The 141303-nt window shown below is 31.8% G+C and overlaps 17 protein-coding genes, 1 long non-coding RNA gene and 1 pseudogene across 25 annotated transcripts; 9 read left to right on the forward strand and 10 right to left on the reverse strand.

Annotated features, from left to right (window-relative positions):
- Nucleotides 1-5677: 5677 nt before the first annotated feature.
- On the reverse strand, nt 5678-8528 carry LOC107909225 (GTP-binding nuclear protein Ran-3). The gene is made up of 8 exons (XM_016836693.2): nt 8365-8528; nt 8121-8190; nt 7599-7655; nt 7387-7504; nt 7025-7114; nt 6759-6938; nt 6586-6663; nt 5678-6071 (listed from the first exon to the last, which is right to left on the reverse strand). The coding sequence occupies exons 1-8, from the start codon at nt 8365-8367 to the stop codon at nt 6002-6004; spliced, it is 666 nt and encodes a 221-aa protein (XP_016692182.1). The 5' UTR covers nt 8368-8528; the 3' UTR covers nt 5678-6001.
- Nucleotides 8529-12238: 3710 nt separating this feature from the next.
- On the reverse strand, nt 12239-12892 carry LOC121220001 (uncharacterized). The gene has a single exon (XM_041099005.1). The coding sequence runs from the start codon at nt 12777-12779 to the stop codon at nt 12405-12407; it is 375 nt and encodes a 124-aa protein (XP_040954939.1). The 5' UTR covers nt 12780-12892; the 3' UTR covers nt 12239-12404.
- Nucleotides 12893-20432: 7540 nt separating this feature from the next.
- Nucleotides 20433-25719, forward strand: LOC121203158 (potassium channel AKT1). Its single transcript, XM_041099006.1, has 11 exons — nt 20433-20778; nt 21888-22253; nt 22339-22396; nt 22485-22805; nt 22878-23123; nt 23218-23316; nt 23425-23457; nt 23541-23726; nt 23808-24002; nt 24108-24183; nt 24731-25719. The coding sequence occupies exons 1-11, from the start codon at nt 20588-20590 to the stop codon at nt 25576-25578; spliced, it is 2619 nt and encodes an 872-aa protein (XP_040954940.1). The 5' UTR covers nt 20433-20587; the 3' UTR covers nt 25579-25719.
- Nucleotides 25720-26416: 697 nt separating this feature from the next.
- LOC107909230 (serine-threonine kinase receptor-associated protein-like) lies at nt 26417-29406 on the forward strand (annotated as a pseudogene).
- On the reverse strand, nt 29275-31848 carry LOC121220002 (3-ketoacyl-CoA synthase 11). Its single transcript, XM_041099007.1, has 2 exons — nt 31719-31848; nt 29275-31086 (listed from the first exon to the last, which is right to left on the reverse strand). The coding sequence occupies exon 2, from the start codon at nt 31076-31078 to the stop codon at nt 29540-29542; it is 1539 nt and encodes a 512-aa protein (XP_040954941.1). The 5' UTR covers nt 31079-31086; nt 31719-31848; the 3' UTR covers nt 29275-29539.
- A 1083-nt stretch (nt 31849-32931) lies between these two features.
- On the forward strand, nt 32932-34865 carry LOC121220003 (GDP-fucose transporter 1). Its single transcript, XM_041099008.1, has 2 exons — nt 32932-33755; nt 33855-34865. Exons 1-2 carry the CDS (start codon nt 32960-32962, stop codon nt 33920-33922), a joined length of 864 nt encoding a protein of 287 aa, XP_040954942.1. The 5' UTR covers nt 32932-32959; the 3' UTR covers nt 33923-34865.
- A 2072-nt stretch (nt 34866-36937) lies between these two features.
- LOC107909231 (probable inactive receptor kinase At2g26730) lies at nt 36938-41377 on the reverse strand. Its single transcript, XM_016836702.2, has 2 exons — nt 39913-41377; nt 36938-37798 (listed from the first exon to the last, which is right to left on the reverse strand). The coding sequence occupies exons 1-2, from the start codon at nt 41159-41161 to the stop codon at nt 37134-37136; spliced, it is 1914 nt and encodes a 637-aa protein (XP_016692191.2). The 5' UTR covers nt 41162-41377; the 3' UTR covers nt 36938-37133.
- A 4358-nt stretch (nt 41378-45735) lies between these two features.
- LOC107909232 (gibberellin 3-beta-dioxygenase 1) lies at nt 45736-47609 on the forward strand. The gene is made up of 2 exons (XM_016836703.2): nt 45736-46184; nt 46861-47609. The coding sequence occupies exons 1-2, from the start codon at nt 45736-45738 to the stop codon at nt 47435-47437; spliced, it is 1026 nt and encodes a 341-aa protein (XP_016692192.2). The 3' UTR covers nt 47438-47609.
- A 240-nt stretch (nt 47610-47849) lies between these two features.
- LOC107909233 (gibberellin 3-beta-dioxygenase 1-like) lies at nt 47850-48218 on the reverse strand. The gene has a single exon (XM_016836704.2). The coding sequence runs from the start codon at nt 48216-48218 to the stop codon at nt 47850-47852; it is 369 nt and encodes a 122-aa protein (XP_016692193.2).
- An 8397-nt stretch (nt 48219-56615) lies between these two features.
- Nucleotides 56616-59775, reverse strand: LOC121220004 (auxin-responsive protein IAA1). Its single transcript, XM_041099009.1, has 5 exons — nt 59441-59775; nt 58377-58549; nt 57457-57568; nt 56957-57024; nt 56616-56852 (listed from the first exon to the last, which is right to left on the reverse strand). Exons 1-5 carry the CDS (start codon nt 59692-59694, stop codon nt 56812-56814), a joined length of 648 nt encoding a protein of 215 aa, XP_040954943.1. The 5' UTR covers nt 59695-59775; the 3' UTR covers nt 56616-56811.
- A 6244-nt stretch (nt 59776-66019) lies between these two features.
- LOC107939491 (palmitoyl-acyl carrier protein thioesterase, chloroplastic-like) lies at nt 66020-70246 on the reverse strand. Its single transcript, XM_016872830.2, has 7 exons — nt 70060-70246; nt 68601-69173; nt 68335-68468; nt 67542-67655; nt 67113-67284; nt 66931-66999; nt 66020-66678 (listed from the first exon to the last, which is right to left on the reverse strand). Exons 2-7 carry the CDS (start codon nt 69081-69083, stop codon nt 66409-66411), a joined length of 1242 nt encoding a protein of 413 aa, XP_016728319.1. The 5' UTR covers nt 69084-69173; nt 70060-70246; the 3' UTR covers nt 66020-66408.
- A 3984-nt stretch (nt 70247-74230) lies between these two features.
- On the forward strand, nt 74231-77898 carry LOC107939476 (nudix hydrolase 20, chloroplastic). 2 transcript variants are annotated; one of them, XM_016872814.2, is made up of 10 exons: nt 74231-74774; nt 74892-74956; nt 75070-75247; nt 75473-75553; nt 75662-75787; nt 76094-76173; nt 76330-76445; nt 76617-76737; nt 76853-76936; nt 77675-77898. In XM_016872814.2, exons 1-9 carry the CDS (start codon nt 74463-74465, stop codon nt 76920-76922), a joined length of 1149 nt encoding a protein of 382 aa, XP_016728303.1. In that variant the 5' UTR covers nt 74231-74462; the 3' UTR covers nt 76923-76936; nt 77675-77898. The 2 variants fall into 2 exon arrangements, with proteins under 2 accessions (XP_016728303.1, XP_016728304.1); XM_016872815.2 differs by lacking the exon at nt 75473-75553.
- A 1654-nt stretch (nt 77899-79552) lies between these two features.
- LOC107939489 (probable ADP-ribosylation factor GTPase-activating protein AGD14) lies at nt 79553-85463 on the forward strand. Of its 5 annotated transcripts, none has more exons than XM_016872826.2 (14): nt 79553-79969; nt 80370-80478; nt 80894-80955; nt 81092-81179; nt 81282-81343; nt 81423-81519; nt 81688-82158; nt 82721-83368; nt 83459-83596; nt 83680-83784; nt 83900-83983; nt 84255-84429; nt 84832-84877; nt 84991-85463. In XM_016872826.2, the coding sequence occupies exons 2-14, from the start codon at nt 80380-80382 to the stop codon at nt 85124-85126; spliced, it is 2211 nt and encodes a 736-aa protein (XP_016728315.1). In that variant the 5' UTR covers nt 79553-79969; nt 80370-80379; the 3' UTR covers nt 85127-85463. The 5 variants fall into 5 exon arrangements, with proteins under 5 accessions (XP_016728315.1, XP_040954944.1, XP_016728316.1 ...); XM_041099010.1 differs by having other exon boundaries at nt 79584-79969; nt 84255-84455; XM_016872827.2 differs by having other exon boundaries at nt 79584-79969; nt 83921-83983.
- A 7917-nt stretch (nt 85464-93380) lies between these two features.
- LOC107939493 (casein kinase 1-like protein HD16) lies at nt 93381-99944 on the reverse strand. Of its 2 annotated transcripts, none has more exons than XM_016872835.2 (18): nt 99638-99944; nt 98859-98984; nt 98573-98778; nt 97936-98061; nt 97763-97836; nt 97255-97324; nt 97099-97154; nt 96927-96998; nt 96741-96835; nt 96577-96643; nt 96333-96462; nt 96012-96230; nt 95796-95926; nt 95333-95507; nt 95154-95244; nt 94443-94600; nt 94172-94360; nt 93381-93594 (listed from the first exon to the last, which is right to left on the reverse strand). In XM_016872835.2, exons 2-18 carry the CDS (start codon nt 98953-98955, stop codon nt 93535-93537), a joined length of 2016 nt encoding a protein of 671 aa, XP_016728324.1. In that variant the 5' UTR covers nt 98956-98984; nt 99638-99944; the 3' UTR covers nt 93381-93534. The 2 variants fall into 2 exon arrangements, with proteins under 2 accessions (XP_016728324.1, XP_016728325.1); XM_016872836.2 differs by having other exon boundaries at nt 98859-98981; nt 99638-99801.
- An 8643-nt stretch (nt 99945-108587) lies between these two features.
- LOC107939478 (uncharacterized) lies at nt 108588-111582 on the reverse strand. Its single transcript, XR_001695130.2, has 3 exons — nt 111246-111582; nt 110246-110403; nt 108588-109383 (listed from the first exon to the last, which is right to left on the reverse strand). It is a non-coding gene; the product is annotated as an uncharacterized lncRNA (long non-coding RNA).
- Nucleotides 111583-116691: 5109 nt separating this feature from the next.
- LOC107939498 (kinesin-13A-like) lies at nt 116692-121993 on the forward strand. The gene is made up of 12 exons (XM_041099011.1): nt 116692-116929; nt 117035-117289; nt 117463-117651; nt 118465-118572; nt 119258-119335; nt 119748-119829; nt 119909-120068; nt 120154-120456; nt 120546-120764; nt 120831-121176; nt 121265-121330; nt 121414-121993. The coding sequence occupies exons 1-12, from the start codon at nt 116798-116800 to the stop codon at nt 121588-121590; spliced, it is 2115 nt and encodes a 704-aa protein (XP_040954945.1). The 5' UTR covers nt 116692-116797; the 3' UTR covers nt 121591-121993.
- A 1202-nt stretch (nt 121994-123195) lies between these two features.
- Nucleotides 123196-124261, forward strand: LOC107939479 (heat stress transcription factor C-1-like). The gene is given in 2 exon segments (NM_001327429.1): nt 123196-123408; nt 123491-124261. Coding segments are annotated over 2 exon segments (984 nt in total).
- Nucleotides 124262-128823: 4562 nt separating this feature from the next.
- LOC107939495 (proline-rich receptor-like protein kinase PERK1) lies at nt 128824-133352 on the forward strand. The gene is made up of 8 exons (XM_016872838.2): nt 128824-129567; nt 129964-130515; nt 131076-131162; nt 131247-131317; nt 131708-131784; nt 132061-132202; nt 132324-132485; nt 132851-133352. The coding sequence occupies exons 1-8, from the start codon at nt 128865-128867 to the stop codon at nt 133169-133171; spliced, it is 2115 nt and encodes a 704-aa protein (XP_016728327.2). The 5' UTR covers nt 128824-128864; the 3' UTR covers nt 133172-133352.
- A 495-nt stretch (nt 133353-133847) lies between these two features.
- LOC107939494 (subtilisin-like protease SBT6.1) lies at nt 133848-138820 on the reverse strand. Of its 2 annotated transcripts, XM_016872837.2 has the most exons (10): nt 138141-138820; nt 137921-138049; nt 137672-137824; nt 137290-137406; nt 136628-136812; nt 136120-136383; nt 134945-136016; nt 134377-134859; nt 134227-134287; nt 133848-134086 (listed from the first exon to the last, which is right to left on the reverse strand). In XM_016872837.2, the coding sequence occupies exons 1-10, from the start codon at nt 138675-138677 to the stop codon at nt 133998-134000; spliced, it is 3090 nt and encodes a 1029-aa protein (XP_016728326.1). In that variant the 5' UTR covers nt 138678-138820; the 3' UTR covers nt 133848-133997. The 2 variants fall into 2 exon arrangements, with proteins under 2 accessions (XP_016728326.1, XP_040954946.1); XM_041099012.1 differs by lacking the exons at nt 137921-138049; nt 138141-138820 and having other exon boundaries at nt 137290-137416; nt 137672-137770.
- Between the last annotated feature and the right edge of the window lie 2483 nt (nt 138821-141303).

The raw sequence follows: 141303 nt of genomic DNA on the forward strand, positions 1-141303 counted from the left end.
TGAAAAATGTGCTTGTGTTGATGGTGAGACATAGATTTGGTGAGTAACCGACCACTTCAGGAATAGGTAAAAACATATTTTGTCCTTATCGATTCCCCAAATATCGGTTACTACCCAAATAGCCACAAATGAGTTCAATTTGGTATCAGACACATCCCTGTCTCCCATGACATTGTAGAATCCATTACATTTTGATAAATAATATTAGTTATATGTTGTTTAACTAAAAAAAGATGTTTATTCTATTATTCAAGTAAAAAACATTTTTAAATAAATTAAAAAAATTAGTTGTTTATATTTAAATAAATTTATATTTTAATCAATAAAATTTAAATTTTTATGACATAATATTAATATTATCAATTTATTATATAATAAATTTTAAATTGATGTAGCACAGAATTTTGTCACTTGATAACAGGATTGACAAAATATTACTAAAATATATAGTTCTAAAAGGCATGAATTGACATGATTTTTTTGAATGATTAGACACAATTTTTAGAAGCAAATAATTAAAAGTTGAATCATGATTTTGGAATCATATCATATGCCAAGAAAATAATTAGAGGCAGAAGAAAAGATAATAAATTTATACAAATGCCACTCCAGCAAACCATATTCGATATTAAACAGAAATATGGCCCGCTTAAAAAGTGAGAGGATTTAAGTAAAAATATAAGTTCAAAAAATTGATTTCAGTAAAAAAAATAATGCCCATTTAGAAAATGGGTGGGGCCTCAGATATTTCTTGCTATTTTCTTTTTATTTTTTATTATTTTCTTACTATTTTTTTCGTTGTTTTTCACTATTTTGCTACCATTTCACGATTATGTTGCTACTATTTTGTTGTTATTATTTGGATATTTGTATAACTCTTGTTTTGTTGTTAATTTTGTTACTATTTTAAAAGCATTTGCTTGTTAAGTTGCATTTATCTTAGTGTTAAACTTATTTCCAATTTGTTGAGAAACATTTATTTTAATGTTTTTAGTATTTTTGATATATAATATTTTTAAAAAAATTATATAAAAGAAATTAATACGGCCGGGCAGGAATTGGATTTTAGCATTTGTATCCAGGTCGGGCTTGGGCAAAATTTTATACCTGAGCCCATCCTGAAAAATGAGCCTAAAATTTTTATTGGGCTCGACCCGACCCATAAACACCTCTAGTTGGGGAGATGTTATAAGTAATTCTAAGTATTGTGTGTAAAAAAAATATGAAGATATGATCAGAACTTATAATGATATTGTTAAAAAAAACATAATCATAAATCTCTTTTACATTATAAAAAATAATAATCACTTTTGTATAATAAAAAAATCTATGATTGAATTTAAAACTCACATCTAATAATATTGCAATTCAAATCTCAATATTTGTATCTGTTATCCGATTAAACAACTCTATTATATATAATATCATTCTATAATGAAATTTTACTTTTTTTTATTCATGGACCCTTGTAATTTAACGATACCGATAATTTTTTTGTTATTCCTAATTACGAAACCTAATAAATCAAACTGAAAATACCTAACATTTATGTAGCATAACACCCATCCTATCATCTAACACCTAGGTATATACATTTGACGTTCCCTCTTATGTACGTTAATTGAATTTGATATCTTTCAACATTGATAAGGGATTGCCACGAAGGGTTACTATCTATTATTAAGTGCTAAGCTTTTCCTCCTCCCAACTCCTATATCATATTCTATTATAAGGTAAACTATATTCAAGGTCCCTAACTTTTATTAAGTTTATGTTCTAGCCATTCAACTTTAAAAAATTACAAAATAGTGATTGAACTATTCAGAAGTATCATTATACTGTTATTTTTAACGATTATTTGACGATTATTTGCAAAGATCAGAGAAGAAAGTTGGTTGGATTTTGGTTCAAAGTTGTTTCATGAAAAAAAACTGAACTGAAAAATAGAAGGGGGGAGAGCTTTTGAATTGATGCAGGCGGTGTGAATTGTATTGTATTGTTTGACTACTTAGAGTTGTGCTCGGATCTAACTATATACCACTCCTCATTACTCAGCTTGTAGGAGTTTCTTTTGTTATTTTAGGTGACACGTGTACAAACATCTCTTGAACCTGGTTCGATTATATTTGGGCTAAAGCAACATGTTGGGGTTGTGTTGTGAATCGATTTATTGTGCTTATTTGTGTTTTTGGGCTTTAGCCATTTGCTAGGATTTGGAGCCGTATCATTGAGAAATAATAATGTACATGGTAGATATTGTGACATCCCATATCCGACTCGATCATCAGATCAAAGCAACTCAAACTATTATGACACAAATTCATTCAATACAATCAACTATTGAATTCATATACATGCATTTAAATACTCATTGATTTCATTCCATCAATTTATGGGGGCAATTTCAAAGTTAGAACTCAAACCCAAATTCAATTTTCAAATTTCTATTTTATGTCACAAGACAATGTTATGATTTAGTCTCGAGACATGCCTCCTCTGTTTTTCCTATTTTTCTTATTTTTTCTTTGATGTTTAGATGTCTCAAGATTTGAAACAAAGTATCCCTTATTTACGTTAGATGTTTCATTGTCCCGGGACTTAAAAGAGTAGTTTCGAGACTAGGCTATTTTCAACAAACCAAATAGTACTATTTCCTTAATGAAGTCTCGAGACATGATCTTCTTGAGACTTAAAGATAAAATGACCTAAAATGCTCAATTTCAAACATTCAAAACATACCAATTTATATTGTAAATATATCTAAGCTTTACCTCAATCTCCAATTCTTAATTTTACACAAATACATACAATCAAACACCACAAAATTATAGAAATTCATATATTCATATTCGAGCAACTTATTACCACTTTCAAACTCATATTAACCAACATAACTTGTTACTAATTAAATGATGAGATTCAACTTTATAAACCATTTAGAGCAAATTACCAAATATATCAAAATGGACACTCAATTCCATGTCATAAATGTCCTAAGTATATGTGGTATAACTCGAACTCATATACACATACAAAAAAGGCAGTAAATGAATATCGTGCTGAGCCGTTGAATTAGATGCTTGACTACTCAAAAATCCACATCTAGTCACATCCGAGATCAATTTCACCATCCGTTGTTCGCCTTCACCTTTGACCCTCAACGATTCCACTTCATCGCTAGCTAAAATGTGATGAAAGAAAAACCTAATTTCTTCATATTTTTCTTAGCTTGGTACAGCACACTTGGAAAAGATGATGGGATATATCTTCTCTTTCCATCCACTAGAATATATATATATACACACATACAAATAATTAGTGGTATAATTAAGCTAATTAAACTTAATTAACCTTTAAAATATTAGTCATAATTTAATGTTAGTCAACTAAGTATAATGAATGGGTAAGATCATCTTTTCCCACTAATTCATGAACCAATAAAGGCCAAATAGTCATTTGATCCTTGATTAAATTGTTATATAAGTCCCTTTACATTTTGTAAATTAAAATTCAATACCAATTTATTTCTATAATTTAGTACCTATACTATAATTAATAATTTTTTGATTTAATTACTCGACCATCTAATAACATATTTTCGTACTAGACACATAAATCCTTCTATTTATAATTTCACTAATTAAATTTATAGAATTCATTTTTAAAAATTGTATTTTTCTTATACCGACTGAAATCGGATTGTTACGGATATTCCTTTTTATATTAATAAATTCCCAAATTTGAAAACATATATAGGCAATCATCCACATGCAGGCATATGTGCTCTATGTCAAGTCTATTTCTTAATCTTAGTAGAAAATTTTAATGGCATGTTGTCAAGTTTGAGATTGGAGGATCCCTAATGCCAAAACTTCGAGCACCCATCAGGACGGTAATGAATAACATAAGTTTAGATAAATACGGATATTCATTCTTGTCAATACAATAGAATATGGGTTCGAATGTGCTGAAAGGTATTATCTTCTATTTATGGATTGAGGAGTGATTATGGGTAGTTTTAGATATTGTGTAACAAAAAAAATATGATCAGAACTTATATTGAAATTGTTCAAAAAAAAAACTAAAGTAAATTTTAACCTTTAGATATTTATTATTAGAATCCGTTTTATTTTTGTAAGTTTGACTCCTCATAATAATTAACTTTTTAAGGGCCTCTCGTAATAATTAATTATTTAATTTAATTTTTTTAATCCTTGAGAAATTAACATTTTTGCCATTACAAAAATTAATTATTTAATTTAATTTTTTTAACAAATCTTTTCAATCCCTAAAATTTATAAATTTATCTTTATTCCCTCAAAAAGATTTTGATTTCGTCCTTGAAATCAAAATTTTTTTCTTTTTGCAGATAACGAAATAGGATATCCAAATCCATAATTTTTTTAGTTTTTGAATTTTAGAAAATTTTTATAAGATTTGAATATCCAACAAAAATTTAATTAATCTATATTTGAATTCAAATAGTAATACTCCAATTTAAATTTTACAAAAAATTATTTTTTGATCCAATGCATATTTTTAACTATAATCCCTTCTCAATTCTTAAACTGAAACAAAAACACATTTAAGCGTGCTCAAACTCATGTATTCTTAATTGTTACAATAGTAACAATGTCAACTAAGGTATGGTGTGGTCGGAGTTTGCTACCCGCTCATAGAAATGAAGTATATTTCATGACTAAATGTCTACCATTTTGAAAAATATTTGTAACGAAAGGGTTAGTTAATATTACCAATTGATTTCGAGGTTTTTTTTACAAAAATTTTAAAAAAAAATAATTATTATCGTAGCACCGACAGTAATCGCCCCCAAATTTAACCAAAAGGTCTGAAAATTGGGGACACAGTGTCGTTTTGGATACCCTAAAGAACCCCACCTTGTGTAAGCATGTTGGCAATGGGTAAGACCAGCTCTCATTTGCCCCCTCACCTTTTGGTTGGAACCATGTGGAGGCTGGGTGGGCATCTTGACTAGTGCTTGTTTTAATTCACTCAGACAGCATTTTTATAGACCTTATTAGGTCGTCTTGATGTGCTCCGAACCGACAACGATAGGGATTAAAGAGCCAACTTCTTTCGACAGTCGGGGGACTCAAACTAGGGGGGTTATTTTTAAAAAAATTAGGAGCTTTTATTTAGTTTTTTTGAGTTTATTTTTATCTGAATTTAATTTAATTTACAGTCGTTATTTTATTTAATTAATAATTATATTGTAGTCCCAACTCCAATAAATCAATTTGGTTTGATTTAATTTGATATTCTGATTCTAATGAATGTAGGTTTAAATCATTCAAATTTAAATAAAATCAAATTATCTTAAATTTTAATAATTTATATTTGAACTTACTTTCACCGTATTCTTATTTTCTTCAATGAATTATATGCTAAATTAATTCTCTAAAATAATATTTTTATCTTAACGAAATATAAAAAAAAAACTATAGATTTCAATTGAAGATGTTTTAATAAAAAAAAACTATTAATAAGACTTCAATAATTAAAATTTCATTAAATAATTAATAAATTAAAATTTTAAAAACCAAATAGGATCATACAAATTATTGTTAAATTCGATATTTTTATTTAATGAATGTGTATTATAACAGGCCCAAACGATGAATAAACCTAATAAAAACAAGACAAAATCGATGTAGCATTTTAAGGAAAGGGGACATTCTTTATAGGGAATTCTTTTTGTTGGTTCTTATAAAGGAAAGGGATTTTACTATAAAAGCAAAATCCATGCTGAAGGGAACACAAATCCAATAACCCAAAAGAAAAAAACAAAGACAAAAGAAACTGGTCTAAATGGTAAAAACTGTAGTCTCAAATATAGCTGACAAACACCAGACTCTGCCTGCACCCTGCACCCATATAATTTTTTCGAAAATTTTAATGAAAAAAGGAGATTGAAATTGTTTTTTTAGACCCCAAACTTCAGGCAGTGGCAGTGAAAAAGCTAATATTGTTATTCTCTTCTCTACTCAAATGCATCATCATCATCATCTGGAAGAGGTTGGCTAGCTGCTGCTGCAAGCTCAGCTTCATGTCTGTCATTATCAAAACGGATTAAATCAAAAACACAGCCTTCCGTTTAATACCAATATATCAAAGGGTTTGATTTTCGAATGATAAAAAAAGGGGAGCAATCAATATATCATAACGTTCGATTTAATACCGATATATATATATCAGTGTTGAACATCAAGTATATGTCCGACACATAAAACTAGACACGAGTATGATGATGTGAAAGAGGGAGGGTAATGATTTTATTACCACATCTCTTCCGGACGTACATATCCAAAGACCTGTCAACTAAGCGGGTTTGATTGGGTTCGAATCAGATAAATCTAGATTGAATTCAGATTTTAAACTATTTGTGGGTTCAGGTTTTAAGTAAATCAAGCATGTCATTCAAATTTCAGTTCGAGTTGGTAGACTCAGATAGTTGCAGTTTTATAACTAATAAAGAAGTTTTTGTAACTGACTCAGATAACCAAGCTGATAACAGCAATACGAAATGAAAAATGTAAAAACAAGTTTTTGGCAAGCGATACTTACTGTTGCTGTGCAGCCAAGTCGATGTGTACTTCAGGAGGAGCAAGAGCAGGTGACTCCACAAAGTGAAGATTAGGATCACTAAAATCATCCAAACAGATATAATTATTAGGCAATAATCAAAAACATTGGCATATAAACATTTATTACAAGCACGAGAAGGTAAGTTAGGTTACCCTGCAAGCTTCCGGGCAAGGTACAAGAAAGGCTTCTCAAAATTGTAGTTGCTCTTGGCTGAGATTTCATAGTATTGCAGATTCTTCTTCCTGTGGAATGTAACCTGCTTTGCCTTAACCTGCCTGTTCTTAACATCAACCTTGTTACCACATAGAACAATAGGAATATTCTCGCACACCCTGCATTTGACACAACATAGTTAACGTGAAGTTCATCCACAAAAGCCAAAAACGAAACCATAAACAATAAGACAACTTCAACACACCTGCAAAGATCACGGTGCCAGGTAGGAACATTCTTGTATGTCAAACGGGCAGTAACGTCAAACATAATTATAGCACATTGCCCATGGATACTGCAACACGATGTGCATGGAGAATACAACACTTAATAAAGCAATAATAGCAACACATAAAACATTTAAATTTATATAAACTGATGGTTGCAGAAAAGGAAAAACAGAATCTTCAAACCATAACTAAAACTAATTACTTTGCCATGTTAACATTCATTTAAGGATCATACAAAATAATAAAGCAAACATCATGATATAGATATGAACCCATGATGCATGGCAAACAAACACCAGCAAGTTAAAACTCATTCATGATGCATAAAACCACTTACTAGTAACCATCTCGAAGACCACCAAACTTTTCCTGTCCAGCAGTATCCCAGCAGTAGAATCGGATTTTCCCACAGTTAGTGAAGAAGTCCAAAGGGTGAACCTCCACACCGATCGTTGCTGCACAATCAAATCAGTAAAGCAATCCCAATAAGAATTTCATAACAAGCCAATCAAACCAAGATTTTTTATCAAAAACAACGTAGTCACTTACGCTCATATTTCTTTTCAAACTCTCCAGTCAGATGCCTCTTCACAAATGTGGTCTTTCCTGCAAAACCCCATTGTAACACGATCAAGTAAGCTCAAAACAATGCATAATATAGTGTTCGGATGAACTTAAAAGCCTTTCATTCCAATGAATCACAAAGTGTAATCTAAACCTTTGTATAATTCAAAATTAGAGAGCATTAACATCATATTAAGGTATTTTCAAGATTAAAGATTTCAAGCCAAAAAATGGTTATAAAAATTTCAAAAGTTACTTACATGTTAATATTTTAATCAAAAATAAAAATTCTAAATCTTCACTGTATATTACTATGTAAAAACAAAATTTATCGCGCTTCGTATGATCATTTCGTATTCGTATCATTGCTTACAAGGTTTTAACCATTCATATAAATGAACTCAATAACTAAAATAAATAGCAAATATTTCTCTTTTTTCTTTCCCGTACAAAAAAAAGACTTATAAAACAACAATCTACGAGCAATGAAAGAAAAAAGAAAAATACCAGTGCCTCCATCGCCGACGATAACGAGCTTAAAGCTCGGATAATCAACAGTCTGTTGGTTCGGTAAAGCCTGCACCACAAAGAAGGCAAAAAAAAAAAGAACAAAAAATATCAAAATTAAAATCATAAATTACCATTCCAGATTCCAAATCAAACCAAAACAGCAAAATACTCACACACACAAAAAAAAGAGCAAAAATTTAGCAAAAAAATTATAATATCAAGAGAAAGGGAGAGGAGTCACCATTGATTACGAAACTCGAACTATTTGCGTTAAGTAGAATCGAGAGGAATGGAACGTAGAGAATTGGGGGAAGAGACGGCGGCAATAGCTAGGGTTTATATAAGAGGGTCTTTTCAGGGGTCTTAGCGCTAGGCCATATTGGCTTTAAATCAACGCGACTCTCACTACCGTTAGATTTGATTACTTTTACCTCTCTTTTATAGCATCTTAACCGTTGATTCTCATTACATGGGTCCATTTACCATCATGTGAACAAAATAAATTAAGAGATGTTTTTAGAGAATCTTTTTTTCTTTTTGAATTTTGTAATCTTTGAAAACGTACCAATCTTTGCCAGCTCAAGCTTAGTTTCAAAGCGAATGTTAATGCTTCTGGTATAATTTTAAGTTCTAGTCCTTTTACTTCTTATACATTTAAAATTTAGTCCTTTTATTTTTAATTTTAGGAATGTAATTTCTCCATTCTTGTGATTTAATAACTGAGAATCCAATTGATAATACCGCTAAAAAATTTTCGTTAAATTAAATTATGTGTCGTTTTTAAAATTAAAAAGAATTGTTCACATTGTCAATTTATAATCACATGAAGCTATATAAGCAAAAAGTAGAGGAATTAAATTATTATAGATTGAAAAAAATGGACTAAATTTCAAATTTTCGAATAGGATAAAGATAGAGTGCCTAAACTTTTTATTTTTGGGGTTTTTTTTTCATTTTGAAAAACAATTAAAAAGTTATTCATTTTATTCAAATCCGTCATACCTATACCCAACGAGAAAGACAGGCAGGCGGTGGCCTCAGCACCCAAAAATAATAAAATGATTATACAGCTCCTTTCGAAATTTATAAAATCACAAGTTAATACGACGGTGAATTTGCACTTTGAGTCTAAATATTTTATTGTTCATTTCTGATCTCTAAAGTAACTTCGTCCTAAACCAGATCAGAGTAATTATTAATCAGAAACAAAATAAGGGATTAAAATGAAATTTCTCTCAAATTTTAATCCCTATATATATATTGGTTCTTGACTTCATGTCTAGTGTATTCTTAGGCTTTAATTTGTTGATTCTCTAGGGTTTTATTTTATTTATTACAGGATTTTTCATGTTCATTCATGGTTGAATTATTGCATATTCTTTTTAATTGTTCCATTTTCTATGGTTTGAATTTTGTATGTTCTACGCTTACTCAATATTCTATCCTCTTTTTATTCTGTTAACTAATTATTGGGTTCAAGAATTAGATTTCATGTTATTCTTGCTTGTGTGGAATGTGTGCGTGCATGGGTATATGGATACACTTTTTTAAAACTCTTTAAAAACATAAAAAGAACTTTGAAAAGTCTTTTTGTGATTATGTCGGATACAGATTCGTATTTAGCACTCACGAGTTCAAATTAATTCTTTACAGTAATTTCTTATGATTTTCTGCATGCAACTTCTTTTTAGTATTAGATCATTTGTGCTCAATGATATTATTGATATAAGAATGTGACGAGGAGGTTAGAGATGTTGGTTCACCTTAAAAGCAGAGAACCACGAGGAAGAATAAGGGGAGTCGAGAGAGAGAAAGGGGGAAGTGGTTAGAGAATGGAGGGAGCAGATGAAGAAAAAATCATTTATAATAGATTAAGAGAGTTACATAAGGTTGACTTTTTTATGTCATTGTTACGGGACTAAAATTTTAGTTTGGCAAAACCGTGCAACTTTAGAAGATTCATTCGCTTCAAATTCACTTAAGTCAACTTATCTCTCAAAAAAACGAGAATTCACAAAGAAAATTCTCTGATACACGGAAATAAAGTGGAAGCAAACTCTCAAATGAGGAAACAAAAAACGAATAGAAAAATACAAGAAAACTAAACATACCAAATATTTGAGTAAATGCTATCGATACATTTCAATATTTCAAATGTTTTTAAACTTAAATACATTTTATAGAAAATTTAGTTCCTTTGCAATGATGCTTTGACTTTATTGGACTCAACTATTCAAATTGTTGGAGTGCCATTAGCCCATTACTCTAATGGGAGTTGGAAATGTGCAAGAAGTATTTATAAGGTTATTGTTGATGTTGCCGTAACTTCATACATTTGCATCATTTTAGCATTATTTTAGTTTTGGTAAATTACACCATTAGGCATTAAACTATGCATATGTTTCTTTTTTGGTCATTTAACTAAAATAATTTACAATTTAGTCACTGAATTATTTGAATGTTTCCATTTAAGCCATTGAACTATTCAAAAAATTTTATTTAAGTCACTCGATTGTTAAGTTTTTTTTCAAAAAGTTCCGCTAGCAAGTTCCAAGCAACAATTTGACGATCAGTACGACAGATCAGTATCCATCAAAGAGTAGAAAAACATACCTTGGATCCAAGTCGATCTGATAGTCAGTGTCAAAGATCAGAGAAAAAAAGTTATTTGAGTTTTGGTTTGCAAATTTGTGACGCCAAAGTTGTTTCATGAAAAAAAAATTGAATTGTAGAAGAGAAGGGGAAATAGAGCTTTTGATTGGTGCGGGCAATGCTAACAGAGAAAGCCATATAACATTGATTTTAACAACCCAGTGGCTTAAATGAAAAAATTGAATAGTTAAGTGACCAATTTATAACTTTTTTAGTTAAACGGCCAAAATGAAAACTTATTTATAATCTAGTGACTAATGGTATAATTTACCATTTATTTTTTCATTTTAAAGAAACAAGGAAATGGAAATGAATAAGCAAAATGCTACTGACCCATGAAATTGAAAGGGAGAAGAAAATAATTTCATTCAATTTCCAATGTATTTTAAGTGTGATTTTCAAATGCTACCCACACTCTATTTATACACATACCATATACTAAATTTGGACTAACTCCCTAACAACCCACTACATGAAATTAAAATAATATCAGATTTTTTTTTTTTTTACAAAGTCAAAAATTTGATAAACCTTTTGTATATTTTTGTATGATTACTATTTTAAACGATTTGATCATTAAATTTATTAATATAATTATACTTTTCATACATGTAAAATTTTGAATTGATTTGATATCTTTATCACATTAATTTACAATATTGTATATATTAATATTTATTAAAAAATTAGAAGTTTTTCTTACATAAAATAAATAGTTAAAAAATTTTAATTTACATCAAAATTGAAAGTGCATATGATAGTTAGATCATTAAAATATTAATCACATGAAAATATGGTGTAAATAGATTCATCCCCATTCAATAATTTAAACTTAATTCAATTTGATCATAAAAAAAAGTTAATAATTTTAATATTTTCAATTCAAATTCGAAACAACTAAAATAAAAATGATTTGAACAAATAATTTAAAATGGATGAATCTAAATTAACCAAAATTGAAAAAAAAAAAGTTCCTACTAAAAAATCCAAACTTTGAATTACTTCAACCCAAAACAATTCCAACATGAAAGTTACCTAAATCAAAAGGATTTTGAAACATGAATTGACTTAACCTACTATAATGAACTAAATAAAACTTATATCAATACTTTGCCACTATACCCATAATTCAATAGAGCTTTTTTTTCATAAAAAGCTAAATTAAATATCATCAATTTATTCAGTTAGATTCAAGAATATCAAAATATAAATCCATTCCTTAATCATATATATTTAAAGATATCGAATCCTTAATTGTTTACAAATATTAAAATTTATATATATTTAATTAAATTTAACTGAAATACTTCAATTAATGAATAAATCCAAATTGAAGTATCCTATCGAAACCAGACAGAATTAGAGATTTTCATAGATCCAACCAAATCAGATTCAAAGCAGATTATTACATGCTATTTACAATATATTTCCCTATAAATAACAACAATCTTACCATAAATCTCTTGAAAAACGATTCTATATTATTTCAAATGTTGAATAAACATGGTCATTGGAATTTTTTTCCATCAGTTTACAGTTTCTTTCAGCCCCTTCAAAAATTCAAGACAAAGAAGAAAATTAACGGAAACTTGGTTTTAATAGCTCTGACTTCAGTTACTTGCCTGACACTCATAGATCGGATCGACCTTTGAAGTCAGAGGCGAGTCGAGAAGCTATCGCCGAGTGGTACATAACGTCATGAAACGACGATGAGTTGGTAATCATCAATCGGAGCTGCTTCGCCTTCTTCTCCGTAAAGCAACCGGGGTAAAACTTCGATCTCGCCAGATTTAGCAGCGGATCCGTTTCCGATCCGCCCTCTCTTCTTTCCGTGACCTCCGATTTCTTATCGGATCCAATGTAATCCGGCTCAGATGAAACTCGAAAAAGTGGAGCCCACCAGTTAGCATAGGAAGACGACGAAGTACTTTTCCGGCGGTCATGATCAGAAACGGCGGAAGCGTGGATTCCGGTGGGGCCAAAACTGAGAAGACGAGAAGCCATTAAAAAACTGAATTAAACGTATGTAGAGAGAAAATTAGGGTTTTCGAAATTGGGGAAAATTTTATAAGCAGAGATGGTGAAATAGTACGATCGTATAATAAATAAACAGCCATTTTCCTCAGGCGGGAAGATGGAGGGGTAAACGGATAGGATCGGACACGTGTAGGTGACTATGTAAATATATTGAGGTTAAAATCTGCTGTTAGTCCCTGTATGTTGATAAAATTTGAGATTTAATCCCTATGCTTAAAAATTAAGTCATACTTCTTTTTAGTTAAAAAAACTCAGTCCAATCATTAAAAAACGTTAGTATTTTTCTTCAAAATTTATCAATTTGGCATGTTGATCAAGGTTTTCAAAATCAGACTAATAGTTGAATTGATCAGACCACTAGTTCTTGATTTAACTGATTCAATCAGTCGATTTAGTTTTATTTAAATAAATTATTAAAAATACATAATTATTTAAAAATAGAAAAAAAACCCAATTATACCATCAATTCAATATATTTTTTAACCCATTTCAATCAGTTCTGAGCGATTTGCTCAAAATACGATTCAACTCTTTTCTAGATCGATATATCAATCGATTTTCGATCTTATTCCAACAACCATGATTTTAGTTAAGATAACCTTATATGACGTCACATATAATATGCGAAAAATAATTGAATAAACATGTTAAATTTATAAATTTTAATGGACACTACTCGTGACAATAATGATTAGATTAGGATATTTAAGTTGAAAAAGTGGGAAGATTAATTTTTTAACTTTTAAAATATAGGGACTAAATCTCAAATCTATAAAAGTACAAAGACTAGTAGCATATTTTAACTTTTATTTGAAGTGACTAATTCGATTTGCATTGTTTTAATACTTTTTACCGGTTGCTCCGGTCATTCCCAAAGGGCTGATGGTAGCTATGACTAGGATGGATGTGAATTATCCAATTTTAAATTTGGATTTGATATAAATATGGCCTACCATATCTGAATCATTTAAAAAAGCAAATGTTTTTATAATAAGGATTTGTTCACAAATATGTAAGTAAATATTATTTTGTCAATTTATAATTATATCTATAGTTTTAGTTAGAATTAGACTTGATCACGGGTTGAGGCCACTCGCCCAGATTCGAAGGTTCGTCTAAAAAGTGGAAGGATTTAGATAAAAATATAGGCTCAAAAAATAGGCTTGGACAAAAATTAAGACTAATTTTCTAAACAGACTGAACCTCGGGCAATAAAATATTACTCAAGACTCGAACCGATCAGAATCACATGCCTATACTTAGGTTAAGGCTCCGTTTGTGTCATTGAAAATGGCTTTCGGAAAATGGCTTACTTTTTTGTAAAAGCTAATATTTTTTGGTGTTTGGATGAATCTGTGTAAAATATTTTCTTTTGTTTGGCAGGTTCCTTAAAAATATTTCATAAAATTCGTTTTCAATTAAACAAACATACATTTGAGATTTTTTTATCATTTCATTGTTTAATTGAGTTTATTTTATATCTATAATTTTATATTTTACATTATTTTTACATATATTAAAAATATTTTGTTAAAAGTAGGTTCATTGTAACGTCATTTTTTAGTTACATGACTACCAAGTGAGTATTTTTTTATTTAAAAATGTGACATTAACAAAATTGACAAAAAAAACAATGTCAACAATTGAACTTGATTTTCAAATCTGGAAAGTAGAGGGACTAAATTCTTAAAAATAAAAGTACAAAGACTAAATTGCAAATTTGTGAAGAGTACATAGACTTATGACATATTTTAACATTTATACTACAAAATATTTATTATTACTATATTTATAACTGTAATAAATATTTATTATTAAAATATTAATATTGATATTTTTGAATAATATTATTTAAAATTATTATTTTTAAAATTTATTATTAAAATAAAATTAAAATATTAAATAATTTATTAAAATAATAAATTATGTTAATAATTTATTATATGACTAAATATAAATAATTAAATATGCATGTTTAATAATATTAAAAAACATAATATTTTATATTAATATTTTAAATATTGTAAATATTTTTAAAAATAAAAATAAAGATTATTATCAATATAATAATATTAAACTTGATTTAAGTTAATTTTTATATAAAAGTAAAATTATATTTGGAGCATCTCTTTTCCGGAAAATGACCTACGCTTTTCAAAAGGGTAAGTCATTTTAAAATAAAAAAATTTTATTTTACATTGACCTGTAAATATTTTTTGTTGACTAAATTATTTTATGTGAAACAAACACAATAAAATATAGAAAATATTTTCGAATCTTTTACATAAAAACAAACCCACCCTAATTTTAAACTGAATATGTATATAATAATAGAATTATCATTATTGTTCTAAAACAAAACTTTTACCCATGCATACTTCTCTAAACCCTACCTAGCTAACATCATCAACAATGGCAGGCCAAGATTTGCCCGATGAGCTTCTTTGCCACATTCTTTCTTTCCTTCCCTCTCATTTTTCGGTAAGGATATATGGAGGTCGGTTCCCATTCTTGACCTGCCGGAAAATCATTATAATTCCAGCTATCCGTTCGACGGTATCATGAACCATGTCTTGAACAACCACGAAAACTTGACAAGTGTCCGTAGGATTTTTCTTTCGTTAGAAACCGCTACGTAAAACAAATCCGTGATTTCTGAGTGGATCCATCTCTCTACCACTGCTACTTCGTCTAACCTCGAAGAGTTTCATATTGATATACCTCTCAACTATTCCATTAATTTACCTCGTGCGATCTTTACGTGCCAGAAGCTCAAAACTATAAACTTGTTTAAAGGGGTCCTAGTCGACAAAATCCCGACCGACGTCCGTGTTTGCTTTCCATGTCTCGAGACCGCCCGGCTTGAATCGTTTCCGATAGTGGGTGGTAACACGTGGAGCAAGTTTTCCTTAGCTGCCCACGGTTCAGGATTTTCGACTTTGAAAATTGCGTTCTTCACTCAGATAAGATCCCCTTGTCGGCCACGGTTACTGTCAAGAAACTATATTTAGAATACCATGAAGATGGTGATTCAAGCTTCAGCAAGCATTGATGTTACTGAAACTTCTAAAGACGCCTTTGATTTTTTGAAGTCCATCTCTACTATGATAAAGCCCTTGGAGATGAAGGGTAAGATTCCCAAATTACGTACGAAATTTTATTTGGGTAAAATCAATTAGGTTACCAAATTAATTAAGTAAATTATTAAAATTTTATTAAAAAAAAGTTACAATTGATTCAGCCAATTAGAGTTAATTTAAACATCATTTATTTTAATGTAACATTAAATATTGATTTTGATTTAACCCAAAAAGAAATATGATGAATTTTGAATAGATACAAGGTTAATTTGAAAAAAAAAAGGGTTTGAGGGAGCTTCAATTCTTCAATTATTCGGGTCTAATAGGGTTTAGGTTAATCCACTACCCCAGAATAATTACCAATATAATAATACTTCATTCGTATTCAATATGTGCATGGTTCAATGATGTATGTTTTTGCAGTTAAATTTTTGGTTTAAAAATCATAACAATTGGTGCATGTTTTTCTTTGATTTTGAAGTTCAAGTTGTTGATTTTTTTTTAATGATGAAATCGGATTGGGTCAAGTTTAATTTTGAATTGATTTTTTGAATTTATATCAAAATTAATAAATTTATTTTTAAATTTTAATGGTGATCAAATTGAATTATATCAAATTAAAAATATTAACTTCTTAAAATTATTAGAAATTTATTTAATTTGTATGTTTAACTAATAAAAAATAAAATTAATTAGGATTTTAGTGTATTTAAACATCTATTTAAAGCTTAAAAAATATTATTCTAATCAATGCCAAATAGACTAAGTGTAGTTCTATATGGATTCTATTTGTGTAGCCTGGTTCGTATCGCGGGGGCCTTCGGCCCACGGCCTTAAGCCCTACACAGATCTCCTAGTTTTGTCATTGTATTTATTTCTTCAACAAGTGACAAGATTCGAGTCACACAAGCTCTAACAATATCAGTGACTGATCCCCTCATCGTGAGTGCTTTTCGAAGAGATAAACAATTGATCATAAGCGTGTTCCATTCTCACAAGTGGAGATCGAACAATGTACGGAATGCTCAAATTACTATCACTATTTAGCCACTAATTTTTAATCATGTAATGAAATATTTACCATAAAACACCCATCATGGTTAATTAGTAATGTTAAGACCATGGACATTTACCTAAAAAAAAATTATGGAAATAATAATTCATTTTTTTCCTTAAGAAATAAGGGATGTGTTATCATTTGTTTGGTCAACCTTTTGATTTAAATAAATATATTGTCGATAAATAGTTAACATAAAGGCTAAATAGGAAAAATATGTCAATTTTTTTAATTGGTTAAATAGGTCGTTTTTTTCAAGATTTAGAGAAATAAGTCGATTTTGGAGAGAGACTGGACGAGCTTACTACAGACATGTTAGGGAAAGCGCGCCCAACTAAAAGTGTTTTCTGAAAATTTCAAAAAAACGCGTCCAGCAGGGCGCGTTTTCCTTGACATATCAACAGAAAGCTCGCTCAGCTGGACGATCTTTCCGCTACCAGCACACTTTCATATTCTCTTTCCAAAATCGACCTATTTGACCCATTAAAAAAAATCGGCATATATTACCTATTTAGCCTAACATAAACTCATTTTTTATATATAGTGAATGATACTTTATTAAATTTTCATTAACTGAATGAAATTCTAAATTAAAGCAGATAATAATAATTATTTAAAGAAAATTATAATATTAATTTACTTTACACGTGATCCATGTGATTTGATCCCTTCTTTCACATTTAGTGGTTTATTTCTTCAACTTTTGCATCTTTTTGTATTGTTTTTTTGGACCCTCTAATTCAATGGTAATAAAAAGGGCAGAATCTAAGCCATTAAAAGCCTATGGTTCATTTTGATTGAAAAGAAAGGTCAAAAAAAAATCAAAATCAAATCTTACTCTTTTTAATTTATCGATACAAATTTTAAATTATGCATAATTTTTTAGTCCTTAAAGTGAAAGCTATTACTTGTTTTAATAGGTTTTCGAAATAATAATGATGTCAACTAAGATTTCGTATTTTTCTTTTTTAAATTTATTGAAGGTTAAAATATATCATAAGTCCCTCTATTTTTCATAAATTTAGAATTTAATTATTGTACTTTTATTTTTAAGAATTTAGTCTATCTATTTTTTAAATTTCAAAATTCAGGTCTAATTGTTATCACTAGTAAAATCATTTTGTTAAATTTAAGTTCATTACTACATCATAGTTACATTGCTACTGAGTTTTTTTTTTAATTTCAAAACGTCACACCAACAAATTTAACAAAAAAAAATTATGTTAACAGTTGGACATAAATTTTGAAATCTAAAAAGTAGAGAGACTAAATTCTCAAAAAATAAAAAATATAGAGACTAAATTCTAAATTTGTGGAGAATACAGAGACCCATGTCATATTTTAATCTTTCTTGAACTATCACTCTTTTTTTCAAGGTACAATCACAATTTGCAATTACAAGCAATATATCTATATAGCTACAATTAATTAACAATCAATACATCCATATAGAGAGAGGGAGACAAATTTGGGTAGGGCTTATACGTGATGTGACTTGAATCCATAATAAAATTTGAAGTGAGAACCCACGCATGTGCGAATACACATAATGAGATTTGAACTTGAACACTTAAAATCTCAAAACCATAACCTTTGTCGACACTACCACCTCATTTGCAAACTCTCACTTTTTTTTTTTTTGAGAAATGAGACATTTTCGGTCTTTCTAATGACAATGACAAAAAGAATACATTCGATTGACTATGTAACATCAAAGCACAACTCATTTATGATCTACCCTCTCAAAATGGTAGATTTATTATTTAGCCACTTAAAATTTATGAAATTACATATTAGTATAATAGTAAAATTGCACTTTAATTCTTCAAAAATTATCATTTTTTTGTTACCCTTCTTAAAACAATTTTCTATTTTCGCCCATTAGAATAACTCTAGAAAAAACTCCCACATAACAAAAATATAGGGTTACCATTAGTCACATAGGTGAAGATACATTTTTAGAAGGCTAAACATGGAATGGTGGGTTTGGCTCGTACCAAATTTGTTTAAGGTTCATATAAGTCTATAGATTCGATGCATGTGAAGATTTAAAAAGGAATAATTTTGATTTCCCCAAATTGAATTATTATTTATTCTAAAAAGTTATAAATATTAATATAAATTAGGATAAATTATATTGATAATCATTCAATTATTAATAAGTTTCTTTTTCAGTTGCTTAATTATAAAAAATTACAAGATCATCATTTAACAATTCGATTTTGTTTTGGGGGTCACTAGTTGAAAATACGACATGACAACTTTCAAAATTAAAAAATAGTAATTTTAACTCTCAATATTTATACATGATGCCAGTTTAGTCTAAATTCTAAAAAAAATTAACCCTTAACATTTACACATCGTGTATTTTGATATTTTTTGCACTTTTGTTTTTCTTTGTGACATTTTCACGTAAAAAGCTAAAAAAATAACTTTATCAACTAAATTTAATCGAACATTTACCAAAATGAAAATACCCATAAATCCAAAATAATTTTCATCTTTTCTCATTCTTTTAAATTTAACCCTCAATGTCATAAAGAAAAGCAAAACTACAAAAAGACCAAATTACACAATGTGTAAATGTTGAGGGTTAATTTTTTTTAGAATCAAGATTAAATCGACAAATGTATAAATATCGAGTGTTAAAGTTATATTATTATGCCAATTTTAAAAGTTGCCAAATTATCTTCTGTTGATAATTTAACGACTAATGACCAAAAAAGAAAATTTTGATTAGTTAAGGGTAACCAAAAAAGAAATTTATTTATAGTTGAATCGCTATCAATATGGTTTACCTTATAAATAATATGGCCAGCCTTTTTTTTTATTCACATAAAATGCTTAGAATTATACATAATCCCATCCGAACCTTTAAATAAGAGGATAAACATGCTTGAGTGCGCTTGAACCCATGTACTCCTACACTGACAACAATGTTAATGCTAATCGAATTAAAACTCAATTGACTAATATGGGTAGACTTAAATGAGCACGAATGAGCCATTTATTAATATGAACTGGTTTGGACCCAAGTTAAAACTAATATCTTAGGTGGTGCCAAACTTAGATAACTATATATAATATTAATAACATACATGAATTTGGCCCGAAACTATAGAAAAAAAACCTAATAATATTTGGAGATGATTTTAATTTATAAATTTTCGATCACGGCTACTTGAATTAAAATAAATTTAATTTTATTTAATTATGATCAATTTTTAATTTTTATTATATACATATAAATATTTTATATGAAAATTTGTTTTAAAAATTATTATATAATAATCCTTGAGAAGAATTATATTTTTATAAATATTTGTTAAAAACTTCCTAAAAAAATTTTAAAAAAAGGGTAATTATGATCAAAACACTGTCGTTTTGATTGGACTTTAAATTCGGTATGCGTACCAAACCAACCGATGAGTTCCATTAAATAATATAAAAAAAGGTTGATTGGATCTTCCTTATTAGTATTACTACTAGGAGTAGACGTCTAGTAGGAGAGTAAGTTGAAGTGAAACACCAAAACGGGAACCAGCTAACACTGACACAACAGGGTTTTCATGTAAGAGAAGACAACACAACGCCCACAAATATATTAAAGGGTTTCAAGCTCTCTTGTTTTTGCTCATATGAATAATCTGAGAAACAAAGGCATGTTTCGGGTATCATCAGTGTGTGGACAACAACAAGAAGAGGTAGAACCAAGGGAAAGTAGCCATTACAGTTCATCCACCGGGATACTCCCTTCACTAGGTGCACGAAGTAATCGTAGGGTTAAGCTTAGAAGATTCATTGTTTCTCCTTATGATCGTCGTTACAGGTATTGAAACAAAACAAAACAAAAACAGAAACAGGGTTTTGTTTTGTTTGTTTGTTGTTGTTTTAATGGTGGAATGCTTCGTTTGATTGTTTTTCAGCTCTGTTTTTTTTTTTTTACTTTTGTTTTAATGCTGACTTTAAAGTATTTTACTACTGGGTGATCATGGTGGTCATGAATGTGTATAATAAATTCCTATTGGGAAAATCACGACATTGAATCTCGTGAAAACATTGCTTATTCCAAGAAAAAAAAGATAAATGAAAGCATTGGTTTCGAATTTTGTTGGAGAGATTTTACATTAATGGCATACTTGATTACAAAAGTTAACATCTTTGTTACAATTTTGGTAACTTTTACTTTTATTTATTACTCTTAAATGCATTCTTTCTAAAAATCTCTATTCTCTTTAATATTTTAATGTTATTAGTAAAGATTATGATTATATGATTGAAAATTGTTGATGTGATTTGGCTCTCTCTATAGCTCTACAAGTTTACATGATCTAGAGGTACATCAACAAGTTTGATATTGATATAAACTAACATGTATGTTAATGCTTGAATTCAAGGGCCTCTAGTACATAAAAGATCTCGAGTGTACTATGGTACTACTTGACCTAGATGTTAAGGTTTGAACTCAAAACCTTTAGCATTAAAGGTTCTCGAGTGAATTATGGTACTATTTAAGCTAGATTGTTGAATATTATTGGTTTTACTTTCAAAACCTTGTGTTAATTTGTTCTTTTACACCCATTAATGCTTCTATAAGTTTAAGATCTTAAGGTTGATTATGTAGTGAATAGAGCTTTATTGTTATAAACCAAAATATTAAAACAATTACTTTTTGTTGTTTAAAGTGTATTACTTTGTTCATTGCATGTTGTTTGAATGTTTGGTTTTTATAGTATTAAAAAAAAGTGAGTCTTTCAATGGTGTCCTTTTGATTCTTGTTACAAGGTGTTTGATGAATTGTCTCAATTAGTACTAAAGCAATTCTAAAGGTTAAAGAAGACCTAAGAATCTTAGGGGTTGGTTCCTATGGGACTTGGTAGTGCATAAAAAGGAATAAATGGTGACTGAAATTTATACAATTTAAATTGGTTGTTGCAGGATATGGCAGACTTTTCTAGTTATTCTAGTTGTTTACACTGCTTGGGTTTCGCCGTTTGAGTTCGGGTTCCTTCATAAACCGCGGCCAATACTTTCAGTTACTGATAACGTTGTTAATGGATTCTTTGCCTTGGATATCATTCTTACCTTCTTTGTTGCATACCTTGATAAAGCTACCTATTTATTTATTGATGATCCTAAGAAGATTGCTTGGAAGTATGGTAGGTCCTGGTTGGTTTTTGACATTATATCCTCAATACCGTCCGAACTTGCTCGGAAGATCTCCCCTAAGCCGTTACGTTCATATGGCTTATTCAACATGCTTCGTCTTTGGCGTCTCCGCAGAGTTAGTGCCATGTTTTCGAGGTACATGAGTGTTGGATAATTGTTGAAACATGTATATTTTGCCTCCTCTTATTCAGCATCGTCACTTGCTGTTTGCTTTCAACAGATTGGAGAAAGACAAGAACTACAACTACTTTTGGGTTCGGTGCGCGAAACTCGTTTGCGTGAGTACAACGAGAAACAAACGGGACTACGTTACAATTTCTTGTTAGTAATGCAGTATTGATGAAACTCGGGATGTTTTTTTTGTAGGTTACACTTTTTATCGTTCATTGTGCCGGATGCTTCATTTATCTTATTGCTGCACGATATCACGATCCGGGAAGAACGTGGATTGGAGCAGTACTCGGAGACAATTTCATTGAACAGAGTTTGTTGAGTAGATACGTGACATCAATTTACTGGTCTATCACTACACTGACTACTGTTGGCTATGGTGATATTCATCCTGTGAATACAGGGGAGATGGCATTTGACGTTTTATACATGCTCTTGAATCTCGGGTTGATAGCGTATTTGATCGGAAACATGACGAACTTGGTTGTCCATCGAACCAGCCGAACTAGACTATTTGTGAGTGAATTTCTTGCTTATTACGCTTATCAACTAGCTTTGAGTTTCTTTGCTAATCTTTCCTTGGTTTAGAGGGATACCATTCAAGCTGCTTCGAGTTTCGCTGTTCGAAACCAATTGCCTGTCCGCCTACAAGATCAGATGCTCGCACATTTATGTCTGAAGTTCAGGACTGATTCGGAAGGGCTGCAGCAGCAAGAGACTCTCGATTCCCTTCCTAAAGCCATCCGGTCAAGCATTTCACATTATCTTTTCTACTCTCTCGTGGACAACGTCTTCTTGTTTCGCGGTGTTTCTAACAACTTGCTTTTTCAGCTGGTAATCACACAAGGAACATGCTAAACTTTTGTCCTAAACTCTGTTCTTTAGTTATTTGTAATCCTTACACATCTTTGTTAATCAATGTCTCAAGGTCTCTGAGATGAAAGCTGAATACTTTCCTCCGAAAGAAGACGTCATCCTGCAGAACGAAGCGCCTACGGACTTTTACATTCTCGTCACCGGTGCTGTGGTAAAAAACCCATTATTTCTTGCTCAAAATCTTGGTTGTTGCATGATAATTGATTCGGTTTTAAATTCCTCTCGAAATGGTCCCTAATGTTTCGTATTTGCTTTGTAGGATATATTGGTTCTGAAAAATGGAGTTGAACAGGTAAGTTATATCAATTAAGCACTAGCCTTATCAGTCAATAATCACGAATGCAGAAGGGAATTGAACACCATCCCGGTTTTCAGGTTGTCGGAGAGGCAAAAAAAGGTGACATATTCGGTGAGATAGGTGTACTTTGCTACAGGCCGCAGCTCTTTACTGTACGTACAAAACACTTGTGCCAACTACTACGGCTAAACCGAACAACATTCCTTAATATCATTCAAGCTAATGTTGGAGATGGGACTATAATCATGAACAATCTCCTCCAGGTATACATAATGATATAACATCATGAATGATATAATCCATCGAAATCACCCGAATTGTTGAAATGTTCTTTCTTGGTGCAGCACTTGAAAGACACGGACAACCCGATTATGCAAGGCATTTTAACAGAGACAGAGAACATGCTAGCTCGAGGAAGAATGGACTTACCTCTCAATCTTTGCTTTGCCACACTAAGAGGAGACGACTCGTTGTTGCATCAGCTATTGAAAAGAGGGCTCGATCCTAATGAGTCGGATAACAACGGAAGAACAGCTCTGGTTTGTGAAAATTATTTACTCTTCGATTCGGTTTAGGACCCTAAGTTCTTAGGCCAGCGGTGGCTAATCTATAACATTTTTTGTGTTTGTTTTGTATGAAATTAGCATATAGCTGCATCAAAAGGAAGTGAGAATTGCATTCTTCTCTTACTGTATTATGGTGCAGATCCTAATTATAAAGGTATTCTCCGTACTCTTCATTTTTTATGAAGTATGCATGTCTAACTCTGGGATACGGGGTTTGAGGATATGATCCTCCAAGAGCATGCATGTATATATGTGTTTATGTATGCCATTTGGATTTTGTATGATTCCCTTGTTAATGTCATTCCCTTGTGTTAATGTGTTTATCTTTTGTCAATGCATGCATGCCTGCATGTCATTTGGTTTTTATGGATTTTCTATGGTTCCCGGGATATGATTCTCCAAGAACCCTCCAAATGCATGCATGTATATATGTGTTTATGTATGTCATTTGGATTTTGTATGGTTCCCTTGTTAATGTTATTACCTTGTGTTATTGTGTTCATCTTTTGTCAATGTATGTATGTATGCATGCATGTCATTTGTTTTTTATGGACTTTGTATGGTTCGATATGATCCTCCAAGAACCCTCCAAAAGCATGCATGCATGTATGTATATATGTGTCTATGTATGTCAGGAACGAGTATATGATGTTCCAAATATCCGACACTCATCTTTGACTTGAGATAGCATATTTGTGCAGATTCAGAAGGAATTGTACCACTATGGGAAGCATTGTTAGGTGGCCATAATAAAGTAGCCAAACTGCTGAAAGAAAATGGGGCAAACATCAATGCGGGAGATGTCGGTCACTACGCTTGCACCGCCGCCGAACAAAACAACTTAACCTTGCTGAAACAAATCATCTATTACGGCGGCGACATCACATGCCCGAGTCACAATGGTCACACTGCTCTTCATGCTGCAGTTTGTGAGGGCAACATCGAAATCGTCAAGTTCCTTGTGGAACAAGGCGCTGACATCAACAAGCCTGACGTTCATCATTGGACACCGAGTGAGCTAGCTGAGCAACAAGGGCATGAAGAAATAAAAGCCATATTTGAATCCAGCAAAGAGCTGAAAACGAAAGCTGATCAATCTTCCATGTTTGTCCCGGAGAAACAATTTCTCGGGAGGTTTACGAGTGAGCCGGTCATCCGTCCTGCACCTATTGATACTTCCGATGGATCATGTAGCCAATCCCGTCCAAGACGTCGGACTAAAAACTTCCACAACTCACTATTTGGAATAATGTCGGCTGCACGCAACGGGGAGAAAGATTTACTGCTTTCGGTTAATCGAAACAAAGGTGTCACTGATTCCATTGTTACTTCTGCTCGAGTGGTAATTAGTTGTCCCGAGATCGGACATGCCCATGGAAAGCTTATTGTTCTACCAGGGACCTTTAAGGAGTTGATTGAAATTGGTGCTAAAAAATTTGGGATTTTTGGTGCTAAAGTGGTGACCAAAGAAGGAGTTGAAATTGATGATATTGACGTTATTAGAGATGGTGATCATCTTGTTTTTGTTACCAACAATGGTCACCAATAGCTAAAAATAGATGTTATTTGGACTCCAACATGAGTTTCGAATAGGATTTTATTTTCAAAATTTTCGAGTTGATTCAAATTAATCCTTTGAAAACCGATGTTATTTGGATTCTATCATGAGAAAATTTTGAAATTCGGGTCAGACTTAGGCTTAATATTTTCAATATGTTTCGATTCATTTGTTTAAGAATAATTTTATATCAATATTAATATATTTTGATAATTAAAATTTTGGTAAACTTAATAAGAATTTTATGGTAAATTATACTTAAGGTTATTAAATTATTAGTAAGTTTATATTTTAATCATTCAACTCTAAGTCACTAAATTATTTGAAAGTTGTTATTTAAGTCACTAAGTTGTTAATTTTTTTTTTTTGCTAGCGAGCTCCAAGTGACGATTTAACGATAAGTACGATGGATCAGTACCCATCGATGAGTAGAAAAACATGCTTTAGATTCAAGTCGATTTGACATAATGTCAAAGATTTGAAAAAAAAAAGTTTAGATTTTAGTTAACAAATTCACGCTCAAAACTATTTCATGAAATAAAACTTGAACTATAAAAGAAAAGGAGAATGATAGCTTTTGATTGATACAAATAGTGTAAATAAAAAAGGTCGGTACAACAATAATTTTAACAGCCAAGTGACTTAGATGAAAATTTTTGAATAGTTTAATGACTAATTTATAATTTTTTGAAGTAAATGTCAAAAACATAAACTTACTAATAGTTTAGTCCCATTGTCTATAGTTTACCCAATTCTTAAAACCGGGTCTTGGCCCAGCTCAGTGTGTATATAAATGAGAATCGATGACAGGTTTCTCCTTGAGCCTAGCCCTTTGAATTTTCATGGCTATGTCCACAGCACCTTACTCCCAAAAAAATAAAAATAAAAAAATCCATTAAAGCATAATAGTTTCTTCTTCAAATCTTCATATTTTTTCCCACTTCATCTCCATAATCAATCTTTCTCAGAGCCCAGGGTTAGGAGGTGTGAATTCGCGCCATTAAAAAGAAATCCCAATTTCCCACTAAAATCAAAGCGTTTTCCCACCTGTATTAAACTACCGCCATTTCATTTTCTTTGTCCATTCAAATCCCACAAAGAAAACCCAGAAAAAAGAAAAAAAAAAGGAAATAGAACCTAAGTTGTCTTTTATTACTGTTTGGGTTTTGTGTAGAATTTTAATTATTTTTAAAGATCATCAAAGAAAAGGGATTTTTTTTTGTATGTAAAAAGAAAAAAATGGAAAAGAAAAGGGTAGCTGTTCCAATTCTATGCCATGGCCATTCACGTCCCGTTGTTGATCTTTTTTACAGTCCTGTTACCCCAGATGGTTTTTTTCTCGTTAGTGCCAGCAAAGGTAATAAATAACTATCATTTTTCCTTCTTGTGTAAATACGGTTTCTTGTTTATTTATTTATTAATCAGTAAGGTTTGGTCCTTGTTTTGATTGATTTGGTTCCATTATATATAAGCCTTTATTATGTATGTGAATGGTGGTAATAGTTTTGTGGTTAAACTCTGCTAGTGGTCCTTGTACTTTATGAAAGTTGTGGATTTAATTCTTATATCAATTTTAGTTTAATTTCTGCAATTTCCAAAATCTAATGCGGCAATAATTTTTCATATTTATTATTTCTCCATATTACTTTAATGGACAAACAAATTTTATTTGTGTTTAGATTGAAATTTCTAAAATTGAAAAGTATAGGGATTTAGAATGATATAGTTGGAGAATATGGATTAAATCTACAAGTGTAAGCATAGTACAAGACTAGTAATTGAATTTAATTGATCGAATTTAATTACTACTACTGTTTAAGTCAAGACTAAAATTGATCAATTCAAAAAGTACAAGGACTAAATCCACAACATTTGCAAAATATAGGGACTTATACCAGAATTTAACCTAGTTTTGTTATAAATCTTAAGACCTTATATACACCTTTTTTTATGGAGGTATACTTTGATGTTGGTCTCATTCTTTTAAAAATGGGGCTTTACTTGGTCCGGTTCAGATTCATACTCCATGCTGAGGAACGGCGAAACTGGAGATTGGATAGGAACGTTTGAAGGACACAAGGGTGCTGTTTGGAGTGTTTGCTTGGATACAAACGCTTTACGTGCTGCTTCCGGTTCTGCCGACTTTAGTGCGTACGTGATTCCTTCTTCGATCCCTTTCTTTCGCATTATGTCGTCATACTAGGAAAGTTGTTCGTTTATTTCCGCATGTTGTGAAGGAACGTGTTGTCCATACGTAAACCCTGGCTATCTATAGTTTCATCTGCTGTTTCTTGATGAAAAAGTATGCCTTTTTATACAGGTAAGTATGGGATGCACTAACAGGTGACGTATTGCACTCGTTCGAGCACAAACATATAGTTCGAGCTTGCGCATTTTCTGAGGTAAAGTCTGTGCTTCCATTCCTTTTGCTCGGGGGAAATTACGAGAGTGTGCATATATGGTGTTTTATTTGTTTGAGTAACGTACGTCGTAGGAGCCATGTGGAATTTGGGATATTTTAAAGCTAGTTAGAGACAACAAGAAGGCGATCATAACCCATGTCTTCGGATCTGGTAACAGGATACTCACCTTCTATTAACCGGAGGAGTCGAGAAAGTCCTCTGTGTATATGATCTGAATTGTCCCGATGCACTTCCAAGAGAAGTAGATAAATCACCCGGTTCAGTCAGAACTGTTTCATGGATGCATAGTGATCAGACAATATTAAGTTCTTGCACTGATATGGGCGGTGTCAGGTATCGATTAACACGTATTTCACTTCAGTTTTTGTCATTGATTCCTCTCATGTGTGTGAATTGTTGAAAAGGAAGCAGTCTGGGTGTTTCCTGGCTTGTTGATTCATTGTGTACTTAATTTATATAGCATTTTCTTACGGTGTATATAACTGTCTTAATGCGTGTCTCTGTTTTCTTTGGCATCTATGTCCGTCTCTTGTGTTTACTGAATTTCTCGGCAGATTATGGGATGTAAGGAGTGGCGAAATAGTTAAAACACTAGAGACCGAGTCATCTGTGACCAGTGCTGAAGTGAGTCAAGATGGTCGATATATCACGACTGCGGATGGATCTACAGTTATGATCTGGGATGCAAACCAGTAAGTTCAGACTTTCAAGCCTGATTTTGGCCTGGTTTTTGTGTTAGGCTATTTGCTTTCATTGATCATTATATTCTGTTTCAGCTTTGGGTTGGTAAGGAGGTACAACATGCCATGCACTGTTGAATCAGCTTCATTGGAACCGATATATGGAAATAAATTCATTGCTGGAGGAGAAGATATGTGGGTTCGGGTTTTTGATTTCCAATCCGGGGACGAGATAGGTATGTTCTCATACATAAATTTGTGTATTGGACTGTACTTTCTTGTAATCACTGGTTTTACATCTGGTCCGCAGCATGTAACAAGGGTCATCATGGTCCAGTACACTGTGTGCGATTCTCACCGAAAGGGGAATCATATGCCTCAGGATCCGAGGATGGAACCATTAGAATATGGCACAGGCCCTTTGACCCATAATGACACAATTTGCAGCAAATGGATCAGTTTGAAAAATGGACGGATTACGCATTGCAGAAGAGAGCAAAATTGAGGACAAAGAAACCCGGACCGAGCAACAAGGGTGACCAATTTCAAGCCCTATTATCATAAGTATAGTTTTCCTTAATGTAGATAGAATCGGACATTGATCCTCTTTTTTTTTTCGTATAGTTTTGAATCTGGTGCATAAATGGTATATCTCTGCATTGTATGTGAATAGCATAATCTCTAAGCAATAGAATAAAAAATATACAATATCTGTATTCGAAGCGTATTTCGACCGCACCTGATGTGGAAATGACCATCATCCTGGCATGCAAATGTAAGTATGAATCTCCAAAGTTATCTAGAATTACATGAGAGTTTCACTGTGATCATTGCGAGTCATTCGGGGATTTAGATGGTCGAGACCCTTGGAACATTAACCGGGAAGTTATGGATCTCATCCATCCATGGGTTTTTCTCCTTTGCTGGATTTGTCGTCCTCAAAGCTTTCCACACTGCACTGTTACACTTAAACCCGGAACCAAATGCAATTTGCCATGTTCGGTCCCCTTTCTTAATCCGACCTTTGGCTTCTGAGTAAGCCAATTCGTACCAAAGAGAACTACTAGAGGTGTTCCCAAACCGGTAAAGAGTCATTCTCGATGGTTCCATGTGCCATTCAGACAGCTGCAAATTCTTCTCCAGTTCATCTAAAACGGCTCTTCCACCGGCGTGAATGCAGAAATGCTCGAAAGCTAGCTTGAAATCTGGAATGTATGGCTTGATCTTCATTTTGAAAAGTTTCTTTCCAACCAATGTAGCGAAGAAAAGTAACTGCTCGGACATTGGAAGAACTAGAGGCCCCAATGTGGTGATGTTAGTCTTTAAGGCATCACCAGCAACCCCCATGAGATCCTTCGACAACGTAACACCGATCTGTCCCGTCGAGTCTTCTTCCTGTGTAACACACCCGAAGCACTTATCATCTGCACCCTTGTGGGTTCGAACGGTATGAACCAATTGGTATTTTGATCTTCTTCTATCGGAGCTTTTGTTTGAGAGTAATATTGCAGCCCCACCCATCCTAAATAAGCAATTCGAAACGAGCTTCGAACGATCATTCCCAAAGTACCAGTTCAAGGTAATGTTCTCCATACTGATAACCAATGTATACGTGTTTGGATGAACTTGAAGAAGATTTTTAGCAAGATCTATCGAAATCAAACCAGCACTACACCCCATTCCTCCTAAATTATAGCTTTGGATATTACCTCGAAGCTTGTAATGGTTAATAACCATGGCGGACAACGATGGTGTCGGATTAAACAAGCTGCAATTCACAACCAAAATCCCGATATCTTTTGGGTTTACCAAAGTTTTAGCCAAAAGCTCATCGATAGCACCATACATAACAGCTTCTGCTTCTTTTCTAGCTTCTTTCATCGAAGGATTAGGCGGTATATTAAGGACAGCCTCCGGAAGATACGTTGATTCCCCTAACCCCGACCTTTCGAGGATCTTACATTGAAACAAAAGATTCTCCTCCGTGAATGTACCAGCCATTTGAGACTGATCTACAAACATCTTTTTCGTGCATATCCGAGCCTTATCCGGTTTATAGCAAGAGAAATTAACAAGGTAAACAGGGCGAGGGCGAGTTAGAAAGTAAAGGGTCGATAAGAAAACGAGAAGCATCGAACAAATGATAACTGAAATGAGATTGTACTGTAGATGTTCCCAAAGATCATGAAGGTCTTGGATGGAAAACGTCGAAAGTTGCACGGCGATTACGACGACAAGTGGAGAAAGGAATAGGTACATTCCATGAGTAACTACATAATGGTAACCGAGCTTCACATATTTTAGCTTAACCGATTTCTTGAAATCGGGTAGGTTTCGTGTCGATGATCGGAGCAATGGTTGTTGATTTTCCGGTTTCGGCTCAGCCATCTTCTCCCCTGCAACAAGTTGAATCAATTCTATTATATCAAGCAGCAACAAGCAGAGTCATTCAAAACAACAATAATAGCACAAATCTATTGATAAAAATTTTGAAGCTTAAAAAGGGTAAAATTTCCTCCCCAATCCCTCTCAATATCAGTAAAGAGCAAATTGGTCCGTTTCAAAAGAATGAACAATTTAATCTTTGTCAATTTTGAAAAAGAGCAGCCAAAAACAAAATTTCAACAAATTTAACCTCAACATTTACACATTTCGGAGCTAAATTTATTAATCAAGGCTAAATTAATAAGATGTTTGAGGACTAAATTAGTTATTATACCATGGAAAACATTCTACATTCTATATCGATATTGAGATGAAACCTAACTTCAAATTGATAAATTACATGCATAGCCAAAGGAAAATTATGAAATTTAATCCTTTTTCTTCATCTTTGTCCTCAAAAAAATCCCTTTCACTTCAAGAATTTTGCAAACCCAAATCATAATTTCACATCAAATTAATAAATTCTACATAGTTTTTATCAGATTTGAACAGTAGGGAATGCATACAAATTAAAAACCATAATCATAACAACAATTAATTCGAGATTAATCCAAAAAAAACAAGATTAGAAAGAAAAACTCACTTTAATCCCCGAAAGGGAACCTAAGACGACCACTTGAATCTCTCTATTCAAGAACACGGCCACGGAGATCGAGAATACCAGAGAGGAAATTTCCAAAAATAAGATTAAATATATGAGAAAAAAAGAGAGATCAATGGATAGTATTAAAAATTTTGAAATGAATCGATCGAGTGTTGTATATGTATATATATATATATATAAACCCCTAAAACTGCTTTTTACTAAAATAGGGAAAATGGACAATGACGACGAACCTCGAATTGTCAACAAAGAAAAAGTGTTTATATAAATGAAATACTAATTTTGAATCAAGCTTTTTGGTATTTGAGTCGTCGATGAACTTTGCTTGCTGGTATGTTATTTGAACTCTCCGATCAACCTTTCGATCTCCGGAAAATATGGTGGAGAAACTAACTCCGATCAATACTATGCTTTGCTCCAGTAGTTGAACAATTTGGGGTTTCATTTTATAAAAATATCGTTGTAGGAGGCGAAAGAGAGAGAAAGGGACTTCTAATGTGGGGGGTAAGTCGTCGGAAACTGACGCAAGCGGGGTCGGGATATTGAACGGAGAATTTGAAGTTGGACGGTGATCGGCGGTAGTCTAGTCCGTGCTGCTAGCTCAGGTCGGGGTTAACAAACGTGCATGGCTTGCATGGTTATATTTTTATGTTAATCACGTAAACATATAAACAAGGTAAAAATATCATAGAGTCCCCTCTATTAGGGGATAGAGTGCAATTTGCTCCCTTACTAAAGATTAAGTTAGTCTTTGTTAGAGAAAAAAAAGTCTTGTAATCAATTTCTACCATTAAAAATTTATCCATATATGTCAGCATGACTGCATGAGGCATATGTGTCATTGTCGGATTATTCTATTAATCACGTAGTTAACTACACGAGGCACATGTACACTATATGTTATTGTCAAGTTGTTCTATTGTCACGTCAATTAACTGTACAAATCGATATTTTAGTCTAATTCAATCAATTCTAAACAATTTAATCCAATTGATTCAATTCTTTGTCCAAATTGATATTTTAGTCTACACGAGGTACATGTACAGTAAAATATTTTACATAAAAAAATTAAAATCTATAGATTTTTAACTTTTTTGGGTATTTTTTTCTTCAAACAAAAAAGGACTTTTTTTTTGGTTTAATTCTTATCTCTCTTCTCTCTCTCTCTCTTTTTTTGTATGTATTATGTTCTAAAATCATCCAAGAAAAAAAACCAAAAAATGCCAGAAATTATTAGATTTAATCCCAATAAACAACACTATGGCACCACCACTTTGATAACTGGTTATGCACTTTGCTCAAGCTTACTCGCAGTAATCAATAAATTCGCCATTACCAAATTCAATTACCCAGCTTTATTAACAGCATTACAATGCTTAACTTCATCATTTGGTGTTTGGGTTTTAGCCAAATTCAATCTTTTACACCATGATCCCTTCAAATTCTCCATAGCCAAAAAATTCTTCCCTGCCGCCATTGTTTTTTACCTCGCTATCTTCGCTAACACCAACCTTTTACGCCACGCCAATGTCGAGACATCCATTGTGTTCCGATCTTTAACACCCCTTTTGGTCGCCGTCACCGATACGGCCTTTAGAAAGCAACCGTACCCGGCAAAACTGACATTCGTGTCTTTGTTCATCATTTTAGGCGGCGCCGTCGGGTACGTCGTGACGGATAAGGGGTTCACTTTGGTTGCGTATTTATGGGCGTTTGTTTATTCGATGACGATAACTGTCGAGATGGTTTACGTTAAACATATGGTGATGAACCTTGGGTTGAATACTTGGGGGTTTGTGTTTTACAATAACTTATTGTCGTTGATGATAGCACCCTTTTTTTGGGTTTTGAGTGGGGAATGCGGTGAGCTTTTCTCCTCCGTGAGTGGCGGCTGGGATCGGTTAGAACCTGTGGCGTTTGTTGCTGTGTGTTTGTCTTGTTTATTTGGTTTGCTTATTAGTTTCTTTGGATTTGCAGCTAGGAAAGCAATCTCTGCGACTGCATTTACTGTCACCGGTGTGGTTAATAAGTTTCTTACTGTTTTGATCAATGTATTGATTTAGGATAAACATGCTACTCCAATTGGCTTGGTTTGTCTCCTTTTCACATTGGCAGGTGGGGTTCTTTATCAGCAATACATTACCAGTCCGAAACCAGTAGCATCGGTCCTGGCGCGACGATAAGACCGAATCCGGTATCCCGATTTAGCTTTGATTCCATTGATGAACTTTGTTAGCTATTTAGCATATTGAACATGTTTAGCCTTTGTTGCTTCATGTACTTAGTGTCTTCAATTTCATGTATATGGTTTTTGGCTCATATATATATATTTCTGTCTAAAAATACATCATGTCATTGCTTGAACTGTGGACTTACCATGTGAGTTATTATAACTCGAATCGAGATAAGCAGGATGACAGTGCAATAGCACAAAAAGGTCGAGTCTCTACGAGATTCACCGATGTTGAACTGTTATGATCAATGTATGCCACTCCAATTGGCTCGGTTTTCCTACTTTCACGTTGGCAGGTGGGGTTCTTTATCAGCTGTCGGTCATGGGACTGAAACCGGCAGCATCAGTCCACGCACTTCGGTGATTACAACGAGAACAAGACGATAGGACAGTGTGGTATTCTAATTTAGCCAATTGATTGCATTGATGAACATATAATTCATTGAACATGTTCAGACTTTGTTGCTTTATGTACTAGTGTCTGCAATTATCCTGTATATGGTTTTTGGTTCTTATATGTATTTTGCCGCCTAAAAATACATCATGTCATTGCTTGAGCTGTGGACTTACCATGCGTATTATTATAACTCGAATCGAGATAAGCATGATGGCAGCTTGATAGCGCTAGTCTTTACATGATTCACCGATGCTATGATCATCATATTGCAGTGCATCTCTAAAGATTATCCATTGCTGAATTGTTATGATCAATGTTTGCCACTCCAATTGGCTTGGTTTGCCTACTTTTCACATTGGCAGCTGGGGTTCTTTATCAGCAGTCGGTTACTGAACCAAAACCAACACCACCTGTCCGAGAACACGATATGACCGAGTCCGGTATTCTTATCTGGCCAATTGATTCCATTGATAAACATTATTAGCCCATTTAGCATATGTTGCTTCATGTACTAGTGTCAACACTCAACAATTATCCTGTAATGGTTTTTGTCTCATATATGTATTTTGCTAATACATCATGTCATTGCTTGAACTGTGGACTTACCATGTGTATTATTATAACTCGAATCAAGATAAGCATGACGGCAGCACGTACGGTAGTGCAAAAAGGTCGAGTCTTTACCAGATTCACCGATGCTGTGATCAGTATATTGCAGTGCATCTCTAAAGGTTAACCATTGCTGAACTGTTTTGTCACTGGTCTTGGGAATTTGATGGTTCATTTAGTCACGAACAACTCAGTTACCGGCCAACGACCACTGGTTCATTTCTTTTAACCAGGATCTATTTGTTTCTTCAAGCTTTACAATGCCTGCTTACCATACATAAGAACCTTGAATTTATGATTTTTTTCCCATATGCCTACTGTTATGGTTTTGCATTCAAGTGTTATTGTGCAAAATGGATGAATATTTGGAAATTTCGTCGGAGTTAGAATCCGGTCATTCTCTTTGTCTGTTGTTCGGTTGATCTGCAATTCCTTTCATGAGATCCTAAAGAAGATCTTGCTTCCTTTGCAATATGTTCTGAAATCAGTGAAATGTATTTGGCTGCATTTGGCCACCATGAGATTCCTTTAAGTCCTAGAGTTAAGCCTGGTTACTATAATCTCTATGCTGAGGAACCCCTTAATGTAGTTATATATATTGTCGAGACGAGGCTGACTCCGTTAGAGAAATCAGCAAAATGTTGTCAGTTAGGAGCTGGAGGTTATTTTCAGTGAGGGCTTTGTCTCTTGATTTTGTCAAGAACCCAAGAGGCAGTGGATTCTTATAGCGAGAGTGTCTCGTTTAAGTGTCTGATAATACAAACCGAGGCAGTGGATTCAAATCTAGGAGCGTAAATGAGACACTGATACTCGTAAATTACTTAAGTTCGATTTGAAAAAAATTCGAATTCGATTTGGTAATTAGCAAGCTGGGCTCGAGTAGCTTAAGCTGAATTCGAGCTTAGTAATATTTGAATTGAATGGCTCGTGAGCCGAGCTTTTCATATTTTTATATTATTAAATTATATTATTGCTCTTAATATATCTATTATTAACCCCAAGCTTAATTATCAAGCCTAGCTTGAGCTTAAGTATATATAAAAATTGGTAAACGAGCTTACTCAAATATTATTTGACAAAGTTTCCAAGGTTTTTCATAAATATTTCTAAAAAATTAAATTTTAAACTAGATTAAAAAAAATAATTTTATATGAAAAATATTTTATACATATCAATTTTGAATTATTTTCATTATTTTAAATATAAAAATTATTTTATATTATAATAAATTAAAATTAATTATAAATTAATGTTAGATTTTTTATAACTGTAATTTTTTAGCTTATATTTTATAAAACGTCTAAACACTTGGATCGAAGATTATGATAAAAAATTGTAATTAAACATATGAGGTTGAAATGATTATTAGTGACCATCAATACTGCCCTTTGTTTCATCGACAAGTGAAGTACACAAAAGGTTAGAGAAACTTGTTCTCACATTAAACCTAAAGCTAATTATGTTCAATTATTAGAGAAAAAGCTAATAATGTTCCATAAATATGTAATGTATGAGATTTAGTATTTATGTTAACTTGGTTCTTAGGATTTACCTTGTCCTACAACCACCTTCATAATTTAATTTTAGGTAAAAATATATTTTAAGTCTTTATACTTTTTGTAAATTTAAAATTTAGTCATTATATTTTTACTTTTAAACATTTAGTCCTTTTACTTTTTAGATTTCAAAATTTAAGTTCAATTGTTAAAATTAATTTGTTTAATTTTAGGTTTATTACACGTCATTTTTTTGTGAAAGGTACAGAAACTTATGACATAGGGACATTATGAATAAAATGGAGGTGAATCGTGTTTGTGGAATTAAAAAAAATGGATTTTAAATTTTGACTATAAATGTGTTTTCAATAGTTGTTGAAATTAATTATGTAAATATCGATAAAGAATATGTTCGATTCATAGATTCGTATTTCTTTTTTCAAAATTAAAAAAAAAACAATAATTAATACAACATATAAAATAAATCTTTCCTACCTTATATGATTGCTTATATTCTTAACAAAAATTTTCCTTAAAAAATAATTAAAATTTAATTAAATGTTGCTCCTTAAAAAAAACAATTAACTACTTTCATGATTTAATGCATTGGGAAGTTTTTTTTTTTTTTAAATTACACTGACTTTCGAAGCTTTTTTACTCTAAGGTGTGACGGATCTAGCTGGGGTCCGTAATTCAATAGGAGGAGTATAACCGTCTGATCCTTTTGAAGGATCATCAGAAGATTGCCGTAATCCATCATCTGTTTCACCTCTATAAACGTCTTCAATCAGGTGTACAACTTCTTGCATGATAGGTCTTTGATCAGGTACGATAGATACGCAAGCCATTGCAATTTGCAATAATTGCACCATTTCTTCCTCGATGTTGTGGAATCTCATTAACTCCACGTCGAACACCTCTGCGGTCCATTCCTCACGGACAACTGATTGAACCCAACGAGGAAGATCGATCCCTTCTTCTCCCATCGACGTTTGATTAGGCGATTTTCCGGTTAATAACTCAAGCAATACCACTCCGAAACTATACACATCGGATTTGAACGTAACGTTGCGAGTTTCAACTACTTCAGGTGCTCGATACCCTGAAAAACGGCTAGACGAGGCAGTGTTGCTGAAGATCGGATTGAGACCAAAATCAGACATGCAAGCTTCGTGATCAGGTCGAAGGAGAATGTTGGAGGACTTGATGTTGCCGTGGACCACCTTTCCTGTAACATGAAGATGGGCTAAACCCCTAGCCGCGGTTAAGGCTATTTTCCGACGACTCTCCCAGTTTGGTGGTGTACGGCCCGAGACTCGACTACCTGCAAGTTTCAACCTAATTAAGAAAGGTATAAAATACATTTTCGAATTGCAAACAAACTTTTTAATACACAAATTGTATTAACTCAATTAATTTATATAATTACTCATAAAAATTCGAAGTATTAATAAGAAGTTCTAATCTAGCATTTATTCAAAAAAATAGTCTTTGTCAGTAGAAGTCTCATCGAGGCCACTGTATTAAGAATTAGATTGTATTTTACTTTCTCTATTAAAAAAAGAATAAACTTATCATTCTTTAAAAATTTCATACATTTCTAGTGTTAAAAACTGGTATTTATATATAAACTTGAGATACACATGATACATCACCTATCACTATCTAGTCATTCCATTAGCCATACTAGTTTTAAACAGTATAAATGGATAGAATTTTTAACAAAAAAATCAATTTACTTATTAATCTAACATCAGAGAGTAATAAATAAAAAAAGATAAAAAAACACAATCTACTTTTACTGATCTTTTTATCCTATAAAGCTTCCTTGAATTGAAAGCAAAGAAGACTAATAAGGAAACATTAAAAAAAAAGAGCTTATTCATGTCTTTATTTTGGTCGAAAAGGCTGCTTACTCATTTCATGCCAGTGTGAAAAACATTTCACTCATTTGCAACCACATGAAACAATATATAAGAAAATGTTGGTAGACCTAGAGGTGCTTATTGGCCGGGCTGGGTCGGGTCCAGAAAAAAATTTTGGCCCACATTTTAGACCTAGGTCTGGCCCGGCCCAAAAATTTGGGTCTAAAATTTTATCCAGGCCCGGGCTAAGAAAAAATTTCTAAACTCGAGCCCGGCTCTCGGCTCATTTTTTTAATAAACACCAAAAATTTATTTTAAAAATAAAAAATAAAAAAATTATTTAAAAAATATTTTAAAATTAAAAAAAATATATATATTTATTATATATTCGGGCCGGGTCCGGGCCAAAAAAGTGATGCCCGAGGCCCAGCCCATTTTCTAAATGGGTCTCGTTTTTTACCCAAACCCATATTTCGGGCCTATATTTTTACCTGAACCTTCCATATTTCGGGCGGCCTATCGGGCCAGACCGGGCCGCCCGGCCCATGAGCACCTCTAGGTAGACCTATAAATGAATTATGAAATGTACGATGGCATAAAAGCAAATAAAACAAAAATGATATTCATTCCTTTTACAAGCGTAATTCAGACTCTTTTAACAATGTTTGATCCTCTTAGTTTACGAATTTGACAATTTAATCCAATTATGTTCATCAGTTTACATGATTCATCCATTCTAATTTAAAATTAAATTCTAACAAATAGAATAAAAGACTTAAATTTCATTAAATAATATTATTAATATAAGATTGTGGTGTAAAGACCCAAAGGGGTAAAACTATCATCACTTTAAAAATAGATAAATTAATTATTATACGTTAAATAAAAAAATAAACAGATCCTTCTGTTAAAATTTTTATCTATTTTTATTGTTAAAAATTAGTCTCTAAATGTCAGCGTAAGGTACATATAGTACGCCATGTGTAATTGTCTGATTACTCCATCAACCATATCAGCTTTTAACAGTAGAAAATGATGAAATTTTTAACAGAAATAATCAATTTGCTCTTTGATCTAATATAGAGAGACTTATTTGCTCAATTTTAATACAATGAGCAAAATACAATTTAACTCCTAATTATAGGTATCCATAGGCCGTCGATTTAAAAAATTTTCATGCCCAAGCCCTTTTTGAGCCGACCCAATCCGCTCAAAAAACCCATTTCACTATTCAAAAAATAATAAAATAATAAAATATATATTTTTAATTGATATTTTATATATTTTTATTATTTAAATTAAATTCAGGTTGAGCCATGCAGGTTCAAGTTGTGAAAATCTTTGTCCATGCCCAATCCTAGTCGAGCTAGACTGGACGAGCTACCGAGCCCTTGGACAAGTCTGCATGGTAGTTTTACATAAAAATGAAATATCTCTTAAAAATTATAAAATTATAAAATAGTATAATAATAAAATTATGTTTTAGCCCCTATTCTTTTTTCATCTTTACTTTTAACACTAACAATTGCTGAAAAATATTGGCGCATTGTGAGTAATAAAGGAGAAATCTTACCGTGAAGTAAGGCGGATAAACTACCTTCTTCCATGAAATCCAATACGAGCAATTTTTCATCATCGGAATAATAAAACGCTCTCAGAGGAACCAAATTTTCGTGTTTCATTTTCCCCAACGTTTCCATATGTATTTCGAACACTCTTTCATTTGCCGCCACGTCTTTTAGCCGTTTAACCACCACCATCGTACCTTCTTCCAGCAACGCCTTGTACGACGTTCCGACGGTGCCTTTTCCCAAAACTTCCGCCGACGCTCTCAACAAATCCTCTAAATCGAAGCTGTAAACCCCACCTTCGAAGAACACTAGCTTATTCCTTTCCCTTTCGGTTGTCCCTCCCGACGTTCCTGCCTCCGCCGGCGGAACAGAGCCTGTCGGCGCTGTGACCGGCTTCGGTGGCTGGCTTCGGCGTTTAAAGAGACAAAGAATAAGGAAGAGTAATAACAATAATGCAATGATTGTAGACCCCACTGCAATGCCAATAATGGCGCCGACGGAAAGGTTTTTGGATTTTTCACCGGGAGTTTCGGGAGGGATCGGCGATGGTTCCGGCGATGGGAAAAATGGGTTACACGGCCGGAGTGGACCGCCGCAAAGGGCAGGGTTTCCGGCGAATGATGATTTCGGGAATTTAGATAACGAACCGGGGATTGAACCGTTAAGGCTGTTATTAGATACATTGAATTCATCTAAACCGTCGGCGTTGATGCTCGGTAGTGAACCGGAAAATTTGTTGTTCTGCAAGAAAAGACCCGTCAAATGACTCATATTATTGACGGCGAAAGGGATTGGACCGGCGAACTTGTTAGACGAAAGATCGAGCCGAGTTAACCGAGCTAAACGAGTCACACTGATCGGGAACTCGCCGGTGAATGCATTATCTTGTAAATAAAGGTTACGGAGTAGAGTCAAATCGGAGAAATCTTCAGGGATCTCACCGGACAAACGATTCGCTCGGAGACTCAAAACACGAAGTTGGTTTAACCGGCCGATGGTGTTGGACGGAATAGAACCGACGAGACCCACACCTGGTAGCCGGAGACTGAAAACGAAGGACCTATTCGCATCACATTCAACGCCGACCCAATCGCAAGCTGAGGTCGATGAATTCCATTGAATCCGGTTCGGGTGTTTGGTCTTTGAAAGGAATGCAAGGAGAGCTTGCTTGTCTTGAACCGGTTCTGAGTTAACTCGGGAACTTAAAACCAGAACAGAAAGTAGAAAAAAACAGCTAAAATTGACAGTCATTTTTGTGATTAAAATTGGAGAAAAAAATGGAACACAAAGAGTGAAGAAAAATGGGTCTGCTGTCTACAATTTCCCTCTGTTTGGCTTCCAAGAAACAATGAATTTCCTGGGAAAATTCATGAAAGAATGAGAGAAAGAGAAAAAGGGTGGGTTTTCTAAGGTATCACGAGATTACTTACTGAGTGGGAAAATATATAAAAGCCGAGTTGAAGCTTAAAACTGAAGGAGGAGAGGGGACTGGGGGAAGCGTTTTATGTTTTTTAATTTAGTGAAAATTGTGCTTCAAGTCCCTATATGTTTCATATATTTATAATTTAATATTTTTCAAATTTTAAAATTCATGTCTAATTGTGAACCATATTGGAAAATTTTATTAAATTCACTTAGGGTCGAAGCTAAAAATATTTTAGAAGGGTCAAGATTAACTTATAAATTTTACAAGAACTAAAACGTGATTTCAACATTGTATTAACTTATATTTTTATGATTTTCAAAAGACTAAATCAAAATTCTAACTATCTTTTAGATCAAACTACAATTAGGATCCTACCTACCCTCCCTTTGCCCTTGAATTTTCTAGTGTAGTATTATAAAATAAAAAATAACCGCATTTTAATATAACATAAAAAATGACGTTATAATAAATCTAAATTTAATAATAAAAATTTAATTGTATTAATAATTAAGTAAATGATTCATTTCAAGTTTCTAAGAGGATTGGCTTCAAAATTTTTAAAACTTTAATTACTTTATATTTTTATTAAAATTCTATTTGAACCTTTTAAAATTTTAAAATTTTAATTGAACCCTTCAATTTTTCTTTTAAAAAATTCTAACTAGATGCCAAATTTAATGTCTCGTTGTATCACTTTTATCAGTATTTTAAAAATATTTTAACATATATTATATGCATATACAAATATATCTCAATTACACGTATAAATATACTTACAAACAAACATAAATTTTAAAATTATTAATCGAATCAAATAACTTCATTTGTATAAAAAAATAATTTCGTTAAATGATTATGTTTTGTTTTTAAATATAATTATAAAAAATTAATATAGTCAAGACATATGGAACGCATTTTTCTTTCTAAATTTCAATTTTCATAATTACATTTTTACAACAAAATCATATTTAATAGTTTCAAAATCACATTTATTAGGTTAAATTAGTCGCCGATTACGAAATAATTTCGTCATTTCACATTTAATTTTAAAATAAAAACTATTTACTTGTTTTGTGTTAAAGCGATGTGAAAAGTAAAAAGTGAGCAGTGTAATTTTTACGTTGTTTTGATATTTAGGGATAAATTAATGTTTAGTCCCTAAATTTGGTATGTTTTTAAAATTTGATCCTTGAACCATTTTTTATCTACATTAGTCGTGGAACTTGGTTGTTCTTTTCAATTTAGTGGTTGAAATGAGGATATAACAATTTAAGATTGGATCACATCATCACTTCAAAATTTTAAAAATATAGAAAATCTAAAAATACAAAAGAAATTATATAAAATTTAAATTATTATTTTTAGATGATGACGCGGCACAATCTTATAGTGCCACACATACTTTAAAGCAATCTAAGTTCAAGGATCAAATTGGGAAAAACTTTTAAGTTTCAAAACTAATATGAACCAAACAAATAGTTTAGAGACAAACGTGAGAATGTTGTCAAGTTCCCACTACGGCTCATGGTTCAGAATTAAATTCCGCGCTCCCGCTTGTCTCGGGTTAAGCATTAGCCAACCAAAAGGAGGAGTTGTTGCAACAACTAATGATGGATTAATATACTATTAGATATTTGAGTTTGGGTTCAATGTTTACTTTGCTGCTTGAGTTTTTTTATTGCAATTAGGTACCTAAATTTGACTTCAATGTTTAATTTGGCACCTAAATTTTATTGTTTGTTCCAATTAAGTACTTTTGCTTTTTTTACTAGAGTACATACGTTAAACATTCATTGAATCATTTAGTATAGGTACCAAATTAAATATTGAAACCAAACTTAGATACCAAATTAGAACAAAAAAGAACTTAGGGATCAAATTGGACATTAAAACCAAACTCAAGTACCAAACAATATATTAACTCCATTAATGATGAAGCTCTCAACTGTTATATATAGTTTGTTGCAGCTCAACTCAAGGGTTCTTAATGTCGGGTTTGGCTTAAAAGTTACTAATGTCGGCATTGATTCTTTGGTTCAATTACGTTAATTTAATTTGCACAAATTCCATGGGATAATAGCATGAACCCCTATATTTTAGGTTTGTTTTAATTTGGCACCTTTTATTTTCAAAATATATAATTTAGTACATGAAGTTTTATTCTTCTAAGGCTAAATGCACAAATTGGGGTCTAACCTTTTAGGAGTTGTTCACATAAGTACCAAATCTTTCAAAATGGTCATATAAGTGCCTACTAACCTTTTCAAAAATGCTTAAATAAAGGCTTCTCAAATGCCATATTTCAAGTTTCAAATAATGTTCTGATTGCTTTCTTTTCTTTTCAAGCAATATCTGATTCAAGTATTATGTGTTTTATTCTAAACACGTCAACATTTACCTAAATTTTTCTACAAATTAGATTGAAGTGCATAAAAAGCCCTTATTTAAGCACTTCTATAAAGGTTATGCCCTTGTATGACTATTTTAAAATGTTTGGCCTTTATGTGGGAAACCTCTAAAAAGTTAAGCCCTAATTTAAACATTTACCCTTCTTTTAATGAACCTGGTACTTGACCTTAACCGGATCAATTTTTTGATGACGTGAAAAATCATCGAATAAAAAAATGAGCTAAAAATGTTAACTTTTTCATTCATTTTAAAAAGTTAAGCCCTAATTTTTTGATGATGCCACATCAGCAAAGTTAAAAATGTTAATTTTTTCATTCATTTTAGGGTGATTTGACAAAAAAATACAAGTCAAAGGGCAAAAAGAGGAGAAAAATAAATGGAGAACTAAAAGAATTTCTTTGTCGACTTTTTTGTAAAATTAGAAGACCAAATAAGTCATTATGGCTTTATAAATCCAAGGTTTCAGTCTCCATCTATTCGCTCTCCTCTTCCTCAATTTCCTTAAAAACATATTGGGAAAGTTGTTGTTTGTTCCATGTCCGGATATAATGAAGCTGTTTCTCTACTAAGGTTATTGACTTGGGCATTGAATAGATTTCATTTGTACTGAGTTCGATCCACTTAAATGTAGTATATTTGAAAAAATTAAAAGCATGGGTCGACTAGGGTACTAAGACTTCCAACTGAATTGCTTGAGGTGATCGAATAAGTATGAAAGATTTATTATTAAAATGTTGTTTTTTAGAGATAAATATAATATTTTTTCAAGAGAGTTTTGAAATAGTTAGAAGACTGGTTTATGAAGACTTTTATTTGATAAATACTCATGATAATTAATGAAATAACTTTAGATTGACCACTTGAAGAGGCCTATAAATAAGTTATTTTGTGCCGCACATCAAGAGCAAATTTTGGAGTGTCTTTGTCGATAGTTTTGTTATATTTTCTTATGGTTATTTTGTGACACTCTTTTAGGTATTTTCTAGATAGTTTAATGCTTATATTGTGAGGTAGTTGGTGAGTGATTTGTGGCAATCGCGGTTGATATTGGAGTTACAATTACTTCTTTGTATAAGGGTAGATTTGGGTTCACAATCCAAATAATTTGCATCTTTAATTATAAAAAACTTAATTTTGAAAAAGATTTATACTAGATTATATCACCTTTCATAATACATAAATTAAGTAAAATTAATATAAAATTTAAAATATATAACCTTTATTAAAAATATTTTATAAATTATTCAAAGCTTTCATATCATTTTTATAACTTTATAAATAAGTTATGATAAAAAAAACTATAATAAGTATATTATTTTTATAATATGTAATATAGACAAATATATAAGTTATATACATACTTCATGGCCATAACATTTTATAAATAAACATATTATAATATTTTTATAACATGTAAATTATTTTTTATAATAAACTTTTTGGTCATTATTTTTGAAATTTTTTAGAATTTAAATAATAAATTTTTTTTAGGATTTAGAATATAAGAATTTTTTTTACCATAACCATCTCAAACATCCATACGTATTTATGTTTATAATATAATTTTTATAAAAATATTTTTTTAAAAAAATTGGATTTAGATGTAATTACTCAAACATGTCATTAGTTTTGATACAATTTCTAGAACTACCCATAACAATTTCTCAACCCTTAAATGGGAGAATAATATGTGTTTTGACGCATTCGAACTCACGTCTTCCTACACTAACAACAATGTCAATGTCAATGTCAATTGAGCTAAGACTCAATCAATAATTAAGCAAATACATGTAATTAAATAAATACTACCTATTAAATAATTAACTATTTTCTGGCTCTACCTACATTTGTCGGGCTTGCATGCACTTTAACTTACCATATAGACAAAATTTTCATGCAAGACAACAGTCAAATGATACTGTCTATATATATATATATATATGTATGTCAGGTTCCCTTACCAAAACAACAAAATTTTCATTGTTTTCAAATGAATCCCACCATGAAATTGCAAACTCAAACCTTCAACAATGTCCCTACACTGCCCGATTCTTACGTATGGTCGACGACGCCTTCAGAATCTCCGTGTCTCCACTCGATCGACGAAAAACAAGTGCCACCCGTTGTCGATATTGGTGATCCGAGTGCGTTTAGTCTAGTGAGAGATGCTTGTGAGAAATGGGGTGTGTTTCAAGCCATCAACCATGGGATTCCTTTGAGTTTGTTCCAAGAAACCGAATTTGAAGCTCGGCGGCTGTTTTCACTGCCAACGGAACAGAAGCAGCTTTTTGCTCGGTTGCCGGAAGGTTTTACCGGATATGGTTTGGTTCGTATATCTCGGAACTTTCCTAAGCTGATGTGGTCTGAATGTTTTGGTATGATAGGGTCCCCTGTGGAACATGCTAGCCAACTTTGGCCTCAAGATCATGCTAACTTCTGGTATTTGCGGGTTTCTTTTTGCTTTTGCTTTTGCTTTTGCATGCTCTGTTGTCACGTTAGCAAAAACATGTTCATGTACATATACATATGTGTATGTATAAAAGAGAGAAATAGTGCATGTAACATTATACTTTCATTTTCCAGGTATCCAATTCCACTGCCTCGTAATATTATGTAATATATGGTTTTATACAAACTTCCATTTCAAATTCTAAAAGTATAAAGCTTTCACACAAGCACTCAATAAATTTTAAATCCGGGAGATAACATTATTAAAAATAACGACGAAATGTAATATTATATTTTGGTGGAATTTAATTGATTTTTATAAAAATTCGAGAGTTTAATTAAGGTTTTTAAATTTTTTTATAAAATTACTGTGAGATTTATAAGTAATACAACCAACATAAAAAATATTTTGGTTTTACCAAAAAAAACTATTATGAGTGTCCAATATTAATATATTCGATTATTTATATACTTTAAAAAAAACTCGTATAGAATATATATGATAGATACATAAATACATTTGTCTCTGAATAATTTGTCTTTTATTCTTTCAATTATATGTTTCTAAAATTTGTTCTTTCTTTTGTCTCTTCTCTTACATACATACACACATATGTTTATGTATATATATATATAATTTATTTGGTGAATGTGGGTTTTGGTGCAGCGAGGTGATGGAACAATTTCAGGTGGAAATGAAAACATTGTGCGAGAAACTAGTGGCAGTAATGCTTCGCTCATTGGGTTTAACCAATGAACAAGACACAAAATGGTTCGAACCTAAAAACGAGTCTGACCGAGCCAAGTGTTTTCTTCAGCTCAACTCGTACCCAGTGTGTCCAGACCCGGACCGAGCCATGGGATTAGCCCCTCATACGGACTCATCCCTCTTCACGTTGCTGTACCAGGGTGGTATCAATGGGCTGCAAGTTTATGATGATGGTGTGGGGTGGGTCGATGTGCAGCCGGTTGAGGGTGCCTTGGTCGTCAATGTTGGTGATTTGATGCATATAGTGTCTAATGGGAGGTTCAAGTCTGTGTTGCACCGTGTGGTGGTGAATAACACGCGCCACCGCATTTCGACGGCGTTCTTTTACTTGCCACCATGGGATGCCAAGGTCTCACCGTTGAAGAAGTTGGTTGAGTTTGATCATCTTCCAATGTACCGGCAGGTGACATGGAAGGAGTATGTTGAAACCAAGTCGAAAGATCTTAGTAAGGCCCTCGACTCAATTCGGATTTGAATTTAATATAAAAATAGCAAGGAATAATTTCTCTATATAAAATTAATGAAACCTTTCTAGTTTAAGTGAGAATAAAATGGACAATGTTTTTATATATTTTTTAATAATATTTTTTAAGATTCGTTTTTTAGGGTTGAACTCTTGATAATTATATTAATCTACAAGGGTAAGTTCAGTTCAGTGCCAATGTTAGAGTAGAATTATTTTCGAATTGTGTTAACAAATGATTATATGTAAATCTCTTTTTAGTTTTTCTATTTTCGTTTCCATTTAAAAATCTAATTAAATAATATATATGAAAACCTTCTTCATTTTATTCTCACTTAAAATAGAAAGTATTCATTTATTTATATATAGAAATTATTCCTTGTGTTCATATCAAATTCAAATACGAATAGACTCGAGCACATTATCAAAATTCAACATCCTCCTTCCATATCACTGTCCGGTACATTGGCAGACGATCAAACTCAACCAACTTCTTCAACGGCAAGACCACATCATCCCATGGCGGCAAGTAAAAGAACCACTTCGAAATGCGGTGGCGCGTGTTATTCGCCACCACACTGTGCAACACCAACTTGAACCTCCCATTAGACACAATTTGCATCAAATCTCCAATATTGACGATCAAGGCACCCTCAACAAGCTCCAAATCGACCCACTCCATAGCATCGTCGTAAAATTGTAGCCCATTGATGTTGCCCTGATACAACAACATGAAAAGGTACGAGTCCGTATGAGGAGCTAACCCCAGGGCTCGGTCTGCGTCCGGACACATCGAGTATGAGTTGAGCTTGATCACACTCGTTTTTGGGTTTGAACCATTTCGTGTCAGTTAAACACAATGAGCCAAGCATTATTGCCACTAGTTTCTCGCACAATGTAGTCATTTCCACCTGAAATTGTTCCATCCCCTCGCTGCACCAAAACCCATATTCAGCAACAAATAATATATATAAACACACACATATATATATATAAACATATGTGTGTATGTATGTAAGAAAAGAGACAAAAGAAAGAAACAAATTTGAAACAGAAAATTGAAAGAATAAAAGACAGATGGATTTCTGTACCTATCATATATATTCTATACGAGTTTTTTTTGTAAGTATATTAAAAATCGTGCTCATAGTCGTTTTTTCGTTTTTGGTAAAATCAAAATATTTTTCTTTATGGTTTATGAAAACTATAGTTGTTTTGAGGCTTAATTTGAATAATTGTTATTAAACCCTTCAAATTTTGAATTTTTACTTAAATCCCAAAATTTTTAAAATTTCTAAATAAACCCTACAAAAGTTTTGAAAATTTTAATTAAATCCTTTAAAATTTTAAAATTTTCTCAGTAATTTTCTCAAAACTTTCTAAAAAAAATTAGACCCTCCAATTTTTTTGAAAAATGTCATTAAATCCTAAAAGTTTTGAAAATTTTTAATTAAACCCTAATTTTTAAAAAAAAATTATTAAGTGCCATTAAGACTTAACGTCACATTCCACCATTGCTTCTAACAATATTATCTTCAAAGTTAAAAAAGAATGTGTATAATGTTACATGCACTATTTCTCTTTTATATGTATATGTATATATATGTCTTTTATATGTATATGTATGTGAATATGAATATGGATAGAACAACTTTTTTCTAACGTGACAGCTGAGTGTATAATGTTACATGCACTATTTCTCTTTTATATGTATACGTATATAGATATGAATATGGATATGGATATGTAAAAACTTTGTTAACGTGAAAGCCGAGCATGCACAAGCAAAAGCAAAATAAATAAATAAAAACCCGCATATTACCAGAATTTGGCATGATCTTGAGGCCAAAGTTGGCTAGCATGTTCCACAGGTGACCTTACCATACCAAAACATTCAGACTACATCAGCTTAGTAAAGTACGGAGAGATACGAAACAAACCGTATCCGGTATAACCACCCGGGAACCGGGCAACAACCTGCTTCCGTTCCGTCGGCAGTGAGAACAGCCACCGAATTTCAAACTCGGTTTCTTGGAACAAACTCAAAGGAGTCCCATGGTTGATAACTTGAAACACTCCCCATTTCTCACAAGCATCTCTCACGAGACTAAACACATTCGGATCACATATATCAACGATAGGCGGCACTGTTTATTGTGGATCAAGTGGCGACACGGAGATTCTGAAGGCGTCGTCGACCATACGTAAGAATCGGGCAGTGTTGGGACAGTTTTTGAAATCTAATGGAAGGACATTGTTGAAGGTTTGGGATTGCATTTTCATGGTGGGATTCATTTGAAAAAAAAAAAAATTGGTGTATTTGTAAGAATCTGACGTACACTTGTATATACAGTATAATTGGACTGTTGTCTTGCTTGAAATTGTTGTCTATATGGTAAGTTAAAGTGCATGCAAGCCTTACAAATGTAGGGAGCAAAGTGTACATGGACGAGCGTTACAATTTTGAGAATGGAGCCAGAGAATAGTTAATTATTTAATTAATAGGTTGTATTTATTTAATTAAGGGATAAAGAAAATTTTAGTCCCTAATGTTTATTTATTTTATCATTTCGGCACTTAAATTGAGTTAAATTGTTTACTTTTCTTACAGAAAAATTGATTGAACTATTAAAATTTGATACATGAATTTTGGTTTTGTGTAATTATACATATTGAATTTTGTTTTAGATTCAATTGTATACAGTTAAAGAAATAAATACATCAATTTATTTTTATATTGAATAAGTATAATTATTTAGTATATAATATGGAAATATAAAAGGGTATTATATCAAATTATGTTGTTTATAAAAAATTTAATCCAATCAAAATATCATTAATAAAGTTGTGCAAAATCAAAATTAATGTATAATATTACACAATTAACTAAAATTTATATGTAATTTTGAGATTTTTTTTCAAAATTCAATAAACTATTATAATATCAAATAATACATACTAAATATTCATCATTATACTTTCTCCCATTCATTTTTATTTCCCAAAATTTGTTAAAATTTTTTATAAATTTGAGACTTTACATTAATTTTGGATGTTATTATAATCTTCGAGAATAAATAATATTATTTGGTATTTTTGCGTCGTAAGTAGAGTTAAAAACATAAAATAATTTATTAACTCGTAAAATTAAAAAAAAAACCTCTAATTATTCAATTTCTTTTATAAATAAAAGAAGCATCCAAATGCCTTAAAATCAACTTATTTGTCTTTTAATAATATCTCTTAACACGAAAAATAGGAAAATCAATAATGACAAACTCAACATCAGTACAAGAACAAATTCGCGCTAACCAATCAGCCAACATGTTCTCTTCTCTTGACACATGCTAGAATTTGCCTACCTCTCAATAGCAGACATACATTCACTTTCTATAATATATTTACCATCACTATTTAATCTTGATTGTAAATTTTATATTTAATGAATGATAATCAAAATTTTATTTAAAGGTAATAAAACCAAGAAAATAATCAAACCTTCAAACCCATTTTATCATCATCACCATGGTTAACTTTTTCACCAAAAATATAGTATAAAGTTGATATTATTATCTATATAGTTTAAAACATGAATAACACATTAATTTTTGCTATAAATATATTCTCATTTGGGATTGAGAAATTAACCATTCAAATATAAACAAAGAAACTACAAAAATAGGTTATATAATAGTTTAATATACTATGGGCCTAGCAATTTGGAAGTCTTCACATTTTGATCCCTTTTATAGCCATTGATGAATTAGAGCAACAAAAAATATTAGTGTTTTCAAACTATCTTCAATCTTGGAAGTCCCTTTCAGTGCTCTCAATCCTACAATAAAAGGTCAAGTAAAAAATTCAATAGTAATTTTTTTATTAAAATTTAATATTTTAATATAGTCAAATATAGGCAAGATTTTTTTTTTAAAATTTAGATATGATCTGGCTTGACTCAAACTATGAACAAATCTACTTTTTAGAGGTGTATTACCATGAGAAGATGATGGCAAAGGTGGTGGTGGTGGTCGTGGACCGAGCCAAACATTGTGGCAATCCCCTCCTAGAGTACCTGCATGGAGCAATATCAATTTAACCAACCAATCTCATACTTTAATAGATTAATCAATTTAAACGAATTGACTTAACGTCAATCGGTTCAATCTATATAAATATGGTTCAAAATTTTTAAAAATAATATATATTAGAAATAGATTAAACTAGTCGATTCTACAGTATTGAATTAACCATCATAATCGACTTAATTGAAAACCATCGATTAAATCAATTTAACCCCTAAATTGTAAATCCTAAACAGTAATTAGCACGATAGTTTGGTAAAGAAATTACATTCTTTGAAGCAAGGTAAGGTTGGCTTAGCAAGTAGATTAGCATATCCTTCATTGCAATCACATTCATAGCCAGTCCCATTTGCTTTGCAACTCCCATCACCACACCAAGTAAAGGTACAAGCTAACACAAAATAATAACCATGAAAATAAATTTTAAAAAAATTAGTTAATAGAAATAACTAATAATTTAAAATTAAAAGAAATTGTTTCCCAAAAGAACCCTACGGTCCGATAAGTTAAAGGTCCACGACGGTAGTGGAGGTGGCGGTGATGATGGACTTTCCGCCCCGCAACCAAAGTTGAGTGTACCTACATATGTTTAAAGGGAAAAAATCATGTAAAAACAAAAAAGAAAAACGACTGTGAAAAATAAAGGTTTATATACAAAATTGGCCCCCGTAGTATATATATTTCATGTTTAGTTATTTTTGGCTCGGCTTGATATTTCGGTTTTTTTTAAAGCCCTCCTGCAATTAGTTTTGAATGTAATTGCTTATAATTACATGTGTAGCATATTTGGGTAACTATTACAATTAATAGATCCCACATAATTATTGGAATTAATGGGTCTCATTGAATTGATCTAATTACACTTTTCAGAGTGAATCACGTAAGATAATTAAACATAATAAATATCTAACTTTTTAAAATATTTTTACTCATCTTTTAAGAGGTAATTAATTCCACTCTGTCAATCAAACACATATAAAAAAATGAATGTATTTATTATTCTAGTAATCACTTTTCTGCAATTACTCTGATATCTCAATACACTTTAAAATTCTACTCAGTTAAACACATTACTCCGTCTCACCAACGACGTTAGTCAATAATGAGGTAAAAAAATCGTGTTCAATAAGAAGATGACACGTGATAAAAACAACACCTCACCGATGCCACATTATTATTAAGTGAAGAGGAAAAAAACCCTCAAATACCAAATTGAATAAATGAATTAGTATAGGGACTAATTATATATATAAACCAAAAAGAAATTGATCAATTTAAAGAATATGGGGGCTTACAATTGGGGATAATGCAAGGTGGAAAAAGACTAAACTTGGTCCAGCCCGGATAACAGTCGCATTCGAAGCTTATCAATATACCACCTGTTTCTCGGCAAGTCCCTTGGCCGCAGTTCACAATGGCACAAGCATTAACTGCATCCAAATCCCAAATAATTTTATTCATTTTTGACCCCCTGGAATAATTTTTTAGCTTCTCCCTTGAATATGTAACTTGAATAGTTCAAATGATTAACCGGAATTCAACCCACTATTGGTGTAGATTTTTAATGAAGTCAACGATTGGAAGGTCGCATTACACTCTTAAAGAAAGAACGTGGGTTCAAACCTCGAAGATGACATTGTTGAGAGAGACACTCACGAACCTCAAAACTTTCTCTCAATGTTTCGTAAATCACTTGCTCATAGCTAACAGTAGAGTTATCACTTAATACGATATGCTAATTGATCCATCTATCTAATTAATTGAGTCTTTGTATTTTTTGAAAGCAAACAGATAAAAGGATAATTGTATGTGTTAATGGATACATGTGTATTAAAAATCAACCAATCAAAACTGGATACATGACATATGTTAACACAAATAGTTAACACCATTTGTAATTGTCTTTATTTGCTCACTTTTAAAAAGTATAAGGACTCAATTACTCTCTTTTCTTAGAAGGATCAATTTATTCAAAATTAAAATTGACAGGGATGTAAAGAGTGTTTTTACCTAGATTTCTTCGGCTCGACTAGAATTTATTCTTTATTTAACTGATTCAATAGAAAACATAAAACTTGATTGACAAAATAAAATCCATCAAATAAAATGACTCGAGATTCGACTTGATTCGATCAAATACTAACAATAAATTTTGCAATTTATAGATTACCTGCTAATAGGTTTGAATTGAATGCTGCAAAATCAGCTTCTGAGCTTCTCAAGAAGGATAAAAGTAGAAGAAAAATGAAGACATAAATGTTAGCATAAATTTTCATTATGGGAAGTAAACTATGAGAATGAATACAATCACAAATCCACAACCATATATATAAATTTATTTGTATGGGTTAATATAACTTTTAGTCCTTAATTTTGGCATTTTGTTCCAATTCAGTATTTGTATTTTTTTTCTGTCACTTTGGTACTTAAATTTAGTAACTAAGTCTATTTTCGTCCTTAAACTTGGCAAAAAGAACAGTTTGATGATGTGACACTCAGAAATTGTGTTAGGTGATGACGTGGCACAATCTCAAAGTGCTATGTCACCAAGCTTTAATGGAATCCAAGCTTAATAATCAAAATGGACCTAGTTGCAAAATTTAGGGACTAAAAGTTATATTAACCCTATTTGTATATATGTAAAGGGAGCTGCTGGCGAATTAAGAAAAGGATCAACTACATTATGGAGAGAAGAAGTTGAGATTACAATCGTTGGTTTCGATTTTTTCAAAGACCGAATACGCCAAGGACTGCACAAATTAGAAATGGGTTTGATAAAAATATCATAGAAGTCCTTATATTATATTTTAGATTATATTTTAGTCTTTTTCTTTTTTTTTTAGTATAATGATGATTGAAACATAGGTATTTTTTAGGAAGGTGGACACACTATTAATAAACTATACTTGAGGTTCTAGTCCCTCTATTTGAAAAATGAGCAAAAGTGATTCATATACGTTATGAAAATGAACCATTTTGCCTAATCCATCCATTTGAAAAATGAGCAAAACGGTTCATGTACATTATGAAAACGAGCGGAATAGTTGTTTGCTTGTTCTGTTAATTGTTGATGTGGAATTTTAATTTGTTTTATTGGATTAAATGATTTGAAAAATAGAAAGTAGTTTGAATTGGAAACAATTTAAACACGGAATTATACAAACTTGAAAATGACACAAAATTATAATGACTTGATTCAAGACCAACACAACTTTGTTAGGAATGGTCGTGGATAAAATATCTGTAACAATGTATAAATCTATTAGAATTTGAATTCATTTTTTATTCGTGATAAATTCGATTATTATTATCCGAATCTGAATTAAATAAATTGCTTGTTGCATATCTAAGTTGGCTAAATATCTTAATTCACTAAGTTAAAAAGAATATTTAAATAAAAAATTGAGAATTAAAATAAATAATGAATTCAAATTTTCAACTATGATATTTGAAAATGTTTTTATTAAAATGAATTCGAAGATTAGTATCTACATCAACTCATAATTCATCGCGGATAATTAAAATGTTCAATTGACAATGATGGGTTAACATTGACAATTGCAAAGGGCATAATAAGCGGTAAAAATACTATGGAGATCGTTGTATTAGGATTTAAATTATATTTTACTCTCTTTACTTAAAAAAAAGATAAATTAATCCACATACGTTAGACTAAAGAGTAAAGTGGTCCTTCTGTTAAAAGTTTCATCCATTTGTACTGTTAAGAACTGACTTGGTTGATAGAATAATCAGATAATGACATATGGTATGCCAGGTGTAACTCATGTTGACATATAAAAACTAGCTTTTAACAGTAGAATTTGATGGAATTTTTAACAGAAAGATCAATTTGCTCTAATATACAGGGACTAATTTATCTATTTTTGGGTAAATAAAATAAAATAAAATCCAACTCTTAATATCGACTCCATAGTATTTTCCACCTAATAAGCATGTTTGGTGCTATTTGGGATTTGTTTTCATTATGCGTTTCGGTTAAATCAAGGCACTATAGTTGCAAAAGTTAATTGATATATTTTATTATGAAATATTTTTTTAATTAAATGGTTTTTAAAGTTTTATAATAATAAAAAAAAGTCAAGAAATAGTTACATGCATTTAATTAATATTTAAAAAATTAAAATAAATAAATGAAATATATAACCGACTTTACTTGTGAAATTAAAAAACTCAATTAATAATATACTAAATAATAATTCTTTATTATAATATAATTATATTTTTGTTATAATTTGTATTTAATATTGTTAAATAGTTGCAAATGAAACTTTGGTTGAGACGTTATGCGCTCAAATTTGAGTTTCATTTTATGAAAATTATTTGTGGGTTTTATTTATATTTATTTTTTTTCTTAAATCTATAAAAAATGAGTTTTTAAAAATTATTTATGATTTTTTTCGCTAATTTGTATAATTATATGAAAATGAATTATTTCTTTTTTCCCAAAAAAACCCAAACATAAACATTAAAAGTTAAAATGTTAATAAAATATTTTCACCCCTTATTTTGGCCTAATGAACAACCCAAAAGTACATGACAGCTTTTTAAATAATAATTATTCAAATCCATATCTTATATACTATTTTAGAAAATATTATTTAGAATTACGAGTTAATTAAATATAATTTAATTAAGGAAGTTAAAAAAATTAATTCATAAAATAAAAATTTAAAATTACTCATAGCTTCTAGTCAATCCATAAATAAAATGATAATGCATTTTAATGCACTCGAACCTACATCCTCCTACATTAAGAGCAATATCCATACCAATCAAACTAACATTTTTACTTAAATTAAAAAAATATTTTAAAAACTAACTATATCTTTTTTTAACCACCAAAATAACTCCTTACCTATCAATTTTTAACTAAATAATAACACATAATTTTATTTAAAATTTTATCTATTATCTTTTCAATCACTAGAAAGAAGTCTTCATCTCTTACTTTTTAATATCTTTTATTAATTTTCATTTTCTTATTTTTAAAAAATTTATTATTTTTGTCAGACATATATATTTTTCTATCAAATCTAACTTTGGTTTTTCTTTGGATTGAAAAAATACATAAATAAATAAACAAATCATTTAAAATATGCAAAATAATGATATCCAATAATAAAAACTCAGTTGTGGAACATGATTAAAGTTCTATGTTCATAATTTATATTAAAGGCACAAATTTATTCTTGGAATCTAACATAATTACAAGGGGTTACCATACCATACATACATACATATATATATATATAAACCACACTCACTATGAACTCAGCTTGGGATTCAACATTTTGGAGAAGAGGAAGAAGAACAGCCCTTTGATGCTGCATCAATTAAATTAAATCAAATTAAATTTAGATCAAGTGATCAAGTCTAAGAATATTATAATCAATGAAATAAGTATTCATGTATATGTATATATAATTACCTAAGGTGAAGACAGTAGGATCTGAGCATTTCATCAGACGGATACGCTTACATGATTCTACGAACATTCTATTTCAATCAAAAATAGAGATTACAAATAATTGATTTAGATATAAAATGTGATAATCGGGTTTCAAGATGCTTTTCTCAAGCCAGCGTACATGCGGGGGTTTGGACTTCTGTCCTTGCATGTTTACATTTAAGGTTCAATGCTTTATCAAGGTTTTATAATCTAAGTTCGAACTCAAAACTCAGTGATAGAATGTGCTATTAAGTTTTAGGACATTTAATTAAAATTTTCAAAAATTTTAGAGAATTAATGAGAATTTTTAAAAAAAATTAAAACCTCCTCGTAAAGGAAAGGTTTTAAATCATATGATAGAACTTTGAAAAATCGTTGAATACTAAAAGAAAACAATATATTAAATGTACAACAAACAAACAATAAATAATATATAGCAAATTTTATTAAGACATAATTAAAAAAATAAATAAACTTACTTCCAAGGAACATCTCCAACTAACATCCAATCATCGTCTTTGTCTTCATAAGTTGGTACATACTCCATTCTTTTTACCACATCCATAAGCTTGCTTTCCTCTTTATTACTACCTAAACCATCATCACCATCGTTATATTGCGACCCAATATAATTCCATGTATCATCAATGAACCATATTATGTTGTTAAGAGAGATTTTCGATTCCTTCAAGAGGTTAATAGATTCTTTAAAATGTTCATTATTATCCCATGTTAATGCTTTATCTTCCAGCTCTAACAAGAACCCAAGTGCTTGAAAATGCAATAGACTTATCAGAGTGGGAGTGCCTCGTTGGAATGAATCATGCGTGACTCAAGCAAAACCATGTGCAAATGCTCACATTTCCTTAGTAGATGATCGCACGCCCTACACGGTTCATTCCAACGAAGCATTTCCATTTTGTTAAACTTGTCGCCTCTTTAGACAACCACTAGTATTTAAGCTCTTGTCAATGTCCGGAGACAAAACTCCGATTGGTAGGCAAGCACAGGCCTCCCCCTATAAATTATTACATTATAAATTTATATAAGCTAATTTTATACTTTAGCATGCAAAAATGAAATAAAAATATGTTTAGCCCTTTTCAAAAAATGATGAAATTATAAATTAATATATAATAAAATATATATTTTTTAACCTTTCAAAAATTTATAATTCAAATTTCGGTCCCTCTTAAAAGATTTTCTAAATTCGTCATTATGACCGGAATATTGCACATATTGAAAGATCCAACAGCTCCAAATAGACAACATTTTGAAAAACTTCTTCCAAAGAAGTAGAAATCCCTCGATAAGTTTTAAAGTTTTTTAACAACGTATTAGCATTTGATTCATTGATGATGCATAAAACTGTACATAAATGAATTATCATAATACTCACAATCGAATAAGTTGTCGAAATCTTTCAAGAGCTGGTTGTAACTAGAGTAACATTGTAAGTTTACTTTGCGAAGAAATGGAGCTCCATCCATGGCTACTTTCACATACCTAAACCTCTCATTTATAGCCTTCTTTCTACTTGATCTCACTGGTGGCCAACCCACTACTTGTTCCCTTCAATACCCACATAAGTACAGTTAATTACACAAAATAAAATCATAAATCTGTTTTTTTTTCTAAATAAAATAAAATATTATGTTATATGTATATATATTAGATTTTGTTGGTGAAAAATGTAACAAAATTAAAAAAATGATATAATAACAAAAATTGGCTTTGATTAAAATGATATAAAATCACAATATTATGTGTTGAAATGCGTAAATGTTTTTCTAAATTTTATATAAAAATAAATACAATTATCCTTAAAATAATATCTATTATTAAAAGCGAGGAACTTTTAATAAATCTTGCTAAGTTGATGATTTTTTTTAATAATTAACTTTTTTTACTGTAACTGATGAGATGTGTTATTTTTTTTAGTGAATTATAAGAACAGGACAAAACTCGAACAACAAATATGATTAGCGTGATTCAAATTCAAGCCATACTTGGAGCGTTGAACACGCTATCACATGGGGTTGGATGTAGTACTCTTTCGATCCTTCTTATGAAATATACCAAGTAATTTTATATATGCATGATTAATGCTCATAATTCAATCTAATTTAACTGAAAATAGAAGAAATTTAAATAAAAATATTTACATATTTTTCAAAAATAAAATAAAATAATTGAAAGTTTTGTGATTTTTTCAATTATATGTTTAATAAAACAAATAATTAACTATAATTTTTTTTAGGTTTTTTTTTCTGAACCTAATTTTATATAATACTAGCAAGTCAAGAGGTGAAAAATTAATACCATTTATTATAGCAAAAATACATATAATTTTCAAGGTGGAAAAAAAACTTTCGAAATTTATTTAATTTAATTTTATTATTTTGAAATTGCAACCTTTTTAAAAAACAGTTCAAGAAAAAAAAAAGGTCTCGCTGTACTCACTTGGCGGGAGGAGGTTTTCCGGCACCGGAATCGATAACAGTAGTAGTGTCATCACGTCCACCAGGCATGCAGTTACCAGAACTCCCGACTTTAAGATCGACTACGGTCTCAACGAAGCCACGTTTTGCAGAACACTTTACAGCTCCCGCCGACGATCGTCCCTCCCCTGGCAATCCTAAAGTCAGCTTCGTCTCCTCGAAACTCATGCTGGTGACGTCACTTTCCGGTGACTTCGGTTCTTCTTTCAATACCATATCTCTCTCTTAAAAAGCTGGCGTTTTTGCATTAAAAAGAAAAAGAAAAACTGAAACTGAAACTCTTTGCAAAATAAGAAAAAGCTCAGGGGATTACGGCTTTTATATACAAAAAGGATGAAACAATGATGGAAGAAGATTAATTGTGAAGCCAATGGGCACAAGACACGTGGGAGTTGGACCGTTGGATAGGGATCGGTTCAAGTAGTTACATGAGCATCATGGAATTTCGAGCACTTTGTCGGTTCATTCAATCAATTTTAGACCGTATAATCCGTGCATATTATTATATTTTTCGACTTTTTATTAAAAGATTCCATCCCTATTTTAATTTAATTTCAAATTATAAAACCCAATGTTGTTAGAATTAGATTGGATAAGTTGATCAAATTGAATGGATCAAAAATTGATTGATATATTCAATCGCGGATCTTGGGATTAAATTTTAAGGCTTAGTAATTTTTTAAAAAAATTTAAGAGTTAAATGAGAATTTATTTTGAAAAAATATATATTAAGGGCTCTAATTAAAATTATAAAAGAATTTGTGTGGTTAATTAGAATTTTCAAAAATTTGAGAGAGACCTAATTAAAATTTTCTAAAAGTTTCAAGAGAGCAATAAAATTATCTACAAATTTTAGGGGGCCAAAGCCCCCTTGGCCATTATTAAAATCCGCCTTTGGGTATTTTAGTCCAGATAAAGAAATTGAATCAACTTCTAAACTAACAGCTTGGAACTTATAAATATCAAAAACCGAGACAAAAAAAACAATTGAACCAGTTGAATTGGATTATATTTTTTAATAATTTATTTATCTATTGTTTGATCGATAATCAAATTAGTTAAACCAAAAACCGACGATCAGATCAAATTTCAATTAAATAATTTTGAAATATTTTTATTTAAATTTAATTATAAAAATATAAAAATATAAAGTTAATATTTTTAAAAAAGTAAAATGAGTTATTCGGGCTAGGTCCAAGTTCGAGCCTAAAAATTTTCAATGATTATTGAAATTAAAACGTTATAAAATTTCGGATCAATTAAAAATTTCGATAATAGTTTAAAGACTTTTAGTGCAAATGATCCTTTTATTAAATTGTGATTAAAATATCATATATATTATATAAAATTTGAAATGTTAACATATTTATATTATTTTTTATTAAATTATATTACATTTTGACTATTTTATTATCATGTTCTATATAATTATTAGGGTGCTTGAAATAGAAAAAAGGGTTGAAATTTTCGTCAAAAGTGCTTACCAATCAATAGAAAATGTTGCCCCAATTTGAGACTACTAATTTCATCTTTAGCCTTCTTTACTTTTTCTTTTGAATTTTTGTGATTTGGGTTAATAACTTTGTGTCATGCAAACGTAATATATTTGTAATATTTTAAGCACATATTGTTATACACAGTAAAAATTGCATTCCAAGCTTTTTCTAGGGAGAAAATTGCAATTTTAATAATATAAAAATACGTTATAAAGGAAAATTTTGATCAAGCTCGCGAGTTGTTCGAGTTGAGTATTATAATGCTTAAATTCAGCTCTAACGATAGTTCGAGTTGTTTGAGCTCAAGTTTGGCTCGATAATTATTAAATCGAATTCAATATTTTTTTTCAAGTCAAACTAAAATAACTTACGAGCACCAATGTTTCATTTACATCACTACTTGGAACTTGACAATTTTCCCTAGTTTGATTATTGAATTTGAATTCCATTAAAATATGATAATATTATACATATCATCACTAGAAAATTTAAATATATATAATTTATTTATATTTATAATAATTTATTTTGAAAAAAATTTATATAAATTTTAAAAAAATATTTTAAATGATGGCATGGCACAATTTTAGAGTGTCACATCGCTATTTTAAGGACCAAGCTGGAAATGTTGTCAAATTTAGTGACTAAATAAGCTTTATCTCGTAAATGAAGGGGTAAGAAGGTCAAACAAAAGAACACGTGGGACCTAATGTACAAGTCATTATTAAGTCAATACAAGAAACAAAAAATTAAATCTCCGACAAGCACGTGCTATATGTTGGAATGTCTGGCACGTGTCGATTGTTTGTTCATCGGTTCTTTTTCCTCTCTTTTTTACTGCCTTTGAAGTCAAACCGCAAAACCGGTTGCCGCACGTGGCTTCGCCGAATAAAGTTTTGGGCTTTAAATCAGCAGTATTTATTTTTCTATTTTTGAAAAAAAAATTAAACTATTAATTTTTTTTGAAACCGTGAAATTTATTAATAGGGTCAATTTCACCATACGTCCTTGAATTATAGTTTGGATTCAAAATTGGTCTTAAATTTCAAAAACATTTTAATTGAATTTTTGTAATGTACAAATATCAAATCAACCAGGTCCTTCGGTTAGCCTAATTTTTAAATATGATGTTGATTGCATTTAAAATATGTATACTCAATTTTAAACACGTGTACTTATCACACGGTTAAATTAAATATGACGTGTTAAAAAAATTTTAATATTACCCTTAAATTTTAATGATTGTTTACACAACACGTCATGTTAAGTTGTCCACAGCCATGAAGCTAGAAACTTATTTTAGAGGGACCAAAATTGAATTATACATTTTTAAGGGTCAAAAGTGTAATTTTCTTATTATATTAACTTGTGATTTCAAAAAAAGTTAGGGACTTAACCTTGAAACCGTCACTGATTGTCCATGTGAAAAGTACCGATGCATTTAAATTTAATCAACGTGTTTTAAACATGTTCTAAATTGACAATTAAGTTAACAAAAGAACTTAATTTATACGATACTATTACTATAAGGACTTAAAAAATAATAATTTAGAGTTTAGGGACTAATTTAAAATCTAATGCTAATTAAAATTAAATATGGTGACACATTTAGATTCAAGATTTGGATAAAATAATGACATTGAAGCATGCTCGATGGAAGACTGAATTGAGACATAAATTGCAAACAAAATAATATTAATTGACAAAAGTGAATTAGTGCATTGCATGCATGCACTCAACTTACTATTATAATTAGGGATTGATGCCAAATCATGTGAAAATCCAATTTCATGATGGTGTGGATTAATTAAACCCTTCTTTATTTCATGTGCATGTGATTGTTGATCAATAATTAAAATAATTATTTTTTTAAATTAAGGTATTATTTATGTTCGTGTTATGGTTCACGTAACTTTCTTTTAAGGTTCGTGACGGTTCTTTTTAACAATATTTTTTTGAGACCCGAACTCGAGTTGTCTCATTGGGTTATTGAGTGTCTTTAACTTACTATTTATAATAGAAGGAAAATTATTTGGTCTGCTATATATATATGTAGGTACAATGACGGATTTTGGTATTAAGCTTTTAAGGGACTTGATTAAAATTTTTTTAAAAATTTGGAGGTTTAATGAATAAAATTGGTTTACTTTCTAGTCCCTTTATTATACTAGTTTGCTTGTCTTACATTATATCCACTTCTATATGTTTTGTTGTAAAATGTGCAACGTATCAATGTACTTCTAGCCCTAATAAAATTGATTAAAATTTGCTTTTATTAACACTTTATACATTTTCATAAATTTAGGTAAAATTTTGAATAAATTAAAAATATTTAATTATTTATTTGATTTAAAAAATTAACCAATTAAGTATATATTGAAAAAAAATTGTTTTTAATTAATATAATAAAAAATATCGAATTTTAGTACAATTATATATTATTATTGAAGAATATAAAATCGTGTAAAAGATTATTAAGACGTGTAAATATATAATTTGATATTAAAGCCCTTACACGTTTTCCCATACGTGAACATGCATGCATTTGTTGAAATTACATGCATGTATGGTAACAACAATTTATAAATTAAATAGTGTTTTATTATAGAAAAAAATTATTAAATAGTTATTTTCCAAATCAATTTAATAATTAATTTCAATATATATATATAACTCGTTCATGTTTCTCGAGAGATGGATTATCCTAAAGTTCTTGGACTCTAAGCTTTTTTTTTTCTTTCGTTCAAAAATTACTCATTAATTTATTTATAAAAAAATGATGATTTAGTTTAATTGAAGTTAACTAATGTTAATTTTTAGTTATAGTTAATTTAATTAAAGTAATTATTTTGTACATAAGTGATAAAAATTTGTAATTTAATATATGGATGAGATTTTGTCACGTCATATTTAATTATTTTTAATTTTTAAAATATAACTTAAGATACATGATAAAATTTCATCCTAGTTAAAAATTTTCATCATTAATTTATTAAATAATTTTCATTGCTATCCAACCTACAATCTCGTGAGTTGTTGGACTCTATGGATGTCAGCTGTGCAAGTTTATTTGGTATTGTTTTGTGGCACATTTGGAAGAATAGGAATTTTTTTTGTCTTTCAAGGCCTTACGTGGAAAGCTTCCGAGATTATTAAAGTCACTGTTACTTGGGCGAGACAGTTTTGGTCCACACTTAAGAGGATCTAAATCAACAAAATACTTCCATTCAAATGTATCATTTATCAAATAATTGTGTTCACCTTGCAATGCTATTAATTTGATTACAGGCTATGCGTCCATTGGGGGAATGGCGAGAAACCACCTAGGGGAATGAACTATGGAATTTAATCACTCCTTGGGAGAATGCTCACTCTTTGATACCGAATTATGGGGTGGTTTGAATAGTCTAATTAACTCTATTAAAAGAACAGGGGTTGGAGAGAATTTTGATCCATATAAATAATCTCAAGGTGGTCCAAGCAATAAAAATGGATTATTCAACTAGTTCAATCTCCGTCCCGATTAGGTGAATTCAAAACCTGTTACAATATAAAGAACTTTTGGGTGATAAGACACCTCCCTAAGGAAGCCAACTTGTGGAATTATTTGAAGCTCTTGATAGTGAAAAAACTAGTGGTGCTTTTTACATTGTTAGCCTAGCTTAAGTCTTCTTTTTTTGCTTCACAAAAAAACAATTTAAAATTCAAAGAGATCAATTTCAAAATATCACTATGCATCAATCAAATTCTTTCGTTAGCTTACCTACATATATTAAATGTAATATTTTAATATTGTATATTAAATGCAATATTTTAAAAATTAAACTAGTGATCGAACTTGTCAAACCACTAATTCTTGATTTAATTAGTTCAATTATCAATCCAACAATCATTAAATAAATAATTAAAATATTAATAAAATGCTAAAAAATAAAAATAAAAACAAATTCAATTACCGTTTTATCTCAATTTTCTATTTTTTTACCAATTCGAAATGATGAACTTAAAAATTAATTTAACCCCTTTATTTGATTTTGAATGCAACTAGACTTGCTCATGGATCGAGCTACCCGGCCCAGCCCAAAGGTCAGCCCTAAATGTAAGAGGGTTTAGAAAAAAATATAGGTTCGAAAAATAAGTTTGGACAAAAAAATAAAGCCCGTTTAAAAAATAGGTCAGGCCTCAAGTAAGGCATTTTCGGCCTTGAGCCCGGCCCAAGTTCACTAAAGGACAAAAAAATATGTTTTTTTTTTGTTTTTTAATATTATTTTCTTGTTGTTTTCTCCCTATTTTACAACCATTTTATTATTATGTTGCTACTATTTTGTTGTTATTGTTTGGATATTGTATAAAATTTATTTTATTGTTAATTTTGTTATTATTTTAAAGACATTTGTTAATTCTGTTATTATTTTAGAAGCATTTGCTAGTTAAGTTACATCTATCTTAGTGTTATTTAAGTATGCATATTTTTTAAAATTTATTTTCAATTTGCTGAGAAATATGTATTTTGATGTTTTTAGTATTTTTGATATTTTAAAGTTTATTTTCAATTTGCTGAGAAATATGTATTTTGATGTTTTTTTTTTATTTTTGATATATTATATATTTTTTAAAATTATATAAAAATAATATAAAAATTAATATGGTAGGACCAAGTCGGGCCTGAATTTTAACATTTTTATTTAGGTCAAGCTTATGCAAAATTTTAAGCCCATTTTTTAGGTCGAGCCCAGCTCAAGCCTAACAAATAAGCCTAAATTTTTAATTCAACCCAGCCCAATCCATGCAAACCTCTAAATGCAACCAGTCACATGAATTACATTTAAGTACATAAATCAATTTATAAACGCATATATACCTTAAAAAAAATAAACACCTCACCAAAATTTAAGTGAATTTTTGTTTTTTTTTTCTAACATGCTTGCAATAGTTACACAAGGGCTTACATTTGATCTAAAAAAATTGGTTGATACAATGCTTTGTCAAAGTAAGCCAATCAAAACATTTTAAAATTTAAAAACTTCATTGATTCAATACCTAAATATAAAACCAAATAATTATAAGCAAATTTAGGTTAAAATAAAGGCAAAAAAAATATACAAATCCTCCCAAATTAAAGATAAATTTTATCCTAAACTACCCGGTCTCTAAGCCCATAATGTAGGGAGAGAGCCATCTCACATGGCTATTCAATTTTTCAAAAGCAGAACCACCTTTCCGTGGACAGAGCCTATGCTGGTTAGGGCACAGGCCCGAATTCACAAAATCCGTGTCCGAGGCTCGGGTCATACGAAAACCCGACTCTTAAACAAGCCTAATTACAACCCCTTTTTTTTCTCAAAGGAAGACTAATAATCATAAGGAATATATGTATATAAATCCGAAAAGAGCACGATAGATACTACACACAGCAATGAGATTACTCGGATTTCTATGCCCTTTCTGCGGAAATTTGATCCATGTTAGCAGAACTTTCGGCATGTTTAGGCCTCCATCGGGTCCTGCCTCTCACAATCTCAGCTCCATCCTCGAGTCGGAGCAAATGTTGGCAATTAAATTCACCAACGTTTACTGCATTTTCCGTGTTGGAATCAGACACAGTGGTCAGTGACTGCAGCACGCTGTCCCTCCCGCATTCCCTCCTATACTCCAGAGTCATGGCGGAAAGCTCGTGACTCTCCAAGATTGGTAATGGAGCACTCTGCAACAAGTACTACCATCCGGTTAAAATTCGTGTAACCAACAAACTATAAACGACTTAACTCGTGAAGATCCGAAGAAGACTTCTACCAAAATTCCAATTTCATATTAGCTTGACATCATAGGTAAAAATTAAGGTATATGAAATAAAAATCAGTTATGATTTCCGTTTAATTGTTATCTTCGGATACGAAGAGGTAAGGGTTAGCATGTTCAAAAGAAAATCCTTGAAATGCAACCGGAGTGAGTCTACCTCAAGGATCCAGCCAATGTACTTCACATTATTGACATGCTGGTTGACATCCAAGTCGCTCCATTTAGGCTGCAAATTAGATATAAACTTTATTACAAATTGCAATAAATGAACATAACAGCAATTACAAGTGACAGACGCTGTAAGTATATGAAAGAGAAACAGGGGAAGCGGGGACTTACAGTTAGACCTTTGCACACGTGTTCAGCAGTGCTGTCATCGAGTTTCACTAGTTTCTGGCTATCCTCAGCCAGAACAGGATCTGAATTCATAAAAAAAGGTTCTATTTCCCCTCGAACCTCTTCTGGGATTTTAGATAACCTTCTAGTCAGTTTATTCATCATCACCCATACACTGCAGATCAACAAAACAAAAACAGAGGAGATTGGGATTAGTCACTCATGAAACACTGTTCATTAAAGTGCAAGCACACCAAAAAAGGTCAGGAAAAAGTCATTCGATGTGGCCTGGGAAACCAAAATATCGATTTGTGTATCGGTTGAAAACATATTAAATGCTAGCAAAACAAATTTTGAAATATTTTAGAGTTCAACAGGTTACATCACGAAAAAAAACATATGGTCATGATCCTTTCATAAACAATGACCGACCTTGTGGCTCGTGTTAAAATTTCACCAGTTTCACTATTGCTGACAAGCCAATCTCTTCGCATGCCATTCTTCCCCGATGCACTGACCCAAGTGTCGACTTGAACAACATCACCCCTGCAAGGCCGACAAAAATAAGTTCAATGTTCATTAATATAGACATACACTTAACCAAAATAATAATAATATTTCTATATACTCTTAATACCTCCAGAACTACTAATTTTGTGACATACAAAAAAGAACGGTGCTCCAACAAGTACATACCTTGCTAAAAATAACTATTTTAGGCCAACTTCTTCGTTATTATTATTATTTTTGAAACAAGCCCTAATGCCAAGCTAATATCAGTTAAGTGAATGTTATTTTCAACACCAATAACTTGCCAAGTGCTTAAAACAATATAGTGCATAGGTACCTAAATCACAATTAGAGGGGAAGTATTAACATTAACAAAAATGACAAGTTAAGGTCCCGTTCTTAGTATTAAATAGGGAATCCCATTAAACAAAGAAGCGTATCAGGTTTATCTTTCTTATGTTATTCATTGCTGGGGGCTAGCCTTAATTGTCTTCAACTTCATATCTTAACCTTTAAAAGCTTAAACAATAACATAAATCCAAGTTTTAATGAAACAAACACAAGTCCGCTACAGATCATTTGTATAATACAGAATATTGCCGGAATTCAAGAACTGAACTAGTTAGTATCAAAAGATATGCCACAGCCATACTGTAGAGCAAAAGTGGCTTATCATGAATTGTTGCTATAATCATGAGAAAAAAGCATGCCTTACCAAGTAGGATAGCGATCAACCACAACTTGCATCCGTGTGACAACCCATATTAGGTTCTTCTTGCACATCTCAGGTGTTGCACCAAAACCCTCTCCAAGCAGTCCAGCACTTCGACAATGATTTATGGCTGTTTCCTGCCAAAAAGTGAGCTGTATTAACTAACACTCAAGCTTATGCCATATCTCTACAAAAGAAACCAATAAATGTAAATCCTGTTTCCCAATGTTCATTGTTCAAACATACTAGCCAAATAACTGTAACTCTACCTGTAAATGATTCATTAGTGTCTCTATGGATGCTGTTTGATCAACGCCTATCTCATATGATCTAATCGAGAAGTTCTGACTGAAAACAAGACCATCCTGAACAATCTTCCCTATGCCAAACGGATCAATGACCATGTCAGGCCGCCTCGGCTTCCAATCAAGCATCATCCACTGCTTCTCAGCAGCCAAGAAAATGGTTGTGATAGCAGCAAGAAGCATGCTCCAATCAGGTAACTGGTTGATAAACGTCCTGGGAGGAGGGGAACTTGCACCGTCATCGTTCTTGGAACCTTCCACGGAAGTCGTCACCGCCACGGTACCGTTTATTTTCGGAGGTGCTTGAGCATTTGCCTTGACTTGCAAACTTCCAGAAGAAACCGATGGCTTCGACTTGATGCTTCCGAGCTTCTTGTTTTTCGAGTCAGAGGAGTCAGGTGAAGAAGTGACTGAGAAAAACGCCGATGTCACAGCCGTGGCAACCATGGTTTTTAAAAACAACTTCAATTTCGTGCTGAAATCCCTTCTTTTGCAAAATGTAAAGCTTTTTATACAAGCAGCTGGTGCATGGGTTAACTGTATCACATGTATTAAAGAATCAGAACATTTCCTAAAGACGCACTAACAATAAATATAATCACATAAATCTTCAGATTTTGACTATATAGAATATTACATATTCTATATGTTTAAAAGCAGGTTCCAATCTAATAGGTAAATAATTTCTTTCTACTTTATTTAATAAGCAGCCATAATCTAAAGAACATAATATACACGTGTTTGTATATATTTCTAAGTTCTAGATTTATAAGGATCTAATTACAAAAAGGAAGATAGGATTAACCAGTAGCTCAAAGCAAACTGTTATGTACTAAAAATCACAGTACTTAAACAAAGAGCGTCGCAAAAAGAATCTTAAATCGGCGATGAAGAACATATGTTGCACAATGGATGTAGAATCGCTAAAAACAAAAACAGTAATACGCTTAAAAAGTTTAAACGACGAAAAACCGGAAAATAAACTTAAAAAATGAAAGAGAAAATAGCAAACAATACAGAATGGAACATTCTCTAAAAAGCTTTGCTCTTTCTGTGTTTCATGAGAAAAAAATACAATAAAATAAACAATAAGCTGAACTTTTTCATATAAATTATAAATTTAAGCTGCCTTTGATTGCCGAGAAAATGCGAGAAAACATTAGATCTCCTATGGCCGCCACTATCACTCGAAACCTTTCGAGAAAAAAAAACCAATATAACAATACATCCTTCTCATTTATTTTCTCGATAACTAAAGAGATCAGCATCATTTCAACCAAAAAAGCACAGATCAAACTAAAACTGCGAAAAGAAAAACTACGATCATCCTTAACGAAGAAAAAACCGAATCAAATGATGAGAAATTTTCTCGAGAAAATGCAAATTTGCGTTTTAAGGATCTGTAAAACCCTTGTGTCCGTACCTTCTAGGGCTGGCGATCAAAGTACTGCTTTTCCTTACTCTTTTTTGTTCGCTCCCCTTCCTTTTGTTTCTTCTGCTTCTTTTTTTTAAAAAGTAATATTTTCTGAAATTTCGCTTCGACTTTTCTAAACGATAACTAAATTATATAAAATAAAAAAGCGAGTTCACTGCGTGGCTGGGAATCGGCGTCCAGCGACACCGTTTTATACCGTACACATGTCTTTAAAATAGATAAGGTTAATACCATCAAGTATGGTAAAACTAACATAGAGGCCCCTCTATTAATTGTATTTTACCTCTTTATTAAAAAAAAATAGATAAGGTTAATATCATCAAGTATGGTAAAAACTGCACTGTAAAATCAAATCAATACAAAAGTATTTTTTTAACTCGATCGATAGTCGAACCAATTAAGCTACTAATTGGTTGGTCCAATCGATTTATTAAAAAATTATTAAAAATTTTAAAAAAATAAATAAGTAGTTCAACCGTCAGTTCAATTTGTTTTTAGCCGATTCAGCCATTTGTTTAACCAATTTTTTAATCAGTTCAACCGGTTCATATCAATTCCCGATCAGATCAATTCAAAGTCACATTCCAAACCAATCTCTCAATTGATTACTGGTCCAATCAGTCCAGTCCAATTCAAACAACATTGTGCAAAAGCACAATGGATGAAAAACCGAACAAAACATTAAAGAATCTAGACAAAATACATACATGACATATACATATGATAGGATTAAAGACCCATACATCAATTACATATAATGATATTCGGACCTAAACACTAAACTATTCAAAAAAAAAGTAAAGTAAAATGGCTTCTAAACCTTATTTATTCCGTGATTAAAACAATCATAAGTGTCTGTATTTTTTAAAATTTTAGAATTTAATCTTTTTATTTTTTAGATTTTACAATTTAGGTTTAACTACTAACACTGTTAATTTTTTGATTAAATTTGTTAGTGTAACATTTTAAAATAAAATAAATTACTCACTTAATAATCATATAATTACAGAAAATAGTATTATAATGAATTTGAATTTAACTAAAATATTATCAGTGTTAATAATTAAATCAAAATTTTGAATTATAAAAACTAAATGGACCAAATTCGTAGAGATATTTATATCATATTTTATCCTTATTCTTATGTTTTGGAGAATAATTGAACAAAATTTCATGTTTCTAACTTAAAATGAAAATTGACGCAAATTGTTTTGAAATTACGTATGATAAATCGTCAATTTTTTTGCAAGCTTTTTGCATTTGTTTTTATTTTATTATAAAATTATGATCAAAATTTGATTTGGAATTTGAAAGAGTAGTTCAACTACTTGAAATCAGCAGGAATTAATGATATTACATAGGTGGTTTGCTTTTAGAGTGATGTCACGTATAGGTTTTTTTCTACAATATGTACAGTTATGTTATATTATAGGTTAAATTACTTTTTGAAATTTGGATTTCGCAATTATTCTTAAATTGAGACTTAATTTTTTTATATCCAAGTTAATTTTTGGACTAGACTATTGTTTCCGTATTAGAGCCTAATTTTTTTTGTCGAAGTTAGTCCATAATATTTCATTAAAAAACTTAAAGTTCAGATTTCAATGTAGGGGTAATTGTCAAATTCAAGCCCCAATATAGAAACAGTTACTAAGTTCAAAGGTTAACTTGAAAAAAAAAATTCAAACCCAATATAAGAACAATTATCAAATTCTGAGACTAATTTAAACAATAAAAAGTCAAGCTCAATACGGGATTATTATTAAATTCAGGCTCTAAATAGTTATCTAACCCTATACTTTATAAAATGCATTTTTAGAATTTCAATTAAGCCCTATAAAAATTTTGACAATTTTAACAAAAACCTTGTAAAATTTTCGAAAATTCTCCTTTAACTTTTTTTTTGCAAAAATTTTAACTATATCTTTAAATTATTGAAAATTCTCACCAAATTAATCCTTAAATTTTTGAATAAAATAAAATAAAAGTCTCAAAATTTAATTTCACGTTCCATCACTACATGACATGTTCATCTAACTACTTGTAACTTAAACAAAACTTAAATCTTTGTATTTGAGGAGTAAATATGATGTAAATTTGGATCGAATTTAAGGAAAAAGATTGGTACATCATCAGTATAGTTTTTAAACTTCACGGGTAAAATTAAAGATTAACAAATACCTATAAATATATAATAAAATATTTTAAAAAATACACATGACGAAATTTTAAGACTGATTATGAAATAAAAATTTTCAACACTAATATATCAAATCCTAACCCCGAATTTAGTGTAACGTTCAAATTTTCGATAACATTTTCATATTTTAAATTAATTAATATTAATTAATTAAATCTCTTTATAAAATTAGTATTCCATTTTCCAACCGAAATGGAAATTGAGGCAAGTTGTTTTGAAGTTGCTTGTTGCAATTCTACTGTGCAAAGCTTTCAAATTCCAATTTGGAATTTGCATTATTTTATTTTATTATAAAAGTATGATTAAAAAGTTGATTTGAAAATTGAAAGAGTTGTTAAACTACATGAAAATTTGCTGGTATTAATGGTGTCCAACACGTTTAACTTCAATCCTTTCGCAAGGTTTTGACTTTATCACATCTCTTTATATTTATATTAGTTTTCTTTCACTACGGTGCATGGGTTAATAGTATAATTTATTTATTTTTAATTAATAATATATTAAAAAGTAAATATATTATAAATAGATTTAATTAGTATGTATAATTGACGAAAAATTTTAGTATCGTAATTAATCGTCTTTAGTTGTTCACTTTCAAAATTAATAAAGATTAAATTATAATGGTTTTTTTATATTATATTCTGTATCAGAATTAAGTTAAATATATTGATTCTCCGTTTAACGTCAAATGTTTATTAGTTTTTATATTATGTATACGCGTTGGATTTAGTCTTTGTATATATATATGATTATTTTAGTCATTGTACTTTTTAATTTATAAAATTACAATCCTGTTTCAAAATAATAGTAGTTAAATTCATTAGGTCAATTTCTGTTTTCGATTTGATCATTATTTAGTCTCTAAACTTTTCAAATTTTGAAATTTCAGTATTGACTCAAAATTGTAATCGTTAAATCCACTGAACAAAATAACATGATTTTTTTTGGTGTGTACTATGTGAAAATAGTAAGTTTACGTTGCACGTGTGATAATATGTTTGTGACATAAATTTAGAAATAATATAATTTCACTTAATGAATTTAACAACTATAATTCAAGACAACATTGAAATTTTAAATTTCTAAAAATACAAACACTAAAAATTATCAAATTAGAACTAAATCCACAACTTACATGTAATATAAAGACTAAAGATATTTATGAACTGGACAGCTCGACGTCACAAATATTAATCTAAATTGATCTGATCCAAGACCAACTTGACCAGAATACTGAACTAATTGACTAGTCTATGTATAGGTGTTCATGGCCTGAGCCTATTCAAGTTTAAGTCGGGCCAATGTGTGATATTAATATACTTTATGTTTGTTCAAGCTTAGTTTAACTTAGAATATAGATTTATGATTTTACTCAAACCCACTCGTAATTATAAATGACTAACATAGTTTGTTTTTAATTAAACATTTTAAATAGCTTTCCTTTTATTATTTTGTAATTTAGAAAACTTAACATAATTTTGCTTTATGTTTACATAGTATTGTACTACTATATATTTAATTTTGTGTGAAATAAATTGCATAATATATGAAAATAAAAAAAAATTCAAAAGTATAAAAACAAGCAACGCTTTGAACATTGAAGTTTAGTATTGACCCATGCTTTAAATAGATCTTTTTTTTTTCAAGCTTAGGGCTTTACATTATTGTCCAAATCCTTTTATATTTTGAGCAAACTTTTAGACTTTATCAAATAGCTAAACCCAAAATATTAAAAAAATATAAAACAAATTAGGCATTGTATTTTGAAGCTCAATCTCGACCCATATTTTAAATGGTTCTATTTTTTAATCCAAACTTGAACTTTACACTTTTATTCAAACCCTCCAAATTTCGAATAAACTTTTAGATTTTAACAGATAGCTCAACCCAAAACAAAATAAAAATATATTAAAAAAAAAGTATAAAACAGGATAGGCTTAAACTGATGAAGCCCAACCTCGACCCAAAATAGATCAAAAAAATTTTTCTCACATATTTCAGACAAAACTTCGGGTTTTGTCGGATAACATGACCAATTGACCATGGACCAACGAGAAAATTTAACCAAAATGTTTGATTTTCTTTAACGGTGTCGTTCGCAACGTTCTTTTCACAGTTTACCTCCGCCGGCAATCCATCCATCTTCCATCGCGTCCCCCCCCCAAATGCAAGCTTCGCCGGCAGCGCTTCAATGGCCAGCTGCTGCACTGCTAAATTCCGATTCTCAATCTCATCTTGCCGCGCCGCCCGGTCCCCTCGGCCGTTTCCCGGCAGTTTAATACATTCATTTCCGCTCTTTCACTCTCCTTTCGCTCGCCCAATGAAACCCACAAATCTCCGTTCTGTCTCAGCTTCAACCGAAGTTTCTGCCGGCGCCGCCTCTTCCACTCCCACTTTCTCTTGGAACGACGTCGTTCGCGTCTCTCAACCGGAGTTTAATCCCAACGATTCTTCCAATCTCCGAGGCTTCTTCGATAAAATCAAAGCTTGCAACCGTGGCGCTGTGAGCATCTCTCTCACCTTCTAAATTCCAAATTCTATATAAAACTTTTTCTTGGCAACCAAACAGAAATTATTTATTTATTTATTTTCAAATTGGGTTGTTTGTTTGTAAATACAGGAATTGCAATCTGAGTTCCTTCCTTTTGTTGTCGAAGACCAAATTGTTGGCTACATACATAAAGGGTGAATTCTTTTTATGCTTTTCTTTATTTCTAAGACTTAATTATTAGACTAATGTGAATTAAAAGAATGTGTTAGCTAGGCTAATTATAATATTTTTTGTAATTAATGTGCAGTTTTGCTGAAAATTTAAGGAGTTTTGAGGACGTTTTTATATTATCTAAAGATAATTGTGATGGAGGTAAATTGATGTTGCATCAATCATTAAAATCGGCCGATGATCGAACTAGAGCTGTAGGAGAAGTGATCAAATGCTTAGCTGAAAATGAATTGATTCCAGGTATAAGGAATGAGGTACTGCTTGAAATTGAATGTAAGGAATTAGAAGTTGATTTATTACGATGTTATCGTCTTTTTTGTGTACTTGCTTTTAAAATGCCGGAAATCAATTGCCCTTTTATCTTTAGGATCTCTTGATGCCTATTTTCCGATTAAATCGATCAAAGGTCCTTGGAGTCTACATTTTCTTGTAGGGATTTTATTTTATGGAACGATTGTTTTATTATTGATGTTAAACAGTTGTTCCCTGTGACATCATCGTATGGTGCCCCGGTTTTTTTCTCCCTTGAGCGTGCCGCTGCACCTTATTTCGGAATAAAGGTGTGTTTTTCCCTATAGGATTTGCATATCGGGATGCTATCACCTATCTTCCATTACTGAAACTTTCACAATATTAGAAGCTGAAATGTTTCTTTTCTGAATCCATAGGCTTATGGTGTTCACATGAACGGATATGTTGAAAAAGACGAGCAAAAATTTCTATGGCTAGGAAAGAGGAGTCTCGTGAAGTCTACTTTTCCTGGAATGCTTGATCATCTAGTTGCTGGAGGACTGGTTTGTAAAAACTTGCTTCTTTACCAAGTTGTAGTTCTAGAACAGTTAACATCCGCGAGTTATCTGTGACGAAACAAACTAAATGTGCATAACAAGGAAAAATTTTCATATTAAAGGATGAATCTGAGTATCCGACTTTATGTTTATAATGAAAGTCAAGAAAATGGTTCAATCTATGGAGTTTCTAATAGTTTCAGAAAAGTGGTGAAAGCGTTCTTTTTTTCTTTATGTCGCTTTTTTATCAGGTAATACAATTACGACAATTGTAACTTATTTGACGGTGAAATTTTTTGTCTTTGGTTATAGCCTCATGGAATTGCTTGTGGGGAGAATCTTATCAAGGAATGTGAAGAGGAAGCCGGAATACCAAGAACCCTATCCAGTAGGTCCGTATTTCGTTTTATTATAAATATTAATAGATCTTGCATATCCTATATCGGCTTGGAAGTTGAACCTCGTTAGGTCGATATCTATGGCTTGATGCAGTTTATTTTGCTCGGTATATATTGAAAGGCTCTTAACCGATTATGTTCCTCATACAGAGCTATATCGGTTGGTGCTGTTTCATATTCAGATATCGATGGGCACAGATTCAAGCGAGATGTTCTATTTACTTATGATTTAAAACTCCCCGAAAGTTTTGTACCAAATAATCAAGGTAAGTACATCACAATTCTACCATCTGTCGAAACATACACTAGACAAAAGTTTCAAATTTTGTTAATATGTTGAATTGTTTCGGAGATTTTTATCAGACTAGTAATACTTCAAATGAACTTATCTCACCTTTGATGGGACTTTCATGACTTCATACATATATATATGGCAGATGGAGAGGTAGAAAGCTTCAAGTTGATCCCTGTGAAACATGTTGCTAATATCATAAAAAGGACAGATTTTTTCAAGACCAATTGCAACATCGTCATAATTGATTTCCTGTTCCGACACGGGTAACTTTCTTCTTTATTATATTTACAATTTGTACGCACACCCGAGCAAAAAATAGTGCTCCTTGCTTCGTGTTCCTACACATTGATGTTTTTTTGTCTCTAATGTTTATTGCAGGTACATAACTCCCGAATGTTTTGGATATTTGGATCTTCTTCAAAGTTTGAAGAGCGGAGATTGCTCGTAAATATACTTAAAAAGGTATATAAAAATCATAGCCATATTCTTCTTTATTAATATTTGGATGTTTCAAGCTCAACTTGTTTAGTTTACCTCTTAATTTTTTGGTTATACAGATTAATTACAAAAGAAGTTTTAAGATCTGAAAACTCGAACTTAATGTCATAATTAGATGAACCTACTAGATTAAACACAGAGTTATTCTCGGTTTCCTCATTAATACTTCACTTCCCTGTAATTTTATGACAGACATGTCTTCCATCAATTACATATTTATATGAATAGGGTGTGATTGAGCCGAACCGAGCCCGAATATTGGCAAGCTTAAGCTTGACTTGAAATTCGGAGTTGGATACTTAGCTTGAGATATAATCAAGTTACTCGAGCTCAATTAAATTCTCTATAAATTTTGTACTCAAGCTCGAGTTTGGCTTGATAATTAAGTTTAGGGTTAATAATACATATCAAGAGTAATAATGTAAATTGATAATAAGATATATAAAATATATATTAAAAATGAAATACTCAATAAAGCTCGTGAGCTGTTCGGGGCGAGTATTATTACAAAGCTTGAATTCAGCTCAATTGATAGCTCAAGCTGCTCGAGGTTGAGCTTGGTTCGATAATTACCGAATTGAGTTGAAGTTTTTTTCAAATCGAACTCGAGTAGCTCGATCATGTCTTGATATATATAACCAATGTATCCATCATATATATAATCATTACTGTAATAATAATATTGTAAATTGAATGTTGTAGACTTACATATAAGCAATAAAAGGCGAAAGATTGAAGAACCAGCGATCTCCGAGCTGCTTGGTCACCCAGTATTCTATCTGAAATACCTGCAAGCAAAAACAACCATAAGAGAGAGGCACGAGCAATTCTAGATACGACATGGTTACACGATATGAATACATTACATGAACGTGTTACAAGATTCATATAACATGAATTATTATTATTCATCCTTTGAACCGTTATATTCTGCATTCATTGTTCATTTCTTCTGCAGTTTTCTTGACATAGGTTGTGACCGAATGAAGCATGGGCTCGAGAACTAACCGGTTACTTTCCAGGGATGGCAGGCGACTGCCATTAGTAGGTTCGGAATCCGGGTTTAATTCATATCACCATAAACTTTATGTTTAATTAATAGTAATTATCTTTTATTACTATTTAAATTTTTATAAACAGAATAAATAAATATTTAAAAACAATTAAATCTAGTGATAAATAAATCTGTATGGAGTTGGGTTTTCTTCTTCTTTCTTTTTGCCAAAGGGCTTTCTTAAGAACAAAGAAACCAACAAAACTAAATGAAAACCCTTTTTAAAGTACAAAGCCGAAAACAAGAGCAAGAAAAATGAAAAGCCTAAGAGAAAAAAAAACATTTATCCCCCGTTTATAGTGTTTTTTTTTTCCTTTTGGATTCTGTTAAAAAGTATGATGCGTGAAAAATTGTGTCATGTCATTATTTGAATTATAATTTCAAATGTTATGTAATTAATAGTTTTAACGAAATCAAAATTTAAGTATCAAATTGAAAAATTGTTGTGAAGTTAGTATAATTGTATAATCATATTAATGATAAATTTTGGTAAGAAAAAGGTTAACGGATTTCAAAATTGAAAACTAAGAATGTTTAATTTTTAATTTTTGTAGTATAATGATTAAATTTCAAATTTTATTCAAATATAGGGATTGGCAGTAGAATTGGACCTCGTGTTTTTGGGTTAATTTCATTAGAGGTATCCAAACTATATTTAAATTCTAAATTAATCTCTAAACTTTGAAAAATATTCTAAAAGAGTATTTAAAGAATCAGTATCATATCGATCAAAATTTTCCATCAAATTGAATGTGAAGTTACATTTAAAACTCGTGGATCTGGTAGCATAAATAACTTAAATCTATTATGTCAAACATAGTGTTTTTAAAATTTGTAAGGGCTATTTTTTTATTATGACCATGACACTTGAGAGCTAATTTTGAATTTCAAGTATAGTTTGAGAGCGTCCTTTGCAATTAACTCCTAATTTTTAATGTGTTAACAATGAAATTTTTAAGTTATAAAAGAATTATTGTATATCTTCTTTTCCTAAAACAAATACTAAAAAAAAATTTAATAGATTTTAATGGTAAAAATAAAAAGTAAGGTAAACTACTCTCATAGTCACTCAAGTATTAGTAAATATACACTTTAGTTACTTAATTATGAAACATTACAATTTGGTCACTTAATTATTTGAAATTGATTTGGTAATTTGCTAACGGGCATCAACATGGCAGTTAAGTTGCTATTCCTCAAATATATTTGGGTAAGCTACATCGTACCCTTGTTGGCAATTATGCCACTAATAATCGATTAACTAACAGTGTAGTTTACCCAAATATATTTGCATAATAGTGAGTAGTGACTCAACATCTCACATTGACATCCATTAACAAATTAGCAGAGTAGTGACTTAAATGATAAATTTCAAATAACTGAAAGATTAAATTGTAATTTTTCATAATTAGGTGACAAAAATGTATATTTACTAATAATTAAGGGACCATAATGTAGTTTACCCGTAAAATAAAACCCAAAAAAAATCCATAATACCGTCAAAAAGGGCAACTGCACGGCGACAAAGCCTTTCCTCTTTTCTCACTTTTGTTCTGAAAAAGTAATAATTAATTAACATTAATTAATTAAATCCCGAATTTCTCTCTTTCTAAATTCTCTCTTAAATATACTCATTAAATCAATAAAAAAATTACAGCAGCCATTTTTTTCTCCTAATTTTCTTCTTCTTCTTTTTTTCTTAAGTTCTTAGCTGTACCGTAGCTTCTTACGAACACACCATTTCAAAGATCTACAAATTTATATATATATATATATCTATTTTTCATATGATTCTTTATATTTAATTTCGTGTGTTTTCTTAAATAATTTCTCTATTAATTGTTTTTACATAATATTCTTGGCGTTGGATCGGAATTGATTTTTTTAAAAGCCTCGTTTAACGTTTAAGACAAGCTTTTGCTTTATTTTCTCTTTGATTCCAGGTAAGTCCGTTTGTTTCGTTTTTCTTGGTGTAAACTTTTCTAGGGTTCCAAACACGTACTTATTTGATGTTTTTCTGCTGTTTTGTGGTTTTAAGTTGCTTTGCTTGTTCAGATCCGTGGCTTTTGGTTAGTTGAATTATTATTGTGTTTTATTTTTCTTTAATTTGTTTGATTAGCTGGAAAATTTTTGATTGTATACTTTTGCTTAATCAGTGTAATGATAATAATGTAGAAGACGCAAATTTGGAGTTAATTTGGTTTCAAATTTGAAATTAATTAATTTTTTTGTGTGTGTAAATGATAATTTGGAGAAATTTCCTGTCGACTTACTAATTTTTTAACTATTTTTTCATTTAAAAAAATAATAATTTCTATTTTGGCCTATATTATCCTGATATAGGAAGGAAGTCATGGCGAGTCGAGTGAAGGAAGACGAGAGAAATGAACGGATAATTCGAGGTCTTCTCAAACAACCGGAGAATCGAAGATGTATTAACTGCAATAGTTTGGTATGATTTTCTTGTTTATGTTTTGATCCTAGGATTGTAGTCGGAGAACTGCATTGGATTATTTGATGATTATACTGTTGTCTCCTGCATTAGATTGATGAAATAAAACTACATTAGGTTGTATATTTTGAATACTGTATTTTAATTTTTTTACAATTAGAAAGCCTGGTTAATGTTATGATGGTTGCTTGAATCTCCACTCTTAAACTTTTGGGGGAGTGTTGATTGTTTGATAAAATATTGTTCGAATATCCTCATATAATGTTGCTTCCAAATTTTCGAAATTGAAATATGTTTTTTTTTGCAACATTTTCCTTATATGAAATTGAGTGTGATATCCTTCATGTGTAAAATATGGAGTGCATTTAATTTCTCTATTACAGTTTTGCTATTTGCTAACTTGTCAGTTGAGCAGGGACCTCAATATGTTTGCACAAACTTCTGGACATTTGTTTGCACCACCTGTAGTGGAATACAGTAAGTATTCAGAGTTTTCTGGCACATGAAGATTTATTTACTTTTTGGCTGCTGATTAACTTATATCCAAGACTTCATTGCCTTTGTAAGATAGTCGGTTTACTAAAACTGGCTCCTGGTTTTAATTTTTTTCCAGCCGGGAATTCACACACAGAGTTAAATCAGTATCGATGGCTAAATTTACTTCTCAAGAAGTTACTGCTCTTCAAGAAGGTGGAAATCAGGTAGAGATAAATTCCTCTTCCTTCTTTTTATACTTGTAGTTTTCCTCTCACTATGATGTTCCAGCTCTCATTTTTTCCCTCATTCCTTTCACTTACATGCAGCGCGCAAGAGAAATCTATATGAAAGAATGGGATCCTCAGCGTAATTCTGGTCCTGACAGCAGGTTATCATTCAAATATCCAATCTTTATTTTGTACTTTTATTAGTTTCTTTGTGTCTTGAGGCAAAATTTTTGTTGCCAGTAATGTTGAGAGGCTTCGGGACTTCATTAAGCATGTCTACGAGGATAGAAGATACACTGGAGAGAGAAACTATGACAAGCCTCCACGAGGAAAGATGGTAAAGATGAACTTCCCTGTACCTAATTTGCATTGCATGTCAATCAGTTATAAAGTTGTGAGATAGGTTAGGTCCCTGCTTCTTAGGGAGGGAGTTTTAGATATCTTGATATTGTCGAATCTGCAACTGAAGAGTGCTGTTTAATGTTCTGAATTGTACATTGTGCAGGGTGATAAGGAAGATGTTTATGAAAGTAGGAGGGCTGATGGATATCGGGGAGGGTCTAGAAGTCCACCATATGAAGATACCTATGATCGCCGATACGGTGACAGGTCCAGTCCAGGGGGAAGAAATGATGACAGAAATTCTAGATATGGTTATGATGAAAAGCGAAGTCCTGGATATGATCAAGAAAGTCGACAATATGGTGATTACAGAAGAAGCCCTGCTCGCCCTGAGGTTATCAATGACTGGCGCCGAGAAGATAGATTTGGTAATGGGAGGAAACCTGATGATAATAGAGTATCTGATGGAGATCCCAAGTTAGAAGGGAGATCACCTGAGCGGCCAAAAGAGTCATCCAGTCCTCCAGTGGTTCGTCCTGTTAGAGAAATTTTGGGTGAGAATGTAATACCCCTTCGTGTAAGTGAACCTCCAAAAGCAAATAGCGACAGAACTGTCGATGGCCCTCAGACGCAGGTAGTTTCTACTATGTGCTAGGAAACAATATTCTAATGTTCTGGTCTAATTCACGAATCTTTTTTTTTTCTTTTGATCTGATCCCGCAAAAAGATAGGCTTTTCCTCTTACTTAACATCAAAGTGATTTATTTATGTCTTACCGTTATGCCTTTCTGAAATTCTTTCAAAAGCCTTAGTGTTAACATGATACCTTTTGCCACAATTAACCACTTGGCACAGTTCTCATTCCTTTTGAATTTGCTTTTTCTCCTTTCTTTTGGTGATCTATTCAGAGTATTTATCCTACCTTTAATTGGACCTTATAATTCCCATCTATACGATAGTAGTTGAAAACCTTTTATTAGAACTACTTGGTAGCTTGTGCTGGACATGATTCTATGCTAGCTATAGTGATTGATATTCCATGCTGCCAATGATGATAATTTTCTGAGTTATAATGACTTGATTATGATTCCATGGTATTCTGCTGCTTCAACACTTTTGCGATGTTTGTTGTATGATTATTTATACCTTGAAGTTACATAAAGGAAATGAACTTACTGAAGGATTTCTACTAGCAGAGAACCGCGTCTTCTAGCAGCTTAGGACATTCCAGCGGTAATCCAGTAGAAGCCAAGTTGGAGACAACTGGTAGCTTAATTGATTTTGATGCTGATCCTGAACCTCCAGTAGCTCCTATGGTTACTCAGACACAACAAACTACCGCGACTCAATCCATTGTGCAGCCAACTTCTTCTACCAACGAGAACTGGGCCTCTTTCGATGTTTCCCCCCAGACAAATGTTTCTCAGACTTCTTCTAATGTGAACACTCTGGACTCTGTTCTTTCTCAATTGTCAGTTCCGGTATCTGTACCTGGTCATTTATCAGGAGTACCTAGTGGTGTTGGTGGTCAGTTGCCTGCTCATGCGGCCAATATGAATATGGCACCTTCCACTGCTGCATTTACGGGGCAGATCCAAACAATACCTTTTGGTGCTGGTGCTCCTGCATCTGCACCAGTTGGCAATTTCTCAACATTGCCTCCTACTGGTCCTCTGGCGGCTGCTCCTGGACTACCGCATACAGTGCCTGTCAGCAGTGGCAGTTCCCAGATTGGTGTTAATAATGCTGGACAATGGCCTAATATGCAGCACCAACAGACTCATTTTTTCTCCACAGCTGGCGGTCAGACTAGCCAACAACTTAATGGAGCCTCGACCAGTCAGGTGTGTGTCTTCTAGTGTTCTTATATTTGCAATATTTTATGAATAATCGACTTTTTGTTCACCTAATTTGATGTCATATCTTTTTGGCAGCCATGGAATTTTGCTCCTTCCCCGCATATGCAGGGGCCTCAAGCTGTCTCAAAACCTTTCCAGGATGTCACTTCTGCCGTTGCATCACAGCGACCACCTACAGAAACAAAAGCAAGTGGAAGACAAGAACTACCTGCGGTAATTTCTTTTTAGACCAAGGACATTGTAGGTTTTTAGCTTTCTGCCGTGAGATAATTGTGTTAGCCTCTTCATCTTTGCAGGATCTATTTACTGCAACCTATCCTACCTATCCTGCACCTACACCAGGATGGCAAATGGCTCCGCCTCGTGGCATGGGGTTCACCATGCAATATCATACTGCAGCGGTACTATTACGTTCCTAGAAAAACTAGATTCACAAGATCGTTCTTGCTTTACTAAACCGCATGTCTAGTTTACTTATGAATCACTTATAGTTGTCCATACATTTTGGTGTTACAGCCACTGTCTGCTTTTCCACAGTCATCAAGGTCGATAAACCCATTTGATCTCGGTGGTGAAGCACCTCGGGCTCAAACGCAAACAGTACGTTATTCACTTCTTTTCGAACTATTTTACTGCTTGTGCAGACTGATTTGATCCTGCTTGGGTTTAAGGACTGTTGTATGGCAGTTTATAATGCTGCCATGCTTGTTTTGTGTGTTTGACTCTGTAGATCATAGTTTACTAAACTGGATTTTCTGGTTGATTATTTGGGATATATGCGATCAACTTATCAAATAACTACACTTCCAAACCTACTCTCCCTTGTTGAAATCCCAATAATTTTCCCTCGAACTTATTCCTTGTGGTGCAGCCCCTTTCCATGGCTTCCTTACAAGGTGCCCTACCAAATTTGCCACCTGCTTCTGGCCTATTACGCACTTCAAGCCTCGGTACACCATCATTAGCATGGATGCCACCTCAATCTTTACCTTACGCGTCGGGAATGCCATCGCAGTCACTGCCCTATGCTTCAGCATTGCCACAAAGTAAACCATTTTCATTCCTCCTTTTGGTAAAAGTACCATGGAAGCCCCTGTATTTGGAGTCGAGTTGCATTTTGCCTCTACTCAAAAATGGGCAAACTAGTCCTTGCACATTAGATTAAAGAGCAAATTGATCTTTCCTTTCATCCATTTGTACTGTTAAAACTGATGTGGTTGATGGAATAACCAGACAGTGACATGTGACGTGTCATGTGTACTTCATGATGACATACAAAAATCAATTTTTAACAACAGAAATGGATGAAATATTTAACAAAAGAGATCAATTTGCAGTTCGATAGATTAATTTGTCAATTTTTTGAGTAGAGGAGATAAAATGCAATGTACTTTTACTTTTATTTATTTCGTTCCCTTTAATGTTCTGAACTCTACAAAACTTTACAGGGCCATACTTGGGAGCTCAATTACCCGGTAACTTGCCGTCGTCGAGGTAAATCGTTTCTCATTTCTCATAGAATTAATTCTCTTTTATTTTGTGTGAACCGACCGAGTTAAACTCCGGCGTCCCAAACATTACCCTTTTTTCCATTCTTTGATTTGCAGCCATCAAGCCGGAGGCATTGGCAGCGAATCATCATACGGTTTCATAACTACTGACCAACACGTGGCCGGTAGATTCTCAGCACCAGCTACCCCAGAGCCTTTCTCTTCTGTCGGTGGGGGCAACCCATTCGGCTGAACATAAAAGAACAAAGGCACCCCAAAGCCCATTTTCGGTTAAGTATAGTACCGTTGCTACCTGTTTAATTGATGATTGGAAAGTTTCGGTTATAGTTTAAATTGATATTCCGTGTTCATGCATCTTGTGTTAGTCAGTATTTTTATCAAGTTAGGTGTAAATTTTGACACGTTAATAATTTGTGTTATACAATTCGATATTATTGTTTGTATATCATGTAATCTTGTGGTGTTTAGAGGAATTAAGGTTTCCTTTTAATTGAGTGAATATTATTTTGTGACTTCTGTAATGTAATATTGAAATTATTATTTGAAGATTTTGCATTTCTTGTGCACTACATGACATTTTAAACCTAATTTACATTGCCAATAAAAATAATACAAGTTTTAAGTGAATCAAAAGAGCTAATTAAAATTAAATTACTTTATAAAATTTCAGTAAAAAGGATAAATTATAAAGTGTAACAAAAATATAATAATTTAATAAGTTATTAATCAAAATATTTTTAACTTTGTTTTTGGGTAGAAATAATGCGGTGAATAATCCTTGCAAATATCTCTCTTAACAATGTAGTTATTACTGGTTTAAGCCATGTGTTGGCTTGGTTGTTCCCATATCATCTCTTAACAATGTAATCATTTACGATCAGTCATGTCAAATATTAGTGCTCCAACATATGGTTTAATTGATTTTTTTTCCTTAAAAAATAAATCTCATTAAGATAATCTTAAAGTATAGAATTTTTAGGCTTTAATAATAAAAATACCACATTATCAACTTTTAAAAATGTAAACATTTTATTATATATTTATTTATATCTAAACTTAATTACATTACTTAACAAATTAAAATTTTAATAAACTATACAAATTCTAAGGGTTTCTCTCTTAAACTCTCTCTGCTCCCAAGAGTGTTTTGCTTAAAAGTCCTAGAGAAAGCAGTAACTGTTGCGGCTTGCGATGGAGGAAAGCGGTGGCGACATTCAAGAGGGGAGGGATGAGATCTCTCTTCTTGCAGAAGAACTAGTTCTGTTATCAGTCAAGGGTTCGATAGTAGTACCAAGTTCTAAACCTACATTGTATGTACAGTCTGGACAAAAAAACTATACAACCCAGAAAGTTTTAGGGCACATATTAAAGGCATATGGAAGACAAGGAAAAAGTTTGAGATTCAGATGGTGGGACAAAACTTATTTTTGATAGTTTTTGAGTTGGAAGAAGATCTGGAGATGATTTTGGAGGGGAGACCTTGGCTTTTTCGAGAAAGTATTATCCTATTTGATAGATTATGTCAAGCGGTGGAAAAGATCAAATCAGGCTTATTTCATCACGTTTTGGATGAAAATTGACTCGTGTTTTCCAGAGTTTGATAAGAAAGATATATTGCATTCAATTGGTGCCACATTTGGTGGGGTTATCAGATCTGAAATTAATGAAGACTTCTGTCGGCTTAGAATTAACATGGATGTTCAGAAACCACTTCGAAGAGGTATTTTTGTCTCTACTGATGATGTTAGTAAAGTGTGGGTCCCTTTTAAATATGAAAATTTGCCGATGTTCTGTTTTGGATGCGAAAGATTGGGGCATGGGCTAAGTAATTGCACTCAGATAATACTTGCAAGGAAAAGCAAAATCAGTGAAAATCCTCCTTATTCGCTGGCCTTAAAAGCAGAATCAAAATTAATCGGTAAAGAAAGTATGAAATTTAATGTTTTGTTGAAGCAGGTGGGGGCTCAATGTTATTATACTGGAGGTGAAAGAGTGTCGCCAAAAATACAGGAAGATTTGAAAGAGAGAATAATGAGGTGAGGGGGTCACAGGAAAATATGGAATTGATGGGAGAGGGGAGGTGCTAAAGGAGCAGGATAGTTTTTCGGGATTAAGAGAAGCTGAGAAGTTGAGCGATTGTACAGGAAAAAAGGATCAAAACCAATATGAGAAGAAGGTAAACTGGACAAGAACTCAACCAGTTGCCACGGTAATGACAGAAAAGGCTGAGAATAACATGAGGAAGAGGAAGTCCATGGATGTAGATCTTACAAGGTGTAATAAAGAAAATGTAGACAGAGATGGAATCAAAAGATTGAAATAAGATAATTCAGAGGAATGCGATAAAGGCTTTTCAGAAGTGATGGTAGACAATTCTGAGCAACTTGATATTCAAGACTTTTTGAGATCGGTGGCTGAAAGCAGGCAAGCCGACCGGACGCAATAAAAATTATAAGCTGGAATGTTCATGGATTGGGGAGTCCACGAGCTGGAAGAATGCTGAGTTATTTTCTAAAGCAGCACAATCCCCAAATGGTTTTATTAATGGAGACTAAAATTGATAAAGGATGGAAAAAGTTAGACGAAGTTGCGGTTTTATGAATGGAATTCATATTGAAGCAGAAGGTTAGAGAGGAGGATTATGCTTAGCATAGAAAGGAGATACTGAAGTTAGTTTACGAAGTTTCTCTAGGAATCATATTGATGTTTTGGTTAAAGAAGAAAAGGTTAAAGATGAGTGGAGATTTACAGGGTTCTACAGTTCTCCATATGTCCACAATAAGAGTGATTCGTGGAATCTGTTGAAGAAATTGGGGCAAGATAAGAGTCACCCATGGTTGGTAGGCGGTGATTTTAATGAGATCATGTATTCTTTTGATAAATGTGAGGGTATACCAAGGGAGGAAAGTACAATGCACGCCTTTCGAGAGGTTCTAGAAGAATAACAATTAGAATACTTGGGATATTCGGGAGTGTGGTTTACATGGGAAAGAGGAAATCTGCCGTAAACAAATATTAGAGAAAGACTTGATAGGGGAGTGATAAATGATAAATGGAAGTATCTTTTTTCAGCAGGTAACGTCAAACATCTACCCCATACGATGTCCAACCATTGCCCACTTCTTAATACAAATGGCGAAAACATTCATAAGAGAATTTCAAAATTTAAATTTGAGGCGTGGTGCCTGATAGAGGAGACGTGCAAGAAAGTAATCAAAGAATCTTGGGAGTCAGGAACAGACACAGTAGTTGAGAGACTTCAAAGATTACAAGCAAACCTAATGGTATGGGCGAGAATGATTAAGAAAGGACGAGAGGGGCTAAAGGAAAAACTCACGAAGCAACTTGATATGTTAATGGAAAAAGAGAGGAATGACGGCACGATGGCAGAAATTATTGACACTAAGATTCACCTGAATATGGAAATTGATAAAGATGAAGTTTATTGGGAACAAAGGGCAAGGGCAAACTGGCTTAAAGTAGGGGATAAGAATTCAGCTTTTTTTCACAGGTTTGCTACATATCGAAGACGCATAAATACCATATCCAAGCTAGAGAAAGATGGAGGAGGAGAAGCTAACGAAGTTGGTGAGATTAATGAAGTAGCTACTTCATACTTTCAGAAGCTTTTCACGTCAAATGGAGTTAGGGATTTTTCCTATCTCTTAACGGGCATTAGGAAAAATATTTCGACAGAAGTCAATAGAGAGCTAATGACAACTTATTCAGCAGAAGAAGTGTATGCGACATTGAAAGGAATGGGGCCTACAAAAGCATCAGGACATGATGGCTTTCCAGCAATTTTCTTTCAGAAATTTTGGCATATCATAGGTAAGGAAACAACAAATTTTTGTTTGGAAATTTTAAATAATGGTGCAAGTATTGGTACTTTAAATCAAACGGACATAGTGTTGATTCCAAAAATCCCAAATCCCATAAGCATTGTTAATTTTAGACCCATTAGTTTGTGTTCGGTCATTTATAAAATGGTAGCAAAAACAATTGTAAACCGACTCCAAGCAGTAATTGGAAGATGTATTGATGCGGCTCAAAGTGCGTTCGTTTCGGGAAGGTTAATAACTGACAATGTGTTGCTAGCTTATGAGATTTTGCATACTTTTTGACAAAAGGGCATAAGAAAAAAAGGTTACATGGCAGTAAAGCTTGACATAAGCAAAGCCTATGATAGGGTTGAGTGGTGATATTTGAAGGAAGTGATGCTACAAATGGGTTTTGCAACCGACTGGGTGGAGCTGGTTATGAATTTTGTTTCCACAACGTCCTATGCAGTTAATATAAATGGAAGAAGTGGAAGAATCGTTACACTATCTAGAGGCTTGCGTCAGGGAGACCCGCTGAGTCATTTTTTATTTATGATGTGTAGTGAGGGATAATCATTTTTTTATGAGAATGGCTTCAAAAGCGGGATTGATAAAAGGTGCAAAGGCCAGCAGAAGAAGTCTAGAAATTTCACACTTACATTTTGCAGAAGCATTTTGTTCGGGGAAGCATCAGACAGGGGTGCTAGGGTGCTAAAAGAAATTTTGAAGGAATATGAAAAGTGCTCTGGGCAATGCGTTAATTTCAATAAATCTACCATATTTTTTAGCACAAATACTTCAGAAGAAAAGATGGAATAAGTTTCGGCAATATTGGGGGTAAGGATCTCAACAAATATAGAACGATACTTAGGGCTTCTGAGTGTGGTTAGTAGACGTAAGAAATAATCCTTTCAGCATTTAAAAGAGAAGATTTCTACTAGAATTGATGGTTGGAGTACTAGAATGCTATCTCAAGGAGGTAAGGAAGTCTTTATAAAGTTGGTACTGCAGGCCATTCCAACCTATGCTAAGTCGTGCTTTTTATTACCGAAGACTCTTTGTGGAGATATTGAAAACATCTTTGCTAAATTCTGGTGGCAGAAAGCGTACGGAAAAAGAGGTATCCATTGGTGTCAGTGGAAGTACTTATGTCTGCCTAAAGAAGAGGGTGGTTTGGGTTTCAGAAATATGGCTCAATTCAATACCTCACTACTAGCTAAATAGGGGTGGAGAGTTTTGAACAATCCAAACTCTTTAGTAGCTCAAGTTTTAAAAGCAAAATATTTTCCAAATGTCGATTTTTTAAATTCACAGTTGGGGAATAATGTTTCATATACATGGAAAAGCATTTGGGCTACTAAGGGTGTTCTAGTAGAGGGATTATGCTGGAAGGTGGGCAGAGGTACGAATATTTCAGTAAGTCGTGATTATTGGATTCCAGATATATCGTTTGGCAGGTTACCAGTTTTAACTACGAATTTGAATGATATTAAAGTTGCAGAATTAATAGATTCAAGTAGTAGAACATGGAAAAAGGAGTTGATAGCGTCTACCTTTCAGGAGGAGGTTGCCGAGAAGATTATTAGTATTCCGCTGGCTGAAGAACCACATGAAGATTTCCAAGTCTGGAGTGCTGAAGCGTCGGGCGAGTACACAGTACGTAGTGCCTACAAACTATTACAAGGCATCAAAGATGACCGTAGAGCTTATGCTTTACAAGTCGACTACAAGGACTTTTACAAAAAAATTTATGGCTTCTGGATCTTCCTTCCAAGATAAAAATTACAGTGTGGAATATATCATGGAATTTCCTAGCTACACGAGTTAATATGCTACTTAAAAGGCTAATGAACACAATAGCTTGTCCCCGGTGTGGCTCAGGAACAGAGAATATGGATCATCTCTTCTGTGAATATCCTGTTTCAGCATCAGTGTGAAGAGAGTTATCATATCATAAGTGTTTGCAAGATAACCAGATGGAGTTTTTACAGTGGCTAACCTGAGTATTTTCACAGAGCTCGGCATCACAGTGTAGGATTTTTTGTTGTGCATTATGGGCTATCTGGAGAGACAAGAATGATAGAGTACATAAAAAAGGAATAAATCTGGAAAAGAAATAAGGAGATCTGTTCATAGCTACATATCAGAGTTAAATGAAATTGATAAAAACAAACCACAAATTTCCATAACTGTTAACAAATGGAGAAAGCCACCTGACCGGGTTGTTAAGATCAATTTCGACGCAACATATGACGGTAGACAAAATAAATCAGCTGTGGGAATATTGGCCAGAGACAGAGAGGGTACAGTTCTCCTATCATGCTCGGAGATCCATCAACGGGTTACATCAGCCTTTGCGGCGGAGGCAATCGCATGTCGGAAAGCATTCCAAATCGGCATTGACATGCAATGGGAAAAAGTTATTATTGAAGAAGACTTTTTATCAATAATAAGAAAATGCAAGACAAAAAGCCCAGACAAATCATTGGTAAGTGCATATATCCATGACATTCATCGGCTTCTGTTAAACTTAAAGGATTGCAGATTTTAACATATCCCAAGATTAGCAAATAGTCTCGCGCATATCTTAGCAAATGAAACGTTGAAGAGAAATAAATGAGTTTACCTGGTCGGAAGTGTCCCTGAAGCTGCGGAAAAACAAGCGGAAAGTGAAAGGGCTAGAGAACTAGATTGAACAAGGAAAGGGGAGAAAACGAAATTAGGGGAGTCTGAGAAGGGTTGGTAACAGATTGTCTAAAGAAGGCCCTTGGATGAATTGAAAACGTCTTGAAGAAGGAAAGATAGATGAAATGACAAGACGGTAATGGATTTGGTGCTAATTGGGCAGGTAAAACGGCAGCATTAATATGTTTCAGATTTTTGTTTCCTTTTTCGATTTCCTAGGTGATTAGGTTTCCTTTTAATTTTGTTTTTGTTTTCCTTATGATGGGCCAAATCTTTTCTTTCTTTTTCTTAGGTCTATCTGTGTAGTTCTGAAGTTATTTAAATAAAGCCCAATCTGAAATTTATTTCAAAAAAAAAAAGATTAATAAACAAACATGTTTTCTTCTTTTATAATTTTTGAACCATTTTAATCCTTTTAAAATTTAATCGTCTTTTATTTCTTTGATTTGAAATCACGTTTTATTTTTGTGCAGTTAATTTTTTTAATTCTTAAGCATGTAATTTTTCTTTTTAAATTTTTAATCAAATTTTAGAATTTGATAAAACCATGTTGGTTATAATTTTTCAAATTTTGATTTTTTTACTAGTGTTCTTTTTTAGATTTTTAATAATTGATTTTAAATTTTTTTCCAATTTGTGCTTATGATTTTTATCAATTCTTTTTTTTTTTAATATTATCAAATTTTATTTAGTTTTGGTTATATTCTTTTTCGGGCATATAGTTTCAACATTTCCCCTCCAAAATTTTAATTATTTTAGTTAAAGTGAAATTAAACTAGAGATAATATCGTGCAGAATAATATTTGTACGTCTTTAAAAATTGATGATGTTGCATTATTTTATTAGTATCTAAAAATTATATATTTTAAGATCGTCCTAATATATTCTTTTCTTTGGCCTCGATAAGTTACATCATCAAATCGTAAAATTAGTTATATATTTAAAGGTTTAAATGTATATTCATTTTAATTGGACTTAAAATTGTTTGGTTAATTTGCAGAGTAGGGCCGAAGTTTCATAATATAATTCCATTAAACTCGGGCTCTAAGAAGTCTTTCATATTGTCAGACGGTAATTATTATCCCTGCTCGGGGGCTACACCACTTTAAACTCACCGGCAATCTTTTCTTTCTGCTCAACAGAAAGTTCGTTGGCGACATCTCCTGCAGAGCACTAAGGCCAATGAGGATAAAATGAAACCAATGTTGGCTATATATATATAGATTTAAAAAATGAATAATAGTTTTTGCTACTACTAATGCTCAAGGATGGAAGCGAGATGAAATTTAGATAGTTTATGATAAAGAATTTGCCGCAGATTTAGGATTTATTCATTGGTCTGCTACCCAACTAGCGTGCATGAAGGGGATATGTTTTTTTCTTAATAACTGGAGAATTTTCATTTATATCTCAATGTTTTACTTCATGATGGTACAAATGATATGCCCATTTATTATCATTATTATTCAAAATTACAAAACAATAGAACAGCTACAAGCAGGTGGGCAATTTGATATTTCCTAATAACATATTACAAGCTCTTTCGGCTTTAGCTACCACTATTAATGCTACAATATAAATTACTTTCACTTTAAATTCGGCTCTGACTCTGCTTAAAAAAAAGTGTAATTTAAGTAAGAAAAGATACCTGAATTTGAAGCTTTTAAATGTGGTACTTGTGTTAAAGATAATAATGTTTAATTGAAAATCAATTACTAATATTATTAGATTTGATTTTTTCGTTAATATAATAAATAGTGTTAAACGTGAATTTATTCAATTTTGTATTTAGTTTATCAAATACATTTAAAAAATGTTAGATATTGTTATCTTTGAGTATCAAAATGCATAATTTTTATCAAATACAAGTACCACATTTGATAAAAAATAATGCAAATACCGTATTAAAAGAAAAAAGCGACAAAACTTAGATACTAAATTACGCATTAAGCCATTAAATTTCATTTAACACTTAAAATATAGACTATAATAAGCTTTGATATTGAATCGAAATTCGAAGCTCAAAAATACAACTCAGATAAGTTCGATTTTTTAAGTTCAAGCTCGATTTAAGATAACAATATGTTTCGAGTTTACTTGTAACTGCAGGTTACCTTCTTCCAAATAATAAACTTCAAGACACTGTCCTTCCATAGCAAATGGATGAAATATACAGATTTTTCAGCCATTTATCCTACAAAATAGATAAATGAAATAAATCATTAGCCAATACATCTCGGACTCAGTCAATCCAAGTTCAAATCATTTCCGGTTTGGATCATTCAGGTTTGGGTTATTAACTTTTTATGATGGATCAGGTTTGAGTTCTAGTTAATATTGGATTCTCGGGTTCGGGTCAGTTTGGTCAATCCAAGTTCGAATCATTTCCGATTTGGATCATTTTCGGGTCCAGGTTATTAGCTTTTTATTTTCAATCAGGTTTGAGTTCGGATTATTCGGATTGGATCCTTGAGTTCAGGTCAGTTTGGTCAATCCAAGTTCAAATCATTTCCGGTTTGGATCATTTTTCAGGTTGGGGTTATTGACTTTTTATCGAGATTGAGTTCAGGTTAATTCGATTGGATTCTTGGGTTCAGGTCATTTCGGTCAATCCAATTTCAAATCATTTTTAGTTTGGATTATTTTCAAGTTCGGGTTATTAATTTTTTATGATCAATCAGGGTTAGAGTTTGGGTTAACCGGATTGGATTCTCGGGCTCGGATCAAAATTAATTACGCAATAAAAATCATGCAAAAATATATATATTTACCTTTACTTGGGTACTAGGAAAAGCAGATGTACGCAAAGTTTCTTGCATCACATCTTGTGATTTTCTCTTGGGTGCACTAAGTATGAATGCAGCTTGATCCTCCGTAGCCACTGCCGATGTAATCCGAAACCCTTTTTCCCATCTTCGATGAATCCCCTCGCTCGGGTAAAGGAAATCAAGTTCAACAACCTAATTGACAAAGGAAAAAAGACGCAAGTGATTGATGCAGTTATTACGTAACAGAGTATTATAGACTGGAAATTGGACAAACCTGAAGACGATAGCCTGCGTTTCGAGACATAACAATGCCCCATTTGTTGCCTGCAGCAGTCATCGAGGTCACGGAGAAGCCTTCTTTCCATTTCTTATTAATCCATTTGAAGGGAAATACGTCAGTAACTTTGTAGGATTGTTGCGTATAGGGGGTACCTTTAGTAGCCATAAGGAGAAAAGAAATATCAGCATTACCGGCATCGAGCTTTATTACAACATAATCATAAGATACAGTCATCGAGAGTTGATCAATCTAACGGTAAAAGTACAATGAAGGCCCTTGTACTAGGAGTCACGCATTGTGCCCCTTCTACTAAAAAATTAGGCAAATTAATTCCTATACGTTAGATCAATGAGCAAATTAATCCTTTCTATTTAAAAATCTATCTATTTGTACAGTTAAAAATTAACGTGTAAGATAGAATCATGCTAAAATACAGGGACTAGTTTTTAACCGTAAAAATAGATGGATTTTTTACAAAATAACCAATTTGCTCTTTGATCTAAAATATAGTGACTAATTTGATCATTTTTTGAGCAAAGGGGGCAAAATGCAATCTGGCTCCAAGTACAGGGGTCTCTATGATACTACTTTTACCGTCGACACAGTAATAACGACAAAGCTCACCCTTACAGACAATTTACTACGGTGAAAATAATAACTCAAAAAGATTAAGGCAAACATGCATCTTAAAAAGGTTTCAATTACCTTTCGACATAATGACCAGTGCACTGCCGTTGCATGCTCCGGCAACGGAAGTGATGTAGTAATTCTTCTCCCATTGTTCCATTATCCACTCCTGATTATATAAACCGTAAGAAAGATAAACTTCACTGATTAAAATTACGAAACTAAAAAAGCTGAAAACCGAACTGTTACGTCGTTACCTTATGCAAAAAGATTGGTGATAACTCATAAACCTGAGATGTAAACCCCGTCCCTGCATCCATAACAATGGCCCATAGATTCGATGACGACGCTACGCAGCTAATATACAACCCATCTTCTTTTCCTTTCTCCACGTGCTGGTTGAGTCTCGAATCCATAACGTTAAAGTGATACCTGTGATACGTACCATGGATTATAACAAAGAAGAATCAAATTCGAGAAAATTGGCTCATGCAAGAGGTTCAGTTTAGGCAATTGGAAATTCTAGCATTGGTATCTTATTGTTACATGGATTTCATCGAGATGGTCTAAAGTTACATTTCCGTAAGGGCATTGCCCCTATTCAAATGATTGGTGAAGCATATAAAGCCGCCAAAAGATACATGCACTTGTAGACACGGTCAAAAGAGAATGGCAGATTATACCAAATATGAGATATTTGGTTTTGAAGAGTAGTTTTACCTCTGTTTCATCGAGGTTCGGGAATTATAGATTGAGATCCATTGAGAAGCAGGAGACCCGAGCCGAACTTTCTTTTTAAGCTGCTCACCATCTTCCAACTCGGTGAGTGACCTTTCCCGTTTTTGACCCACCTGACGTATTAAGGATTCATCAATCTATATATATATATATAAGGAAAGGTATTGGCCAATACAAGATAAAATGCCGGGTAAGAACCTTAATAGCTCCATCGATTTGGATAGGATGTATTGACGAATTGAAATCTATGCTGTTATGAAAAAGGGAAATAAGCTTTGAGTAATTGGGTTCTTCATCGAATTTCATATTGGTTACAATTTCGAGAAACTGTTGAAATGGTGGAGGACACAAGGAACAAAGCGCCGCTGGAGAAGTTCCCATCTTCTTCTTACAAACAAGAAATCCTTTGTTCTCACCCTGCAGCCGTATACACGAAAATGAACACGATAACAGCAAAAGACAGCAATTAAGCTATAAATTTCTGAAAAAAAAAACAGTGGAGCAGTTGAATAAACTTACTATGTAACCTTGCCAGGGAAGCTTTCCTCTTAGTAGAAATATGAGTGTATAAGCCAATGACTCGAGGTCATCCCTTCGACTCCCAGTCCTACCCAAATGTGCATGTACACTTGCATAACGTACAGTTCCCCTAAAATGAAAAAAACAATAATAAAATTCAAATTGGCAAATAATCAAAATTTGCAGACAAATGTTTGTGTTAGTGACCTAAAATAAGCAGTCTTATTCGCTTCCAGTTCATTACCTAAACACATCAGGTTTTTGGTCATAATCAACATGACGTGCAGAAGCTGCCTCTTTCCATCTCGAAGCTGAAAAAGTTCAAGAATTATTAGGTTGTTCCACAATAAATGCTTAAAATCGTAAAGCACCTCTAATATATATATAAGGATATGAAAGCAGCCATACCCAGACCAAGATCAACCAGATACAAGGTCTTCTCCTTTGAGGTCCCAGGCTGGCCAAGCAAAAAGTTCTCGGGCTTAACATCTCCATGTACAAAACTGAAGTAGAGATTAGAAATACGAACAATATACAACAAGGAGTAAAAGAAGTGAGGTAAAAAAGAATGGAATGCAACAATTTTGAAAGTACCCTTTCAAATGAAGCTGCTCGAGAATCGATATTGCCTCCATGGCTATACAAGCAACCATCTCTTCTGTCAGCCTATACCAAGAGCAAACACAACACGATAAAATAGAAGATCATATACGAAACTTCAAAGCACGTGAGAATAATGTTAAAAGAAGAATATATAGTTTCTTACATCTGGTTGTTTGAGTTCCAAACATCCCATAAACTCGGACCTAGCATATCCATGACCTAGATTCACAAGATTCAAAAGAAACATCAATAAGGACTCAATTTTTTTTCTTTCGTAAAATATAACACTGCATTTGAAATTCTTTACTGAGGAACCCACAAGAATGTAGTAGCCTCCGAGTTGACCTTTGTAATGAACCAAGGGAAGTCCATAACAACCATTAAGAGTGCTGACAGTAATTTTCAGAAATGAAACAAATTAGGTCATAAAATTTTAAGTTCGGACAACAGTAAGAGAGAAATCTGGACAATAGTACCCTAAAGGCCCCTATACTAGGAATCGGATTGCAGTTTGCCCCTATACTAAGAAATGAGCAAATTAGTCCGTGTATGTTAGAAATTCCATCCATTTCTGCAGTTAAAAATTGGCCCCTATATGTCGGCATGAGGTACACGTGGCACACCACGTGTCACTGTCCAGTTACTCCATCAGCCACATCAATTTTTAATAGTACAAATAGATGATATTTTTAACAAAAAAGACTAATTTGTTATTTGATCTAACATTCAGGGAATAATTTGCCCATTTTTTTAGTAGAGAAGGCAAAATGTAATCTGACTCCTAGTATAGGTACCTCCATAATACTTTTGCCAGAAAAGTGCCATACCTATATACTTGCCACTCATAAGGAGGACCCGAACTACATCCTTTACCATTTTGATGCTCAAACTTCAAAGCAACCTGTAAAACAAAGCACGATAATGGCATTAACAACAACATAGTCAATATGTGCGCTGAATTTTGTTCAGGTTTCACTAAAGCGTTAAAGTGAAACGGAACCTCGAAAGCATCTGGTCCACTGCACCCCGTCCCACCAGATATCCTTCTTCCAACAAAAACTTGCCCGAAACCCCCTTTACCGAGTTTTCTGTCTAACTTGTACACAGGAGAGTTACCAAGTTGTACCTGCAAAAGGAGAAGCAAATACCCTTAGTACAAATCACTTGAAAAGGCTTACTGCGTTAAATTTGAAGACGAAAATTAAGTATAAGCAGGGGCAAACGGAAGGGGGGGTAGACCCCAAAAGTTTATAAAATCTTAGGATAATATATGGTAAAATTATAGTTTGGCTCCCAAAAAATGCTAGAATTTCAATTTAGTCTTTTTGAAAACCATAAAGATATAAGCCAATACAATTGTGAAATTGCATTTAGCTCTCAAAAATATATAACTTAATCTCAGCCCCCTCTAAAAACAATTCTGGCTTCGCCCTTGACTATAAGTGGTCAAATTTGGCCATATATAACACTTATGAAGTCAAACATAGCCCAAAAGAGAGTGCCGACTGCCGAGTCGGTATAGTTGAAGTAATTACATTGAACAATTTGACATACTAACCCACAAAAACGAGACACTTAACAATTATCATTCCATAATACAAACAGCAAACTAATGACCCAAGAAGGAAAATTAATACCCTTTCAGGTAGTGAACTAGTGCTTCCTTCTTCCTTGACAGCAACCGGTTTTTCTGCACTTTTTTCAACGACCTGTCTCACTGGCAAGTTTATTCCATTGCAACCCCGGCCACAAGCACTGGGACCAACAAGCTTTTGATTTTCTTCAGGATTCATTCCTCCGCGCCCTCTACCCCTACCTCTCCCTCTACCTCTACCTCTATTAGCTGATCACAGATTCATATTATAAAATGAAACAGCAAGTACATCAGATTTATAGAAAACATTAAAATTTCAAAGATATTACCAGCAGCATTCCGAGCAGTCGGAACTAAGGAAGCAGAGCTCTCTGGATTGTCGTTGATCCTCTTCGATTGTCGAATTCCGCCTCTCAAAACTTGCATTCTTTCCCATCCAAAAAGGAAACCTCCTACTAAATCATAACCAAAAAAAAATGGAATTAACATTTATTTAAATGGATATTCATTTAATTTTAGCAAGAAATATGAAACAAATATTCAACAACAAATGGGAATTCATAATTCATTCAATAGAGTTTATAATCAATTTTCACAGCAACCTCAAAATTTCTAGTTCATCAAATCATAGTTCATAAATTTTAGACCTAAAAGTACTAAGTAAACCATGTCTAAATTGCATGTTTATATCATCAAAAAAACTAAGTGTAAAACCATCATTTAAGCTGTAAAATCTCCACTCTGATCATCATTTTTTTTTAAATCCGTTGATCTTTTGCTTAGAAAAAAAAAACCAAATACTAAAACTAAATCTTAATCAATTTCAGAACCCAAAATACTTTAAAACTTTACCAATCTTTTTTTACGGCAAAGAAAAGTTCAAAGCTTTCAAAAAATTTCAGCATAAGCTATAAAAAAAACCTGATTTAAAACAAAAAATCAATTTGTGTACTCAATAAAAATCAGATGATAAACCAAAAACTAATCCCCCAAATAGATTAAAAAATTACATTTCTCTAATAAAAAATTGCTTAACAATAAATACCCAACAACCGATTGCTGCAAAAGAATGCACCAAATGAACAAAAAAATAAACATTAAAACATACCCAAATCGAATTGCCTCTTTTTACTGGGGCTTTTGCTGTTTCCTTTTTCCCCCAACAAAGCGAAAAGACAAGTAGATAAAACGGAGGGATATATTATGATATATATATATAAGCTTTTTATTATAAGAACAATAAATTAAAATGACGCTAAACAATTACGCGCTTTAAAAAGTTTCGGTAATTGGAAAATAAATAAATAAAAATGAAGAATTAAATGTAAAAATTAAAGCTGTCGAAACATAAATAAATAGAAAGAGAGAAATTAGGGGATGATTTTGGATAGCGGTTCGATTAAAAGGTTAACTATAAAAAAATCAGTTCAAAATATACTTTTAATAAAATTTTTAGTTATTGGTTAATTTGATTCTATTTACGAAATTAATCGAATTTATTTGAATTAATCAAAGTTTAAGATTTTAATTTTTTTACAGGATAGGTAAATTACACTCAAAGTCATTAAATTATTAATAGGTTTACGTTTTGGTCACTTAACTTTAAAAAGTTTCAAAATAGTTAATGAACTGTTCGAAAGTTTTTATTTAAGTCATTAAGCTATTCAAAAATTTTTATTTAAGTTGTTGGGTTGCTAAGGTTTTTTTTTTTTAAGTTAGGCTAGCGAGCTTCAAGCTACGATTCGATAATAGGTATGGTGGATCAGCACACTTCGACGAGCAGAAGAACATACCTTAGATCCAAGTAAGTCTGTCAATTAGTGTCGAAGATCGAAAAAATTTATTATTTTGATTTTATTCGCAAACTCGTGGCGTTTAAAGTTGTTTTATGGAAAAAAACTAATTTGTAAAAGAGAAGGAGAATGAGAGCTTTCAATTAGTGCAGGCGATGCGAATAAATAAATCATACAGCAGTAATTTTAACAACCCAATGATTTAAACAAAAGCTTTCGAATAATTTAATAAATATTTTGAAATTTTTTGAAGTTAAATGACTAAAACGTAAAATTACTAATAATTTAGTGAGCTTGGTATAATTTACCCAATTATGATTTTTGTATAAGTTTTTATATTTTTTTATTTATTTTGAATTTTTTGAATGTATTAATTGGATATTCGATGGTTGTTAATTTATTATTATGTTTTTCTTTTATGGTTTGGTTAGATTTACAAAATATCAATTAAATTTTGTTGGATGGTTAATTTTGTTTTGCTTAACGAAAATTTATCGAATTAATTGAATTTGTTTCCTCTCGGTTCATTTGTCAATAATAAACTTTTATTCGAAAGTTTCACTGATAAAAAATAATATAATTACACGATAAGTATAAATATATGCCCGATCAAGGTAAAGGAAGTATAAATATATGTTCGAACAAGGTAAAGGTTTTTTACTAAGAGTTGTATTGTATTTTGTCTATTCTACTCAAAATATAAGTAAATTAGTCAATGAATATTAGATCAAATAACAATTTGGTCTTTTTTATTAAAAATTTCATCTATATTTATTATTAAAAACTGGTGTAGCTGACGAGATAACTAGATAGTGACACGTGTGCCATGTGTACCTCATGTTAACGTATAAGGACTAATTTTTAACAGTAGAAATGAATAAAATTTTCAACAAAAAAAAACCAACTTGCTCTTTGATCTAAGATACGTGAATTAATTTGTCTATTTTTTAGTATAGAGGGTAAAATGCAATCCGACTCTTAATGCATAAGCCTTTATGATACTTTTACTGTCTGAACAGCTATAAACACAAACACTAGACTAATCCAAAAATAACCGGACAAAACCTATGCAAGGCATAAGCAAGGTCCAAAATCTCGGCCTTTGACAACTGTGTCAATACCTCGTTAGCTGTTAATAATACACTTCAATTAAGTTGACGGTTATGCTTTTAAAATTTCAATTAATTCAACCAATACAAGTTCAATTCGAATTTTAACTGAACCAATAAAAAAATAAGCATGAGACTTGAGAGAGGCAATTATGCAAGGTTAAGTTATTTCATCTATCAATGTACTATACATAAATTGTGGGTTTAGTCCTTACAATCCCTATAAGTTAATTTGTCTATTTATAGTTCTTGTACTTTTTGAATTAAAATTCCAGTCCTAATCATGTGGTAGTTATTAAATTCAGTAAGTTAAGCTCTATTAATTTTAAAACATGACGCGAGTAATATATTATCACTTGTGTAAACATATTGATTACGCACAAAAAAGTAATTAATGGAGTTAACAGTTCTTGTTTGTTCCAAGGCTAGGATTTCACATTTTAAAAAGTATAGTAACCAAGAGTGGTCCAATTCGAGAACATAAACTAAATTTACAATTTTATGTATAGTATAATACTAGTATTAAATTTAATCAAACATATTTAACAATTATTATTTGGCTTAATATTGAAATTTCAAAATTTGAAAAGTACAAAGACTAAATCTGACCGAATTAAAATATAAAGATTAAATCAACAACTTACGCAAAAATATAGGGACTAATAGCAGAATTTACCAATATGCAATCACAATGCCATCAAGGAGTTCCGTGGAAAAATAGCTTGGTATTTAGTTTTGGAAGTCCAATTAGAGGATCGTGACGTATTGTAAATAAAATTAATTAATTTTATTGACCACGTGTCATAATATTATTCAATAAAATCAATAAAAAATTTACATGGTGGGTTGTAGTTTATTGGTAGGTAAATTATACTTTATATCACTAAATTATTAGTAAGTTTACGTTTTAGTCATTTAACTTTAAAGTTATAAAATGATCACTAAATTATTTGAAAGTTTTCATTTAAATTATTCAATTATTCAAAAAAGTTTATTTAAGTCACCAAGCTATTAAGTTATTTTTTAAAGTCTGGTTAGCAAGCTCCAAACGAAGATTCGACGATCAGTATGGTGGATCAATACCCATCAACAAATAGATTAACATATATTAGATTCAAGTTGATTTGACGGTTAGTGTTGGAGACGAAAAAGAAAGCTATTTAGATTTAGATTTGTAGATCCGTAACGTTTAAAGTTATTTTAAGAAAAAATTAAATTATAAAAAAGGAAGGAAATGCGAGTTTTCAATTGGTGTAGGTGGTGCATACATAGAAGGCCATAAAGCAGCGATTTTAATATCTCAGTGATTTAAATGAAACTTTTGAATAGTTCAATGGTCATTTTGTAACTTTTTAAAGTTGAGTGACCACAATGTAAACTTACCAACAATTTAGTGATATTGAGGTAGTTTGCTTTTATTATTAACCAGTATTGATTTCCGACCCACGCTTCGTGATGGGTTAATTATTTATTGACTAATAGTTAAATTTTAAAGTTTACAATATGCTCAAAGTTTTTATACTCTTTGTATATTTAGAATTTAGTCCCTTTATTTTTTGAATTTGAAAATCTAGGTCCAATTGTTAATACCAGTAGAATTTTGCTGGTGTGGCATTCTAAAATTAAAAAAATACTCACTCAATAATCATGTGACAAAAAATGACATATAATAAATATGAATTTAACAAAGTGTTTTAATGTTGTTAACAATTATAAAATTTCATGTTAGCATTTTAATTAAAATAAAATATTTAGATTAACTAATGATATTATGAACATTGAGTACCAAGTTATGTTAATAATTAAAATACAAAGATTAAATCTCAAATTTGAACCTATTATAAGAACCAAAATTTAATATTTTTATATAATATAAAAATAAAAGGACTAACACTGAAATTTAACCATTATTTTTAACAATATAAAAAGAAAAGAAAAAGCAAGAATAGGTGGAAAAAGAAGGAAGGCCCTAAAGCCTTTCATTTTATATATAGTATAAGTATAGATATAGATGTGTATCAAATATAAACATTTTATTTTATTTAAATAAATTAAATAGATTTTTATTTGTATTAAATATTAATAATTAATAATAACATATTTCATAAAAAAATATTAACTCAAACCAAATCAAATCGAACTACATGTTGTATAAAACCTGGGCTCGTTTCTGCTTGTAATGCACTTTCTTTCGAGGAAAGTTTTCATATGCTAAAAAATAATTATTAGAATTTTTAGAATATATAGTAAGTTTATATTTTTTTAAATTTTAATTCGAGTTAAATTTGACCATTATTCTTTTTTAAAAGAGTAGAATTGTTGTTATTTTTTTTAACGAAAATACTGATTAAAATATTAATTTTTTAAATATGACAATTCATGTATATTTCATATTATATATGTTTTATTTTTATGAAATTATGTATATATATTAGTTATAATTTGTTTGAATATTTTTGTAAATAGATAGTATTATATTGTCGTAAAATATACATAATTTGTTATATGGGTTACCAAAATTGTTGATTAATGTTTTTAGTCAACATTTTCGTTAAAAAATAATTTAACTCTTTTTAAAGATTAATAATAACAAAAAAAATCAAAATTGAAAAATATTTTAGCAAATTAAACTAGAAAAATATTTGTCTACGGATTTACCACAGGAAAATCTAAAATATTCCAAGAGAAGCAAAATAAATAAAAAAATAAACTGGTTTCATTATTTACTGGATTTACAATACTCATATAACTACTGAAAAATTGAAAAAAGGGGAAGGTCATATATGAATAAATCTAAATAAAAAAAAATCAATGGATGAGGTAAGTAATTGCCAAGGCAATCAAAAGCAGCATATAAGCAATTCCTTGATCAATCGCAGCACCATCATTCGATGGACCCGGCGCCGGTGCCGGCGAAGAATCCATGGTTTGCCCGTAACCGAGTTGCGAAACTGCGAACAACAACGCCACAATGACTTGAACAACAAGCACCTTTATTGAACTCATCATCTTCGAATAATTATGAACTAACAAAATTAAGTAAATATTAAAGGAAAAGAAGAAAGGAGAATTTCTGGGTTTTCTTTTTTAAGGGGAAACGAAGAGAAACGGGGAAAGTTTATAAAGAAATATGATGAATTTTGCGGGGAATGGCGATGATTTTTATACTGTGAAGAGCTTAGTTTTGGGGGGCAGACAATTTCGTGGAAAGTGAATGGTCAAGATACTGATTGTGGCATTTTCTCGAACGCGTCGTGGACACGAGAAAAATTTGTGTTTTTTCCTCGGTCGTGGCGACTACGCTAAGATTGACCCGGTTAGCCAATTAGCGAGTAGCGAGTAGCGAGTAGCAAGTCGCTAAGTTTGGCTCGTTTTACTGATTAAAAATAAACTTAGAGAGACTAACCTTTTTAGTAATTATAGGTTTTCCTCTCTCATTTTCAAAAAATTTATAAAATTATCATTAAATTATTTAAAACTTTTAATTTAAATCTGTAGGTTATTAAAATTATTATTGTATAATTTTTCTATTTGCACTAACCGCACAATTGCATTAATCAAAGCTCTCATTCATTTTATCTTCTATATAGTGGCAGATCTTGGGACTAAGTTTTGAGAGGTTTAGTAATTTTTTTAAAAATTTTAGGAGTTTAATGACAATTTTTTAAAATAATTTTGGGAGTCTAGTTAAAATTCTTGTGAGATTAATGAGAATTTTCAAAAATTTGAGGGAGCCTAATTAAAAATTTCTAAAAATTTCAGGGAGAATTCAAAAATTCTAATTTTTTTTTTAGGATGCTATTTAGAGGTGTGTATGGGCCGGGCCGGGTTTAGATCGAGCTCAACTAATATTTTAGGCCTATTTGCTAGGCCTGACCCAAAAAATGGGCCTAAAATTTTGTCCAAGCTCCACCCGAATAAAAATGTTAAAACTCGGGCCCGACTCGGTCCGCCCATATTAATTTTTATATGATTTTAAAATATATATAATACATTAAAAATACTAAAAACATCAAAATAAATATTTCTCAACAAATTGAAAATAATTTTTCAAAAATATGTATACTTAAATAACACTAAGATAGATGCAACTTAACAAGCAAATGCCTCTAAAATAATAACAAAATTAACAATAAAATAAGTTTTATACAATATCCAAACAATAACAACAAAATAGTAGCAACATAATAGTAAAATGGTAGCAAAATAGAGAGAAAACAATAAGAAAATAATATTTAAAAAATATATATTTTTGTCCTTTAGTGAATTCGGGCCGGGCTCGGGGCCGGGGCTAAAAATGTCTTACCCGAGGCCTGACTCGTTTTTTAAATGGACTTTATTTTTTTATCCAAGCCAATTTTTTGGGTCTATATTTTTTCCTAAACCCTTCCACATTTTGGGAAGTGCCTTCGGGTCGGGCCAGGTGGCCCGACCCATGAACAGGTCTAAATTGCTACCTAGGTCACCATAATGGTTGACTTTTGCTTCTACAGTTCAGATTTTTATCTTTTAATTTATGAAATAATTTTAAACATCAAAATCTAAATAGTTTTTTTTTCCAATCTCTTACGCTGATCGTTAGATTTACTTTGATCTAAAGCAAGCCCATTCTTGATATTTTTGGAGCCTTAGATAAAACAATATTACGCCCCTTTTTAAAAAAATTATAAAATGAAATAAAATAAAAGCTGAAATTTGTTTGGGGCCTAGGAGATGAAGTATTTATGGTGAAAAATCGAAAACCTAAGCATCTAATTAATTTGTTTTAGTTTGTTTTTTTTTCACATTAAAAGTTAAAAAAAATATTTTTTTTGGCTCATTCCAACCCTAAACATTAGACAACTGTACTCTCAAACAATCCTTAAGGTTGAACCTGATCTAAAGTATGTTCTTATACTCTTCAATGGCTAACTCCACTATACTAATCGTCTAATCGTTGCTTGGAGCTCACTAGTCAGATTTTTTCTTAAATAAAACTTAGTAGCTCAGTGATTTAAATAAATTTTTTTGAATAGTTTAATAACTTAAATGAAAACTTTCGAATAATCCAATGATCATATTGTAGTTTTTTGAAGTTAAGTGATAAAAATATAAACTTACTCATATTTTATATATTTTTATAACATTAAATATAGTTTACCTTATTTATATATTTTTATAATTAAAATTAAATAAAATATTTTTTTTGAAAGGGCTTTAATAGCTCAAACTCGAGTGTGGAAATATTTTTAGAAAGAAAACTCGATCCAATTCACAACTTGTCTCGTGAACATATCTAATGAAATTATGGATAAAATCGAATTTGGACTCAAAATTTTGTATATCTTTTTCGTGTTGATATCAATTTCACTTCGGGTCAAATTAAGCTGGCCCAAAAGCTTAAACAATATAAAATAATAAAAATAAAGTTAGTTGTTTCTTATAAAACCAATAGGATAAATTATATCGAAGGTCACTAAATTATTTATAAATTTATGTTTTAATTATTTAACTTTAAAACTTTACAAAATAATTTCAAAACTATTTAGAAACTTTTCAATATTTCTAACATGGAAAATTATCATATTACACCATCAATGTACTAGTCTAAATACTAACCCTTTTTTAATATATTGTTTAAATATAGGATGAGTTCGGATAGGCGGTGCAGTGCGGTGCATTTAACTTACTTTTTATCTCATGCAACAGTATCACTATAGTATTCAGTCTCACTGTCACCGCTGTTTTTACACTAATTTCAAGTAAACGCACCGCCCATCCAAATCCACCCATAATATTTATAGTCAAATTAGATCTATCAAGTTTGATTTTCTAATCAACTTAAACTTAAATCTAACCTAAATTTTTTATCATAAAAAATTAACAATCCAAACTTATTCAATTTAAATATAAATTAAGTTAAATTGAATCTGAATTGAACTCGAAATGATTCAAATTGATTGAAACTCGAAAATCCAAAATTGAAATGACTGGTATGTAAAATGATATAGTTGGATTGGACAGAGAGGTAATGCCAAAAAGCCTAATTTAATTTCCAGCTTTTCCTCCACTGAAAACCTTATCTCACATGAAAAAACACATGCACACCTTAACTGAATAGTAAGCATTCATCAATCAAGGAAGCATCAGAAAACGTGATCTCTTCGATATTATAATCAATGTTCTAAAAATTTGATAACTGGTCAAACTTATCAAATTATTAATTTTTTATTAGGTTAATATATACGGAGATAATTGAATTTGGTAATTTATATTTATTTAATATTTAATTTTTTTAAGTTTTACTGGTACTTAAATTTGAAAATCGTAAGTTAATTTAGTATTTATTTTTATGTACCTAATAAAAATTGTTAAAATACATTGAAGTGACATTAATAACCAATAACAATTGTCAAAATGTGAGGTTATCACGTGCCTCATGCTATTGGTCGTCAATACTACGTCAATTTTTTAGTACCAAGTTAGCTTATAGTTTCTAAGTTTAAATATCAGTTAAGTTAAAAAAAAATTAAGTACCAAATAGATACAAGCTGTCAAGTTAAGATATTTCCATATATATATTTATCTCTTTTTTATTTAATCGATTAGATTAATAATTCATCAAATATTCACAAATATTAATTTAAAGTTAAAAGTTTATAAATTTGGTTTAACCGTAATTTTTTTATTCAATTCCAATTGGTTTTAAATTAATTCAACCTCTTTATTCGATTAATATATTGATCGATTATTGTTTTAATCGGTTCAATTTAATTTTAATAACACTTATTAAAATTCAAACATTATATTTATCCAATTTATTTTTAAAGAATAATTATCTCATTTAAGACTTTAGTAATCAATTCGTGCAAGCTTTAGAGACTAATATATGGCAAACTCCTTGGCCAAAAGTATATGTGGCGATTGAGATGCTGCCACGTTTAATATAGGATATAGATGGGCAGCACCTAGACCATATTTTTAATAATTTAATTTTTAAAAATTTTAAAATAATTATTGAATTATTTAAAAGTTTTTATTTAAATTATTAAACTGCTAAAATCGTTGTTGTATGACCTTTTTTGTTTGCAACATTTGCATTAACCGAAAGTCTACTTATCTTTTAGTTCTACAGTTTATTTTATTTTTTTCATGAAATATATACGAATCTACGGATCAAATTTAAACTTCTTTTTCAATTTCTGATATTAACCGTCAGATAAGCTTGGATATAAAATATGTTCTTCTGCTCATCAATAGTACTAATTCATCATACTAATCATCAAATCGTCACTTGAACCTCGCTAGTTAAAGTTTTTTTTAACAATCAAGTGACTTAACTAAAAACTTTCGGATAGTTCGATAACTTAAATGAAAATTTTCGAATAGTTCAGTAATCATTTTATAACTTTTTGAAGTTAAGTGACTAAAACGTAAATTCACTAATAATTTAGTGACCTTGGATTGAATTATCCTTTAATATATTAGGCATGACAGGTGGCCGTATGAGCAGCTGACGCTTCTTGGTCTCGAAGCTTTGAGGATAAAGCATAAACCTTTTGATGCAATTTAATGAAAAGAAGTTGCTTTATAAACCCCCAAAAAACTTTACTCGCCCACCTCTCCTTCCATACCTTTCTTCTTTTCCTCATATATATAATCTCCACCGCAACAAAAAAAGCTCCTTCAGCTTTACAAAAAAAGATGTGCTACGCAACCGTTCCATCCGCCGGAAAACATGGCTCGGCGGTGCGACGCAGGTTGTTGGTTCTCCAAGCATCATTGATTGCCGCCACCACCGCCCGTCATGCACCGAGAACCGGGGTTACTAGAGACGAGCGAGCTGGTTCGATGGTAAAGCGATGCTTATGTTCGCCGACGAAGCACCCGGGGTCGTTTCGGTGTAGGCATCACATTGCCGAGTATGCGTGGGGGGCTCGATTTGTCGGCAAGAAATGACTGCACCGCCTACGCTGAGTACGTGTGAATAATAAATGTTAATATAATGTAAAAATAATTCATAAATATAATTGATAATCAACAAAAATTGTATATTGGTTTTTAATATTGATCATATACCGGTTACTACTTACCATTGCGGCTCAGTTAATATCAAATAATTTAAATTTCAATTAGGTTTGATTTGATCTGTTTTGGGATAATACTATAGGTTTTGATCTTTTAAATTAATTTTTAATTTTTTATCTGCTTTTTTAATGATTACATTAAAGAAATGAAATAAAATCATTTAACTCAATTAATAATTTTATTTCTATAAAAGTTTATATTAAAACCAAAATAATGAACTTTGGTTTTAATGGTTTCATCTTCAATATAGAAGTAACATATTAAAAAGTTGAAATCTCATTAAATTATAAATAAAATATTTATATAACTGATTTTTTACTTAATTCAATCCCGATCGGTTCAAATTAACCGTTGACTCCGAATTTTTATTTCAAGATTTGAAATATTGAATTTCGTATATTACATACATCTCAAAAGACTAGTGACTAAGATTTGAGTACGAGTATCGATATAATTATAATTAGTTTGTTTTTTCAGATCATAACCCTATATCTATGTGTTAAATAATACTAATGCCTAATTTTCTCTATTTTAGCCTAAATAAGTCCCAATTCAACTCAAATTAGTAGATTTTACTAAAAAAAGGATGACCATAAACATTTCATTCAAACTCTTATACTAGGCCACATTGTTAGAAAGTATGATCACAAATCTCAAGAAAAAAAATGCAAAATGGTGATCACCATTTCACTCAATGCCAATGCAACAAAGAGAAAGTTGAAGCAAGCTATCTAACCAAGTACTAACCACTGTTTCTCATGACTGCTTTTCGGGGTTTTCGGGTTCCTGTTCCTTTTCTGGATCTTCCTCGTCTTCTTCATCTTCTTCGGGAGGATAATATGGCATTGGCGCCGGTAATGGTGTTTTCATGGGACTGAATTGAGGGAAAATGTCAGGCCTACGCCCTGGTTTAGACCCCAAGGTGTTCGAATTTGCGAAGGGAAAAAAAGGCAACATTTAGTCCCTAAAATTGGTAAGTTTTATCAATTTGGTCCTTGAACATTTTTTAGCTCACATCAACCTTAGAATTTGGCAACATTTCCGTTAAAGTGTGATAATATGACACTTCGTGACATGTCCAATTAAAAAAAATTATATAAATCTACAAAGATGCAAAAAAGAAAAAACTATAAAGATTTTTTTTAAAATTAGGTGATGATGATTGATGTAGCACATTTTAAAGTGCGATATTATCATATTATAACAAAGGTATCCAAGGACCAAATTGAAAAAGCTGTCAAGTTCCGAGACTCATGTGGACAAAAGAATCAATGGACCAAGGTGGAAAAGCTGCCAAGTGCAGGGATTATATGCTATTTTACCACAAAAATTATATATGGGTTAATATCTAAATGCCCCCCAAACTATTCAACTTTACAACATTTGGTTCCTGCACATTGCACAATCATGTACTTGAACTTGCATCAGATCAACAGATTACATTAATCGACTAATTGCGTTGCAATTGTAAAATTTTTTCGTTTTATGTATAAAATTTGAGTTCTCGAGCTCACTTAATTAGGCTCAATTAAGCTTGTTTATCTAGTGAAAATTGAACTCGTTTCTTTGTATTTGAGTTGAGTTTAAGCTAGAATTCGAATCAAAATTTTTAATATTAATTGAAATTTTTCTAAAAATATCGATTAAGCTAATAAACGACTCTAAGCGGAAGGATCTAGATAGCTCGAATAATCGAATCGAACTCGAATAATTTAGCATCAATTAATCGAAAAATAAAGGAACTTACAATGGGGAAATCGAGGGGATTACGGCGAATCAATTTCTCTTCCTCGGGAGCCATACAAATCACCTGCTGCCTCTTTCTCCTCGTCCGTTTATGGCATTTTGAAACGGAGACGACGGAGCAGCATCTGCAACTGCGGATGGTGGAAGTGGAAGGCGGAGCTAGGGTTTTAGACGGCGGCGATAAGGATAGGCAAATGGATGATGCCATTGTTGGTTTTTAGTGGTTAATGTTTTCCCCGTTAATTGGCAAATAGCTGTTTTTCTCCGACTCGTGCTCGACTCAGTCGGTCCGCAACGCAACCCCCCCCAACTCAGCAATGGTTATAAGCCTAATTTTCTGGTGGATCAGCCATTAAGTTTCGTCCAGCGTTTATTGGCCCATCATCTCATGGCTAGGCCCATCCACTGTTATACCTAAGGTTTGAGTTCGGTAATTTGACTTGTTCATAGATTCAGTTACTTGTCCAAACTTAAAGGCTCGTTTGAAATTTGAAAGGGTTTGAATAAAAAAATTAGGAATGAAAAATAGGCTCAGGCAAAAAATTTAAACCCATTTAAAATATGGGCGAGCTTAAAATAGACTTGGGTTAGTTATACTTACAAATGTGTACGGGCTTTGGTAGAATTTTAGACTCATATTTTAGGCCAAGTCGAATTTAAGCAAGCATAAAATGTTTTTATATCATGCCTAAACTCGACCCAACTCATGAACACCTCTAATTCGGTTCGATTTACGTTTATTTTTTTATATCGAATTTGTTTAACTATGATTTAAATTTTTTTCTATGATGAATTTAATCATTTTACTTAAATTGTGATAATTTAATTTTTTTAATTTTTTAATTTTAATAGTAAACTAAATTTGAAATTGCGAATAATAATTGCGATTAAAGCTTTTGAAATATATGGTGCTAATAGTGTTAACAGAAAACACATATCATCACTTTAATGACAACAGTTGATAATGTTTCAATTTTGTTTATTTATTAATTGAATAAAAAATAAAAATAGAGAGATTTATGAAGTTTTGGATTTTAAGTGTTCAAGTTTGAGACTTGCCCTGTGTAAATCAAGTGGGTCTTATCTAGATTTATATTTGGATTAAATCTCACATTATGTAAGTCTTGTTCAAAGTCATTTTAATTCGTTATAGATTATGTCCGACTGTACTTATGTCACGAGGCAAATCGACTGTAGGATTTGGTCTTACAAAAAGGGTTGTAACAACATTGGGTATAAGTGATTGTTGTCCCGTCACCATCTCAAATGGGCTTTCATGGCCCCACTCTGATGCAAGTTATAAGAAAACTAGATCACATCCAACAACTTCGGTCAGATCTTGCCTACACAAGGCAAGTCGGCCCAAATAGAAGTGGGTTGATCAAAATTGCAAAGATGTGCAACTTCAAGTTGGTGACTCAATCCTTTCCAAATTACACTTGATTTTGCGCCATATTGGCTTGCGCAATGAGCTAATGTGATGGTATGAGGGACCTTTCAGAGTTTTGAAGAGGGTAGGTAGAGTGGCCTACAATCTGGAGTTGCTAGCAAAATTCAAGGTTCATCTGTGTTCCATGTTAGTATGCTTAAGCCTTTCCAAGAGGATCAAGAGGATCCAAATCGAGGTGAGTCCAAATGAGTGCCATTGGGGGTAAAGGTCTCCTATGATCGTGAAGTTCAATGTATTATGGCAAACCAAGTGATTCAACAGAGTACTACAGGCCGAGGCATGAGTATCTTGTTCGATGGAAGGGACTTATTGACAGTAAGGCTGGTTAGGAACCTACCGAGGCTTTATGGTAGTTTTGAGAGAAAATAGATCAGTTTGGTTCCAAGGACGTGACATATCTTGTTCGATGGAAGGGACTTATTGACAGTAAGGCTGGTTAGGAACCTACCGAGGCTTTATGGTAGTTTTGAGAGAAAATAGATCAGTTTGGTTCCAAGGACGTGACAATGGCGTCGCTAGAATAAGTGGGGCAAAATGTCACGAGCCACTCAAAGGAGCCCACAATTGATACGTACATTTCAAACCCTTCATGTTTACTAGAGATCATTCGGCCCAACAAAATTAGCCCATTATTTGGGAGAGACTCAAGGCCCAACATATTTAAGGCTGCGTGGTTTGACAAACTAAAATTCTAACTCAGTTGTTATAAAAATAAAATATTAAATTTATGAAATTAACTTTCAATTTTTAATATTAATATAAGGATTAAAACAATAACTAAACCTTTTGGAACCAATTCGATTTTAATTTGAGTGAAAAAAATGAAAAATAAATAAATTGATTCAATCCAAAGAAATGGATTTCAATTTGGACTGATTTAAGTTATTTATGATATTTAATTTTGATTGGAATTTTATTAAGAAAGTATAAGTAAAATTTTAGTTACAAGTATAATCACATATAATATATATTTGATAACTATTACCATAATAAAATCATAAATTACTTTCAATTTTAAACCCTAAAATTATGAATCTAAACTTAAATGAGAATATTTTTTTTAAAAAAATCATACATAGTTTAAATAAAATATCATTTAAATAGGATCGAGACATGTTTGAGTCTCATGTATTTACTTATATATAAATTTTTAATTTAAATTTTATTTTTATTTAAGGACCACAATGTATGGAGGTTGTCCAGATTTATTATGGTATAAGTGGTTGATAATATATTAAAATTATGAGATTTAGTTATATAAATATATTGATAATATACATTAATGATACCACGGTTTAGGGTTTTAATTAATGATGATTTGGGGTCTGACTGTTAAATAATCATAACGTCATCGTGCACGTTAATCGTGATCCTTAAGTAACGAACCAAATGAATTGGTCAAATACTTCTATTAGTCCCTGCGCTATGGATAAATTATGAATTTAGTTCTTATACTCTAATTTGGTCATTTTTAATCATGCACTTTTCAAAATTTGGAATTTTAGTACTAACCCTATCGCATACAATAGCCATTAAATCGTAAAGTTAAAATTTTCTATTCTCGAAATCTTATGCGAGAAACATATTATTACATTTGTTATGCTATGTTAACTTGTTATTTCCATGTAATATTAACAAAAAAGATGCATTCTTTTAGTTAATAGATTTAACGACTACCAGTTGAATTCGAAAAGTATAAGAACTAAAACCAATCAAATTGAAGAACAGATACTCAATCCACAACTTACACATGGTACGAGATTAATAATAGAATTTCACCTAACGTATTTAACTGCTACCGTTTTGTTTAAGATTGAGATTTCAACATGCAAAAAGTACAAGAAAAAAAATCATGGTTACCGGAATCGGACTAGATTGGTTAGCTAATCTGGTTTAACCGAGAACTGATGGTCCAATTGATTAAACTAATATTATAAAATCGAAATAATTAACCGGTGCAAAACTGATTGAATCGGTAAAAACTCAGTTGAGCATGATAAAAACCCTTTAATATTATTATTTATTTATGTGTATTTTTCTTTTTGTTCTGAGTTTCTTGAATTTTATGAAAAATTTCAACCCTCTTAACTGGTTCCATGAATGATCCAGTTCTTACAGCATTGATTAAAATGACGCAAACCACAATATAATGACCAAATTCAAAACATATCCATAACACATATAGTAATTACATAATTTAACTAAAATGGTAGGAAAGGTATCAAAATCAAATTAATCCATAATAAAATTATTAATCTAAAAAATAATAATGTAGGTAGCGTAGAATGAAATACTTGGTCAGCATTTCATTTAATATGATATTGTAGTTGGGGGATATACAAAGAACAATCTCATGTCGGTTAAGGACGTGAGCAGCAACAACCCTGCTTTGACATTCTACTTGCCAACCCTATTCCCCCAGACGCAAAATTCCCTACTACCCAATAATGATAAGCTAGGACCACGCGCTGATTCTTTGAGTGTGGTCCACCGTTCTTCACTTTCACAAAAATTCTTTTATCTATAAGGGATAACATAACATTTAGTCCCTAAACTTAACAAGAATTCTGAACTTGATTCTTAAATTTTTTCCATGATAGTCCCGAAACTTGGTAATCTTTTTAATTTAGTCCATTAAGCGTGATAATGTGACATTTGAGATTGCAACATGTCATTATTTGAAAATTTTAAAAATATATAAATCTTTAAATTCTTAAAAATTTTGAAATATAAATAATTAAAAAAAATTCATATTCTGATGTAGCACAATCTAGAGTATCGCATTATCATACTTTAACGAATTCTAAATTTGGGATGAATGTGGACAAAAAAAATTTCAAAAATCAATGCGAGAAAATTTGCTAATTTTAATGACTAAATATTATTTTATCTCTATTTACAAGCATTAGTAATAAACGTTTGAATCTGATGCTTATTGTATCTACATGTTATTTGATGTTATTTGTAGAGAAAACGAAGACTTAAGACAAATAATGGGAGAACCATTCCATGATCCTACCATTAGCATTTTATGACTCTATCATTGTCTATAAAATTTAGTGGAGTCACATTCTATCACATCTAAGTAGTACACTTTGTGATTCTAATGTTAGCATCCTATGACCTTATTGTCAACCTTGCATAGGACACCCGTCTTTGGGTCCACACCAAGTTCACCGTTTATATTAATGTACACCATCTCAAAAAAAGGGCCTAAACAACTTTTATATTATTGGAATTCTGCCCAAATACCTCCACAACTCTCTTAGTACACTCCTAACTATCATTAGAGGGTCCTTACACTTCATATAAAAGTTAAGTATCTAGGAAGCGTATTGAAACATAAACTCTAATCGACTTACAAAGCAGAGAAGCGCACCCCACTTAGAGGTGTAATTGAGCCAAGCTGAACACGATAAGTGATAAGTTTGAGCTCAAGTTTGATCAAACACCAATTCTAAACTCGAGCTCAGGTCTAGGAATAATCGAGCTACTTAAGCTCTATTAAAGTTGCTTATCAAATTTCGTAGTCAAGCTTGTATTCAAGCTCAATAAGCTTGCTCGAATTTAAGCTCAAACTTAAGCATACTTAAACTCTTTTTATACAATTAAAAATAAAATTTCATAATATAAAAATAAATTAAAATAAAAAACTCAAAATTATTCAAGTCAAGTATTATAATACTCAAATTCAACTCAATTAATAGTTTCACCTACTCAAATTTAACGAGATAATTATCAAAATCTAATTTAAATTTTTTTAATCAAATTGCTTTCTACAACCAATGACTCGTAGACTCGTCTACGCAAATCTAAGTCGCATTACACGTAGACTCGTCATTTGTCCTTTCCTTTCGCGTGTTTTACACGAGCCACTCCTTCCCGCGAAACGCCTACGTTTAACAAAAGAAAAAAAAATCATTCGAACTGAATTTTTCAAATATAATTCTCGTCGCAGTTTATAACTTTATATATATATATAAACTGATAACGATATTATACCAACTACTTGTATATATTCCTATTTTCTTTTGGTTTTTTTTATTGTAAACAAATTCCTCTAAACCTTGCAAAAAGATTCTTTTTACGACCGGCGAGTGAGAATGAACGTCGTAGGAAGACGGATGGGAAAACATAATTCGACGGCGCACCACCAACGACAACACTCCGATGACTTCATCCGCTCTGCGTTTAACGGAAAATGTCTTCAGTCCTCCGATGTCCGTTCTTCTCAGGTTCTTTTTTCCACACTTTCGATCGCATTTACAGTTGGCATTTCGTGTAACGGCGTTGTGATTGTTTTATTATTTTTATTTATTTTTGTTTTGCTGTTTGGATAGGAGTTCGAGATTTATGGCGGGAAAAGAGTGAGCAAGAAGTCACCGGAGCCGGCGGCACTGCCGATTTCTTCTAGATCGTTTAGCTCGAGGATGAATGGTGATAAATCCGTGTCGCCGGAGCCAGCGGCGGCGGCACCGCCTATTTCTTCTAGATCGATGAGTTTGAGGATGAACGGTGATAAATACGTGGCGTACAGTGAGCTCAGCCCCAGCTTACTGGATTTGTATTCATTTGATACTGAGCTACTTCCTGAGGTTTTACTCTTTTCTTCAATTAGATTACCATATTTTCCTGTTTTGTTAATCCATAGCTTTTACTTAAAACTGTATTTTAGTTAAAATATATAATAATTTTGTTCTTCGGTGATGTTTGATCTGATCTTCTGTAAATATATAGTAATTTTGTTTTTTTTTTTCCTGAGTTACAGGCTTATAACATATATGAAGGATACGGGCTTCATAAATCTGCTCAAGGTAAAAGTTTTAATGATTTCGAACCGTATCAATCGACCGACAGATTTTCAAACAGAGCACGAGGAATGGCTGAGAATAACGTTCTAAAAAGCATCTCTGTAGATAAAGAAAGAGCTAACAATGTTGCAAAGATTAAAGTTGTGGTACGTTAATTGAATGCTCCCTTTTGTTTTCTTTATTGCATGGTAAATATTAAATCGGTTTATCGAATTGATGAAGGATGAATTCATAAATTCTAAAGGTTAGAAATTGAATTATAATTTTTATAAAATTGAAATATAATTTTATATTGTATTAAAATATAATTTTATTATTTTTAGGTACTAAATAAAAATTTTAATTTTAAAAGTTTAAAGTACAATTATCATGTATTTGAGAATGAAAAGACAATTTTTCTATTTTTTGATTGATGGGTTGTGACAAGAAATAAAATGAAATTGTGGAGTTTGAAAACGTGAGTGCTCAGCTTTTAGTGATTACCTGAACTAAAGTTAAAAGGCTATTGAATTTGGCATACTGAATCATGGCTTGTGCATGCTAACAACCTTAAGAAGATAATCTTGCAGTTTGAGTTTTTTATTATCTCAATTTAATATTTAAGTTTAGTTTCAAACTTAAATTTAATATTTAAGTTTTCCAATTTAATATTTGAGGGTTTTTTTGTCTCATGTAAATATCTAAGTTTAAGATAAATATTTGCTTTGACATTTGAAAATTTTTTTTCATATAAGTTTAGCATAAATGTTTATTTTAACATATGAGTTTTTTTAGTTAATGTATCAAACAATTATTCCATTATATCATTCTGTTTAAGTACCAAATTAAATATTAAAATCAAATTTATGTATTAAATTAAATATAAAATTAAACTTATGTACAAAATTAAACATTAAAATTAAATTTAGATACCAAATTATATACTAAGTTGAAAAAGCTAATGATAACTTCCAATGCAGGTGCGCAAGAGACCATTGAATAAAAAGGAAGTGGCAAAGAAAGAAGAAGATATTATTACTATACTGTCAAATTCCAATGCATTAACAGTTCACGAGAAAAAGCTAAAGGTGAGTAGCTGGCAGGGCTTCTCTTTTTTCCGACAGTTGGGTGTTATGAATTATGATGTTCATGTTTGGATTTATTTTTGATGCTATGGCATTTTTAAGAAGACTACTTGTTTAAAATTGGAAATCAAGGAAGTTAATTTCTCTTTGCTTTGATTTCATGGAAAACCCAAATTGACTTCTTATATGAAAGCCGCAGTTGCTATGGCATTTTCAAGAGATTTCTTGTTTAAAATTGGAAACAAAGTTAATTGCTCTTTGTTTTAGCTTCCATGGAAAATTCAAATCGACTTATTATTTGAAAGCCTCGCTAACTCATGATAATCTCTACCAGCTGTAACACTTACATCTTCCATGAATATAACTTTTAGCCCCTAAAATCAACAATTGAATTCATTTGGTACTTGAACTTGACAATTATATTCATTTTGATCTTTGAGTTTGGATTTTATCAAGTTTTGATGATGTGGCATAGTCACAAAATGCCACATCATTAAACTTTTATATTTGCCAAATTCAGAAACCAAAATAAATCTAGTACCAAGTTTAGGTACTAAAGTGGAAAAAAATTATAGGTACCAAAGTGGACCTAATTACCAAGTTAAGGACTAAAAGTTATATTAACCATTAATTATATGAGCGAGAAGCAGTATTTTTATATGAGATCTAATTATTGATGACCCTGCAGGTTGACCTGACAGAATATGTTGAAAAGCATGAGTTTCTTTTTGATGCTGTGCTGAATGAAGATGTTAGCAATGAGAAGGTGAATATATCCAAGATCTGAATAACTTTTTAATGGGTTAAAGTACTTGATAAGTCCCTGTATTATAGAGATTCAATTAAATTAGCCCCTCTATAATTAAATGGATAAATTTTGTCCGTATACGATTAAAAAAATTAAATAAGTCCAAATTGTAACAGAGTCAAAGTTTACCGTATAAAAGATGTCTTGAAAATTATTTTTTTAATTGCAGTTTAATTCCAAACAAAATATTTTAAGAATTTTTTAAACAATAAATGTTAGCTCTATTTCAATTTGGCCTAATTTGATTCTTTTAATAGTACAAGGACTAATTTGATCAAGTCTCTATAATAGAGGGACCCCTCAAGTGCATTCACCCTTTTTTTAATATGCCATTTAGCTAGTTGTACAAGTTCATTCTCCATTGTTCTAGGTGTATTCCGAGAGTGTTGAGCCGATAGTTCCACTAATTTTCAATCGAACAAAAGCTACTTGTTTTGCATATGGCCAAACAGGCAAGTACCTATCTTAAATTTGAAAGTCATGCTATTGCAAATGAACTTTAGTTGACTATGTTTTTGTTTCTGGGTACAGGAAGTGGAAAGACGTATACTATGCAACCACTGCCTCTAAAAGCATCACAAGATATATTAAGATTAATGTATCATTCATATAGGAACCAAGGTTTCCAACTCTTTGTTAGTTTCTTCGAGATATATGGCGGGAAAGTCTTCGATCTCCTTAATGATCGGAGGTAAGTTATGTTTATACGTATTCAGAATCGTAGATAAATTGTCCTATAGTTCATAATTCACTGATTAGAATTATACATTTTGCAGAAAACTTTTCATGAGAGAAGATGGTAAACAACAGGTATGTATTGTAGGTTTGCAAGAGTACAAGGTATTAGATGTCGAAACGATCAAAGAGTTAATCGAGAGAGGTAATGCGACTAGAAGTACCGGCACCACGGGAGCGAACGAAGAATCCTCGAGGTCGCATGCAATTCTTCAGCTTGCCATCAAGAGATCAGCTGATGGGAGTGAAAAGAAACCGGCTAAACTTGTGGGGAAGCTTTCTTTTATCGACCTTGCTGGAAGCGAGCGCGGTGCTGATACGACTGATAACGACAAACAGACGAGGTATAAAATGTTTTTGCATATGCAATAGCCACGGAACTCTAACATAGATGTATTAACAATCTGATTTTTTTTTTTTTGTATTTCTACAGAATGGAAGGAGCTGAAATTAATAAAAGTTTACTTGCTTTAAAAGAATGCATTAGAGCTCTTGATAATGATCAAGGACACATTCCTTTCAGAGGAAGTAAGCTGACTGAAGTTCTTAGAGATTCATTTGTTGGCGACTCGCGTACCGTTATGATATCATGTATTTCACCAAGCTCAGGGTCGTGTGAACATACCTTGAATACACTCAGATATGCTGATCGGTATGTGGTTCTGTAACTAATGTCGAATTGTAGAACTGAATAATGACGCAGATACTTGCATTGCAGGGTGAAGAGCCTATCGAAAGGGAACAATACCGCCAAGAAGGATTCGCTATCTTCATCTTCGAATCTTCGGGACTCGACTGCATTGCCCTTGGCTTCATCTTTACCGACTGATTCCTTTGAGGACATTATACCTGATAACAAACCTCGATGGTCTGACCGGATTGAAAGAGATACGTCTCCTTTTAAAGTCGACCGTGTTCCTAGTGGAAGGGTAGAAGGAAATGTGTCCGTAGCATATCCGGATTATTACATGGGTCAGAAAAGTGGTCTGAACAGAATGGCCGAGGATGATTTGGATCACTCTGAGGAGACTAATTCAGATGATGATCTAAATGCCCTGCTGAAGGTACCATCAATCGATCCGATCATCTGATTTATCTTTCCTAATTGTATATATTTCCGAAATTAAATTCGTTTCATTTATTTATTACTAGGAAGAGGAAGACCTCGTATCCGCTCATCGAAGGCAAGTGGAGCACACAATAGAGATTGTTCGAGAGGTAAATGGCTATATTGCTCTGACTCTTCATTCGTAGCGAAACTCAAACCCAAGTCCAGATGAGTAACTTTGTTATGCTTACAGGAGATGAATCTGCTAGTTGAAGCTGACCAACCAGGCAATCAGTTGGATAACTATATCTCTAAATTAAGTGCCATTCTTTCACAGAAGGCTGCAGGCATTTTACAATTGCAGAACCGATTGGCTCGGTTCCAAAAGCGTTTAAACGAATACAACGTTTTAATATCTTCCGGCATTTGATTTAACCGGCCAAAAAATGGGCTCGTGAAATTCACTGATGCATTTGTGGAGCTCAACTGGAACCAATTCGGCGTGGATTCGGCCCGACATTGATGACCTCACAATACCTTATCAGAGTGGATGATGACTGGGACGAGTTGAATCTTTGTTTCTGACTCCATTTTTTATGCTTCAAGTTAAACAACTGGTGTAATATCTTGATTTACATATATACACACATACATGTAAGTACACTATTGAAATATGTAAAATTTTCTGCAGCAGAAACACCTTGTTTTGTGTTTTCAAGCTTCTCCTTGCATAACATTATATGACATTTTCGTTTTGCTTGAAGTGTTTGTATTCGACATTTATGTTGAACTATGTATATTTGGATATGAATGTGAAATATTTATGTCAAGCATTTGATTATTAGCACACTCGTATTTGAGTCCGTGTATAACTGTTCGGGGAAAAATATATGGTAATTTTGAAGACAATGATAGTTTTGATTTTCGACATTGACAGTTAAATCAAATTGGATCTTAGGTATTATTTTTTACTCGTCGATGGTTTTAATTTAAGTATCGATCGTCAAATCGTTACTTAGAGCTCACTAATCAGACTTTTTAAATAAAAAACTTAACCGCCCAATAACTTAAGTAAAATTTTTTGAATTGTTCAATGATTTAAATGAAAACTTTTAAATAATTCAATAATTATTTTATAAAATTTTAAAGTTAAGTGCATAAAACATAAATTTATTAATAATTTTGTGACATCGACTATAGTTTATCCAATTGTTTATAATCTTTAGCCAGCCGGAGTTAGCTCAAATGCGTTAGAACAAACTCCCAATACCCGCAGAAGGAGAGCACATTCGAATGTACTTTGAAAATATCCAAACTCCATTTTAGAACATGAGTGTATCAAAATATGATAAAAACGAAGCTACGTGAATCTTATGTGTTGCCACTCTTAAAAGAATATTATGTCTCTTCTTTAATAAAAAAAATTTACTTTAAAATTTATATATATTTATAAAAAAAATTATATTTGATGTATTAGGGAATTAGATAACAATAAATTATTTAAAAAATTATCACAACAGTTAAATTAAAATTTTTAGATATTATTCATTGAAGTAAATATTTAACAATTTTAATATATGGTGGATAGTTCATCCAAACAAATAACACGGAAAATTTTTTGATTAAAATACTTATTTATTTTTTAAATACATAATTTTCATTATTAATAAAATATGTAAACATGATGAGTTGAAATGTATTTTTTTAATACATAAATATTTTAATAAGAATAATTAATAATATTATTCAGAGTGTAAACTAATCACAATAATCCAAATTTAGGATAAATTAAAAAAGTTACCAAATTAACGTGAACCGAAGATTTAGAGATCAAATTGAAAAAAATAATTAAATTTAAGGACTAAATATTATTTTATCCTTTAAAATCAATTTGATTATCAAATTTAATAAAATATATTTCTAATTTTCCATTCAATCAATTTGGTCCAATCTTTTTGTCAAGTAATATTTATTCGAGCCAAGATACTCCTCTCCTCACTGAAAAAAAAAAAGCTAACAGCTTTCATGTTTGATTATGGAAGCTGCTAACTGTAACGACGTCGTTCCGCCCTTCGTCGCTAAAACTTACCAGATGGTCAACGATCCGGCGACCGACGATCTTATCACCTGGGGCAAAACTAACAACAGTTTCATAGTCATCGACCCTTTAGATTTCTCTCACAAGATTTTGCCTTTTTACTTCAAACATAGCAATTTTACTAGCTTCGTTCGCCAGCTTAATACTTATGTAAGTTTCAAATTTCAATTCAATGTGTGTGTGTGTATTTGAAATGGTTTAAAGATGTTTATGATTTGTGGTTGATGATTAGGGTTTTAGGAAGGTGGATTCAGATAAGTGGGAATTTGCGAATGAATGGTTTCTTCGAGGTCAAAAGCATTTGTTGAAGAACGTGGTGAGGAGAAAAACCGGGGGAAATCGATGTGTGCGGTTGAAGAAAGGTGAGGTTTTAGATGGCGGCAGTGACGGCGACGGTTACGACGACGGTGAAATTGTGATGGAGATAGCGAGGATGAAAGAGGAGCAGAAATGGTTGGAAGAAGAGTTGAAAGGGATGAACGAGCGATTGGAGACGACGGAGCGGCGGCCAAAGCAGATGGTGGCGTTTCTTCGCCAGGTCGTCGAGGATCCTGGTTTCGTTTTGTGTTTGGTGCTCGAAAAGCAGCGGAGTAGGCGAATTATGTTGGAGAAACGGCGGTTGAAGGTGGTGCCGCCACTGGCGGTTTCGAATAATTCGGTGAAATATGAAGGTGAAGGATGGCATGCTGAATTGATTTCGTCTTCGTCATCGCCATCGCCGTCTCCGGAAGACTCCATGGTGGTGTTGGAGCGTAGAGATATTGTAGGACAAGTAATGAACAACGGTTGCGGTACGATAACAAGCCAGTCGCCGGTGGTGGTGCCGCCGGTGAATGGAAACAGCACGGCGGTGTTTTCATCGGGGATGAGTAGTTTATTAGGGTATGGTGATGGGAATGGGCAATTGCGTTATTTAGGAGATATGGCGGAGGTGGCGGGAGGGACGATGGAGGCGCGTGTTTCACTGCCTTATCCATTTTCACTATTTGGCGATGGCTTTTAGTTTTCCGTTTGTTTGCTTCACATGAAATATCTTCTTTTTTTCTCGAGTTTTGTTTTTAATTTTAGATTTTTCATTTCTTTTCCTAATCACTGTAATGAATTTAGTACTAAATTTTATAAGATTTAATTTGTATTATTAAATTATTTGATATTACTTATTTTATTTTGAAATATTTTTCATTATTTACTTATTATATTTAAAATTTTTTTGTTGAAAGTTTTATATCAAATAAGAAAATATGATTATGGAACATAATTAAGAAAATTAAATGTGTTTAGTGATATTGATTAAGATGATATATGAAATAGAACTAATTGTTTTTCTTAAATTAAATAAAGAATATTAAATATAATTTTCTTTAGTTAAATTTTGCATATAAATTATGAATTTTGGTCGTAATTGTTTTTTTTCATGTACTTTTTTTTAATTTTAAAATTTCAATCTAGATAAATTTTAATAAATTTTACTATTTTTAAAATATGATATGAAAATCACATCATCACATGTGCAATGCCTTATTAATTTATTATTTCTACGTGTTATTCATAAAAAGTCAATTAATAGTGTTATTTGTGCCAATTTTAAATTTTCAAAATTTTAAAAATATAAGAATTAAGAACGATTTAATTGAAGCAAGACTAATAGTAGAATTCATCCAAATTGAACAGTATAGGGATTAAAATTGACTAATTCAAAAAATAAATTTGACCAAATTAAAGTATATGGATTAAATTCACAATTTACTCAGAGTACAAGGACTGATAACAGAATTTGACAAATTTCCTTTGAATTTGATAAATTAATAATTTATAATCCCTTTTGATGTGCTATTTTTGATGGATCCTAACTCTTGTTATTGGGAAAATAGCATAAATGTACTTTTAGTTTTAACTTCCAACGTCTTTCGGCACAAACTATGAACATATTAACCAATAACAAGGCGTTGTGTGGGTTCAATGCCATTTACTTCTCCTTTCTAGAAATTATACATACCATGTATACTTAGAATACAATAAATATTTTTTTTGCCACTTAATTATAAAAAGTTACAAAATGATCATTCAACTATTCAATTTTTTTCATTTTTTCTTTACTAGCTGACTAATGTAAAAATGAAAACATCTAAAAATCCAACATAATTGGGTGATCAAAAAATACAAACTTAAATAGTTGAATGATAAAAAAAAAATCAATTTTTGCTTGATGCCACAAAATCTCCACCAAACTGGTGATTGCACAAGATGTTGGCACGTGGTATCTAATTCAGCTTTTAAAAATTATAATACATATCACATATATAATGAATTGCCATCTAACACGATAGATAATAGTCTGAAAGTTATCTTAAATAATTTATAAGTTACCTTATAAAAAATTACACCGTTAAAAATTAGTTTGGCTGATGGAATATTCAAATGTGACGTATGCCTCATTTTGGTATATAAGAACTAATTTTTAATAGTAGAAATAGAAATTTTTTTTAAAAAATAATCATTTTACTCTTTAATATAAAATACAACAACTAATTTACTAGTTTTCTAAATAAAATAAACAAAATATACCCTAAAACTTGAATAAAGGTATCAAATTATTATTATATTAAAATAGTGATAGTTCCATATGGGTTTCCATACCCTTAACATAAGCATCGAGTCAGCCAAATTATTCCTTCAAGATGCCCTATGCCCATGACTCAATACACGTTCAAAATTTATTCATAAAAATTATTTTAAAATATGTAATTTATATATTATACAAATAAAATAATGTATACCTATCATATAAAGTGAAAATTTTAAAATTATATGGTCAATTTATGATTTTAGTGCTTTTATTTGTATACTTTAATATGGTGTACATTATTCTCATTTTAAAGAATTTAAATTTATAATATGGTTAGTTGGTGCTAAAGTCAATATGTCTATATCAAGACGGGCTTAAACTAGGGTTAACATGTAAATTTATAATTGATTGAATATGTTAATTATAATTATCATGTTTTTCTCGAATTTTAAATTTAAGATTTATGGTTTAGGATTTAAGATTTATATTGGGTTTTGAATTTTGAGTTTAATTTTAAGTTTAAATAAAGTTTTTAGTGTTTATCTTTAAATCTTTCACTGTTTTTATTTCACCGTTGATTTATTAAATATTGGCTAAAATATACTTTAAGTGCATGTAAAATTTAGTCATTTTACTTTCTAGATTTTAAAATATAGATCTAAATGCTAACACCCGTTAAAATTATTTTATTAAATTTATTGGTGTGAGATTTTAAATAAAAATAAATACTCATTTGATCGTCATGTAATAGAAACATAGCATTTTTATGCATTTGAATTTAACAGAAAATTTAATGGTGTTAACAATAGGACTTACGTTTTTAAATTAAAAAAAATAGAAGAATTATTCCTAAAAATAAAGGTCTGAGGGCTAAATTTATAAATATACAAATAGTATAGGAACTTTACTTTAACCTTAAATATTCATTGGTTAAAAGATGCCTTAAGTCTCTATACTCCTCACAAAATTGGATTTTAGTCCCTTTACTTTTATTTCCAAGAATTTAGTCTCTCTACTTTCAGATTTTAAATTTCAAGTCCAATTATTAATATTGTTAAATTTTTTTGTTAACTTTATTGGTGTGACATTTTGAAATAAAAAAAATACTCAACTGATAGCCATGTAACTAAGAAATGACTCTGTAATAAATATGAATTTAACAAAATAATTTTAATGTGTTAACAGTTGAACTTAAGTTTTGAAATCTAAAAAGTAAAATGATTAAATTCCTAGAGATGGAAGTATAAGGACTAAATTTCAAATTTACAAGAGAAAAGGGAGTTATGACAAATTTTAACCACATTCATTTCTATTCATTTTCTTTGTACTTTAAAGTGGGGACCACATAATCTAACTCTTCACTCGCTGGCGCGTGTTACAAACACGAGCAAGTGGGAAGTGGGTAACGACACGCGTAAGATTCCAATGCTTAAACTTTGAGCAGGCTGGCGAGACCATCAATTTGACACGTTGAGCCCATCACTGCCGTAGGCCCCACCACGTGTCATCCCGATGGCCTTGGTGAGTAAGATAAATGCCATGGGGTCTAAAACTCAGGAACATACCAAATATGTCTGTCAAATTTTAAATTCATCATTGAACTTGGAAATATTTAAATTGAGTAATAAATATGTGTCCTAAAAATATTAATATTGTATTAATCAAATCCAAATTACTAATATAATTAATCCGCATATTTTTACAATTTAATTTACGTATTTTAAATAGGTTCGATCTCAAAATTTGAACTAACATTTAATGAATAAGTTAATAACTAATTTGATAAAAAGACTCGATTGATATAATATTAATACTTTAATAACTCAATTAAAATGTTTAAAAGTTCGGAGATATTATTTGATACACATGTGATGTAGTTTTTTAATTTCACATATAATATATTTCTTATTTATATATTTGTATTTCAAAATATCAATCAGGGACCTCTTCTGAATTACAATTTATTTCTTATTTTGTTTTTGAATGCAAATAAAACTTTATTTCAAACCCATTAAAATTTAATATGAGGAAAAAAAAGTGGGTTTTTATGTGTTTTGAAGTCATATTAATCTTATGCCAAAAACTAGATGATAATAATGAGAAAAAAAGAAGATAATTACTTCAATTTGGAACATATCTGATTCGTAAAGATAACTATGAATAAGTAATAAAGGTATAAATTCATAATTAATTAATTGATTATACCTTTTTATTTTCTTCCAAAAATTTCATTAAATAGAAAGATTTCCAAATTAGACAGCATAAAATAAAATATTTTAATAACAATTTTTCAAAAAGTAAAATTACTTTTATTTTTTAAATATTATAAATTCTTTGTTTTTTAGATTTTAAAAAATAACAGTTAACACAATTAAAATTCTTCTATTAGATTAATCACTTGATAGTTATATAATAAAAAAATATTATTATTTCATAGTTAAAATATTTGGTACACTGACTGAAAGTAGATTTTTTATAAAAAAATTCTACAAACAAGGTTAGGAGATTGACGAGTGTCTAAAACATCCAATGGCAATGTACTAAATATTTTCCTATAAAATAATAATTAAATAAAAAAAGACATTTGACATCATATTAAATTCGCTTGTAGAGTTTTTTTACTTCACCAACTGTAAACGAAATAAATATTTTTTTAATTTTAAAAATTAAATTATTAATTAATATGTTATTTTTATTATATGTGAATAATTTTTCAAAATGTCGTACTTTAAAGAAGAAATTAAAAGAAGCTTCTAAGAGAGCCGAAAAAAAGCTGTCCCCAAAATCTAGGAACTAATAAATAGCCTTTCGTCCTAAATTCGAAAGTCCACGATATTACGTAACATTTTATATTATAATTATATTCGAAATACTATTTTCGAGGGTAATTATATTTATAAATTTTTGTTATAATTATAATCAGATTATTTTCTACTTTTTCTAATATTTATCTTAAGTATTTATCTAAATAACTTTTATAAGGATTTTACTTCATTTTAAGAGTTCTTACTTTTTACATTTTTCAGTTTCCTATAGAGCAATGTCATCGCCAGCACCGGCATCGGCACCAGCAGCGTTACCACCAACGATCAATGCTACATCGCCATCACCACAACCATCGACCTCCGAAGCTCCGCCTCCAACTAGCATTCCCTCCAAAACGCCACTCACCCCATATCCACAGCCTCCAGTAGTAACCCCTTCTGCTGCTCCGTCTTCAACCACTGCTCCTCCTCCCTTCGCGTCATCTCCTTCGCCGTCATTCCCCACTACCCTTCCGTCACCAGTCACCACTTTCCCCCCGCTATTATCCACCAACCCGTCCTCTCCGCTTCCATTCACCACTTTTCCTCCACCATCATCCACCACCAACCCTTCTCTTCCGCCACCAGCCACCACTTTTCCTCCGCCACCATCCTCCAATATTATTTACCCTCCACACCCTTCTACATGGCAACCAACGCCGAGAAGTTCTTCCAACACTCCATTGCTACCACCACCACCACCACCACCACCACCGCCTACATGGACTTCAACGACTGCATATCCTCTGCCGCCGCCATCTCATTCCAGAGGTGGAGTGCCGACGATGCTGGTATTGGGGATAACAATAGGGGGGATAGCCATATTATTGGTTTTGAGTTTGTTATTTACACTTATATCTTCTAAAAAGAGAAAAAGAACAAGAAAAAGAAGAGATGAAGAAAGTTACTACACACCTCCTCCATCTCCTAGGCCCAAAGGTTAATTATTCTTTTTCTTCTATATATCTCAATTTTTGTTGAAAATTTAGACTAAATTTATAGAGTAAAAATATCTCGTTTAAAATGCATGAAAAAATGTATCGTGCATCATCTTGATTTATTATTAATGAAACGCTTTTGGGTTGCTTGTTTAGATACAGAGTCATTCTTTGACGATACTTAATATCAACTCGTACAAACTCTTAAAGAGATGGGTAACAACTTCATCAATAAAACATGTTTAGTTGACTAAATTTTTGTTAAGTGTTTCATTTTGTTGATATTTTATCTTGTGTTTCGTACCATACATTTAATTATATACATTAATCTATTTATTGCAAGCATGAAAAAGAATTGATGTCATATAACTTATTTTATGTCATTTATTTATTTTAGATGATACTCATGGTGGTCAACATAATCAAGGGCAACAAAATCCACCAGATCCAGAACCCATTCCTCCACAGTCTCCACCACGGAAATCTCCGTCCCCGGAACACTCTTCGACATCTTTAATACCATTGCTTCCGCCGCCTCCACCACCTTTTACGTGCAACTTTGGAGGTTTCGACACTGATATAGATTCAATTCCAGAAAACCCATTCCTACCGACCGCACCTAAAATTGCATTAAGTTTCTCAAACAGAATGTTTACCTACGAGGAACTAGCAACGGCAACAAATGGCTTCTCCGATTCCAACCTTTTAGGACAAGGTGGTTTCGGGTACGTTTATCGAGGAACATTCGTCGACGGGAAAGAAGTGGCGGTGAAGCAACTGAAGGTCGAAAGCAGGCAAGGGGAGAGAGAATTTAAAGCGGAAGTTGAGATCATTAGCCGCCTTCATCATAAACATCTTGTCTCGTTGGTTGGATATTGTATATCCGAGACAACGAGGATGCTTGTTTATGAGTTTGTTCCAAACAACACTTTGGAGTTTCACTTGCATGGTAAGATTGTCTTTTCATTAAGTGTTGAAAGTTTTAGTAACATAGAAGAATTAAATATACTATTTTGTATGTAGATACCTTATATTCAATACTCATACTTACACTTCTCGAAATGGGTTAATTAGGTTAGTTTTAGATCAAGTTAATTTAGGTTTTTGGGATAAAATTTTGGGTGTTAATTAAAATTTTTAAAAATTTAGGAGTTTAGTGAGAAATTCTTTTAATATAGTTTAATAATTTTTAAAAAAAATTTCAAAAATTTGAGTAGCTTTTAAAATTTTTTTAAAATTTCAAAGGAAAAATAAAAATTTTCCCATAATTTTGGGAGCGCCAAGGTCCCCTTGGTCACCATTCCTCTCCTATTAGGTCCTAAAATTTTCAAATCATTTCTAGATTCGAATCATTTTATGTTTTTTTGTGATTGGATATTCGAATTTTCAAGTTGATTTTCTGAACTTGAAAAATTTTGAGTTTATTTACTTTTATAGGTAAGTCACATCCTAAAACGGGTCAGTTTTTTTTTTCATCAGCTGAAATGATATGAGAATGGTGATTTGCAGGAGAGGGACGACCTATCATGGATTGGTCAACTCGAATGAAAATTGCTTTAGGATCTGCAAAAGGACTAGCATATATTCATGAAGATTGTAGGTTCTTTTTTACTCTTTAGATTTTTAAGGTTTCAATATCTCTTAATTTATGTTAAAAACTATCAAATATTAATTTTCCAGGTCATCCAAAGATCATTCATCGTGATATTAAAGCAGCTAATATTCTTTTGGATTTCAATTTCGAAGCTAAGGTAATTAATTTTCATTTTATTTTATTTTTTTGAAATTTCTAAATATTCAAGACAAATAGCAAGGTAAACGCATGCCCTCAAGCTGTTCGAGGAAAATCCTGCTTATTTAATTAACCATCTGTGTTTCTTTTTACTTGTTAATTATTGACATTAATTGGTAAGATAAAAGATAGTTCATTTTTTAACATTCGAGTTTTACATGTAAAATTATAATAAGTGTGGTTTTAATGCATATGTCATGAACGAATTCTTTTCAATTCTTCATTCATTATGCTTTATATTAATTTAAATCTACATTATAATTATTGAGGCATATATTTAAATCTACCCGTATTCAAATTCATTCCCAGATTTCAATACGAATAATATAGAGAAAATTTGTGTTTTCAGGTTGCTGATTTTGGACTAGCTAAGTTTTCATATGATGTCAACACTCATGTCTCTACCAGAGTGATGGGTACTTTTGGGTAAGATTTGTTTCTTGGTGTGTATATATATATATTTATGTTTGTAAACTAAGAATTTTTGTCTACTAATTTTTTTTATCTATGTTGTTTTGATTTTTTTTTCCTTTAAGATATTCGTATTCTACATTCATATCTGACACATATTCAAATATGAATATAAAAATATAACCTTTCAAATGATCGTCTAAAAATATATATATTTTTTAAAAATGAAAATATTTGAATTTAACGCTCCATTTGAATAACATACGTTTCCAACTACTATTAACTCTTTAGGTATTTGGCTCCTGAGTATACTTCAAGCGGAAAACTCACGGATAAATCAGATGTTTTCTCGTTCGGGGTTATGATTTTGGAATTAATTACCGGACATAAACCAGTTGGCTCTTCTTACAAAGACGACGGCTTAGCCGATTGGGTTAAGTTCTTATTTTCTCCTTTTCATCCCTCTTCATGAACTAATTGCATATACCGAGATTCAAATTCTTAAATCAACTTAGAATCATTTTTAAGTGAAATGTACAATTTGGGATTTACAGGCAAGACCTTTGCTCACAAAAGCTTTAGATGATGGGAGCTTCGACTGTTTCGCTGATCCAAAATTAGGAAAGGAATATGACCACAACGAGATGGTTCGTATGGTTGCTTGTGCTGCTGCTTGTGTTCAACTTTCAGCTCGAGATCGACCACGAATGAGCCAGGTAAATTTGGGTTCGGGTCAATTTTAAATTTGTGTCACATGTTAAATTTAAATTATTTCAAGTTTCGAGTTCTCAATATAAAATCATTCAAATTTAGGGTGTTTTTAGCCGATTGAGTCATTGCATGTTTAAATCATTTCGGATCTTTGTCCTTTTGGTTTTCAATTGTTTTGATATTAGGTACAGCCAATCGGAATTCAGGTTGAATTCGAGCTATATAGCTTTAGGTCATTAATCTTTTATGATCAGATTGAGTTAAATCATATATAGGTTTCAATTGATCGGGATGATTTATTTGATTCGAGTCAAGAAACTCTAATACGAAAAGATAATTGGACTCTGACCCGAAACTTTTAACCAAGCAGATAACCCGAGCTTTAGAAGGTGATGTATCGATGTCCGATCTTAACGACAGTGCAAGTCCCGAACATAGCAATATCCACAGCTCTCATGAAAACTCAGACATCGATACAAGCCAGCACAACGAAGACACGGAAGGGTCCAAGAGAATGGTGTTGGACTCTCAAGGATACGGTGCTAGTGGCGAGTACAGTGAACCAAGCACTGAATACGGTTCTAACCCTTTCGGCTCTATCAATGAAAGTTGCTCGAATCAACCAGGAAACGAAACCCTTTCTAGCTCGAGCAATGAGAGATCAGACCAGCCAGGAAACGGAAGCGGTTAGGATGAAGAAGAACAGCTAAAGGTGTAGCTCAAATTTCAATCTCTTTTATAATGCCTCATTTTTTTTGTAAAGTTCCCATTGGCATGCTTTTGAATGAGACAACACAAATTTTCATTTAATTTGATTTTGTATTTATTAGGGAGACACAAGAAAACAATGGATACGCTTTGGTTGATTCTTTTATTTGTTTCAAAATTTGGATCTATCTTTGATTTGACACATATCATATTATCACTATGTATATGTATGGATGCATGTATGTGTATCTATACACAAATATACAAATATATAGGTTAAAGTATTGGGGAGGTCCCTATGTTATAGTGACCGGATCAAATTAGTCCCTCTATTATTAAATGGATCAATTTAATTCCTATACTATTGAAAAGAATCAAGTCCAAAATGTAACAAAACTAACATTTATTATATAAAAATTGTCTTGAAAATTGTTTTTTTCCAATTGCAGTTCCATTCCAAATAAATTCATTTACAGAACTATAAAAACCTTAAAAATATTAACTTTGTTAAACAATAAATGATAAATTTTTAAATAGTTAATGTTAACTCTATTTCAGTTTAGCCTTATTTGATTCTTTTTAATTGTAGAGGGACTAATTTGATCAGTTCCCTATAATAAAGGGGGTCTCTCAGCTATATTCACCCAAATATATATGAATAATGAAACTTGCTACTAATTCTGCATATACGATTTCAAGGTTAAACTTGTGTGGTGCTTGCTGCTATCAAAACTTTCAAAAGGTGTAACAGTACAGATAGAAAATTAGTGAAAAGAGAAACTAACTTCGAAAAAAGTCTTATCCTTCAACTATAGATTGGCTAACCGACCTGACATTGATCGCCTTCGCCTCCTTCGTTTTTGTCGAATCCACCATATGCTGAAGAATAGTACAAAGCCTGAAGAACAACAGAGATATATATATATATTTTTGGTGAAAAGAACAACAGAGATATTAATCAAATACAAGGCCAAAAATGCAAAGTAGATTTACATCAACATCTATATATGTGTGTGTCTATAAAAGATGTTCACCAACCTGTAATTGCGATAACTGCAGGTACAAGCCACTGACTAGCAACTAGTTCAGGCACATCGAGCTGCCAAAAGAAGAGGTAAGTTTTATTGGTCTTCGGGTTCAATATATAAAAAGAATGAATCTGTTTAGACAAAGTATTATGCTTCTTACCTCACCCAAGTACCTGTTTCCGAAATAATCGCCCTTATTTTTCTCTGTAAACTTGGGATGCCGAGAATTTGATGTATCGCTAGTGGAATTTAAGCCTCTTCCTAAATCAATAACATCATAGCCAGGTAGTTTTCTGTTTCTTCCCCTAATGTGTAAATTGTATCCTTTAGTTCCCCACACTTCGAATCTAGAGTCAGTCCGACAGATTAAATCCTTTCCAAGGACAGCAGAATACATGGAGAAATTTACATCGGTTCTTCGTGATGATAAGTGGTTGTCATCTTCATACAATGGCATATCTTGCTTAACAGACTTGGAGAAAAGCACAGGATCTTTAATATTTGAACCTGTGAAATCTAGTATTTTTCTTAGAAGCCGGTAGCAATTGGTAACCATATGGCTGCTGTCTAAGCAGTTCGAGTCTCCATATACAGCAATGCGACCTTCACCGACTTCTAGCAGGCCAAGGATAGGTGAGTCTGCCTGCATACGCCAAGAGATCACATAATTTTCACTGTTAAAAGTCACGTATGCTGAAATTATTAAAAGACTATAGATGTTTAATCACCTTGTTCATGCCGGAATTCAGCAACAAATTTTGAGTGGCCCCACTTTCCGAGCTATCCAAAAAAGGAAAGCTATGTACATAACCACCTCTTGGGAACCTCACTATATCTGTTCCAGATGCATATCGACTCTGTTCATCGTCATTAGAAAAATCACCATTCAGAATCTTATCCCCAAAAGCTATCCCAAATGGAGCCAAAAGATCATTTAATGCTGGGATATTTGCACCTCCGGTCACCGGTGTCCACCAACTCCTCGTGTTGTCATCAAAAAATCTCATTTTGACCATTGTGTCCACATTATACCACTCAGCGAAAACAGCCAAACCCAAACCAGTATTAATGACATCATCCCTAAGCTTTTCAATCTCTTCTTGGAAGTATTCATCCTCAAGATCAACCATCAAAAGAGTTCCGTATTGGCTAGCATCGAAACACGTAAGAGGAGAACCAAGTGTCTCAATATAATAGCCAGCATCTCGTAACATGTTGAACATAATGTGAAAATTTGTATGTAGGTGATCCCCATGCCAATCAAGAATGTCGTTCCGTACATCCAATGAGTCTCTTGGAATATATCCAGGAGGATATTTAATACTGTGAAATTGGTCCCATAAAACCCGTTTTGATCGTGGTGGAGTTGGAAACACATTCAATTTCAACTTAAGAACGCAAGTACTAGTTCGAACAGCCCTCTCCCCTTGGGCTGGCGGAGAATGTACTCTAACAGTTACATTGCCCTCAATCACTCCGGAAAAATGTGCACCTTCTTCCTTAATTTGCATGTGAAGTGCTAAGTAACCTGTCCAAGGCCAGATGACTTCCGAATAAGTAAAGCGAATATTTAAAAGATTCCCTTCCTCGTTTGAAGGATGCCATATCGGTGGACTATGAACATAGCCAATGACACCCATCCCATTCAGAACAGTAGCATTGAATATCACAGGCATCGCACCAGCATAAAGTGGTTGCAGACAAAAGGGCCAGGAATACGGACAATCTGTATAATCAAGAACACTAGGAAATATGCTTGCTCGAGGTTGGTAACTCTTAAGGATTTCATATGATTCTAATCTGACAAAGAAATAAACTTAATCAATTATTAACATACTAAATAGATCTAAAAGGAAAATTCTGAATGTTATAAGGAAGAAGCACCGAGACCAGGTGAACTTACAGATCTACTCTCCCTGCACCCTGTTCATACATGTTCGGACCAGCGAGCTTAGCGGCACCCTCAACTAGTGCTTGTTTCATGCTGGCAGGATTCAGAATTTCCTTCCGTTTGTTCTCAGGAATGATACTAACAAGCAGGCATACCACACCAGCAACCACAGGGCTTGCCACACTAGTGCCTGATAGGCTTTTACATCCGGTACTGATCTTAGATCCCATAATTTCCCGTCCATATGCCACAACATCTGGTTTGACACGACCATAACTGCAAAGGGAATTAACCAAGTTAAATCTTCATGCGTTATTCAGCACACTTTCTTCAAATGAAAAACAGATTGTGGGCTGGAAAAGTTATTGCATAAAAGTAAGGAGTACTACATATTCATGACCAAAAAGGAGGAAAAAAAAAGTGACATAAATAGTATAAACTTATTTAGAGGTTCAAAACCAAGTAGGATAAGTACAAAAATACAAAATATGTAATACTTTATACTAGAAGGATCTGATACCCATGAGGAATCTCCCAAGTACTCATGCCACGTGACGAAAATGAGGCTATGTGATCACTATAATCGATGCCACCAACACCAATAACGTCACTTTGGTCAGCTGGATTGTTTAAAGTTCCATAAAGTGGCCCATCATTTCCAATGGCTGATACCATAATAATATTATTGGCTGTTATTTCCCAAACCTGGAGAACCATAAAGCAGCAAACATTAACCGAAAAGGGCTTGGCTACATGTTATTAAAAAGAAAAAAGGAACGTATGCAAATGTGTACGCGTGCATAATATTTCAAGTTCACCACCAAAGTGGGTAACATCACAAGTGATCCTCATTAAGAAATTAATGTCCAAAGAAGACAAACAGTTCAAAATGTACTAAAATCTATGAAGAGAAACTCAACTCACTAATTAGAATGATCAATTCACGATTCATGGAATTTAGGAGAGGTCATAGAAGTTTATGGAGAAAATTCAACGAACTCCAATAAAGAAATGAATCATTATGAATGAAGCATTTCCATATGCTACCAAAGTCTTAAGGGCAAAGTTGAAAAGTCCAAATCGACAAAACAGACTAAAACCGACATTTTTATTCACAATTTCTTGGTGTGAAACAAAAATATCAAATGACGGTTGACACGTAACATGCCAAAGGGAGTCTACCTTCTCTACAAATGGGAGATCCAAGTAATCAGGTCCACCTATGCTCAAGTTTAACACATCCATGTTGGTTGCAATAGCATAGTTGAAAGCATCAAGGAACCATGATGTATATGATACCTGCAATAAGCTGAGGACAAAATTCTCATAATCTAACTAAACTTTATATCATAAATCAAATGTCAAAACAAAGAAACCTCAGGGTATATAGCATTAAACATAAAAATCCTTCATTATCTTGCCTATCAATATTTATTTCTCAGTTAAAATATATTCTAATTCTAGTATTCTAGTAAAAAAAAGGGTCTGATTTATAAAGGCCAAGGAACAACTTCCAATGACAATACAAAAAATGAAGAAAATTTCTAATACCAACAAGTGTTACCTGCGCATCCGTGAAAACACGAAACGCATAAATCTCGGCATCAGGTGCAAAACCAAGACACTCAGCATCTTCACCGGCGATAACACCGGCCACAAATGTTCCGTGTCCAAGATTATCATTCAAAGTATCTTCGTTAGTCCAATTAGTACGTTCCTGAAAAGAGTTTGCTCCCATAAGTGAGAATTAAAGTTCCCCATTGAAAAGCCCTTATGTATATACAAACACATATACATATATAAATACACACACCTTAATGTTTCGAAAATGAGGGTGATCAGCACGAATTCCAGTATCGAAAATAGCCATTTTGACTTTAGCACCAGTGTACCCTTTTCGCCAAAGAGCATCAGCTCCGAATAAGGAAGTAACTTGAGACCTCTGCAACATCAAATACAAGTAATTCCACAACTTCTTTATTTAAATTCTAAAAAAAAAAGGCATAGAATAGAAAAAACTTTGGGTAATTTACCTGCGACAAAAGATGGCGACTCCAATTAATCGACGAATTACTTAAACCCGAAACATGGCAATGTTTTTCTTCACTAAACGACATCGAAGTAAAAATCTTTCCGGGTCGTTTTCGTCCATTCTCAAAAGCACCACCATCAGCCCCAAGCAGACCCCTGTTATAGCTTAAATCAACGTTGACATCTTTAACGAATCCCAGCCTCTCGATTTCCTCAATCAAGGCTTCTTTCACTGAACCCTCGATCGAAACCAGCCCAAAATCGGTCGGGAACTTAGCTGCCACGTTGCGTCTTTCGATCCATTCCCAGCCGTCGGATCGAAGGTTGGATTCCAAGTAAGAACGATGATCGGATGCCGGTTTGTACTCAGTGAACCGGATTATGTAGTTGTTACGGATGGTTAGGTTGTTGGATCCGTAATGGGTTAGGGTTTGTTTACGTGTCGGGTTGAAGAGGGGTTTGAAATGGAAGAGGGAAACGGAGAGAAAGATAACGAATAAGGCGGATTTGAGAGGAAATGAAAGTTGAATTATGATCATGATGAAGATGATGGTGATAGGCCGTTAATGGTGGATTAATTTGGCGGGAAAATCCCTTCATAGAAGAAAGGGGAAAGGCCTTTTCTTTTTTGGCCTTCACTTTGAATCTTCAGATTCCGACAACCTCGACGGTCTAAAAACGGAGAACACGAAGGAACTTTTACGACTGTAATGCCACGTGGCTTAAAAACCCTAAATCTTACATGACGAAGTAAGTGACGTGCCCTAATTCTTTAGATGACGAATTAAATTCAAAAAATATACTTTGATTCGTGAGTTTAATAGACTTCGATGAAATTTGATAAATGAGTTTAATAGAGTTAGAGTAATTTGATTAAGTCCCGAACTGAGCTCGAATTTAAGAATTGATATCTGAGTCAAGTTTTAGTGTGAGTTTAGACGAGTGATTGGGTACGGTGCCGCGCGTTTAACTTACTTTTTGTCTCACGCTACAATATCGCTATAGTATCTAATCTCATCACCACTGTTGTTTTTTACACTAACCGCAGGTAAACGCATCGCCCATCCAAACTCACCCTTAATCAAGTATCAAATTTTAAATTTTAAGTTAAATTCGAGTTTAAATTTGTCATTATTCGGACTTGACTTGATCTTGTCTATTCCTAAATAACGACTAGATTTAAAAGAATTTTCAAACTCATTTCAATCTGGTTTGTTTAAATAAATTTTTTATTTGAAAAATATAATTATATAAAAATTAAAATTATTTATTTTATAATCAAGTTGAATCAAATTTCTAAAAAATATATATATCTAAATTCCATTAAATTCGAAATTAGTTCTATCCTCCACTTAAGGGTGTACTCAAGTTAAGTCAAGTTCAAATACTAGCAAGCTCGAGGTTGACTCAAAATTTGAAGCTCGATACTTAGCTCAAGCTCAATCAAACATTTGTTTTTATGTTTGAGCTCAGTTTGAGATATAATTGACTTGTTTATCAATTTTTATACTCGAACTCGATTAAGTTCGTGTGTATTCAAGCTCGAGCTAGGATCAATAATTAAGTTTATGGTTAATAATATATATTAAAGGCAATAATATAATTTGATAATATGAAAATATTTGAAATATATATTAAAAAAAACTTGATAAGAATCATGAGCTATTCAGAGTATTACTGAGCTTTAATTTGGCTTTTATTGATAGCTTGAGCTTGAATTTGGCTTGAAAATTATCGAATTGAATTCAAGTTATTTTTATCGGGATAGATTAAAAAAATGATATTTAAATAAATATTCATTTATTTTTCATTAAATCAAAAAAATAATTACCTTGTATTTTTTTTGTTAAACTCTTGAAAGTTATTCTGATGTAAAATTTAAATTAGTTTTTAAATTTTATAATATTCTAATTGAATCTTTAAAATATTAATGTTATATCAATTAATTTCTTTAATCAATCTAATTATCAATTTGAACATTAAATGTCAGCTCAAATTTATCGTGAGCGTATTTTAAACAAAAAAATCAAATTAAAGACGTGTATATACTTACTATATAGACGACTTGGCTATAATATATTTACAATTTGGTCCATATATTTTAAATATGCTCCACGACATATTCGAACTTACATTTTTAGGGTTAATTGCACCACATGTCCTCTATTTATGGTCTAATTTGGTTTCTAAACTTCAAAACGTTCTATTTGAGACCTCAAAGTAGCAGAATCATATTAATCAAATCCTTTAATCAGCCAAACCATTAGTTTGTGCGTTAAATGTCAGCTCAAAATTGATGTTAAACATATTTAAAACATGTGAATCAATTTGTAAAAATTTGTGTACCTGTTGTATGAACAACTTATATCTAATGTATTTATAAATTGATTCACATGTTTTAAATATTATTCTTGTTAGATTCAAACCAACGTTGAATGCTTAGATAGACATGTAAGTTGATGGAAGGACTTGGTTGATACTTGTAATACCCAAAAATTTTTATAGTAAAATATTATCTTTGATATAATAAAATAAAGAAATAAAGCGATAAAAAGGGAAAATTTTGGAGTTATGTCAACATTGGAAAATATATTATGACATATTAGTTTAAGAAAGGATTAAATCGCAAAAGTGAGAAAAGTTTTGTTACCCAAAAGTAAATACTGAAAAATTGAGGGGTTAAAGTGTGAATATGAAAAAGTTGAAGGACCAGTGGTGTAAATATTTTAAGGGTGGAATGATCTATAAACTAAGGAAAATGGATGGATTAGGACCAAATTGAAAAAGGTGAAGAATTTTAAGGGACTAAATCATAATTTTACCAAATTAAGTGATGACTCAAGGATGGAATTTTAAAATATCATAAAGGGCAAAATGGTCAATTAGAAGAGAGAGAAATCTAGAAGATAATGATGATGTTTGAGATATTTTATATTAATTAAATAAATAAATATTAGTTTATTAGTATTTTAATTTAATTTTAAATGATATTTTATTATTTTATTATTATTTTATTTAGTATATATATAAGAAAAGGAAGATGAAGATGCATGCAACCCACCATTTTTCCATGCACCAACGTGAGAAAAAGAGAGAAAGAAAGAAAGTTTTGTTTTCTTTACAATTTGGTCCTTCCACCAAAAATTCACCATTTTTATCTAGAAA

This window comes from Gossypium hirsutum, chromosome D08 (genome assembly GCF_007990345.1).
Source record: "Gossypium hirsutum isolate 1008001.06 chromosome D08, Gossypium_hirsutum_v2.1, whole genome shotgun sequence".
In the NCBI taxonomy this organism is placed as follows: domain Eukaryota; kingdom Viridiplantae; phylum Streptophyta; class Magnoliopsida; order Malvales; family Malvaceae; genus Gossypium; species Gossypium hirsutum.

What these genes read in the sequence shown, in the direction of transcription:
- LOC121220004 (XM_041099009.1), bottom strand. Translation starts at nt 59,694, where the DNA reads ATGGTATTGAAAGAAGAACCGAAGTCACCGGAAAGTGACGTCACCAGC. An exon ending in TTTCGACAACTTATTCGATT is followed by an intron (nt 57,569 to 58,376) that starts GTGAGTATTATG and finishes ATGATGGTTTAG; the next exon opens with GTAGTAATAAAGAGGAAAGC. An exon ending in TCCTACTGTCTTCACCTTAG is followed by an intron (nt 56,853 to 56,956) that starts GTAATTATATAT and finishes TAATTGATGCAG; the next exon opens with CATCAAAGGGCTGTTCTTCT.
- LOC107939489 (XM_016872826.2), top strand. Translation starts at nt 80,380, where the DNA reads ATGGCGAGTCGAGTGAAGGAAGACGAGAGAAATGAACGGATAATTCGA. An exon ending in AATTCTGGTCCTGACAGCAG is followed by an intron (nt 81,344 to 81,422) that starts GTTATCATTCAA and finishes TTTTGTTGCCAG; the next exon opens with TAATGTTGAGAGGCTTCGGG. An exon ending in TGCTTCAGCATTGCCACAAA is followed by an intron (nt 84,430 to 84,831) that starts GTAAACCATTTT and finishes AAAACTTTACAG; the next exon opens with GGCCATACTTGGGAGCTCAA.
- LOC121220003 (XM_041099008.1), top strand. Translation starts at nt 32,960, where the DNA reads ATGCCAGAAATTATTAGATTTAATCCCAATAAACAACACTATGGCACC. An exon ending in GACTGCATTTACTGTCACCG is followed by an intron (nt 33,756 to 33,854) that starts GTGTGGTTAATA and finishes TCACATTGGCAG; the next exon opens with GTGGGGTTCTTTATCAGCAA.
- LOC107909231 (XM_016836702.2), bottom strand. Translation starts at nt 41,161, where the DNA reads ATGACTGTCAATTTTAGCTGTTTTTTTCTACTTTCTGTTCTGGTTTTA. An exon ending in TTTATCCGCCTTACTTCACG is followed by an intron (nt 37,799 to 39,912) that starts GTAAGATTTCTC and finishes TGAAACTTGCAG; the next exon opens with GTAGTCGAGTCTCGGGCCGT.
- LOC121220002 (XM_041099007.1), bottom strand. Translation starts at nt 31,078, where the DNA reads ATGGCTGAGCCGAAACCGGAAAATCAACAACCATTGCTCCGATCATCG.
- LOC121203158 (XM_041099006.1), top strand. Translation starts at nt 20,588, where the DNA reads ATGAATAATCTGAGAAACAAAGGCATGTTTCGGGTATCATCAGTGTGT. An exon ending in TGAAAAATGGAGTTGAACAG is followed by an intron (nt 23,458 to 23,540) that starts GTAAGTTATATC and finishes CCCGGTTTTCAG; the next exon opens with GTTGTCGGAGAGGCAAAAAA. An exon ending in TCATGAACAATCTCCTCCAG is followed by an intron (nt 23,727 to 23,807) that starts GTATACATAATG and finishes TTCTTGGTGCAG; the next exon opens with CACTTGAAAGACACGGACAA.
- LOC107939495 (XM_016872838.2), top strand. Translation starts at nt 128,865, where the DNA reads ATGTCATCGCCAGCACCGGCATCGGCACCAGCAGCGTTACCACCAACG. An exon ending in TTTGGAGTTTCACTTGCATG is followed by an intron (nt 130,516 to 131,075) that starts GTAAGATTGTCT and finishes GGTGATTTGCAG; the next exon opens with GAGAGGGACGACCTATCATG. An exon ending in ACGACGGCTTAGCCGATTGG is followed by an intron (nt 132,203 to 132,323) that starts GTTAAGTTCTTA and finishes TGGGATTTACAG; the next exon opens with GCAAGACCTTTGCTCACAAA.
- LOC107909225 (XM_016836693.2), bottom strand. An exon ending in CGTCGGCGATGGAGGCACTG is followed by an intron (nt 7,656 to 8,120) that starts GTATTTTTCTTT and finishes GGGGTTTTGCAG; the next exon opens with GAAAGACCACATTTGTGAAG. An exon ending in CTTGCCCGGAAGCTTGCAGG is followed by an intron (nt 6,664 to 6,758) that starts GTAACCTAACTT and finishes GGATGATTTTAG; the next exon opens with TGATCCTAATCTTCACTTTG.
- LOC107939494 (XM_016872837.2), bottom strand. Translation starts at nt 138,677, where the DNA reads ATGATCATAATTCAACTTTCATTTCCTCTCAAATCCGCCTTATTCGTT. An exon ending in GTCGCCATCTTTTGTCGCAG is followed by an intron (nt 138,050 to 138,140) that starts GTAAATTACCCA and finishes TTGATGTTGCAG; the next exon opens with AGGTCTCAAGTTACTTCCTT. An exon ending in ATCTCCCATTTGTAGAGAAG is followed by an intron (nt 136,813 to 137,289) that starts GTAGACTCCCTT and finishes ATGGTTCTCCAG; the next exon opens with GTTTGGGAAATAACAGCCAA.
- LOC107939476 (XM_016872814.2), top strand. Translation starts at nt 74,463, where the DNA reads ATGGCCAGCTGCTGCACTGCTAAATTCCGATTCTCAATCTCATCTTGC. An exon ending in ATCTAGTTGCTGGAGGACTG is followed by an intron (nt 75,788 to 76,093) that starts GTTTGTAAAAAC and finishes CTTTGGTTATAG; the next exon opens with CCTCATGGAATTGCTTGTGG. An exon ending in TTTTGTACCAAATAATCAAG is followed by an intron (nt 76,446 to 76,616) that starts GTAAGTACATCA and finishes TATATATGGCAG; the next exon opens with ATGGAGAGGTAGAAAGCTTC.
- LOC107939491 (XM_016872830.2), bottom strand. Translation starts at nt 69,083, where the DNA reads ATGGTTGCCACGGCTGTGACATCGGCGTTTTTCTCAGTCACTTCTTCA. An exon ending in GTTGATCGCTATCCTACTTG is followed by an intron (nt 67,656 to 68,334) that starts GTAAGGCATGCT and finishes TCGGCCTTGCAG; the next exon opens with GGGTGATGTTGTTCAAGTCG. An exon ending in ATTTTAACACGAGCCACAAG is followed by an intron (nt 67,285 to 67,541) that starts GTCGGTCATTGT and finishes GTTGATCTGCAG; the next exon opens with TGTATGGGTGATGATGAATA.
- LOC107939498 (XM_041099011.1), top strand. Translation starts at nt 116,798, where the DNA reads ATGAACGTCGTAGGAAGACGGATGGGAAAACATAATTCGACGGCGCAC. An exon ending in TTGCAAAGATTAAAGTTGTG is followed by an intron (nt 117,652 to 118,464) that starts GTACGTTAATTG and finishes CTTCCAATGCAG; the next exon opens with GTGCGCAAGAGACCATTGAA. An exon ending in CAATAGAGATTGTTCGAGAG is followed by an intron (nt 121,331 to 121,413) that starts GTAAATGGCTAT and finishes TTATGCTTACAG; the next exon opens with GAGATGAATCTGCTAGTTGA.
- LOC121220001 (XM_041099005.1), bottom strand. Translation starts at nt 12,779, where the DNA reads ATGGCTTCTCGTCTTCTCAGTTTTGGCCCCACCGGAATCCACGCTTCC.
- LOC107909232 (XM_016836703.2), top strand. Translation starts at nt 45,736, where the DNA reads ATGAATCCCACCATGAAATTGCAAACTCAAACCTTCAACAATGTCCCT. An exon ending in CAAGATCATGCTAACTTCTG is followed by an intron (nt 46,185 to 46,860) that starts GTATTTGCGGGT and finishes GTTTTGGTGCAG; the next exon opens with CGAGGTGATGGAACAATTTC.
- LOC107909233 (XM_016836704.2), bottom strand. Translation starts at nt 48,218, where the DNA reads ATGTGTCCGGACGCAGACCGAGCCCTGGGGTTAGCTCCTCATACGGAC.
- LOC107939493 (XM_016872835.2), bottom strand. Translation starts at nt 98,955, where the DNA reads ATGCAAGTTTTGAGAGGCGGAATTCGACAATCGAAGAGGATCAACGAC. An exon ending in TCTGGTTGATCTTGGTCTGG is followed by an intron (nt 96,644 to 96,740) that starts GTATGGCTGCTT and finishes GAACTTTTTCAG; the next exon opens with CTTCGAGATGGAAAGAGGCA. An exon ending in TTCCCTGGCAAGGTTACATA is followed by an intron (nt 96,231 to 96,332) that starts GTAAGTTTATTC and finishes ATACGGCTGCAG; the next exon opens with GGTGAGAACAAAGGATTTCT.